The sequence below is a fragment of the Aquarana catesbeiana genome, linkage group LG03, assembly GCF_042186555.1.
Source record: "Aquarana catesbeiana isolate 2022-GZ linkage group LG03, ASM4218655v1, whole genome shotgun sequence".
Lineage (NCBI taxonomy): Eukaryota > Metazoa > Chordata > Amphibia > Anura > Ranidae > Aquarana > Aquarana catesbeiana.
In genome coordinates, this window is record NC_133326.1 from 603,531,058 (window position 1) to 603,675,236 (window position 144,179).

Below are 144,179 nucleotides of genomic sequence, written 5' to 3' on the forward strand. Positions count from 1 at the left end.
TCAAAAATATTTTTTTTTTCAAAAATAATTTTTTTTTTCAAAAATATTTTTTTTTTCAAAAATATATTTTTTTTTTTCAAAAATGATTTTTTTTTTTCAAAAATTATTTTTTTACTTTTTTCAAAAATTTTTTTTTTTTTTCAAAAATATTTTTTTTTTTACATGGGGCGGTCATAATGTTTTGGCTGATCATGGGGTGGTCATAATGTTTTGGCTGATCATGGGGTTGTCAGCTTTTGTCACTTCCCACTCTAGTTTTGAACATTTCGCCATTCATTCCTATGGGACCAATTTCGCCGCAAAAACGTCATTTCGTGGACCATTCGGCAAAACATTCCACAAACTAATAACACACCAATCGGGAACAATCCGCTCGTTTCGGTATATTATTTGTCTCTGTAGTGTGAAAACTGTGGGAGGAGTCTACAAGCATTATCAAGTCTAGCAGATGAAGTCACATGCATTTGGAGTGTCTCAGCATCTTGTGTTTACAACCACTGTTTCCTAGCAACGCTCATGCCCTGTTTATGCTTCCCAAATACTGCTTCATCAAAACTGCCCCATCAGAATTACCCCATCAAAACTGCCCCATCATATTCCTCTATTATAAATCTGTACATGGTGTGTCTGTCCCCTCCCCCGGGCTCTGTAATCAGCTGAGATGCTCCAGCCACCTTCCCCCCTGTGTATAACAGAAGCTTTGGTAACCATGGCAACAAAACAAACACTAACAGTACACTCTGATTAATGGCTAAAATTTCCTGAAATGACCTCTAAACAAATGGCCGTATTTTAAAAACTATACATCCTACAGCGAAGATCTTTATATTGTGAGAATCACAAGACCCAGACCTAGATTTTGATGTATAGTATGTCTCTGAAATATTAAAAATGGAGGCACGGTCGCAGTTTAGAAATTGCCCTTCAAATTTGAAGGGGCTAGAGTGTAGTTTCAATGAATGTCAATGGACGGCGTGAGTTGCAAACAAATGGTCATATTGTGAAAACTATCAGGACTATGGCTTAGCCGTGGACATGTTTAGTGGCAGCAGGGATAGCTGAACGTTTTGATATAAGATTTGTGTAGGTGGGCTTGAAAATGAGGGAGTGGCGGCAGTTTAGAAATCATGTTCTGATTTTCCAGCTTTTGTCATCTCCCACTCTAGTTTCCCCATTCATTCCTATGGGACCAATTTCGCCGCAAAAATGACGATATTTCGTGAACCATTCGGCGAAACGTTCCACAAAGTAATAGCACACCATTCGGGAACAATCCGCACGTTTCGGTATATTACTTGTCTATGTAGTGTAAAAACTGTGGGAGGAGTTAGGGTGGTAAATTTGGCTATAATAATAAGAATAATATATATGTGAGATAACAGTAAGTGGTCTTGCTATGCAAGAACACTTAATGAATAGTCCAGTAATATATATATATATATATATATATATATATATATATATATATATATATATATATATATATATAATGAAACAAATGTTTGTAGATATATGGCTGCTCTATTTACCTTCAATCCCTGCAGTACTTTTATCTGTCTGGTGTTTAGGTTTAAACATAAAACTGAAACCGGCATTAGTGACTAAAGCCAAGCAGCCCAGTGGCCAAGGCTAAATCTGTAAATATATCTATTCTTGATACTAAGTTACATCCTAATCCATCTCATGGACTCTCCAACTTTATAGGAAAGGTAAGTCTTTTAGGTCTTCTGTCTTCTGCTCCATGTGTGGGGACATCCAGGGGGTGGTTTTATGTCTGCAATGGTGAAGAGGGTTCCTGGTGGATTCACATGACTGGAATACATGTATCAGGAAATATCTGCAGTGGTGATTATTAATCTGTGTGACAGGCTGGAAATATGTCACTCCTTATTTCCTGTGGACATTTTTTGCTTCTGTGTTGGAAAAAGCCAGCAGGTGACAGGATGAATCATATAATTTCCTAGTGCCCCGATGAGGTCAGTGGTTAGCAATTAAATAACATTAGCTGATATTTATTTCAGTGCACAACAGAAAATATTTACAATGGTACCTGTTCCAGGGAAGCTTACAGTCGGATTTACCTACTGCAGACGCACATACTCATCAGTAGGCAGTTATTAAACCTCATATGGCTACAGCCTAATTTTCCCATAACATCCAATTATATCTTCTCTTTAATTCTCCTAGTACAGAGAGGCTGGTGTAGACCCAGACTGTATAAAGGGGTGTAACTAGGAATCTTTACAGGTGAAGTACAGCCAAAGCGCGTTTATACTTTTCCTGTGGATCACAGGAGTGAAGTTCATTCTGCACTCCTGTGACCCGTTTTCAGCAGACAGCAAACTTGAACCCTGCTGTCGGCTGACCTCACAGAGCCGGTCCAGGCTCAGGAAAGATCGCGACCATATGGCGCAGCCTGACCTGGCCGCTCCCATCTCCGCCCCCTCCACAGCCCAGCGCTCCAGTGAGCGTGGGAGGGGCAGAGCAGACAGCAGTGACTGACAGTCACCAGCTTTCTGCTCAGGGAGCTCTGAGAACCGAGCGATCAGCTCTTTGATCGCTCGGTTCTCAGCCTTAGAGCCAGTGAGGGACAGATGCAGCATCAGACCAATGCTGCATCCACCTAGGTAAGTATGATTGTAAAATAAAAATAAAAATCCCATACATTTCTTTTAAGCCCTTTAGTTTGTAATAATTCCTTCTACCGCAAGAAAAAATGACATGTTTTTACCCAATTTAGAAAATCAGAAATCATGCCATGTTCCTTTTTGCATAATTACACAAGTGCAGGGCCGTCTTTAACGCAGGGCAAAAGGGGCAGCTGCCCTGGGCCCTGTCATTTATGAGGGTTAGTAAAGTAATTTTTTTTAAATGAAAAAGCTGGACCCCCCTAACCACTTGCCTACCGGGCATTTTCACCCCTTCCTGCCCAGGCCAATTTTCATCTTGAATGACAATTGCGCGATCATGTAACACTGTACCCAAATGAAATTTTTATCTGCAAAAAGGTATTTTTTCTCCTTCACTGATGTGCGCTGATGAGGCTGATAGGCCGCACTGATGGGCAATGATGGGTGGCACTGATGGGCCCGAACTGGTGGGCACTGAGTGGCGGCACTGTGTTCGTTTTCCATCACACATAGGGGTTGATTTACTAAAGCTGGAGAGTGCAAAATCTGGTGCAGCTGTGCATGGTAGCCAATTAGCTTCTAACTTCAGTTTGTTCAATTAAGCTTTGAAAATAAAACCTGGAAGCTGATTGGTTTCTGTGCAGAGCTGCACCAGATTTTGCACGCTCCAGTTTTAGTAAATCAACTCCTTCACTGATGTGCGCTGATGAGGCTGCATTGATAGGCCGCACTGATGGGCAATGATAGGTGGCACTGATGGGCCGAACTGGTGGGCACTGAGTGGTGGCACTGTGTTCATTTTCCATCACACATAGGGGTTGATTTACTAAAGCTGGAGAGTGCAAAATCTGGTGCAGCTGTGCATGGTAGCCAATTAGCTTCTAACTTCAGTTTGTTCAATTAAGCTTTGACAATAAAACCTGGAAGCTGATTGGTTTCTGTGCAGAGCTGCACCAGATTTTGCACGCTCCAGTTTTAGTAAATCAACTCCATAGTGTTTTGCTTTTAGGCCAAAGTTCAATTTTGGTCTCATCTGACCAGAGCACCTTCTTCCACATGTTTGCTGTGTCCCCCGCATGGCTTCTCGCAAACTGCAAACAGGATTTCTTATGGCTTTCTTTTATCAATGTCTTTCTTCTTGTCACTCTTCCATAAGGGCCAGATTTGTGGAGTGCACGACTAATAGTTGTCCCATGGACAGATTCTCCCACCTGAGCTGTGAATCTCTGCAGCTCCTCCAGAGTCACCATGGGCCTTTTTGCTGCTTCTCTGATTGATGCTCTCCTTGCCCGGCCTGTCAGTTTAGGTGGACGGCCATGTCTTGGTAGGTTTGAAGTTGTGCCATACTCTTTCCATTTTCAGATGATTGATTGAACAGTGCTCCATAAAATGTTCAAAGCTTGGGATATTTTTTTTTCATAACCTTACCCTGCTTTAAACTTCTCCACAACCTTATCCCTGACCTGTCTGGGATGTTCCTTGGCCCTCATGATGCTGCTTGTTCACTAAGGTTCTCCAAACCTCTGAGGGCTTCACAGAACAGCTGTATTTATACTGAGATTAAATTACACACAGGTGGACTCTATTTACTAATTAGGTGACTTCTGGAGGCAAACTAGATTTTTATTTGTAAAAAAAAATTTGGAAACCATGTATCATTTTCCTTCCACTTCACAATTATGTGCCACTTTGTGTTGGTGCATCACATAAAATCCCAACAAAAATTAAATTACATTTTTGGTTGTAACATGACAAAATGTGGAAAATTTCAAGGGGTGTGAATACCAGGCACTGTAGAGTGAACCTGTGTTTACACCAAATAAAGAGCAATTAAAATAAAACTGAGCTGAGTGTTTTGAGTTGGAAGGTTCCCTTCCTTGCACTTGACCTTGCATCATAATTTAGTAAATCAGGCCCAGTGTTTCTGAACTGTGTACAAATAATGTACATGGCTGAGAGGAAAATTATTGACCAGCACTGTCGAAATGTGACACATCCTGTCACCTGCTAACTTTTCCAAGACAGCCATAAACAAACACAATCTGCGGGAGGTGAGGTATGGCGAGTTTCCAGTATTTCACACAGGACTGCAATTACCGTTACACACAAACCTCCTACCCACAGATTCCAGCTCAGGGGCCCAACCACATGCTTCGCACCCCTGCCATCCCAGCACTGATCCCACTACAGGGGTCACGGCAGAAATGGAGTACGTGTGTCTGAGCCTATCATCAATCCTTGCCACTGCACACAGCATTCAACAGAACAGTCTGAGGATCTGTACTTTTCCATTCTTAATTACTAAACTATTTGTTGAAGCAAACCGGTTGCTGTACATGAGACTCCGACCAAACTAAAAGTTACTTAACCACCTCAATACCGGACACTTTTACCCCCTTCCTACCCAGGCTGATTTTTAGCTTTCAGCTCTGTCACACCTTGAATGAAAATTGCGTGGTCGTGCAACACTATACCCAAACACGTGTTTTTAACATTTTTTTCACACAAATAGAGCTTTCTTTTTGTCGTATTTAATCACTGCTGGGTTTTTAATTTATTAGAACAAAGATATGTAGAATTTGGGACTTTAAAGGTACATCATATGAATGAAAACACAATTGAATAAAATTATACAAATATTTATAAGAAAAGCAGTTTAAAAACAAAAAGAAATAGGGAGTACAGTTTGCAGTCACAGTCAAAGGTAGACATCCATTACCAAACATTGACAGATGAAAAAACTGTAGTCACATAAAGCTAAGCATAACCACGTCCAAAAATTTCAACATGTTTCGCCGAAGTGGCTTAATCAGGAAAAGGACGAGGATATTTGATTAGTGAATAAATGTACACATATAACTTGCACAAACATGACTCCACCGTACCCAGAGCAACAGCCAGAAAAAAGAAAAAAAACGAACCCCCCACACCCCCACATAACCGATCACCTCCATGCCCCCCAACGACCACAGACACCCCACCTATGTCAGCTCCATACCTCAAAAGAGAGTTCCAGAAAAAACGCAGTTGCAGAGGTGTCCAGGGGGGCCCCCCAGAGTTTGCTGCCAAAACAGTCCAGAAAAAATTGCCAGATCACCCGTAGGGAAGGATGTATATTTTGTAGTTGATAAATCAGTCATGTAGAGATATAGCCATATCTGCAATATATATCATAGATTGTAAGAAGAATACATATGTTGAGGATAGGGAGGGTTTTTAATTTATTGCTAAATAAATGAAAAAAATTTTGACCAAAAAAAAAAAAACATTTTTCATTGTTTCTGTTATAACATTTTGGAAATAAATAATCTTTCTTCATAAATTTAGGCCAAAATGTATACCGCTACATTTCTTTGATGACAATAACCTAAATCAGTGTTTATTATTTTGTCTGTAGGGAAGTTATAGAGTCCACAAACTATGGCATATTTATCTGAAAATCGATCAATCCTCTCTCATTTTATGAGGCCCAAACATGCCAGGAAAGTACAAATATCCCCCAAATGACCCCTTTTTGGAAAGTAGACAGCCCAAGGTATTTAGTAAGAGGCATGGCGAGTTTTTTGACGTTGTCACAATGTTTTGGAAAATGAAGAAATTAACATATATTGTTTTTTTTTCACACTTTTTTTTTTTCATTTTTGTACATACTGTCACCAGTGTAGTAGAACATCATCATATAATTGGTGTGGCAGTGATCAGGAACACAGACTAGTTACAGTATGTAAAAAAAAAAGATATATCATTTTTTCTTTGTTATTACATTTTTTTTTTTACAATTTTCTTTAAATTTATTTTACAATTTTTTACATACTGTGACCAGAGCAATGCAGTATTACCATAGTAACACTGTACTACTCTGGGAAGATGATCAGGATTCTTTTTTTTTTACACACTAGATTGATTATAACAGTGCATATCACTGTTATAAACAACCATTTTTACTGAATGAAATATATTCATTCAGTGTGTATTGTTGTGATTAGCTGTGATTAGTCACAGCTAATCACATGGTAAAGATGGGCTGTTCAATCACAGTGATCAACGTAATAGTACACAGTGAATGCCATGAATAAAAGCCATTCATTGTGTACAATTGTCATGTGATCTGCTGTGATTTGTGACAGCGATCACATGGTACCGGCAGCATGTCAGTACACTGATCAGTCATCCGTTGTGACACAACAGGTGACAGATCACACAGTGGAGCGCGCAAAAGGAGCGATCCTAGGAGGACTTCATATGACATCCTCCCAGAATAAGAGGGCTCACATATGGCCATCATTTTGCAATAGGCAAGAAGAGGTTAAGTTTAAAACTATCATGATTTGGTGCCAATCTTATTTTGTTAAATTTATACGTTTTCTTTTAAAGAAGATGTAAATCCAACATTTCATATTCTTGATATGTGCCTGCTGTACCATGTATTTTTATGACAAAGTATCCTGTTTCTCTTTATATTGCTTCCTTTGCTCTCCAATGTTCAGACTTGCCCTGGCACCCCCTCCCCTCTGCACAGCTTTTTACTGGGAAGATCAGTGTGCTGCTATTTCTCCTCCCCAGCTCTTATGCAGTCGAGACTGAGATTATGTGATTACTTATAAAAAAAGGGAAACAAAGGTATTTATATATTTTTTTAATATCTCTACAAAAATGTTTTGTCTTTGATTTCTATTTTAAATTGAATTCGTTGTTTTGCAAGGCGATATTTTACAATTACAAGTTGGCCGTACACTATACAATTAGCAATTTGCATCCAGTCAGATAGACCCTTGCACTACATAAATGTTGGTAGACACCCTATGATAACATTTGCATTGGCATTTTGCTCTGTTTTGGCTCTAAGGCTGGCCATATATTATACAATTTTCGTGTTCAATTTCTTGTTTAATTAAATTTAGATTTGCCTTCAACTATGTAGTGCAAGATCCTGGCTGATTGCATGCAAATTGAAACAGTTTAGGTTTGACCTCATATTTTATGGTTTTGGTAAATCTAAAGGAAAATTGTACAAGGAAATGTATCATCATTGTACCTAAGGCTGGCCATAGATGATACAATTTTCTTTCCTTCCTCAACGGGTGGAAGGAAAGAAAATCGCTTGATTCCCCTATCAACACTGACTGTGTTGATGGGGAAATGAAACAATGTTCTTTCCTTCCTTGCCTCCCGCTGCGCTATTGCATTCTGCCAGCGCTGGAAGCATTCCCAGCCGGCAGAATACAATGGTTACTGCTAGGGGCTATAGCCGCTGGCAGTAACTGTATGTAGAAAAATCTGACGTGCCAGTTGTACTCAAGTTGATCGATCGATTAACTTGGGTACAATCAGCCTGCCCATACATGGACCAAAATTTGGCCAGTCCCTGCTGAACCCGCTGAATTTCAATCCATGTATGGCCTGCTTAAAGGCCAACCAGAGCTCAAATTTTGGTTGATTCAGCAGTCATTTTCCAAAATGCAAACTGTTTAACCCAGCAGGTTAAACAAAAAAAACTTGATTCCCCCATCCACATATTCATAGTGGACAGAGGAATCCTCTCTGCTGCTCTATTGTATTCTGACATCAGAATACACTGATCAGCGCCACAGGCTATAGCTGGCAGTGCTGATTGAGGGGTAAAAATCTGACAGGGTGGTTGTACAGAGGTCAGTTGGTTAGATTGACTTCTGTTCAACCACCCTCCCCATACATGGATCAAACATACATGGATTACCTGCTGAACCGGCCAAATTTGCAGCTATAACTGCTTCAGCTCTTCTGGGAAGGCTGTGCACAAGGTTTAGGAGTGTGTCTATGGGAATGTTTGACCATTCTTCCAGAAACGCATTTGTGAGGTCAGGCACTGATGTTGGACGAGAAGGCCTGGCTCGCAGTCTCTGCTCTAATTCATCCCAAAGGTATTCTATCTGGTTGAGGTCAGGACTCTGTGCAGGCCAGTCAAGTTCCTCCACCCCGAACTCACTCATCCATGTCTTTATGGACCTTGCTTTGTGCACTGATGTGCAGTCATGTTGGAACAGGAAGGGGCCATCCCCAAACTGTTCCCACAAAGTTGAGACCATGAAATTGTCCAAAATGTCTTGGTCTGCTGACGCCATAAGAATTCCCATCACTGGAACTATGGAGCCCAAGACCAACCCCTGAAATACAACCCCACACCATAATCCCCCCTCCACCAAATGATTTGGACTAGTGCACAAAGTAAGGTCAATGAAGACATGCATGAGCGAGCCTTCCCAGAAGAGTTGAAGCTGTTATAGCTGTAAAGGGTGGGCCAACTCAATATTGAACCCTACGGACTAATGCCCCGTACACACGGTTGGATTTTCCGATGGAAAATGTTTGATGGGAGCTTGTTGTCGGAAATTCTGACCGTTTGTAGGCTCCATCGGACATTTTCCATCGGAATTTCCGTCACACAAAATTTGAGATCTGGATCTCAAATTTTCTGACAACAAAATCCATTGTCGGAAAATCCGATCGTGTGTTCACAATTCCGACGCACAAAATTCCACGCATGCTCAAGCAGAAGAGCCGCACTGGCTATTGAACTTCATTTTTCTCGGCTCGTCGTACGTGTTGTACGTCACCACGTTCTGGACGTTTGGAATTTCCAACAAGATTTGTGTAACCGTGTGTATGCAAGACAAGTTTGAGCCAACATCCGTTGGAAAAAAAACATGCATTTTGTTGTCGGAATGTGCGATCGCGTGTACGCGGCATAAGACTGGGATGCCATTAAAGTGCATGTGCGTGTAAAGGCAGGTGTCCCAATACTTTTGGTAATATAGTATATGTATGGTAGTATTAAGTAGTAATATGATGCTCATTAGCATAAAGCAGTTCCTTCTTTATCAACTTTCTCTTGTATTGACTTTAGCTAGACTCAGGGGAAGATTTGTAGGCTTTAATAACAGTTTACCATAAGTGCACTAAGTAGGTTACAGTGAAGGCAGACTGGTGTGCACAGGATCAGTGCAGACTCCAACAAGCAGTAAACTTGCTCCCTATCTACTGACAGATAAAGGTATAAACTCAGTGTGATTGGCAGTGCTCATCCTTATGTGGATGGAATTAGCACAGCCTTGTAAAAGCCTTGATGATCTCCTTTATTACCTATTACCTTGTTAGCGTCTATCAGTTCTGCTACCTTTGAAGTCAGCATTATTTTCCCACAATGGCTGTTTTGATTTTCTACATTATCACGCAAGTCGATCTCTGATCCTTTCAGTAAATCTGCCCACAATATTTTCCATCCCACTCCAAAGTTATTTTTTCCGGATCTTTTATATTTTTGGACGATTGTGGAAGAAGAAAAACAAAAACAAAGAAGGTCGTTCAAGTTCAATAATGGTCAAACCCTGTCTGTTCTCAGGAACTGGGGAAATAGTTCTGGTTTTATCAGTCTCATATATATATATATATATATATATAAATCATCTGGGGAAAATCCAACCAAACCTTAAAATAGTTTTGATATATTGCTGTACAGGAACTGCAATTCATAATCTTGATGTTTGTGCTCATAAAATCATTCCTTGGCTGCACATGGAATTCTAATACTAAATGTGATAGACATAATTCATCTTTAGATGTATATCTATATCTAAGTTCTGTACAGTCCTCTGGTAACTGCATGAAGGCTTCTGTGGCATGCTTCCTCCGAAAGCATGTGGGTTTATGTGACAAACAGAGCAAACGAGTTTTAATCAGGGCTTTTTTTGTCAGTGGGAATGCAGGGGGACGCAGTTCCGGCACCTCTAGTATTGAATACATGTAATGGCAAGGGGTGCTGGTATATGCTGGAGGATCTATTGATTCTAGCTGCTAGGGGATCTATTGTTGCTGGAAGGAGTCTATAGTTGGGAGGGTCTGTTGTTGCTGGCAGGGGACTCTATTATTGCTGGGGGGATCTACTGTTAAGGGAGGTGTCTATTGTTGCTGGGTTAATCCACTGTTGAGGGATGGGTCTATTTGGTGGTGGCTGTCCACGCAGGGCGCAGGGGTGCCACCCGCCCAATCCATGCATCTGGCCCCTACATGGAGGGTGGCAGACACATAGATTCCAATGGGGATTTTTTAGAAGCACATGATTCAAGCCAGAGGCTCTAATTGGCTTCAAAAAGGGTGGGCTTGGGGCGCAGAGCACTGCGCCCCAAGCCCACCCACTTGTGTGACAATAACTAATTAATATTCGCTATTGTCTTCCTGCTTCTCCTCCCAGCCAATCAGGAAACGGGTCCTGAGATCCGATTGGCCGGGAGTCCTAAGACCCAATTGGCCGCGGGTCCTAAGTCCTGATTGGCCGGGGGGAGAAGTGACCGCTGGGACTTGGGAGGAGACGCAGGGGGGAAACCGCGACCTGGATGGGGTAAGTGCAGGGGCTGGCGAGGGGAATGGCGGGCGAGCAATGTGGCGATCAAGCGCCGGGGGGGAAGCAGTGATCGAGTAAGCGCCGGAGGGACAGTGAGGGTTCTTTGGCTGGCTGCGCCCCCCATGAAAAATGAGCACCAGCTGCCACTGGGTCTATTGATACTGGCTGCTGAAGGGTCTATTGATGTTGGTTTCTAGGATATATATTTTTGCTGGAGGGGGTCTATTGTTGCTGAAGTGGACCTACTGCTTTTGGTGGGGGCATCTGTTGTTACTGGGAGATCTATTGTGGGTGGTGGGGTCTGTTTTACTGTTTTTCTTGTTATAATTAACAAATTCCATACAAATTACTTAGCACAAAAAAATATATATTTGGTTCTGTATTCTCTAAAAGCGGAGGTACTGGGAGGTGGCTAGGGGGTGGTAGGGGGACGGAGACAAGGGGTGACTCAGAAGGGGGGAGTACCTGCACCTATCCTCTGAGAAAAAAAGCTCTGCTTTTAATGCATATGAAAGGGCAGCCTAAATTAACATTACCTCAAAAATTGGACCTGCAGACACTGTAGGCATCTGCATAGTCGCATAATACTTATTAGGACGCAAAGATGATTACAATTTTGGGAAATATTCCAAAATCATTTGATGAAGGGACAGCTGGGAGATATGAGATGGTAATGTGACAGCAACCTGCCCTTTTGTTTTGTTTATTGTACTTGGTGTGTTCCTTTGTTCCCCTCTCCTGTTTTCTCTCGATAGTACAGTACAGTTCCTAGCTACACACCCCATGCCATTCACAGTTTAATTTTACTTTCCAAGCAGAGACAGAGGGGGTTATTTACAAAAAGCAAATCCACAAGTGCAAACTACAAGTGCAAAGTGCACTTGGAAGTGCAGTCGCTGTAGATCCGAGGGGGACATGCAAGGAAAATAAAACACAGCATTTTAGCTTGCACATGATTGGATGATAAAAACAGCAGAGCTTCCCCTCATTTCAGATCTACCCCTCAGATTTACAGCGACTGCACTTCCAAGTGCACTTTCAGGGCAATTTTAAGTGCACTTTGCAATTGTAGTTTGCATTTGTAGTGCAAAGTGGATTTGCCTTTCGTAAATAACCCCCAGGGTGTAGGAAAGTTATTGGGATGATTTACCAAAACCGGAGAGTGCAAAATCTGGTGCAACTGTGCATGGTAGCCAGCTTCTAACTTCAACTTGTTCAATTAAAGGGTTACTAAAACCTTGTTTTTCTTTTTAAATAACAAACATGTCATACGTACCTCCTCAGTGAGGTTAATTTTGCACAGAGTGGCCCCGATCCTCCTCTTCTGGGGTCCCTCAGCGGCACTCGTGGCTACTCCTCTTCTCCAGTGCCCCATCGGAGAAGTGCTCTCCCCCGGGACACCCATGCGGGCGCGCTTTCGTGTCCCGCTGCTGCTTCTATTGTCACAGACAGCAGGACTCGGCCCCGACCCCGGCGCCCATGTCATTGGATTTGATTGACAGCAGTGGGATCCAATAGCTGCGCTGTTATCAATCTATCCAATCAGGACAAGAGACACCAGCTAGAGCTGGTGTGCTTGTCCCCAGGGTGAGAAAGAATGGGTTCAGTTAAGTAAAACGGGGGTTCCGGGGGGCTGCTGCCTGACAGAAGGTTTCTCACCTTAATGCATAGGATGCATTAAGCTACAAAAACACGAGGGTTTACAACCCCTTTAAGCTTTGACAAAAAAAAACCTGGAAGCTGATTGGTTTCAATGCAGAGCTGCATCAGATTTTGCACTCTCCATTTTTAGTAAATCAGTCCCTTTGTCTTCCTACACTTCAAATGAACATCCTTTGGGCTGCACTTACCTGAAGTGGCCATGCTGTCCGCACAGACTGGGTCTAAGGCAGTGGCGGCTGGTGTTTTTTTTTGGGGGGGGGGGGTCGGCAAACAACCACCCATCCCACTGAGCAGCACCCACCCCCCTGCTGTTTGCCAGTTGGTCCGGCACATACCCCATTGTGGCCGGTGGGGAGTGGCAGGCAGCGTGGTGCAGAGGCGCGGCTCCAAATGTCCTCTCCTCCATGGCGGCTTCCAGCTCCTCCTCCTAGGTGTTCAATAGGATTGCCTGTCCTTTCAGCCAATTGGATGACCGGTGTCAAAACCCACTTCCTGATTGGCCGGGAAGAGTATCAGTGTTACAACAGCGAATATTGATTCACTGTTGTAACACACCTGGGGGGGCTCGGATCGCATTCTCAGCGACCCGAGCCCACCCTATATTGCAGCCTATTACAGCCTCTGGCTCTAATCGGTGCTTCAAAAAAAAAAAAAAAACAGCCCCTCCACATTGGAATCTATGCTCCGGTGTCCTGAAAGGGGCTGGACGCATGGATAGGGGAGGTGGCGATGGATGGGGGGGGGGCGGCACCCATGCGCCCTTAATGGACCTAAGGAGGTATGTCATTGCATTTATCTGCATTTGAAATAGAACAGGGATGTAAAGGCATTTAAGCATGTTAAAGCAACCCTAACAGATTAACCACCTTCTGCCGGGCTAATAAAAAAAATACGGCCTGCCCTCTGTCCTCCCTTTTATATGTCCTTACTATGGAACATTAGGCTATTGCCCTATGAAATAACCCCGCCATTAAGGGTATCGCGGTGGGTCCTGTCCATACTAAATGCGCTCTCTTTGCAGACGAATTACTAATGTTTGTGACCCAACCTCCCATGTCCTTGCCCTCAATAATCCAGAAATTTAAGGAATTTGGTTTAGTGAACAACTTTAAAGTAAACCATAGTAAATTGGAAATCCTCAATATATCATTGTCAGGAACGGCTCTACAACAACTCTCGTCCTCGTTCCCCTTTAAGACTGGCTCCACTTCTATCTGCTATTTAGTAATCAACATACCAACGGACGCATCCCAACTCTTTTCGGGGATCTTCACTCCCCTACTCCTCAAACCACAAGCAGACTTGTCCACATACACAACCAAATGGCTTTCTTTGTTAGGAAGGGTGAGTGTTCTGAAAAATGGATGTCCTCCCTTGGTTCCTATACTTATTCCAAACAATTCCTATCTATATACCTACCTCATATTTCAGGAAGCTCTGTCAGATGTTCTCTAGTTTCATCTGGAAATCAATCTGTCCCAGGATAAAATATGACACTCTTGCTCTTCCGAAGGCGGGGGGGGGGGGGGGGGGGGCTGGAGTTCCAGATGCCTCTTTGTACCACAAGGCAGAGATGCTCACACATATTGTAGATTGGTTTCACCATTCTTCATCTAAGCTCTGGGTCCAACTGGAAGGCCATTTGAACTCGATTGGCTTTGTGCTTTATCGTGGACTCCTGCGGTCCATCATAGAGAGTTGTCGCTTTTCAGCGACCTTACCCGCCAAACAATTCAAGTCTGGGACCAATTGACATTATCTGGTGCCCTGTCTAAGCAAATAGGACCCATGACTCCCATCTTTGGGACCCCGGCCTTCCCATCAGCTGTACGTGGGTCGAGGTTTGGACCTTGGCGTAAAGAAGACTGTAGGCGACTTGCCCAAGTCCTCCACGCAGACCCATCCTTGATGACAGACTCCCCTTCCCAGTCATCTTCTCATCAACCTATACAGTGGCTCCAGAGATAGCAAGTCTCATCATATATTCAGAATCTCCCCTCCTTGTCAGATATTTTATCTGAACCATCTGGACTTGAAGACATGTTCTTGCAGACTGTTCCACCAACACATGTAGTTTCTCAACTCTACTCCTTACTACTTAATGCTTCTTCCCCTGACCTCTCACCATATACGCAGACTACAACATACTATCTCACGTATAGACTGGCAAAAATGCTTCATTTTGACACATAAGAGCCAAGAAAAAGGGTTTAAATGTGTTGTAAACCCTCGTGGCAGTGACCGCTCCTCGTTTTACTTACCTGAGCTCCTTCATTCCCGCGGCGGAGACGTGCTCTCCCTCTCTGCATGGGGTCCCAGCTCTTGATTGGATAGATTGATAGCAGCGCGGCCATTGGGTCCCGCTGCTGTTAATCAAATCCAATGACGCAGGTACGGGGGGCGGGGCCGCGTCAGGCATTTGTGTCTATGGACACAAATGCTGGACTCGGGAGCACGCCCGCAAGGTAACCCCCCGGAAGAGCGCTTCTCCTAGGGGGTTATCTGATGTGAGGAGGAGCCACAAGAGCCGCCGTGGGACCCCAGATCAGGGCCACTCTGTACAAAATGAGCTGCACAGTGGAGGTAAGTATGACATGTTTGTTATTTTAAAAACATAAAACACAAAGCTTTACAATCACTTTAAGTTGATAACTAGGTGGTACAGATGCCCGACGACTATCAGACATTTTCATCCATCTCTACCAGATACATGCTGGAGATGTCTGTCTTCCAGATGTTCTTCGCTCCACATCTGGTGGGATTGCCCTCCTGTTAGGAAACTCTGGCAATCAATATTTGACCTGTACTGCAAACTGATGGCGACTTCCATTCAACCCTCACCAGAGATAGCCCTTCTATCCACGATTCCGGGCTCTAATAAATCGGCAAAAAAACATGTGCTGCGACACTTCCTAGCCGTGGCAAGGGCAGTGATTCCTCTGGAGATCGACAGATATGCCTTACCTGGGCGATTGGTCTATTGAAGTGGATCGTATAAGAGACCTGGAGCGTCTGTTGGCGCAGAAAAAAGAGGAAGAAGAAAGATTTTCCGTTACATGGACTTCTTGGTCCATATTTCGGTACCCTACAGAGTTTGTCTCATGGGCCGAAGGGGTATCAGATACAACCATATCCTAGCCTAGAAGGAGTATCCCTTTACTTAACTCAAATGGCTTTTCCCTCTACCTTTCCCCATACTCTCCTGTAAGCTACTTAACAAATCTAACTGCTCTTGGAACATTAGTTATGTAATTTATTTGAAGATAATATGTAACCCTGACAGCATATAACTCTCTGCACATGAAAGTGCCTTAATACAATAAGAGATGGCTTTCAATTTCTATATGTGTTTTTGTAACACCTCTGTTACCCGGAAATTGTAGTTTAGCCTTATAGGTGTCATTATCAGTTCTATGTTATCCTAATCAGTATTATTCTCTAAAAAATATGGCCGAGTGTGAGCACTTGTCACGTACCTTAGTTGGAGGCCGAGTTAATGAGAGGGCTTCCCTTGCGGCTCTGGTTCAAGCAACCCTAAATGTGATGACAGAGTTACAAGGCTCAAAGAAGCATGGGTGCTGGTAGCTAGATAGCAGGTGATTGACAAGAACAGAGATGTAGTCAAGGTGATCCAGGGTCATACATGGTGGGGCAGACAATTGACAGGGAGCAGGCAGAGCAAGGTCCAGTAGCAAGTAGAGGTCAGTACCAGGGAATCAAGCAGAGCAAAGTGCAGGTGCAGGCTGAGGTCAGTACCAGGGAATTAGGCAGAGAATAGTCAGAGGCAAGCCGAGATCGGTATCCAGGATCCACAGAGCAAGGCCAGGAGCAGCTTTCTCTTCAACAAGCCAGGTCAGCAATGAAAGATCAGTCAGCAAGGAGGAACACAGGAACATGAGTCACAGGAAAGCTGCAGAACTATCCAGCGATTAGCACACACCGGGGTCTCATTTAAATAGGCAGCCTGGCGCCAATGCGTGTGGATGTGGCGGCACACAGAAATGCACCCCTTGTGGCAGTGCTTGCTGGATATTAGCCCAAGCTCGTCTATGCGCTGGGACAAGTTCATGGGAAGTAGCAGTAGCTACACAGGAGTGAGCATTAGCTGCATGAGAATGAGCACTAACTGTATTTGCTTCCTGACTGCACTGTTATTCCTGGAAGACATCATATGACATCCTCCCACTCAAACGCCTCATGCGCTCCCTAGGGGGTTGCAGCGGCCCAATCTGTCACCCGCAGTGTCCAGAAATGAGATTGTTGTACCGAGCTGGTCTTGGTACTATGTAGTCACTGTCAGCAATCACAGCGATCACATGTCAGTTATACACAATAGCTTTCATTCATAGCCATTCATTGTGTACTATTGTGATCTCTGTGTTTGGTCACAGTGATCACATGGTACAAGGGTCAATCACAGCAGACCTGTACTACGTGATAGCTTTGGCCAATCACAGTTATCGCAAAAGTACACAATGGCACATGAATGGATGCCATTTATTAAAATGATTGCTTACAACAGTGATCAATACAGATCACCTCCCTCGAGCAATACAGTGTCACTATGTTGACCCTGTACTGCTCTGTTCACAGTTTGTAAAAATAAAAGTAAAAAAATGTTTAAAAAAAAAAATATATAATTAAAAACATTTTTTTTTTTACATACTGTCACCAGTCAGTGTCCCTAATCACCGCCACACCAGTCATATGATGATGCTGTACTGCTCTGGTGACAGAATGTAAAACAAAATTGTGAAAAAACCCCATTTATTTAATTCCTTAATCACATTGTGTGATTTGGAACTTTTATAACCAATTAACTAGAAGTTGTTTTTAATTGTTACATTTTACAAAAAAATATTTTTTGTTTTTAGTTTCAATAATTTTTATTAAAGTTTTCATAGAACAAAAACAAAGATCTCGACTTTACATTGAGCATTACACAGTACTTCATATATATATAAAATGTACTACGAGTCCACCTCTTATGTTCTCAAAATCAATAATCCTGTACTGATATAGACTGTACCTTATTTGTTCTAGTGATTGTGGTGTATAGACCATTTCCTACTGTGGTTATTCCGCTGTGGTCCTCATACCATAGCCTATGGCCATGTGTATGCTCTATATCATGGGCCTCGGAGTACAGCCCAACCGCCGGGAAACACCAGCTCCCCTTCCATCTGTTGGGGGGAGTCTGGCCTCCCAAGTATCGGGGGGCCCCCTCCAGACCTCATTAAGTTAGTGTCTTGCTGAGAGAAGGAAGGAGGTAAATCCTGAAAGAAGGAAAGGGGGAGGGCTCAGAATTAGTGGGGGGTAGAGTTGGGGGGTGAGGTTCAGGGAGAGAGAAGGGGGGGGCTCCACGCTCTAGACCAGTTCTTCAAGAGGGGTCCTGGATTGTGATTGTCCTGAGATCATTTGTCAGGTATCTGATCCATGGTTCCCATACTTTATTAAACATTTTCATTTTATCCTGCACCATTGCTGTGAGCCATTCATTTAACAAAAGCTATTAAAATGTATGTTAAAATTGGTCAAATGGTAAGGCTGCAGACCTCCAGTTCCTTGCTACAGTGATTTTAGCTGATATGAATATAAATGTGAGAAGTCTTCTTTGATTCTTTGATGCTTCCGCGATCTTACCACCCAGGAGTGCATGCTTTGCAGACTTTACCAGGTTAATCTGGGTAAAGGTGTATATAAAGACGCTGATCCAAAATCTCCTGACCTTGGGGCATGTCCACCAAATATGATATGCTGTTCCCACCTGGCCGCATCGCCGAAAGCACTCCGGGGTGGCTCCGGGCACAAAAGTGGCCAGTCTCGCCAGTACCATATACCATCTTAATAAAACCTTATAGTTAGCCTCTATAATGGATGTATTGATGAGTGATCGAGAAGCTGAAATTGTTATCGAGTGCCATTCTTCAAGATCCAATGTTTCCTGAAGATCTTGATCCCATAGAGTCATATAGTTCAGTTTAGTCAAGGTATGTGTCAATATCATATACTGTATATAGCAGATATGTGACCCCATATTTTTACTTTTTTACACATTAACAATTGATTCACATGGACAGATTCACTCACATGTTATGCGTTTTTGTATGATTACTTAATAATGTGTTTTTAGGTTTGCACAACCTTTTTTTTTTTTTTCTTTCTATATATGTTGAATTAAGTATTTAATTCTTGGAGATAGCAGCATACATTTACACATATTTTTTTTATTTTTTCACTTATAATATCATATTTTATATAATATTGATCATATCATTAAGATCGGTGAGCGCAGAATAACTAAACTATATACCATAGCATAAGCCTGCCCATACCATAACCCCACCGCCATCATGGGCCCCTCGATCCACAGCATTGAAATCAGCAAACCGCTCACCCACATGACGCTATACATGCTGTCTGCAATCTGCCCTGTACAGTGAAAACCAGGATTCATCTGTGAAGAGAACACCTCTCCAAAGTGCAAGACACCATCAAATGTGAGCGTTTGCCCACTCAAGTCGGTTACAAAGAAGAACTGCAGTCAGGTCGAGACCCACACATACACACCATCGGATTTTCGGCAGGGAATTGTGTGATGACAGACTGTTTGCCTAAAATCCGACCGTTAGTACGCTCCATCAGACAATTGTTGTCCAACTTTCCGCCAACAAATGTTGGCTGGCAGGCTACTAAATTTTCGGCGGACAACAGTCTGTTGTGAGATTTTACTATCGTCTGTACACAAGTCCGTCACACAAAAGTTGAAAGTACAAACACGCATGCTTGAAATCAATGCTCACCAAACACGACATTAGCAGAAGGTGCCCAAAGGGTGGCGCTCAAGAGCTGAAATTCCACATAGTACGTCACTATGTTCGTGTTTGTTGGCTGACAATTGTGTACTGTTTGTATGCAAGACAAGTTCCTGGCACATGCCCTTCGGACAAAAGTCTGACGCTTTGTTGGCCAACAATCCAATCGTGTGTACGAGGCTTAAGACTGGGATGCCATTAACGTTCATGTGCGTGTCAAGGCAGGTGTCCCAATACTTTTGACAATATAGTGTATATTACCACCTTAATCAGGCAGGCTGAAAAACGATTCATCATCTGTTATTTGTTGAAGGTGAAGAGATCAACCAATCAACTAACAAACTAGTTGGAAGTTCATCAAGAATGTTTAAAAATCTAATGAGATTATCCTGAAGAAAAAATATATTGCAAATGTGTGTATACAGTATTTACTAAATATATTCTTATATCTTATGGTACCTCCTTGTCGCTTGACAATGTTCTGCATTTTACTATCAAATTTACTTTAGCTACTAATTAGCTTTGGTAATTTGTTCTAAATACACAAACTTGTTCCCAGAGGTACAATTCACACACACTAGAATTTAGTGACAAAGCTTTGTGGACAAAGGATCTGTGACAGTGAAGCTAATGAAAGCCCTGCACCATTGTGTTGTCTGGACATCAAGGCTGCTGATTTCTTTCTTTGAAATTAGTCACCAAGCGTAAAAGCTTAGGCCTTTTCAACCTTTCCGATTATTTCTGCGGGTAAGAAAGGATTAATCTGGGAACACATGACAAGAGTGCAAATCATTTAAAGGCACTTATTTTAATTTCAAGGGAAAAAAAATATCAATTGTTTAGGGCCACCAAAGAACTCCAAGCTGCTCAGACTTCTTCATCTCAGAAAAAAAGCCATTGGGTCATTTGTCCCAGAAACAAATGCATTGGACGTCATGTATGGAAGTTTGTGAGAGAAGGGGGTACTGAGTTGTCCATAGCAACTAGATCTTTATGCTTTAAGTGCACATTAACTGCTTTAATACTGGACAATTTTCACACTTTGAATGACAATTGTGCGGTCATGCAACACTGTACCCATAAGAAATTTTTATCATTTTTTTTTCATACAAATATAGGTTTCTTTTGGTGTTATTTAATTACCACTGGGTTTTTAATTTTTTTCTAAATAAATTTAAAAAGACAGAAAATGTAAAAAAAAAAGAGTTTTTCTTCGTTTCTGATATAAAATTTTGAAAATAAATAATCTTTCTCCATGAATTTAGGCCAAAATGTATACTGCTACATTTCTTTGGTGAAAATAACCCAAATCAGTGTATATTATTTATCCCGTAGGAAGGTAATAGAGTTTAGAAACTATGGTATATACAGTACTGTATATGTGGAAATTGATCCCGATGTACCTAATTTCTTGAGGCCTGAAAATGTCAGGACATTGACCCCTTTTTGGAAAGTAGACAGTCCAAGGTATTTAGTAAGAGGCATGGCGAGTTTTTTGAAGTTGTCATTTTTGGTCATAATTTTTTAGAATATGAAAAAATGTTAAAAAAATGTTTTAAAAAAATATTACATACTGTCATCAGTGCAGTACAGCATCATGATATAATTGTTGTGGCAGTGAACAGACACACTGACTGGTGACAGTATGTAAAAATTTTTTCTTTCCAGTTTTCCTTTTTGTTTTTTTTTTCTTTAAAAACCAGAGAAATACAGTACTACCATAATAATACTGTACTACTGGGGAGGTGATCGGGATTTTATTATTTTTTACACACTATGATTGCTTATAACTGTAAATTTTACAGTTTTATAAGCAACCATTTTTTTCTGAATCAAAACCATTCAGTGTTTACTATTGTGATTAGCTGTGAATGGCCACAGCTAATCACAGGGTACAGATGGGCTGTGATTGGCTCTGTCTGTACCATGTGATGACTGTGGCCAATCATATGGCATCCTCTCAGGGTAATGGTGCTCCCGCCCGGCCGTAATATTACAATAGGCCGGGCGGAAAGCAACACTAAATCCTAAATTTAAATCTAAATTAAAAACTACATTTTTTTACATCAATCGTTCTAAAATATCAAGTATACCATGGCTTCATTTTTTATTTATTTTTTTGTTTTAAGAGTCTCTTTCAATTGTTTTAAGGCTTCTTTGTTGCTCTATGCATGCCTCCTATCTTCCACTGATGCACCTCACTTCTACTATTGTAGAGCAAGCAGTGCCGTCATTTCTGGTCACATGTAGTATTTGTACTACAATTCCCATAGAGCTAAATGTGTCTGTAGGTAGATCAGTAGTCCATCTTCGAGGCAAGCAGGAAAGGGTAGCTATGTTCTTATACACAAGAGAGAATCCAGTGATGCTTTTTCAAGACTGGACTGTGATTTTTTAAAGTGTGTGTATATCCTAGCAAAAATACTTTGTATCTTCTTATTTGCTCCTTTTTGGTCTGTTAAAAACTGATCTCGCATCTCGCCTGGATCACGTGGAGTCGGCAGCCATGACACATGGCGTGGCTATCCAGCAAATCTAATAAACCACAAGTGTGCATGCCTAGCACCTCATAGACATGCATCGACACATGGAAGACCTTGATAACAGAGGCCGCAGGCGAAATTTGCGCATAAGATGGATTCCAGAAGCAGTGGAAGGACTGCAACTACAGTCGGTGGTATGGGCCATTTTCAACACACTCCCGGGTAGGTCACTAGGCACACCTGTTGACATGGAAAGGTGTCACAGAGAACTCAGGCCTAGGGGGCGAGACACTGACCTACCGGGAGATGCTGTGTGCTGCCTGGGTAGCCTCCCTGACTGTTTTCCCGAGTGTGGCTCGGGGTTAAATTTCAGTCCCATTAGCGGTAACCCCAAGCCATACTCAGGATTACATTGCAGGATCCTGGTGCGGCATTACTTACCTTGTCCCCAGGATCCTGCGATGTCCCCCCGCTGTGTCTGCGGGCTCTGTCTCCTCTGAAGCCTCTCCGTGTCAGGCTCCGTTCCCTGCGAGCGTCCCGACCCACGGGGGGGCGGAGCTTGGTGGCAAATTAAAAAAAATGCACAAACCATAACACATACAGTACTGTAATCTGTAATCTTGTATGAAATTATTTCACATCCCTTTTGTCCCCAGTGCTTTGGCCCATGCCCTGCATGCAGTTTTATGTTATATATACTGTTCTTTCTGCCTGGAAACTGGAGATTGTCCATAGCAACCAAAAAGTGTCCCTTTACGTCAAAAGTGGCTTTAGACCAGCTAGAAAACAACGATAGTAAATTAGAACACTTCCAGAATTGAGCGATAGTGAATTGTGGGGAAATTTATTTTATTATTATTATATTATTTTTTTTTTTATTATTTATATTTATTTATTATATTATAATTTATGTTTTTGTGTTTCAAACTTCATCATACCCGGGATATCTACTAGACTCTTGTTTGGACAGATTTAAGTGTGTTATTGTTAAGAATTACAGGCCTACAATATATTAAATGCCAAATTTCCATGCAAAATAATTGTACCGCTTTCAGCACCTAAACTCCAAAATAATCATACCGCCAGGGAGGTTAACTTTCCACAGAAAGAGGACATTTTACGTTTGGCACGGAACCATGGGCACCTGGAACATGAGGGAGCTCGTATACAGATATTCCAAGACCTCTCTGCTATTACCCTGCAGCACAGGAGAGACTTACAGCCTCTTCTGAACATACTGAGGGACAGGCATATTGCATACCGGTGGAAATTTCCCTTCTGCCTACAAGAGACTAATGGTAATCGCACTGCCTCGCTAAAAGTACCTGCAGAACTCCAACCATTCTACGACACCCTTGGCATCCCAGTGGTTAATGTTCCGAACTGGTACAGTGCATTTCTGCAACCTGAACCCTGGATCCCAACCCAGCCAGAAGATTCTCCTCAACTGCAAAGGAACAGACAAAGGCGCCGGAGACCCTCGTCTAATTCTCTGTTGAGGATCTGAGGAGACATGGACACAGAAGAAAGCCCACGAATATCTCCATCATCCATTCGGTGCAGAACAGATAGATCACCCGCCGGGCTCGGGGGGGACGCTTTCTCTCATTTCAACTTAAAGCAACGTTAGAGACTAATCCTCTACACAGTGTAGTCTTTATCTAATTTCATGATGCAAGGCAAAGCTATGCCTTTGACCTCAGCCTTCAACTATATGACTGCCAGACACGTTAACATTGTGCACTGTTCCTGTTACTTGAAAGGGGGATATTGTTTTCTACAAGGCCACAGTTGAGCCTACTGGAGGTACTCTTCCTCCATACCCACCTTACATAGCAGCACTGGGACACTTGGCAGAAACTTGGCAGTTGCTATGAGAAAAACTGATTTTCTGCTTTTTAATTTTTTCTATTTTTTTGTTTTATATATCTCTTATTACCTTCTACAATGACCGAGTCACTGGGCATTCACACACGAACTTAGGCTGTGATATAACAATGAGCTCTGTGATCTATTATTCTTCTGGGGAAGATTTTCTTGATTAGCAAGCTTTTAGAGGCCCATAGAGAGCCTCAGATACGCTGTCAGAATGGTGAAGGATGGAAATTAGGCACATCAATGTTCTTAGATAATATTGCACGGGCTATGGAGGGTGACTGTTATAGTTCACTGTTTTAGTTTCCTGATAAGGTACAAATTTGTCTTATTCTTTTTGTTATGTGTTACAGTATCTTCCAAGTTCTTCCCCTTGAGAACCCTATATCACTTGCTTTGGGCTCACCTTTGGGTCTATAGCCTCTATCTCTGGATAGTAAGGTCTCAGGGGGAGAGTACATTAGTTCTTAAACCGAACCAGCTGATTAATAGGCTCCTGGGAGGACCTCAAGAGTGCGGTTCTTTGATCTCTTGTTTCTTTAAGTAATTGCTATGGTGAACAGTCCGAATAATCCTGGGTGGAATGTTGATCCTTAGGATCACGTATATACTTCAGGTACTGCAAACTTATTGGTCAATTTATATGACACTTTGGCATGTCTCAGCCTGGGACGTAAGGTATGGTGTGGGACTGTGGATTGGGTCAGTTGTTCTCCGGTTCTACACCCTGTTAGTGTGTGCATGGAGACAGATGACCCTATCGGGCAGCAGAGCTGACAGGGAAGGCTGGTTGCCTTATTTCTCAGCTGACTTTTTGATTATCAGTTGTGAAAATTGTTGGTTTTCTCAGATTTCTAGGATGGAGGGAGTCAGGCGGGGGCTCACGTATCAGGGGTAGGACTAGTCTGTATCCCTCTATCTTTAGTAGCTGAGGTTTTTTCCACTCTAGTGGAGTCTAATTTATGAAATCTCTAGATCAGTGGTTCTCAACCCCACTAGTGCCGTGACCCCTTGATAAAATTTCCCAAGATGTGGGGACCCCTAACAATAAAATTATTTTCGTTGGTCATTTCATTGCTGTAATTTTGCGACTGTTATGAATCGAAATATAAATATTTGATATGCAGGATGTATTTTCATTCCTACAAATTTACCATCTTAAAGCGTAGTGATTAATCACAAAAACAATCTGTAATATACAGCGCAAAATATTTATTTAACATATAAGTTACAAATGAATAAAATGCCCCACTGAGAGACAAGGTAAGTGCCGGGCAGACGGCAGGCGGGCGGCGGGGCACAGTGGGAGCATTGATATGGCACGAGGGCAGCATTTGATGGTACAGTGGGAGCATTTTATATGGCACAGTGGCTGCGTTTGATGGGCACAGTGGCTGCATTTGATGGGCACAGTGGCTGCGTTTGATGGGCACAGTGGCTGCGTTTGATGGCACAGTGGCGACAATTGATGGGCACAGTGGCTGCATTTGATGGGCACAGTGGCTGCATTTGATGGGCACAGTGGCGGCGATTGATGGGCACAGTGGCGGCGATTGATGGGCACAGTGGCTGCATTTGATGGCACAGTGGCGACAATTGATGGGCACAGCAACGGCGCTTGATGGCACAGTGGCTGCGTTTGATTTGATGGCACAGTGGCGGCATTTGATAGCACAGTGGCGGCGTTTGATAGCACAGTGGCGGCATTTGATGGCACAGTGGCTGCGTTTGATGGCACAGTGGTGGCAATTGATGGGCACAGTGGCTGCGTTTGATAGCACAGTGGAGGCAATTGATGGGCACAGTGGCGGCATTTGATGGCACAGTGGCAGCGTTTAATGGCACAGTGGCGGCGTTTGATGGCACAGTGGCTGCGTTTGATGGCACAGTGGCGGCAATTGATAGACACAGTGGCGACAATTGATGGGCACAGTGGCGGTGTTTGATGGCACAGTGGCGGCGTTTGATGGCACAGTGGCAGCAATTGATGTACAAAATGCTTTTATTAATTAGTATCTCTGACTTACCAAATCACTGTGTTCCGTCAGAATCAGCAAGCCGTCTGTGTTAACCGGAAAAGACGTTTCTTCTCCGCCATCTTGGTAGACTCGTCCTCAGCAAGCGGACTTCGGTGGGTGTAAAAAGATGTCCGCTTGCTGACTTCTAAGTGTAGCCTCCCTGCAGATGAGAATACCAAGATGGCGCTGATGGAACGTCACTTCCGTGCGGTCTCTCTTCTCCCAGAAGTGACATCTCGCTGTCCGAGACGGACAGACTCCGGCATAACACAGTATCTTCGGGTCTGTCTCGGCCAGCATTCGCGACCCTCTGGCAAATCGGCAATCGACCCCTAGGTTGAGAACCGCTGCTCTAGATGGTAGAGTCTATGGAAATACTTTGGTGTTAGACTCCCTTCAAAGAGGCAGGATCCCCTTTGAAACTTGCAGGATTACTTTTTCCTATCCCCCAAATTTTTTCTCTTGTGATTTAGCAGGTCTGAATTTGGGGTCCAGTCTTCGACGGATATTGTATCCTGACTACCCTGTCAGGATTTCACTACTGATTACCTAGGTTAGGTCTATACCCTACACCCCCCCCCCACACCCCCTTTCTTAGTTTTTCCACATTTTCAACTGTTCCCCCCCCCCCCCCTTCTTCATTTTTTTCTTGCCTTTCTCTACTCAGCCCTCTACGGCTACAACCTGCTGGTAATATACACGCGTACGCGTACCCTTTGACCATACCATCAATGATGGCTAGCTCAGCTCCTCTTTCTCTCAAGGTGTACTCTTTAAACGTTAAAGGCCTTAATATCCCAGAAAAACGTAGCAGTGTTCTTGCTGAAACATACTGCCACAAAGCTCAAATTCTCTTCTTACAAGAAACCCACCTTAAATTGAGATCGATTCCCCGTTTATCTAATAGTCGCTTTCCTACGGTCTATCATGCAACCTTTGCTGACTCCAAAACCAAGGGTGTTTCAATTGTAATCTCTAAATCGTGTCCGTTTCACCTTACAGACCAATTGCTGGACCCAGAGGATAAATTCATTTGCTTAAAAGGTATTTGGAAAGATAGACCAGTGACCCTGGCCAATGTGTATTGTCCCAACACCAGGCAGGTAGTCTTTCTGAGAGATGTCCTCCTGAAGCTGGCGACCTTTCAGACAGGTCTCTTGATACTGGGGAGAGATTTTAATATGGCTCTGAATCCACTTCTTGATACTTCTACAGGTACCTCCTCGCTCCTCTTCTCTGCACTACGTCAAGTGAAGCTTCAATTGGGCTCGCTCACGATCCATGATACTTGGCGTACTCTCAATCTGCGAGAACCGCATAATCGCTACTCAAGGTTACTTTTTAATACACCTATCTGACCTGTTTTACCTTCATGATGCTACCATAGAGAACATGGTTCTTTCTGACCATCATTCGATTACATTAACTTTTCGATTCTCCCAGAGAGTACCGTCTACTAAGATCTGGAGAATGGATGCCTCCCTTCTTACAGACCTGGGCGATGTAGCTTCCATTAGACGGGAGATAGGTGACTACTTCTGCAACAATGATACGCCCGATGTGTCTCCCATGACTCAATGGAAGGCTCACAAGTGTGTTGTGAGAGGCCACCTACTGGCTATAACGGCTAAAAAGAAAAAGGAACACCAGAAGGTAGGAAAGGAAATTTCTGATAAGATAACTAAGTTGGAAGCACAACATAAAGGTTCACTAGCTGTTAAGATAGCGAAAGAACTAGCAGATACACAAGCACTTTTGTTGGAAGGACTATTTGCAAGAGCACCCTTGCTTCCACTGTACATCATGTGACTGACGCATCAGGTGTGACTCATTACAAGAACGAAGATATTGCACAGCAGTTCTAATGCTTTTATAGTAAACTTTATAACCTTAAATCTAGTGAACCTGACCCCCTAGCAGACAAAGCAAGGGAAAAACTGAGACTTTTTTAGGCCAATATAGTCCTTGTGCCTTGTCTACAGAAGACTGGAAAGCGTTAGACGCACCACTGTCTAGAGGAATATTAGGTGGCACTGAAGACCACAAAGCCAGGCAAAAGCCCGGGTCCGGATGGTTTCCTGGTGCAATACTACAAAAGCTTTGCTGATCTTCTTGCCCCAGGTTTCCTTAAAGCCTTCACCTTATCTACTAATTCTTACCCCTCAGAAACCTTGTTGGAGGCATACATTTCAGTAATCCCTAAAGAAAATAAGGACCCCGCTATTGTTGCTAACTATAGGCCGATATCACTTCTAAATGTGGATGTAAAACTATTCTCTAAGATCCTGGCAACCCGACTGTCTTACAATGTGCCGGCTTGGGTTGGTCTGGATCAGGTAGGATTTTTTCCAGGCAGAGAAGCTATGGATAATACTACTAAAGCCCTAAATCTGCATCACTGGCTCACCTCCACCCATAGGGAAGGTTTCTTTTTGGCAATGGATGCAGAGAAGGCGTTCAATCGCGTGGCCTGGGATTATAGCGATGCTGTTTTAGGAGCTTTGAGGATTGGGGCCTGTATGCGTGCCTTCATCCGCTCACTATATGCTAATCCCAGAGCCAAAGTGAAGGTAAATGCCCACTTATCGGGCGCCTTCTCTATCCATAATGGGACCAGACAGGGCTGTCCTCTTCCCCCCCTGCTTTATATTCCTTCATTGGAACCTTTGCTTCGTTGTATTCGGGCCAACTCAAATATAAAGGAAATTGAGGTTCACAATAAGGAATACAAGATTGCTGCTTTCGCAGATGATGTTCTACTCTTTCTTTCAACGCCCCTGACATCCCTGCCTAATCTATGCCAGTCCTGGCCCAGTTCAAGCTTATCTCAAATTTGAAAATTAATTATTCAAAATCTTTTGCACTGAATGTTTCCTTACCAACAGAATTGGTAAAGCAATGCCAGGCCAATTTTCCCTTTCAATAGAAAACAGAGGCCATCACTTACTTAGGCATACAACTTCCTGGTAAATTAGCGGACCTCTATGACATAAACTTTTTGTCGGAATTAAAAAATATACAACAAGATCTTCAACGATGGGATGCGTGCACCATTTCATGGTTTGGAAGAGCCTCTATCCTGAAGATGACGGAGCTTCCTCATTTACTGTACAAAATGCAGACTCTTTCAATTCGCTTACCACCTATAGGAAACATGTAGACAGACAAATATAACAAGTGGAGGCGCAACAAGTTAAAACCATAAGTGACCCAATAGAGATCTGTAATAATATGTAATCAATCTGTATTAGATCTGTGACAAATCTGTAATATTACCTTTACATAAATTACCTTTACATAGACTATCCCCCCTTCAGTCCATAATAATTGCAAGACTCATCCACCTTACCAACCATTCAGTGTCCTCCACCCCTCTCTGCCAATCCCTCCACTGGCTTCCACTCACCCAACGAATAAAATTCAGTACTAACAATAATTTACAAAGCCATCCATAACTCTGCCCCCAGCTACATCACTAACCTAGTCCCAAAATACCAACCAAGCCGCTCTCTTCGGTCATCCCAAGACTTCCTGCTCTCTAGCTCCCTTGTCACCTCCTCCCATGCTCGCCTCCAGGATTTCTCTAGAGCTTCTCCCATCCTTTGGAATCCCTACCCCAATCTGTCCGACTGTCCCCTAATCTATCCATCTTTAGGTGATCCATGAAAACCCTTCTCTTCAAAGAAGCCTATCCTGCTTCTAACTGACACTGTTTTACTTCCTCCATCAGCTCATCCCACCACAGCTATTACCTTTTGTATCAATTGACCCTTCCTTTTTAGATTGTAAGCTCTAACGAGCAGGGCCCTCTGATTCCTCTTGTACCAAATTGTAATGTACCTGTAATGTCTGCCCTCATGTTGTAAAGCACTGCGCAAACTGTTGGCGCTATATAAAACCTGTATAATGATAATAATAATAATAATAATATATGCACAATCTATATAAGTCTATGTGCAAACAGTGGGAAGGGGTTAAAAGTTCAAAGCAAGCAGGGCTGCCATCATAGTAGAACAGAAACCGAGTTCCAGGAAGCTGCAGTAAAAACAAGGAGAGAACAAGGAGAGAAGCGCCTCTGGGTGCAGACGTTTAAAAACAAGCTTTAATTGACATATAGTCATCAACTCACATTTCAGCAGAAAGTGACAGGCATTTAGGTGTTAAAATGGTGGTGTCAGGGTGGCAATCCTGGATCATGAGCCTTCTTTTTCCTCCCTCAATTGGTCTGGTCAGAGGAGGTGTCCACCGCTGGATGGATGAGCTGGCTCTGGAGGACAACCTCAGAATGAGGCGTGAGGCGCAGAGGACAGCAGGCTGCAGGGGATGACGTCACTAGAAGTGGACGCACTTCTTGAGCATGTGCGCTGCGGTGTAGTGGCAAGCTGCGCTCCTTTATCAACAGACATCTAGTATAAATATGTAGGACTTTTATATAGGGGAAGAAGTCGGTTCGAATTGGATGGACAAAGCTGGTCTTACCAAAGTCCAGTGGTGGAATTGGTCTTCCCGACCTGCAACGCTATTTCTGGGCGGTCCATCTATCTCAGGTAGTTGATTGGAAGATACATGCTCGGTACAAAGGGTGGTTAAACCTTGAACACTTAATCTCAGAATCTGATCTTGGCTCCACGCCTTGGTTCTCCAAAGCACATATACCACATAACCTTGACTTGTATCCTCTTATTGGGGCTACTCTGTACGCCTTAGACAGAGCATGCAAGGCTCATGAGCTCTCTACTTGGGCGTGCCGATAACCCCTGTTAAAGGTAACCCCGACTTCCCTCCAGGAATGGCAAAGGCTTACCTAGCAACAGAATGGCCTTATGTAGAGATGCAAGCAATACACTTTTTTCGCAGAGGAAGGTTCATGAGTCAGAGGGAGCTTGCAGAATTATCCAACACTGACTTGTTTCCTTTCAGGTCCTATATCCACTTGAAGCACTACTTAGACAACCCAGAGAACAGAGGAGGTTATACTAAGGCCCCCACTGTATTTGAATCTCTGTGTTTTGGCCTGGCCCCCCAGAGCCATGCGATCTTAGCGATGTACACCTCAATGTTTGGGAAACTGTATGCTTCCTTGAGCTCTGAACATAGGATCTGGGAGTCCTCTCTCAACAATGAGATGGAGGAGGCCAAATGGGACCACATTTACTATTATATTCACAAAGGATCACTGAATGTGAATACCCAAGAAAACAGATATAAACTTAAAACATGGTGGTATAAAACACCTGACCTGCTTCATAAATTTGTTCCGTCAGTTTCAGACCATTGTTGGAGATGCGAAAAAGAGAAGGGAACTTTTCTCTACATATGGTGGATATGCTCACTGATCCAGCCATATTGGCGCAAGGTACACAACACGATAGTATAGATTGCCTCACTCCCATTCGACTTTTTGCCAGCAACATATCTCTTTCATCTACTAAAATATCCAAAAAAAGATATTATAAATCAGTAGCCATGCATATGATCAATGCTGCTAGCAGGGCCATCTTTAATATTGATTGGACCCTGGGCAAACATTTTCTTGGGGGACCCCCCCTCCATGCAGTTTCGCTCTCTACCTGCTCTGAGACATACAATAAAAAGGCAGCTAGACTCAAAATCCATTTACTGAATCAGATCAGGCAGCGATTGTGATTGGTTGCTAGATGTTACAGTGTATCATTACCGCTCACTGACTGGTTTCTAGAGGTTACAACACACATTACAGCTCACTGATTAGTTGCTAGAGGTTACAGCACATGATTTCTGCTTGTTGATTGGTTGCTAGAGATTACTGTACATCAATACTGATGAAATGATTCTACACCAAGCACTAATGTAATGAGAAGATTTACACTGACCACCAATGTAACTGAGAGATTTAGCCTGCGTTCAAATTTGTGTGTGTCGGGAACACATGCAAAATCTCTTTCCTGACACCACAGAAACCTGCTGCCCTTTAGCAGATATACAGCAGTCCCATTAATTGTTAATGACACCCTCAGGCATCTGCTGACCATGTGCCTTGGCACTGTGTAATTTTGAAAAAGGGTGTGGGACGTTCTTCCGCATTTGTAACACATAGAACAGCCCAATAAGATGAATGGGCTGCCCTACATGTGAACTACATCTTTATCCACCCTGTCAGTACACCTTTGCATCCTAAAACCCATGCTAACCTCTGCACCTTAAACCTCCTCCATCCTCTCCACTGCAATCTCCCTTCCATTTAACTCTACCTGCCTCCTCTGCTCATCTTTGCACCCACCTTCCTTACCTCCATACTTCCCCTCCTTGCTTACCTGTGCACCCCAAACTGTAATACCTTCTCTGCCTACCTCTGCACACCCCACACTACCCTCCCCCCTACTAATTTGCTTTCCTTTGCAGAACAGGCTGATGGTAGGCTTAATGACCACAGTTGTAGGCAGGACTTTCAAGCATGCCCCTTTATCTCCCCAGTGGGCAGCATTCAGTATAGGTGATGGTGGATATGACCTCAGGGGGGCATGATATACATATGAATACCACCTCTATTTACATATGAATGCTGCAGATCCGCCACTATTTACATATGAATGCTGTTGCTATTTACACATCAATTCCGGTATTTACATGTAAAAACAGGGTCTGCAGGTGAGTCACCTGTACACAACAATAGGGCAGAGCTGGGCAGCATTAGTAACAGAAATTCACACTGAGATATCAGGACACAGCACAGACTAAAACCTTAAGGGACGATGGAATTTATACAAGGAAAATTGGCAAGTATGAGGCAGCTGCTTTTGGCCCCACAAGAATGACAGGGCCCAGGGCAGCTGCCCCTTTTGCCCTGCCTTAAAGATGGCCCTGGCTGCTAGGCTTTGTATACCGGTGCATTAGAGATCTATGCCCTCCACCCTCAATGAAAGAATGGGCCTTGCGTATAAATCATATAGAAGCGATGGAGAAGCTGATCTACACTGCTCAGGATAGAATATCCAGCTTCTCAGATAGATCGGAACCAGGCATGTACTGGCCATCGGGACTACAGGGAGTTTCCCGGTGGGCCGATGGCTCAGTGGGCCGGTTTCAGTGACAGCCTGTCAAAGTAATGGCTTTCTTGGTTCGGCCTCAACTTCATGCAGTGATGTGAGAAAGATGAGAAAAATACAGAGGAGAATAAGTGAAATAATAAAAGCGGTTAGTGAGGACTCCTTAAGGATGTTATGCTACTTATTTTTTTTTGCACAATTGCGTATAGTTTATATACTGTTTTTGTGCTTGTTTGCACAATTAAAGTGGGCCAGTCTGGATGAATTCCAGGGCCAAATTTTTATCCCAGTCCAGCCCTGATCGGAACCTTGAATTAATTTTTTAAAATCTCAGTCTTATCAAGTGCTCATACAAAACTAAACTTGAATTGTTCTTTTGATGCAATGATCTTTTACATGTCACCTTTAGAGGGTGCTATAGACCCACTTTGAAACACATAATTGCCAGCATTGGACAGAGAGGGTTGTTGGTGGAGTCCCCACCCCCTCTTCTGATCTTATCTTTTCTGTGCTTCCCCCCTCCCTTTTCCCCTTTTCCCTTTTTTTTCTTCTTTCTTATATTGTATTCTATCCCCTATTAATTGAACTATAATTAATGGAGGTCTGGAAGATGGCTTGGTTAGCCGGCTCCTAAGCTCACCCCTTTCATGACCTACTGTTCAACTTGACTAAGTATACTTTTGAAGTGCTTACCCCTCCAAGCTAGGTACTACTCAGTTATTCCGAAAATGATTTCAGAGGTGTAAGTTACTGTTAACGAAAATGGTTAAGGTGTTATGGCCTCATTAGGAAGCCACTGTTAGATTTGCATCATAAATGTTTGAGGAGAATGTTACCTTTTGACGTACATCTTCTTTACATTTTCCTTGCTTCTGTCCACAGGACGTGATGTATTTGGATTCATTTTTGTTACCTTTATTTGTAACTCTTGTAAAAATCTCTCAATAAAATGTTTATGATCAAAAAAACAAAAATTGAGACCCTGCTCAAAGCCTTTGGCTTGCTTCGGTGAAAGTATATGTAAACCAAAATCTCTTCTCTAGAATGTTTGGCATCATGTCTCACCATATCCACTTTTCCTAAACAAATACGTAAATAAGTTCCTGAAAATCTGTTCTAAAGTTGCTTACCTGGAGATCCTGCCAGTAACAGCACTTCCCATTGCAGGCAGATAGCGCTAAGCCACTGCCTCACAATTCTCAATCTGCCATATGTGCTCCTGAAGATAGGTTGCCCAATAACCAACTGAAGGAGATCACACAATGCTGCTATTAGGCCTCATTCACATGGGCATACTTAAGCATTCACCCATTTGAGGCCCGTACTTTGCCTGCACTGGATGCACCGGTATTCTGTGTATCCGCATGCTGGCAGTCCCATATATGTCAATTGGGACTGCTTCCAAATTGACATCCACACAGATGTCAAATTGAGAGCAGCAGCTGTTTTCCTGCAGCCACTGTGTCCCAATTGACATAAATGGGACTGACTGCATGCTGATGTAGGGAACATCTGTGCAGACTAACCATGGCCCTCACTCATACTTCTTCTCTCTAGAAAAAAAAATTAAACGTCAGCAGCTACAAATCCTATGGCTGCTGACTTTTAATAAAAGGACACTTACCTGTCCAGGGATTCAGCGCCGTCCTCAAGCGGGCTAGTTCTTTACTAGTGTCCAGGTTCCTGGCGCCAGCATTTTTAGTGTGGGAATCCGACTGTTACAGCTTGCGGCTTCACAGATGGCTTCCTACTGTGCATGCACAAGGAGCACTGCGCTTTGTGAATCGTCCCGCAGCCTTCTGGGACCTGTGATGTGTCCCAGAAATTTGCGGGTGAAGTGGGGCCAAACGTCCGCTTGGATCCCCTAAGCAATCTGAGAGGAAGTGGGAGCTGTTATCTGTCAAAACTAGGTACCCGCTTCCAAATGTGGTAAAGTAGGGGTGGGAGAAGACTTAAAGCAGAACTTCCCCTTTTGGGTGATGTTCTAAGTTTAACTGCACCTGTGTGAAGGAGATGTTAATTTCAAGTCAGTGGCTTGGAGTTGTAAGGCTGTAACAAGAAGCGTTGTTACTGGCAGGATCTTTAGGCAAAAAGATTTGTAACAGATTTACAAAAAATTATTTGTTTAAAGTGGAGTTCCACCCAAAAGTGGAACCTCAGCTTATCTGCTTACTCCCCCCCTCCGGTGCCACATTTGTCACCTTTCAGGGGCAAGAGGGGTGTCATGACCTTGCAGTAATACATGCATGACCTGTCTGTCTCTTACCTGGTCTGTGTATCAGCCTTGAGGCTTGTACTCTCACACCTGCATGCTTAAGTAATCTTCCCTCTGTGTGGCTCCACCCTAGCCTCAACAGGAACCACTATTTAACACCGTATTCTCCAAGCCTGCCTTGCCGTGCAATATTGTGTGTTTGGCTTCCTGTTTGCCGTCTGCTCTAAGTTTGTTGCTGTCTCTGTTACCGATCTTGGCGTGTTCCCGATTATCCATGTCTGTCTGTTTTCGGATAGTCTGTCGGTTCACAGAGACCATGTCCGGACTGTACTTCAGCGCCTTTGAGAAAATAACCTGTACGCCAAGCTGGAGAAATGTTCTTTTGAATGTTCTGAAGTCCTGTTTCTGGGATGCTTTGTCTCTAACTTCGGTCTTCGTATGGATCCTGTGAAGATCTCCGCCATTACCAACTGGCCTCTTACTGCCGGCCTCAAGGCCACGCAGCGCTTTCTTGGGTTAACTAATTATTACAGGCAGTTCATTAGGAATTACTCCTCTATTGCTGCGCCAATTATCACCTTGACCAAGAAGGGTGCTAATGCCAAGGAGTTGTCCCCCGAAGCTGTCTCTGCCTTTCATGATTTGAAACAGGCCTTCATTTCTGGACCTTTGTTGAGGCGACCTGACCTGGGGGATCCATTTTTTATTAAAGTAGATGCTTCCTCAACTGGGGTGGGAGCTGTGCTTCTTCAATCCTTTAGGAAAAAACGCCTACCATGTGCGTTTTTCTCCAGAAAATTTTCTCAGGCGGAGAAGAATTATGCTATTGGTGATCGGGAACTTCTTGCGATTAAATTGGCGTTGGAGGAGTGGCGTCATCTCTTGGAGGGTTCCCCACATTCCATAACAATTTTCACTGACCATAAAAATCTTCAGTACTTACAGAATGCCAAACGATTGAATCCCAGATAAGCCAGGTGGAGTCTCTTCTTTTCCCGTTTTAACTTCACCATTACATTCAAACCTGGTTCCTGCAACAGTCGGGCTGATGCACTCTCTAGATCTTTTGACATTCAGGATGAGGAGCCTACCATTGAACCTGAGCCGATTATCCCTACTTCATGCATCCTTGCCCATTCTACCACCCTGTCAAAGATCAAAGTCAAAAATTCCCCCTGGCAGGACCTTCATCCCCACTGAGCTAAGAGCTAAGATCCTTCGTTGGGGACATGACTCCAAGGTGGCAGGTCATGCTGGGTTTCTTCGATCCTTCCTCCTCATCAGTCGCCACTACTGGTGGCCTACTCTCCGTTCGGATGTCAAAGACTATGTTAAGGCTTGTCATGTCTGTGCCCAGTCTAAGTCCTCCACACAGGCTCCTGCTGGTCTTCTCATGCCCTTGCCCATTCCCAAGGAGCCCTGGTCTCACATAGCCATGGACTTCATCACCGATCTTCCACCTTCTGAGAAGAATACGGTCATTTGGATGGTAATTGATCGATTCTCCAAGATGGCCCATTTTGTTCCTCTTCCTGGTCTCCCTTCTGCTCCTGCCTTGGTTCCCATTTTTGTACGAGAGATTTTCCGTCTTCATGGTGTCCCTTCATATCATTTCGGACAGGGGTGTTCAGTTTACTTCTCGCTTTTGAAAAGCCTTTTGCAAATCCCTCAACATTACCTTGGATTTTACCTCTTCTTACCATCCCCAATCCAATGGCCAGACTGAAAGGGTTAATCAGGAGTTGGAGGTCTTTCTCCGTACCTTGGTCTCGACTCATCACGATGATTGGGCATCATTACTCCTGTGGGCAGAGTTCTCCCACAACAATCATGTCAACGTCAGTTCTCAGAAGACACCCTTTGTCACTGTTTATGGAAGACATCCTCAGCTCCCTCTTCCTATGACCTGTTCTTCTGACATCTCAGCTTTGGCTACTGTTCAGGAATCATTCAATTCCTTGTGGGTTGACATTCATGATTCCCTCCAGAAAGCTGCCAACAAGTTCAAAAGTTTTGCTGACCGTCGCAGGCGTAAGCCGCCTTCTCTACAGCCAGGAGGCAAAGTCTGGCTTTCTACCAGGAACATCAGACTCTGGGTTCCTTCTCTCAAGTTTGCCCCGAGATTCATTGGTCCTTACAATATAATTTCTAAGCTGAATCCTATTTGTTTTAAACTCCAGATCCCTAAAAGCCTCAGGATCTCATACTACTTTCATGTATCCCTTCTGAAACCTTTAGTTTTCAATAAGTTCTCTCGACCTCTCAATACCTTGGCTCCAGTGTCTGAAGATGATCAGGAGTACGAGGTTAGTCAAATTTTGGATTCTCACTTCTATAAAGGTGTCCTTCAATATCTCGTGGATTGGAAAGGTTTCGGTCCTGAGGAGAGATCTTGGACTTCTGCATCTGAAGTCTTCGCACCTCGTCTTCTGAGGAAGTTCCATTTGAAGTTCCCTTCCACACCTGGTCCAAAGTGGGGGAGGGGGAGGCCTCGTAAGAGGGGGGGTACTGTCATGACCTTGCAGTAATACATTCATGACCTGTCTGTCTCTTACCTGGTCTGTGTATCAGCCTTGAGGCTTGTACTCTCACACCTGCATGCTTAAGTAATCTTCCCTCTGTGTGGCTCCACCCTAGCCTCAACAGGAACCACTATTTAACACCGTATTCTCCAAGCCTGCCTTGCCGTGCAATATTGTGTGTTTGGCTTCCTGTTTGCCATCTGCTCTAAGTTTGTCGCTGTCTCTGTTACCGATCTTGACGTGTTCCCGATTACCCATGTCTGCTTGTGACCCTGACCTTTGGCGCATTCTCGACTATCCCTGTTTGCCTGTGACCCTGACTTTTGGCGTGTTCTCTGTTATCCTTGTCTGCTATCTCCCTACTATCCCTTGCTGTCCTGGGCTGCTGTTTCCTCTCCATCCTCCTGTAGCCTACCGTGAGCGTGAGCTGGGAGACCCTGGGGGCCGCGACTTGGAGCCAGTTGCAGCCCAGTCCATCCTCACCACTAGAGGCTCTGGTGAACACCTGCTGGCTCTTAGACTCCGCGCCCTGGGGAATCTATGTTCTAACTCACTGTGGGATCCGTGTTGGTGCTCCAGGGGACCTGCCTTCCTGAACCACCCCGAGTTCCATCCGCAGCAGTCAGCCTTAGGGTCCACTATCATAGTGGTGCACTCCTGACCCCAACGGGGTGCATCTGTCACCTGGATACAGGTAACCTGACAAGGGGAATGGATACCTGTTTTTGACCCGCCCCCACTTTCGGGAGACTGCGCCAACGGCGACGTCCCTCGGAAGTTCGGCCCCCCTCCTCCTTCCTCACCGCCGGGCCAGTTGGAAAGCGCAGCACACTTCGCGCATGCACAGCAGGGAACCCGCTGTAAAACCAAAGGGCCTCACTGCTAATTTCCCTCACCACGAATGGCAGCGGCAGCACCCGATAGCTGGCCCGAAAATCGGCTGGGGTGCCGACATCGCGATATCCCTGGACAGGTAAATATCCTAATAATAAAAGTCAGCAGCTACAGCATTTGTAGCTGCTGACTTCATTTTTTTTCGTAGGGGGGCAGAACTCCGCTTTATGAAGATTGCATACAGAGAGACACAATGCCATTCATACTTTGTAGATTAGGGTTTACATACATTTTATAGTATAACTAAAGGCAAAACTTTTTCTTTAGTTTTGGATAGAGTGGAGAGGGATTAGAACCCCTGTCAGTTTTTATTGCTATCTGTGTCCCCATTAGGGAGATTCGCCCTCTCTATGTGGCCTGTTTACTCTCACAATCTAAAGTGAAAGTAAAGAAAATCCCAAATTTTGGGTTGTCCCCAGAAAAGTAATAGAGGGGAAATCTTCCAACAGGGACACTGGTTCTGGTGATCTGGGGGTCCCCAAGGAATTCCCTTAATTTGCAGGGATTTCCTCTCACTTTCTGTTTAGCTTTGGGACAGGAAGTGAAGGGAAATCTCCACAGATGGCAGGAAAAAAAAATGACAGGGGTTATAACCCTCCCTTGCTCTATCCAAAATGAAAAAGAAAGTTTTGCCTATAGTTCTACTTTAGGTGCACAAACCAGCATACGGTAGTACTGTTTCCCATGTAGATTCGGTTACTAGAAATATAAACCCAGATATACTGTCAATAAATATGCAGCTAAAAAATCAAACCAATTAAAGACAAATCATTCTGACAGCCAGTGACAACTTATAAGATAATGAGACATAGGTAATAAATCTGTACTCATGAATTACACCTCTGTGTAATATTTAGCACCTAAAAATTCCATTACATTCTATGTGGAAACATGACTAGAAGACCTTGAGAGAAAATATCTTGTACAATGCAATTCTAGTCAACTCCAGAAAAAAGTGATATAAACATCCCCACAAGGATAATGCAATCAGACACAAATGATTAGGTTAGTAAAAGATTGTTTCTTATTATGGTAACAAAACAAATACTTTTCATACCCTAGGGTAAAAAAACATGAGATACAATAAGGTTTACTATTAGTTTATCTCTGTTGCTGGAATAGCCACACCGATGAGACGTTTTAGTTGTATGGTTATGAACAAAAGTGAAATTTACAAGTTTAACATATAGCTAGTGCCTTTAAGAGCACAAATACAAAGAACTCATTAGCTACTAATACAGTAGTAAATTAAATTAAATTAAAGTACTTCTTATCAGCACCTTGTTTACACCATGCACAATTACATACGTTGGCTATCTGGCCAAGGAGGGCAGACAATGAATCAGAGACAGGGATTCTCTTGTAGACAATGACCTTCTTCCCCAATGCTATCTCTTAAGCTGGCCATACATGGATCAAAATGCAGCCGGTTCAGCAGGGACTGGCCATAGTATGATTCATGTGTGGAAACTGGTTGAATAAAAGTCAATCTACCGATTGACTTTCGTTCAACCTCTCTGTCAGTATATGTTCTCTTGATCAGCGCCGCAGGTAATAGGCTGATGGCGGGGGGGGGTCTCCCCACTGTCACAATGTAATGGCAGTGCCGAGAGAGTTACCCCCCAAAATGTGTGAATGGGGGATTTGACTCAGTTTTAATTGTTCAACCCGCTGGTTGTCTTTGGCCAGCTTTGCAATGGGGTTGATTTATTAAATGAATATAGCATGTTTACTTTGCAGAGTGATTTTACCAAACAGAATGAAAATACATTTTTAAGTGAACATGATCTCTTTGTTAAATCAGACCTTCAATCTTCCCATCTATTTTCTTTCATTCCACTCCTCTCCCCCTTCTCTCCTACAGCTGGAACTTTTTTGAGCACTTATTTATTTTTTACCGTTTTTGGGAATACATCCCCGCGCTTCCTGTGCTCCCTGTATTCTCATCTTGGCAAGAATGATGTATACAGTACCCGCAGCCTTCTGGGATACCTAGTCCATGCATCCAAGGAGGCCATGGGTTATCCCGCTGCACCACGTCACCAGAAGACCGGCTGCCTCTTCCTGATTTCTGCAGCCACCCCCCTGATGAAGTACTGTGTTGCATGAGGGCCATCAAGAACCTAGAAAAGACAGCTGGCTCCCTAATTACATCATTTAAGAAGATGGTGGTGCTGTACCCAATGTGCTGCATTGCCACAGCATATCCTTACAAACACTTCTGGATCAATGGGTGTATTAGTACTTTTTTGTGAATAACCCAGCTCTAAACGAATGGGGAGGGGCTGATATATAGGGGGGATTGAAATTCCTTTTTAAGCAAATCAACCCCATTTACTCTAGAGAGGCTAAGTAAAGTCCCTGCCACAATTGCACTACAGAGGTACCTAAAAGTCAACCTTTTGGTTGCCCATGCTAGTCAAAGTAACAGGTTCTTTAGAGACTTTTCCTTGGCTGTGCATTTAGGGCTGTACCATTAAAGCAGTATTAAACTGCAGACTTTCAAAAAAAAAATAAAACCCCTACAAGGCAATGGCATAGTGTGCTAGTATGAATCGCATACTAGCACATTACTTACCTTAGAACAAAGCCCTCCAACGGTGCACTGTCAACGCTGACAGGGCTTCCATCTTCCCCCGGTCTTGCTTCTGGGTTCGCTGGCTCCGATCCTGTTAATGGCTGAGCTACGATGACATAACTTCCACTCATGAGTACAGAAGTTACGCATTACGGCACAGAGCTCTGAAGGGGTGTCATCTGGTGACGTCACCAGCTGCATCCAGTGTGAATATCTCCTAAACACTGCAGGTTTTGGAAATGTTCACTGTACATACTGGTAAGCCTAATTATAGGCTTACCTAGAGGTACAAGTTCAAAAGCGGAGTTTACTACAGCTTCAACAAGCCATTTTATGGATGGATGCAGAACAACATATAGCACCAGAGTCGACGAGGGATTGCTTTGAACAGTTAATTGATTTTCCTCCACGTCCTCCATGTAACAATCTACAGCTTGAATGTTGTGTCTTATTGGGGCAACGTTTGTGTAATGTCCCTAACACTTACATATATTAAACACTGAGCAGACTGTATACGTTAAAGTGGTTCTAAAGCTAGAAGGCTTTTATCTTAATGCATTACTGCCAAACCCCTCACTTGAGTCATACAATTGCCTATAGAATATATAATTAGATTTTATTGGTTAAGAGCCTATATACGCTGTTGTGTTGCATTAGGTATAACGTGTTGCTCATTCATGCATGCACTATTTTTGTAGCACAGTGTAGTGTGTTACCGTGCAATGTGATGTGCTGCAATGCATGTCTGTTGGCAAATTGTGTTAGGTTGCCATTTAAAATAAATGGCAGTACATTGCCCCAGCACGCTTTACCTATGGCCCCATTCACACTTAAGCTTTGGTTATTTTTCGGACTTTTCTGTTAGTGTTTGTAAAGACATATTTTCTCTGTATTTAAAGCGGAGTTCCACCCAAAAATGGGACTTCCACTTTAAAGGCAGGTGACCCCCTGACATGCCACATTTGGTATGTCATTTTTTTGGAGGGGGAGCGGAAACCCTCTTTTTAGAGGGTTCCAGCTCCCACTTCCTCCCAGGGCACCAGAAGGAAGATCACCTCTCCCTCCTCCCTCTCGGCAATCATCTGGGACACATCACAGGTCCCAGATGTTTGGCCGGCCAGTCACAGCGCGCCGCGCGGCTTGCACATGCACAGTGTGTGCCTGGCTGTGAAACGCCGCAGAGAAGAGGCAAAGACGTTCCCCCGCATCGCTGGACCCTGATAAGGTAAGTGTCAGACTATTAAAAGTCAGCAGCTGCAGTATTTGTAGCTGCTGACTTTTAATTTTTTTTTTAAGCAGAACTCCGCTTTAAGGTGTTTTGTATTAATTTTATTTTTAGCCAATGGAAAGCTAGTTCCTAGGGTAAAAAAACATGCAAAAATCAACGTGTTACCTGTTGTCAGGGCTGGGCTCCTGCTATTTACGAGCAGCTCTTTTCTTTCAGTGCACAAAGGCTGTTTAGCTGTCGGTTAATTACCAGCCACTTGTTTCCACAGTGACTCGCCTGGTTACCATTACCTGCCTCATTAGTCCAGCCTACAGCCAGCCCCTTTTGGCTATTTAAACAGCTTTGCTCATTTCCTCTGTGCCCTTGCCTGGTCTATGATCTCCGGTGTGTTCCTGTGCATGACTTGGCTGACTTCTCTTCTGATACCAGTTCCTGTGTTTAATCCTTACTACGCTGACTTCTGGCTTCCTGACCTCGACTTGTCTGATTACCCACTCTGGCATCCAAACCCTGGCTTCAGGTTTTGACTATGTTCCTGAACTGTGTTATTTTTTGCTATTTTATTAAAGGTGTGATTTTAACTGCATTTTCTGTCTCCATCCGGTTTATGGTTCCTGACACCTGTGTGTTTCAGAAAGGCCTAAAAAAGCTGTGCTCCTCACGGTTCTTAGCCTTGTAATGATGCGTGCTCCAAATGACTGCCATGGATGGTGCTGTGCCAGAACCAAATGAAAAGATGCAGCTAGGTTGCCTAGAGAAAAGGACCCGCAAGGCTCCCTAACGTCAGTTTCTTATGTCTTATGTGATGCTGTCATCACACTAAACATGTAAAACATTTTTTTTTTAACAGAGCTCTATGGTGCAATTCTTGTTAACCTCTCTGAACAAAGAAAAAAAAGTGAACCGTGAACTTGCGGGATACAAAAAATGGGCACGAGGGTACATAGCCAAACCTCCAAAGAGGAATGGCCTCAAAACCCTGGACCCCCCTAGGACGGAAAGATCCTGACAGGGGCAAGGGACTCTATGATCTACCTAGGCCAAAGCCATTTGGACCTTGCTTCTTAGGGACCAGCTAAAGCTGGTCCACCAAGTACTTGGTGAAAGGCTCTTCTGAAGAGATACCCCTCCAGTTGGGAGGGAGGAAAAGGCCACAGATCCTTCCCCCAACATCAGGGCAGGTCCCAATGCAACTTCAGTCTGTTTCTTCCTCCTGAAATCTGATAAGAACAGATACTACATTTGTTCTTAGCCAAACAGGCCTTGGGCTCGGTTCACATGGCCATGACCTGAAAGTCACGCGACTTGAGTGCAACTTTGAAGCAACTTCAGGGAATGCCTGGGTAATCTTCCTGTAATGTCGGATCCAAATCACATCAATTAAGATGAGGATCTTGGAGGCGACTTCCATTAAAGTCTATGGGAACAAATCGGATAAAAGTCACCTTGAAGTAGTACAGGAGTACAGGAACCTTTTCTAAAGTCAGAGCAACCTCAGTAGTGCTAATTAAGACATCTCTCATTGACTAAAATGGGATTTCACATGTCTCACAAGATCCCAAGTCGCGGCAGTGTGAACCGAGCCTCCGGGTACAATTATACTAGATGCAGTGGCACTACTTTGGATGGCTATTCCTTGTCTCCTGTGTTCCCAATTCATACCACTGTATTGCAGTGCATACATATAATGCATGTCATATATCATGGCTAGTATGTGTAAGGGCATGAATGTTTCTCATGCAGTACTTTTTTTTTCAACGCAGCGCGAGACAATCTAGTGCCGCACACCTTGCAGCAGCCAGTTGAACTTTGTCAAATGTCTGTGTGACACCTCAATTAAAAAAAAAGTGAATCGTGTGAGTAACTGAGATTGGTGCATCAGCACTATGGAGAGCCTGCTTGACAACACCACACATCGGCCACTATGCAGGAGTGAATGGACCCAATGGGGTTGATTTATTAAAACTAGAGAGTGCAAAAACTGGTGCAGCTCTGCATGGTAGCCAATCAGCTTTTAACTTCAGCTTGTTCAATTAAAGTGATATTAAAGCTTCATTTTTTTTCATTAAAATAATAAACATGTTATACTTACCTGCTCTATGCAATGGTTTTGTACATAGCAGCCCAGATTTTCTTCTGGGGTCCCCCGCCAGGGCTGCAGGCTCCTCCTCTTCGGCACAAGTGCCCCCCAAGGAAAGCCACTTTCCATGGGGAATTTGTGCGTGCTCGCTCCCAAGCCGCCCTGTCTGCGTCTATAGATACAGAGTGGGAGGCTTGGCTCTGCCCGGCACAGCATTTGATTGATAGCAGGGGGAGCCATTGGCCCAAGGAGGAGGGAGACAGTGGTGAGGGCCGCTGCTCTCATGCACATCGCTGGATCAGGCTCAGGTAACAATAAGGTGGGGGGTAGGGGCTAGGGTTGCCACTTTTTCTTCATGTGGAATACACATTAACAGCGCACAGCTAAATTTTTGTTTTTTAGCATATACTAGAGGATTGTAACAGTCCTGAGACACCTTTGGGTACTCCAAAGAGAATAGTAATGTGGGGCGCATAGTGCCCCCTCACTCTCCTGTGAAGCCCTGTTCTGAGCCATATTCCTGTCTGAATATTGGGTCCGGGTTTCAGGCGGACTGAAACCCGGACACATGATTCAAAACCCGGACTGTCCAGGTGAATCCCAGATAGGTGGCAACCCTAATAGGGGCTCCTGCAGTATGGAAGGTTTTTTTTATCTTAATGCATAGAATGTGTTAAGGTAAAAAAAACCTTGAGGCTTTAGATCCGCTTTAAAGCGGAGTCCCACCCAAAAGTGGAACTTCCGCTTATCTGATCCCCCCCTTCCGGTGTCACATTTGGCACCTTTCAGGGCAAATGACAAGTCCCCTACCCCACTGCTGCCGTCCGATCTCCTGGAAGTTCGACCCCCCCCTCCTTCTTCCCCGCCGCCGCCGGGCCAATTATAAAGCGCAGCGCGTGTGCGTAAGTAGGGAACCAGGGAAGAAGCCGGAAGGCTTTACTGCCATGTTCCTTTACTAGGAATGGCGGCGGCAGCACCCGGGAGTCGATCCGAAGATCAGCTGCGGTGCCGACATCGATGGCTCCCAGGACAGGCAGTGGTGTATTTAGGTTTTGTGGTGCCCTAGGCCTTACTAAACTCGTGCACCCCCTAATTTAAATATGACCCACCCGTTCCTGTCAAGGCCAAACCCCCTTTTAAGACCCGCTCTGACATTTTCCAGTGGGGACACTAGTTCTGAGGGCCTTGGGTGGGGGAGGGGCAGTGAAGTCCCTTAATTTGCAGGTATTTCCTCCCACTTCCTGTTTGGCTATGGAGCCCGCCAGCTGGCTTTCTGGTTTTTATCCTCATCTGTGTCTCTGTAGCTGAGAACTCAGGTAAGAGGTTTGCTGTTATGATAGGACAGTCAAAACTAGAAGCAGAGCCCCCCCCCAGTTGCGGAATGCCTCCCGTCCACACAATAACTTGTTGATTGGGGTCCGCTGCCCGAGCCTCCTACATGTGTATGGGCTGTCCCCCCAACAATGTCGGCCCTGCCAGTATTATTACACTAGCAGTAGTGCGGCTGATTTATGGGGACGCTAGAACGATTTGCCTCCCGGCCCAGTCCAGACTGGAGCTACACTAAAAGTGTTGCGCAAGCCTTGGGGACTCTTTTTGTACTGCCCCCCTGCAAAGTGGGCCTGGGCCTTGTTGGCCTAGGCCAAGATACAGCGTTGTGGACAGGTAAGTGTCCAGATAGTAAAAGTCGGCAGTTACAGTATTTGTAGCTGCTGACTTTTACATTTTATTTTAGGCCGGTGTTCTGCCGAGAAAGTTCCGCTCGGCGTATAAGTTCCCCCCTCTACTGCGCCTGCGCAGTAGGTATCGGCGGAAATAGCCGAAGCAGAACAGCTGAAAATCAGCTGTACACGGCACCTGTAAGAGGGCCCCTCGCGGGCTCGCTTCGCTCGCCACGCTTCGGGCACGGCCTCGCTGCGCTCGGCACTTTTAGATTCCCCCTCTAGGTCCACTTGGATAGTGGGGAAGGAACCTGGACCCAGAGCGCAGGCGCCGTGTACAGCTGATTGAAGCATTTGAGCTTCGGCTATCTCCGGCGGCTGAGAGTAGTATGTACTGCGCAAGCGCTGCGCCTGCGCAGTACAGGGGGGGAACTTATCCGCCGAGGGAACATTCTCGGCAAGACACCGGACCTCTTCTTTAAGCTTCAACCTAAAAACCTGGAAGCTGATTGGTTCCTATGCAGCGCTGCACTAGAATTTGCACGCTCCAATTTTAGTAAATCTCCCCCAATGTATTATAAGCTACAATCCACCCCTCTCAGCCATCACTTCTTCTTTTCTGCACTCTCCCCATCCATCCATCAGCGTCATCTGTGACGTAGACACCCCTCCCCTGTTCCCGTCCAATCACATTCCTCTATCTCTATACACGCGGGATACAGCTGTCATTTCCAGAGCTCTCCGCCCCTCCCCCCGCCACGCTCGTTCCCTTGGTTTCCAGGCTCCCCACCGACTAAAAACGTCTATTTCGCAAACATTCCCCCGGGGGGTACCGGCGGGACGGGTAGAGGCCGGGGTGGTTACAGGGAGGGCGTGGGAATGAATGAATGAATGGCCGCTGTTGGCTGGGCGGGGCGAACCTGCTGACCCCGCCCCCTGGGCTCTCTTATATTACACACACGCGGCCGGTGTTCTGTGAATATGGCGCTGAGGACGTTGTGAGATCGGCATCTCCAGGACTGACCGGCCCACCGAGAGATCCTACCGGGAGACACACGGTGGTGAGTCCGCCCTAGACCAGCATTTTATTTATACATCTATATATGTATCTCCATGTGACCGATCAGGGACTACAACACCCAGCATGGTCCATCTGTCTGATCTATGATTGTAGATCTCCCTGGACCACGTGACATTGTGTATAGATGGCATCCAGCAGGGCAAGAAGAATCTGTATTCTTATCTTACATTGCCAGCTATAGTACGATATCCCATAATATGGAGCTTGGATCAGTCCCTTGCTGTGATTGGTGCAATCACATTCTATTCTGATTTATTTCAGCTCCTAGGAGCAATCAAGAAAGATCACACTCCAGGGGGAGGATCCTTAGTGGGGGTTTTTTTAAAGTCCACTTATTTATTTTGTCTATAAATAGAATTTCTAAAGGAATCACATGCCTGAAATCAATCTCTCTCTCTGATTGTATTCTGGCTTTGTATGGTGAGCTGAGAGTCTTGTGATGTAATACATGATGTACAAGAATTCTTTCATCACTGGCCAGTTTACAATCCAGGTGTTCTACATCCTACCCCTGTCTCCTGATCTGTGATCTGCATGGGGGCATTCATCATGGATTCAATGGGGGGGGGATCTGTTTTAAAGACTTCCCTAGGGGTAGGGGGACATCTGTGTGGGTTTTTTTTATTTGTTTGTTTTTGTGGTGTGTTTTTTGTTTTATAGATTTTATCTAAGGGGGGATCAGTTTCTATAGATTTTATCTAAAGGGGGGGATCCGTTTTATAGATTCATCTAGCTATTAAGATAGATATATATATATATATATATATATATATATATATATATATATATATATATATATATATATATATATATATATATATATATAAATTTCTATTTCTATTTTTTTTTTTTTTACTGCTTTCAGGTTTTATAAAAGGAACACCTAGAATGTACAGATCATATTCTAACGCTGATCCCTTGAGTTCTTAATCAACATATTTTTTTTCCATTTTTAAAATCCTGGGTCGGTTAAACTGCTGTCCTGAGAATTCTAGAACGTCCTCCCAAGATTCTTTTCCTGCAGCGTTTGTATCCGCATGCTGGGAGTCTGGGAGTCTGGGTCAGTTTGAGACGCTGTTACGAAGTAGATGGTGGGGGTGTAAGCTTGTGATCTACAAGGCTGCTAGTGTATAGCGGTCTGTCAAAGTTTCAGCCTGTCTAATGGGCTGGTGGCGATGTACTTTCCAGAAGCTGTCCTAGTGTCAGATCCTTCCCTTTCTGATGCATAGATTGCCAGCTGTGGCCTGTGCATGAACACGTGCTGGCCTCCTGAGCAGGGATTAAATGCAGGCCTGCGTTTTGCTCCAGCCTGGAAAAGATTTCCCTAGCAGGGTCATATATTCTTTGATGTACAAATTGTTTCTTAGGTACAGCCTTTCTTAAGCTTTTTTTTTTTTTTTTATGCAGATGAACCCTTAAAGAAAAACTTTCTGGTCTTGGGGATAATCTACAGCGAAGGGTATGTTAGATTTAAATAAGATTGAGGAGTACGGCATAGTATTCGATACCGAGGGCTGCTCTGCAATAAATATTTTCAGTAATAGTAATTGAATTGTTCGACTGGGTCAGCTTTTTAGGTGGCCCCGATCAGACCCTCCATTATCCTTCTATGGAGTGGCACATTACACCCACTGACATCTGATCTGCCAAAAACAGATGGGTGGGGATCTGCTCCCCCCATCTGTCTAGCATAGGGGTCTCAACTTTCTAAACAAAGGGCCAGTTTACTGTCCTTCAGATGTTTGGGGGGGGGGGGGGGATTGTGTCTATGGGGAGTACAAAATGAGCCAGCGGGAGTAAACCATCCCTCATCGTTGGCGTCATTGGGAGGAATGGTGCCCCATCGTTGGCGTCATTGGAACCCATCGTTGTTGTCATTGGGTGGAATAGCACCCCATTATTGGTGTCATTGGTTGGAATTGTGCCCCATCATTGGTATCTTTTGGCACCATTGTTGGTGTAATTGGGAGGAACTGTGCCCCGTCGTTGGTGTCTTTGGGAGGAATTGTGTTCTTCATTCATGACGGTGGATAAAATGGCACCCCGAGGGCTGGATAAAAGCAAGCAAAGGGCCACATCTGGCCCCTGGGCCGCAATTTGGCGACCACTGGTCTAGGGGAGGAAGCCTTCTTTCTCAGGCGTTAATTTGAAAGTAATGCCCATTAAATAGTTTTTTGGGAAGAATGCCACTTATATTAGTATTTGTGGAAAAATGTCCCATTTTATACATATGGCTAAAAAGATCGTTGGTGTTGATCATCCGAGAGTCACAAACTACTGAGTACTTTAGGAACCCCTACCATCCTCCTGGAGGAACCCTGGTCGTTAAAGGCTGCTTTATTAGCTCTGTTTCTTCAGAAAGATCTGTAGAAAAGACACGGTGAACCTTCATTACATCATCAGTGGGAAATTACTGCAGCAGAAAGTTTTCCGTTCACAAGTCTTAATGGCTTTGGGAAGACCAAACTGAGTCACAAACTAGCATGTCTGTGAATCATAGTTCTGCATGTCCTGGCTGTTTATGTGGTCTGATCGGTTGCTATGTAGTGAAAGGCTTTTTCGTTCTTGTACTACAGACGGATAAAATACTTGTCTTTTCCTCATACGCAGTTTGATGGTCTCGCAACAATAGCATGGTTTACACCCACGGCTGAGTATATTGTTAATATATACAAGCAGTAGGGAATTATCAGCTGCCAGAGTGAAGGGGATGTGTTGGAGGGTTTATATTTCTAGGACAGTTGGCAGTGAGGGTATGTATTTGTCTGGTAGTCATGTACGTGTTATCGCCTACTTCTTGGCAGTACATGGGGTAGAAATTGAGAAATTGGTGTCCAGGACCTTGAGCACATCCTTTATCTTTCCTGTGCCCAGGGTGATACAAATAACTTTTATTGCAGGAATATAAAAGAAATAAATGGAATTTATCGATTTGAAAACTGTCACTGCTAGATGATCAGTCACTTATCTGCTAACTGCAATAAACTGTCCACCCTCTTATTGTTTGCAGTATGATTTCCTCAGTTATACTTTAACCATAGTGTGTCAAGTAGCTGCTGAAACGGAAACGAGTATACAGTAAACAGTTTTCACTGCAAGGTTATACATTTGCTGTAGGTGCGCTTAGTAGTTTACCCGAACTGATAGCTTTGTCGAGAGATTGGCATTCATGGCTGATGATCACGGTCCAGTATTGTGAGTGGGTAGATTGTTATCAATGGAGTACCCCAGATATGACGTAGGTGGGAAATCTCAATCCTGTAGCATCTGTCAAGGGTTAAAATAGGATTGGTGGATTTGGCTCCTTCAGCGTTTAGATGGCAGTTGTCCATGTGTTCATTATCTGACTGGCAAGTGTCACATAGTTGCAGTACAGATCTTCTTGTTGGCAGCATCATCCTGGGGAAGCAGCCGTTCCTGGCAGGGGGGTGACCTTCAGAACTGAATGTGCCCATAATCGGAGAGCAACCTGGGTCACTGTGATCTAAAGCAGGCATTTAAAGCGTGATCTAAAGCAGACCAATTATGGCGTTTAGAAGCTTCCAGGTTTCCCTTTCGTCCTTTTTTTTTTTTTTTTTTTATTTTTATTTTTTTTTTTGACCAACTCAAAGCTCAAACTTTTTTGCTTAGTGAACCTCAATTAGGTGCCAACTTCTAAGGAGCATTAGCTACCTGGAATAGGGATTTCCCAGTCCCGATCTAATTTTCACAAATCTTTTGTAGGCATCGTTTGCTTCTGAGATTTAAAGAATTTATACCACGTGTACAGATTTTATTGTATGAGTTCATTCTGGTTTTTGTAGTTCATCATTTATTTTCAAACTCTTGAGTAACCTTTTACCCAAAGTGGACTTCTAGTACACGTGGTACATTTACTGAATTGCGTTAATTGCATATTATGCAAGTCAAGTTGAGGTAATGCAGAGAGGGGTGTTGGGGGGTTTTTTAATTTTTTGTTTTTTTTAAATACCTTTTACCATCTTCGGACATGTAACAGCACACAGATAAAGCTAACGATAAACATTAGCCTTCTATCATCCACAGATGCCCTAGTGCGCATGCTTATAGCAGAGGATAATGGTGGGTTGTTGAGGTGTGCTGATGCTCATCGGCATAGAATTACCTGATACTCCGTCGTGGAATCGTGAACTGATCAGGCCAGATTGAGCAACCATCATCCGGTGTTCATGGTAGTAACTTTCTCCCTAGTCTGAAGGACACTGTTACCTGACCACTTCATGCTGTGCACACAGGAGATGATTAATTAGGAATGTCATTTCCCTGACTCCTCTTTTGTCTGGCAGTCACGTGACCTTGGCCTTGGTAGAAGCATTCACTTATTAGCCAGCAGCTCAGCGGCAAAGGAAAGGGTGGGGGTTTGGTGGATTCTGAGTAATGGGGCAACCAGTAAGAGCCGGTTTCTCCTTTTTGTGTAATGAAGCAAGGGAGGAGGGTTTGGTGATCGAGGAAATGTCGTCACTTTCAGTCAGTGAGTAAGCATAGACTTGCCCACCCAGCAGCGTGCGTTCTAAGTCGGCCATACCCCCCTGCTTACATGCTGAGGAAATGGCTGCATTGTTTGTGAAGACAATAAGTTGCCATCCTTCTGTGCCATGGTTACTGTGTATACACGTTTATTGGTGTGTATGACGTTGCAGACAATGGTCACAAACGGAAGGGTGGTGACAGCTGTGGCTTCCTGGGTTGGAAGTGTTGCCTTGCCATGTGGCACCTTGTTGGGCAAGGACGGTGCAGTGTTTCGTAGTTCCACAAGGATTGTTAAACTACAGGTGTTCAGCAAGTGCCATTATGCCACATCTAGTAAAGGCTGGGACTTGTAGTTCCGAGACAGTCTGCCTAGGATCCTCCTACACCGTAGATGGGAGGACTGAAGAAAACCTTGTCCCATTGGGCCCTATTACATGGGGTGGTGGGGTGACATGAAACCTTTTGGGTCTGGTTTAGGTGCGAATTGAAATAAAATATTTTCACCTGAATCGGTGAATAAAACTGCACCAAACATGCATGAACCTAGCATAAGGCAAAAGAAATTGAAGGTGTTGCCTATGGCAGCCATACCTGGTTATGTAGAACATTCTCTTCCCCCCCCCCCAAATTTTTATTGAAGATGTTTCAGAGAAAATGGGTAACAAATATAGAACTCGAAATCGTAACTAAAATAACTGCATGGTTGTAATTAGTGCAACTTCATCACATACAGTAGCAAATCTACTTTATTTGTTTTCATACTTACTCCTAAATCTATAGTAGCATCAAAAGAAGATTGTAGATTACTCAGTTTATGCCGGTAACGTCTAATCGGGTGCAAACGTCCCTAATAGAATCAAAAGATTGTATTTCAGTGAATGACTCATCTGAAGCTGGCCAAACACATGCTGCAATCTAATTGTACAGCCTCCCTTAGGCCCCTTTCACACTGGAGCGGTTTTCAGGCGGTATTGCGCTAAAAATACCGCCTGAAAACCGCCCCTAAACAGCCTCCGCTGTTTGTTCAGTGTGAAAGCCCGAGGGCTTTCACGCTGAAGCGGTGCGCAGGCAGGGCGGTGAAAAAAGTCCTGCAAACCACTTTTTTGGAGCGGTGAAGGAGCGGTGTATTCACCGCTCCTTCACCGCTCCTGCCCATTGAAATCAAAGGGGCAGCGCGGCTATACCGCGGCTATAGCCGCGCTGTACGAGCGTATTTAACCCTTTTTCGGCCGCCAGCGGGGGTTAAAACCGAACCGCTAGCGGCCGAATACCGCTGCAAGAACGACGGTACAGCAGCGCTAAAAATAGCGCTGTTGTACCGCTGACGCCCCCACCGCCCCAGTGTGAAAGGGGCCTTAGACTTGCCAACAGCTACATATTGCAAGGACCCAGCTGTTTTGAGCAGGGATATCTGAATGAAGTCTTATGCAAGGCATAGACCACTAGATTGGCTTCCGAAACTGTGTGGATAGTGGAATCTCCTCTGTCGGCTGCTGCACCCATGTCTGTTTGAATACATCAACAGTGACTGTCCCATGGAACAGTCACCCCTCGGCCGATAACTTTTCCCGTGTGGCTCAATCAACTTTTTAATTGACCGTTGTGATGTCGACAGGGCCAAGCACTGCTTAAATTTCAGCCAATTCAGCATGAATTGGGTAAAATTCAAGTTGTCTATGGCAAACCTTAAACCTATGTATCGCTAGCAGTCCTGTCATCCTGGCCAAATGGCGATCGCCAGTACCTCCTGTAAGCAGAAACGTACTCCTGCTTTCAGGGTTTCGCTGGCCAAGGTGTTTGTCGCTTTTCCGTCGTTTGCAAGCAAGATCCTTCAGTGTTTTTACCCAGCAAGGTGGAACTCTGAAATAGCAGGTGCTTACTTTCAGACAAAATGAAAAGGTGTACTAACATTGTAAACCCTTTCCACCCATGGCCAAACCAACCCCCCCTTCCTGGTCACTAATGCACTTACCCTCATGGGTGATTAGCTGTCAGTGCCCATGCAACAGCTGGTGCAGAAGTCTGGGAAACTGAAGGTTCTGTTGTTTTTCCCCCTTCTTCCTCTAGGACTTCTGGAATGGATCAGCGCAATTTTGGTTGGTCAGTGCTGGCAGGTGACAGCTGCAACAAATCGGTATCCTTTTGATATGTCCCAGAAGCCGTTCTAGAATAAAGGGGAAGAAGAGCAGGGCTTACAGATGCCCAGACCGCTAAACTGGCGGCCCTTCAGCTGTTGCGAAACTACAAGTCCCATCATGCCTCTGCCTGTGGGAGTCAAGCTTGTAACTGTCAGCCTTGCAATGCCTCATGGGACTTGTAGTTTTGCAACAGCTGAAGGTCCACCAGTTTGAGACCTCCTGGATTAGACGCTTCCAAAAAAAAATGCAAATTAGGGGCTGTAGCTGACCTCCACTTGAGCACTATCACTTTCCTGGTATAAAATGGGAGACCCAGTAGAATGCGCATCGCTCTATTAATGGCCAAAGGGTCAACTAATCCCAGAAGGCAAACGCCAACTTTTACAGGGACATGCCTAGTAGTCAGAGTAGAAATAAACTGGGTCATATCCTGCCAATAGCTATGAATCTGGGGGCACTCCCAAAAGATATGGGCATATCCTGCAGGGTCACTAGGGCACTTCCAACAACAAGAGGAGGAACTAGGGTAGATATGATGTAGTCTTTGCAGTGTAAAATAAATTCTGTGCACTATTTTATATTGGATCAACTGGTCTTTAGTTGATATTCAAGGGGTTGTAAACCCTTGGGGTTTTTCACCTTAATGCATTCTAAGCATTAAGGTGAAAAACCTTCTGTAGTGCAATAGCCCCCCAGAGCCTTTCTTTTACTTACCTGAACAATATCTTTCCAGCGACGAGAACAAGCCCAGCAGCTCCAGCCGCGGTCTCGGTCCTCTTTGGATAGATTGCTAGCAGCAGTAGCAATTGGCTCCCCCTGCTGTCAATCAAATCCAGTGACACGGGGGGTGGGGCAGAGTCCTGTCTGTGTCAATGGATGCAGCAGCAAGACTCGGGAGCATGCCCACATGGGTGCCCCCTTGGAATGCAGGTCTCCGAGGGGGCACTTGATGTGGGGAGGAGCCAGGAGTGCCGCTGGGGGACCCCAGAAGAGGAGGATCGGGGCAAGTCTGTGCAAAACCCTTGCACAGAGGAGATCTTCATTGTCCAAGTTCTGCTCCTCTGAACACCACACAGTAAGCGGGGCATGAATGGAGGGCAGTAGAGCATCATCCCGAAGGAGAACCTCCAAATCATCCTGCTCCAATCTAAATGGAGAGGATCCAATTTGGGATGCATAGGCGTGTCGGAGTTGCAAGAATCGGGGGGGGGGGGGGCATTAGGTAGTGAAAATTTGTTTCCTTACCTGTCAAACATGTATAGTGCACTCCCATCACAAATATCTGAAAGGTATCCAACTCCTTTAGCAGCACAGGGTCCGGTAGGGAATAGAATTCCAGTAACCTGGGATTAAACCAAAGCGGCGTTGATGGAGACCTTTTGCATAGCATACTAGCTCATTATGAATTGCTTACCTTAGATCGAAGCTCCCGCTGTGGTCTTCGTACACCGCTCCGGCCGGCGATATTTCCAGAGTTACTTCCAGGTATAGCAGGCTCCGGCGTTGTGATTGGCCAGAGCCAGGATGACGTCACTTCCACGCATGCGCACGGGAGCCGCCAGTAACGGCATACTAGCTGACGCAATGGCACGGACGTGCCATTGCTTCATTGTGCATGTGCCAATGACGTCGGCACGTGCAGGTTTAGGAGATATCTGGGGTAGCTACAGGTAAGTCTTATATTAGGCTTGTCTGTGGTCAAAAATGGCTGTAAAGGGTTTACAACCACTTTAAACCTTCTGTTTTATATTAAGAAAGAGGGGGGGGGTTGGGGGGGAGTCATACTTGCCTGCTCTGTGCAATGCTTTTGCACAAAGCAGCCCTGATCCTCTTCTGGGTTTACCCGCCGGCGCTCCAGGCCCCTCTTTGGCGGGTGCCCCCATGGAAAGCCACTTTCTATGGAGGCACCTGAGCCACGCTGCTGCGTCCATTGACAGAGAGTGGAACTCGGCCAAGGCCCCCCCCCCGGTCCCGTGTCACAGCATTTGACAGTAGTGGGAGCCTATGGCTCCTGCTGATATCAATCTCTCCGATGAGGAGTGAGACAGGCTCACGTAAGAAAGGAGTGGGTCTGGGGGGAGCCACAGCACAGAAGGTTTTTCACCTTAATGCATAGAATGTATTAAAGGAGAAGTATGGCCAAAGCTCGTTTGGCTGTACTTCTGTTGATCACAGGAGTGCAGCTCGTTCTGCACTCTTGTGACCTGTTTTCAGCAGAGAGCGGGCTGAAGTCCACTGTCTGCTGACCTCACAACAGTCGGTCCTGGCTCCCTGTTATCACAACCATGGAGTCAGGATCTGCCAAACCCCTGGACCGACACCCGGCTCAGCCTCAGTGAGCTGCTGAGAGCCTGAGCCAGTTTGCTTCCGCCCCTCCACAGCCCAGCGCTCCAGTGAGCGAGGTGGAAGCAGAGCAGAGAGTTGACTGACAGTCAGCAGCTCTCTGCTCGGGGAGCTGTGAGAACCGAGCAATCTGTGTTGTTCGATCACTCAGTACTCAGTGTTAGAGACACTGGGGGACAAATGCAGCATCGGACCGATGCTGCATCCAACTAGGCAAGTATGAATCTAAAAAAAAAAAAACCCCATACTTCTCTTTTTAAGATGAAAAACCCTAAGGCCCCTTTCACATGGGCGGACTGTTCAGGTCTGCCTGTCAGTTTTTTTTAGGCGGACCTGAACGGATGCTCCATGCAGATCTATGGAGGGACATATGTCAGCGGCGACATGTCCACTGAAATCCGATCCGCTAAATTCAGATGGATGGAAACCCTATTTGCCATTTATTTATCGGATGAAAACGGATAGGCGATCCGTTTTCTTCTGATTCCCCCATAGAGGGGAGCGGAGCTCTGACACGTCCGTCTCTCCACAATGTGCAGAGACAGACCTGGCATCCGCCTGTTCAACGGGGATCAACGAAGCGGACCCGCCCTTGTGAAAGGGGCCTAAGGCTTTAGAACCACTTTAAAAGGTGACCTAACCCTTTCACAATCTTGTTGCTCGTGTGATATGGCTCTTCCTGTCATGCATTGGTGGAGTGTGTTGAACTGTAGACACAAAGTATTACTCGAGTTTAACGCACTTTACAGCACTAACCATCCCAGCCATAAAAAAATGGTTATGTAATCTACTTCCTATTTGTAGAATGGTACTCTGTAATGATTGGCTACGAATGATTAAAAAAAAAAATTATTTTTTTTAATCTCTTCAAAAATATGATTGTTCAAGGTAATTGCCCTCTAAATTTCAAGGGCAATTACCTTGAAATTGCCCCCCCCCCCCCACCCCCTATAAAAGCAGCAGTTTTATTAAGCAAGCCTGTAATTAAAGGTCACACCAATGGGCTGACAGCAAAATGAAGTGATAAATGTTTGTGAGGTGCCAGGAGGCATGTGCTTTATCCCTGGTATTATGCAACTTCTTGGCACATTTTAAAGGCCGACTCCAGGCACAGAGATTTATTTTTGTAAGGTTTGCTTGTAACCAGATGCTACCTGTTCTCATTTGTATCACATTGCTGCATTGCTTAATTGTATGTTAAAATTGACACTCTTCTTTCTGCTGGTTGGTAGAGGTCCTGCTGGCTGGTAGAGGTCCTGCTGGCTGGTAGAGGTCCCGCTGGCCACCTGCTGGCTGGTAGAGGTCCCACTGGCCACCTGCTGGCTGGTAGAGGTCCCGCTGGCCACCTGCTGGCTGGTAGAGGTCCCGCTGGCCACCTGCTGGCTGGTAGAGGTCCCGCTGGCCACCTGCTGGCTGGTAGAGGTCCCGCTGGCCACCTGCTGGCTGGTAGAGGTCCCGCTGGCCACCTGCTGGCTGGTAGAGGTCCCGCTGGCCACCTGCTGGCTGGTAGAGGTCCCGCTTGCCACCTGGCCCACTCCTGGGGTATGAGTGCTGTGGGTCCCATACTCACCGCCCCACTTGGCTATTTGACACCCACAGCTTTCTAAGCCATAGGGCACGACTATCTATCAGAAAGAAGTATTGATTTTATTGTGTTAAATGATCGGCTGTGTATGAGGACAGGTAACATTTTGTTTACACATCAGAACTTTTGTACTTGAAGTTCTGCTGTAAGGCTCTGTTCATGCAGATGCAGTGCATGCATTTCTACTTAAAAGGGCTATGCAAGAAACGTACAATTCCCTGACCCTTTAAAAAAAAAAAAAAAAACACTGCACCAAAGTTCATGGTACTTTGTGACCATCCTTTTTTTTTGCGCTCCTTAGCAGGATTCATAGGGGCGCCAGGCTATGCATCTTTGTGCATTGCGGGAAAGCAGACTATATTTTTGCACGAGTGTGGGCTGATTGTACATGGACATCAGCTGCTTGTGTAACATGATCTTCTTACAGGTTTGCTAGAGCAATCGCCAACTAATCTTTTACCACTTTCATCAGCTCATTCACCACAATTACAGCCTCTTGTACCACCTGCCCCACCCTATTAGATTGTAAGCTCTTCTGAGCAGGGCCCTCTTAATCCTCTTGTATTTTATTATATTATAACCGTATTGTCTCCTTTTTTATATTGTAAACTGTTGGCGCTATATAAATCCTGAATAATAATATTTTTGAGCTGATCTTGTCGGATTGGATGGCAGGTGGTGTCAGCGAACACATCTCCGCTGACATCTGCCTGCCCATAGAAGTCAATGGGTTGCCCTCTCAGATCCATCTGAAACAGACAGGCAGATCTGAGTGGCGCAATTGTGTGAAAGGGGCCTTCCAAAATGCTTATTTTTTTGTTAGGGCCTTTAATGCATTGCACCCACGATCAGCAGATTACAGGTGTAATGCAGACTGTCTGTCTACTCATACCTCCCATACAGAGGAAGACTATGAACTACGTAGTGATCACCAGTTCCCTGGTAGTTGATTGAGCACTAGAGGCCGTCTGTAGTTGTAGTTCATTCACAGAACACTGAATTGTACGTTTTCTTTAGGCTGGGTTCAGATATAAGAACGGAGCGGCTCCCAGGAGTCTGGTGCGTCTCCATTCACCATTTCAGCCCAAATTTTGGGCTGAATTTGGATCTGAAACAGATCAAAAGACGCACAGAACAGCTGTGCAAATTGCATCGGAGCCGCTGCGGAGATGTGTGAACCGGCTCCATAGTCAGTCACTCTCCTGCTGTGTGAATTGGATGCGAGGAAACATGAATCCAATTCACATAAATGGGAACCCAACCTAGAATCCAAAGGCACAGCAGGGAGGAATCCAAATGTGTTTGACGGGGGGAAATCGAGTCGTTTTTGTTTTACGAGATGAAAGAAAATCTCGTAGGGGCTGGTCATACACCAACAGAATGAATCTCGTAGAGGCTGGTCATACACCAATACAATGACGGAGAATGAATCTCGTAGGGACTGGTCATACACCAATAGAATGACGGAGAATGAATCTCGTAGGGGCTGGTCATACACCAATACAATGACGGAGAATGAATCTCGTAGGGGCTGGTCATACACCAATACAATGACATGTAATGAATCTCGTAGAGGCTGGTCATACACCAATACAATGACAGGGAATGAATCTCGTAGAGGCTGGTCATACACCAATACAATGACAGGGAATGAATCTCGTAGAGGCTGGTCATACACCAATACAATGACAGGGAATGAATCTCGTAGAGGCTGGTCATACACCAATACAATGACGGAGAACGAATCTCATAAGGGCTGGTCATACACCAATAGAATGACGGAGAATGAATCTCGTAGGGGCTGGTCATACACCAATACAATGACGGAGAATGAATCTCGTAGGGACTGGTCATACACCAATACGACGGAGAATGAATCTCGTAGAGGCTGGTCATACACCAATACAATGACAGGGAATGAATCTCGTAGAGGCTGGTCATACACCAATACAATGACGGAGAACGAATCTCATAAGGGCTGGTCATACACCAATAGAATGACGGAGAATGAATCTCGTAGGGGCTGGTCATACACCAATACAAGGACGGAGAATGAATCTCGTAGGGGCTGGTCATACACAAATAGAATGACGGAGAATGAATCTCGTAGGGGCTGGTCATACACCAATACAATGACGGAGAACGAATCTCATAAGGGCTGGTCATACACCAATAGAATGACGGAGAATGAATCTCGTAGGGGCTGGTCATACGCCAATAGAATGACGGAGAATGAATCTCGTAGGGGCTGGTCATACACCAATACAATGACGGAGAATGAATCTCGTAGGGGCTGGTCATACACCAATACAATGACAGGGAATGAATCTCGTAGAGGCTGGTCATACACCAATACAATGACGGAGAATGAATCTTGTAGGGGCTGGCCATATACCAATACAATGACGGAGAATGAATCTCGTAGGGGCTGGCCATATACCAATAGAATTTCGGTTGGAATGTTGCGTTTAGGAACATTCGCTCGGTTTTCTAATCATTATTGGGGTAAGATGGATGTTCTGTGTGATGGTGGTGAGAAGATATGAAGGATCAGTATTAAGGGTTATTCTGGAACATTCCTGGCAGTGTTTGTGGTTTTCATTTATCAGAATTGAATGATGAAGGCATTTTGAAGTACTTTCCAAGGACATTCGTCCAGACATTGAATTTACAAGGAATTTCCATAGGAACCTTCATTTGAAAATCTGTTGTGCTCGTGTGTGCCGGGCCAATGTAAACATGGCATGCTGGGACTTGTTGTTCCTGAGGACTGCTGACCCTGTCATTGTGTAAATGGTCGTCATGTCCTGAGGAGGACTGGTGACCCTGTAAATGGCGGGAATTGTGTACAATGGCCCTGTGTATATCAGAGCTCCATATCCCAGCCCCGTACACGGTGTATACCCCGGGCCGGCTGTGTGAGGAGTATATAGTGTATTCTATGGAGGGATGGAGTCCTCCTCCCCGCTGGGTTATCACTGGCCTGTTTGAACAGGAAGGTTTTGGCGCTCATACGGGTCCCCTCCCCTCCCCCTGTGCCCGCTTAGCGCCTTTTATTGTGCTACATCGGGCGGGAAGTCGGAGAGGTGAAGGAGAGCGGGATCGCTAGACGGTGAGTACACGGCCACCGACCACCCCCTCCACACACCGACCACTGCAAGGTCACATCTACCGCAGGATGCCGGGGACGTCACACAGCGACTCCTCACAGAGAGGACCCAAGGCGGCCGCATGGAGTCAGTGTGCCTATAGTACTTCATACTGCATGGAGACAGGATGGGGCTGTACCAGTATCCCTGCATGGAGGGTGTATGTATGTGGGGACAGTACCAGTATCCCTGCATGGAGGGTGTATGTGTGTGGGGACAGTACCAGTATCCCTGCATGGAGGGTGTATGTGTGTGGGGACAGTATCCCCTGCATGGAGGGTGTATGTATGTGGGGACAGTACCAGTATCCCTGCATGGAGGGTGTATGTGGGGACAGTAGCAGTATTCTATGCATGGAGGGTGTATGTGGGGACAGTACCAGTATTCTATGCATGGAGGGTGTATGTGGGGACAGTACCAGTATTCTATGCATGGAGGGTGTATGTGGGGACAGTACCAGTATTCTATGCATGGAGGGTGTATGTGTGTGGGGACAGTACCAGTATTCTATGCATGGAGGGTGTATGTGTGTGGGGACGGTACCAGTATTCCATGCATGGAGGGTGTATGTGTGTGGGGACATTATCCCCTGCATGGAGGGTGTATGTATGTTGGGACAGTACCAGTATCCCTGCATGGAGGGTGTATGAGTGTGGGGACAGTATCCCTGCATGGAGGGTGTATGAGTGTTGTGTAGTATGAACATATACTACATGTAAGGGTCATTTGAATGAACACCCACACAGGGCAGCCATTCATTCAATGAGCTCCTCTACACACCATAAACCTGTCATATCTCCTCTACCTTTTTGGGTGTTCTTGTATTTTTTTGTTTTGGTGTTGTGATGTGTTTTGATGCACACAAGACACACGTTGTGTTTTGGGGTGCCATGAATGACGCTTCAAGTGTGACCTGTTCTGCGTGGTTTGTGACCGTGTGCATTGACAGAACACTGAAGTGTGAATGGGACCTCGAGAATGGGGGGTGAGCCCCCCCTTCACACCAGTGCGACTTAACAGCCCAAAGTCGTATGATGAGTTGCACCTAATTTTTGCCTATGGAATTGTTCAAATTGGTGCGACTGTCTGTCTTGTGCAAACTTTGAAAAGGTTTCTGCACTTTTTTTTGGCGATTTCATGAACATTGACATGTGCACAGAGGTCAGCAAGCTGCACATGAAATGGCACCGACCAGCGACTTTGAAATCGTGCCAAAGTATTGCAAAGCTGCATTTGGTGTGAACCCGGGGCTAATGCTAATATCACCTGCCAGGAGTGTGTGCTACTAATATACTGTATACCATAAGGAGAAAGTGAGGTGTAGTATTAATATCCCCTGTGAGGAGTGTGTTGTGTAGTCCTAATCTATGAGGAGTGGGTGGTATAGTAGTAGTTGATCATGCACAGTGTTGGTAGATGTGTAGGACAGACAAGAGAACAAATGTCACCTCTCCAGGGGCTCACCCACAACCTGCACTGTGGGGAGAGAGAATATCTGCTATCTACAGTCCCCAGCTTTTGATGGCCAAGGTCATTATCTGTCTGCTAGCCACCAGTTGCACAGCACACACTGTACGGTATTCAGCATTCAGATTACACAGCACTGAATGCAGCTTCAGCAATTGGTGAAGTTTATTTGGGACAGCTTGGCCCACACTAGATAAAGCTGGAGTTAAAGCGAGGCTCCACCCAAAAGGGGAAGCTCTGCTTGTTTGTGCCCTCCCCTGCCACATTTGACACTTTGGGGGGAGGGAGAGCAGGTACCCACTTCCTGGTAAGATTGCCGCATGGCGATCACCGTCATTTCTGGCTCCTTCTCCACGCTGACTTCTGGGTCCCAGAAGATGGACTGACCCTACAGGAAGCACAGCGTGACTCACACATGTGTAGTAGGAAACTGGGTGTGAAGCTGCAAGACTTCTTCATGTTTCCCTTACTACAGGTGCCTGCACCCAAAGCTGATTGACCAGGGTGGCTACATCACTGGATCCCTGGACAGTTAAATGTCCTCATTAGGCAACCGATGTAACTACTGACTTTTACTTTTATTTATTTTTTTCCCCCTACAGACTAGAACTCCTGCTGTAAGGTACACATGGGCTGAATGTCAGCAAGTTTAAAGGGGTTGTAAAGGTATACATTTTTTCACCTTAATGCATTCTATGCATTAAGGTGAAAAAAACTTTTGAAAATACCGCCGCCCCCAACCCCCCCCCCTGTTTTACTTACATGACACCGCGAAACTCGGCCGCTCGCTCCTGACCTCCATTCAGCCGATCAGCCTGGTCGCTGATTGGCTATAGTGGATGGATTGAAAGCAGCGCAGCCATTGGCTCGCGCTGCTGTCAATCACAGCCAATGGCGCGCCGGGGGCGGGGCCGAGTGATACAGCGAGCGGCTATATCACGGGAGCGCGCCCGCAATAACTAACCACCATGCGAGAGAGCTCGCATTAAGGTGGTTAGTTATTGCGGGGAGGAGCTGAGATAGCCGCCGAGGGACCCCAGAAGAGCAGGTTTGGGGCCACTCTGTGCAGAACGAGCTGCACAGTGAAGGTAAGTATGACATGTTTGTTATTTAAAAAAAAAAAAAAAAAATTTACCTTTACAACCCCTTTAACAGAAATCAGATGAAATTCAGCCCGTGTATACAGCAGCCTGTCCAACAGATGCTGGAAAACCAGCCTCCAAATGGCACTGGCAGCCAATGGTTGTGAGCGCTGATCAGTGTTCGGAGCACAAAGGCACTGCAGGGGATATTGTCACACTAACCTCACTTAGTATGGAGATCTCTCAGGTTGTTTTGTTTTTGTCCAGCCTGCTGGGTTGAACAAAGAAAAAAGCTTCCAGTATGTTCCTAGCTTTAGACCTTTTTAGCAGGTCTTGTCGACACACAAAGCTTCATGCAAAAAACAAAATCCATATGAAGGTTCTGAAAGCCCCAACATATTAAAGAGGAACTGCAGTCTGCTCACATAATTTGTGATAAAAACAGCTTTGCCATTCTGAAGCTTCCCTCCAACCACTTTGCATATTTTTTGTGTGTGTGTATATAGATATAGATATAGATAGATAGATAGATAGATAGATAGAGATTCGGAGTCTGGCTGAAGCTGTTGCCTGTTCACTTCCTGGATTTACACACAGGCACACCTCCAGCTCTGCAGCTCTCATTGGCCCTCTTATGTCTCATCCTCCCCTTTTTTTTGTTTTCCTAGCAAACTCCCATGAGAGCTGTACATTATATCATAATCCTAGGCTAATGACCAGACAATCAGGAAGTGGGCTGTATAAGGTATTTACTGTCAGGATTTTGTTTTTTTTACTATCCAGAGTTAAAACAACAAGGGCAGAAGATTTAATAAATGGAAAGTTGAAAAAATGACTGAAGATCTGTTTTTTAAATTGTCCTGGAACGATACAGGCAGCAGTGAGTGGGGGGGTTGTATAGCACCAATTTTAGGAAGTACACTTTAGTGGCTCTGTTTTGGTTAAAACGGAGCTCCACTTGTTTGCACCCCCACCTCACAGGCCCCAGAAGATTATAGGACCAATCACAGGGCACAGTGCGACATGTGCAGTAGGAAACGGCCCGCAAGTGTTCTTTTCCAGGTTCCCTTACTAGAGATGTTTGCACCCTGGACAGGCACGTGTCCTTATATTAAGTCAGCAGCTACAAATACTATTTATTTTTTCTTACTGAAGGAGCCTGGAGCTCCTCTTTAAGGTAAGGAAACCTGAGTGACTTTGGCACAGCTGCAGTATTTGCTGGATAGCATTAATGGCAGACAGTGTTTATTGAAATCTTTCTGTTAAGAAAAGCCAAACCTGTCTCCTTTCTTTTTGTGACTAAAGGCCAGACTGTACTTTATATTTCTTCCATTAGTTGGAGTGGAAGGTTTAGCTTCCACTTTGTTGGCTGATAGTTAAACTTCTGCTAGTCACACACTGCATATGCTTGTAATGCTTGCATAACCTACATAATCTTATTTGAAATAGTTTCCGTAAGAACGTCTAACATTTATATTGGGAGTCCTGTTCTTGTCTTTATGGTTCCGTCTGCTAATTCGGACATGTAGTTAATTTTCCTCCAGGCAAGTATACACAGGTCCAGCTTAATGTGAAATGGTGGGGGTGACGAGGAGGGATCTGAATGATCTCATATTCAGAAAGTTTAATTGAAAATGTTCTTAATTGCTTGGCAACTGTTGGAATTCATTTGTGTTTGAAAAGTCTAGATGGGATTAACAGATTAAAGAACAAATCCACCATGATTGGTTTTAGTATGTGACTCTTGATGGTTCTGCCTTTCCTTATGTATAACAAAGGAAGTTCTTCTTTAACAGATGGGTAACAGTGCAATGCAGCCTGTTGTACTGAAATACTACCTAGCCTAGGAGCTGGAGAACAGGTGGTTAAGGAAGATTACATTTTTGTGTGCCTTGAGCCATTACAAAATTGAACTAACAGATCTAACTTGCCAGATCCCATGTGGTCATTTGTAGATGATGTGCTATGGTACATGGAGATCTAGTAATGCCAATAGATTTGAGATCCCTATAGAACAGAAATGTGAACCTTTACAAGAACTGTATCTACCTGCCATTGCTGAGACTGCAATATTTGCAACTCTCTGCTAGACTTGGATCGTGTTTGAAAGACTTGAACTTGATGAGTTAAGTAGCTGTGACCTAAACTGACCATAGAAAGATCAAATCTCAGCCGGTTCATTAGGGACTGGCTGAGATGTAAACCATCTATGGGCAGGCTGATTGTACTCAAGTCGCTCATCGATCAACTTGTGTACAACCAGCATGTTGAATTTTTATCATGTGCCTATTACCAGTGGCTATAGCTGCTAGCAGTAATCGCTGTGTTCTCCCGACAGGGATGGCTCCCCGACCTGTGTTACAGGAAAGAAAATCGCTTAACCTATGGCCTGCTTCAGTTTCTGGTTTTGTTCTTAACCATATTGGAGATGGAGTGTTACCACTCATCCTGTTTTAATATAAACCAAATAAAAAAATCCCACAGTGTAGAGGTGAGAGCGTCTTCTAGTAGAGGTGAGAGCGTCTTCTAGTAGAGGTGAGAGCGTCTTCTAGTAGAGGTGAGAGCGTCTTCTAGTAGAGGTGAGAGCGTCTTCACCATGCTTCTCCCTCTTCTGATCTCACAAGAGACACTGAGTAGCGGCAGCCATTGGATACTGCTGCTGTCGGTCAGATCCCGTGAGGAGGTAGCAGGGGGTGTAGCCAAGCTCAAGGGGCATGCTCTTACAGGTGTCCGCTCAGCTTGGCAGAGCCAATGAGAGGACACCAGTGATCTTTTTGGATGTCTAAGGGTGGCATTCTTGCCACTGGTCAAAAAATGTAAGGGCATTTTTGCCACTGACCCCTAATGAATTGATTGACAGGGATTCCCTGAGCCCTGAAGCATTGGGAACATGTTAACCACTTACCGACTGCCGCACGACAATGTACGTCCAAGCTTTGAACGGGAAATCTTTGTTATGGCAGCAGCTAGCTGCCATAACCCCGGTATCCCCATTTTCGTGCGGCGGCCGGCTTTCAGATAAAAGTGGTCCCTGCGGTGGATTCGCAGCGAGATCACTTTTATCGGGGGGGGGGGGGGGTTGCCTACCGGAGCCATTGGTGGAGGCGATCGCATCCTTCCCTGTGGTGTGCCTGGAGACGAGTGAGGCTAAGATGGCGCCCACTCGTCTCCATGACACTGCTGGGCGGAAGCAATGTCAAAACGTCACTTCCACCCACGCCTCTTAAAGCCATATTTTTTTTCAATGTCATTTTTTTTTTTTTTTTAAATTTTCAAAAAAGTGAATTTTTTCCCCAAAAAAAGTGCACTTTTAAGACTGCTGCGCAAAAAAAAGTATTGCAACTACTGCCATTTTATTCTCTAGGGTGTTAGAAGAAAAACCATATATAATGTTTGGGGGTTGTAAGTAATTATCTAGCAGAAAAACTTTTAAACAACTTTTTTAAACATGTAAACACCTAAAATCCAAAACGAAGCTGGTCCTTAAGTGGTTAAAAAAAAAGTGACTTTTAGGGCCGGTTCACACTGCTGCGATGCAGGAACCCTGCGAATCCACTGCGGGTTCCCGCATCGCATGTCTCCCGGCGGCAGTTCACACTGCCCTATGCGAACTGTTGGGAGTGTCAGGTAAAAGTTATTGACACTCCCCCAAATCAGTTTGCAGATCGCAGTGCGATCTGCAAACTCTGACAGGAATTGGATCGCTGTGGTCACCCATGCGATCCGATTCTGCTGCGGACAAAAAAGGGTCCTGTGCGAGTTTGATGTGAATTCAGCCATACGATCTTTATGGCTGAAATCGCATCGCACAGAGATTGCTTGTGATTTTCACTGCGGTGCGAAACACATCCGATCTGACATCGCAACCGTGTGAACCGGCCCTTAATGTCCAATGTTGTAGCTCTACCTCTTTGCAAATGTATCCAATAAGGGAGCAAAAAAGGCAACTGGCAGTCTTTCACACAGGTTTTGCTGCGTGAAAGACCAAGTAATTGATCTTTAATTGTAAATGTTAATTGTTTTATTGGTCCTTCTTGTTTATAGGAAATGGCCCATTTTTATGGCACTCATCTTCTTCAATTCTGGGCTTTGCCTATTGGCATTTTACTGGTATTGAGCCAAATGATGGTTTAATAAAGGAAGTATACACCCAGTGCAACTTGGCCAAAGTGTCACTAAATTGCCAATATAAGGTTTTGGGACATTGTGTGAGCTCATATTGAGCATAGTGAGGTGTCTTCACTATGTTCTTCTGTGTTTAATCCTTTTTGCTCATGTTTTGATTTTCTTATTTTTACAGAATGAAGAGTCTGCCTGCTTCTCTGTTTTGTTCATCATGGAATTTTTCTCATCTCTAACCCACCAGAGCCAAAGGAACTCTAGAAATTCAATTTCCATACGCAGTAAATAGCAAAGACTTTAGTCCGAGACGCTCGGCCCTACTCAGTTTACTGCATATTTAATTTTTATAGTAATTTATTGAATTTATTTTCATACCTCACTTTTTCTGTTTACATATTAAGTATTTTATTAGATTTGTTTTTTTTTATTTGATCATTGAGCCAAAAGTAAATATGGAATCAACAACAATTTTTAGTGTCGTTACCAGTGCAGTTAGCACCCAGGTTGAGGCTGTGATGTCTAACTCTCTTTGGTTGCTTGTGTTGGGCTTTGTCATAGCCTTTGTGCTGGCTTTCTCGGTTGGTGCCAATGATGTAGCAAACTCCTTTGGCACAGCTGTAGGCTCTGGTGTGGTAACCCTTCGACAAGCTTGTATCCTGGCATCCATCTTTGAAACCGTGGGCTCTGTTTTATTGGGCGCAAAAGTAAGCGAAACCATCCGCAAAGGGCTGATTGACGTCAACATGTACAATAACACACAGGAGCTGCTAATGGCTGGATCCATCAGTGCTATGTTTGGTGAGTGAAATTGACCTTTTTTTTTTTTTTTATATTTTTTTTTTTTGTGCTTTGCTTTCAACTTGTATTATGTATATGTAACGAAAAATCTTTGCCTTGTTTTTCCAATGTCTTGCAGGTTCTGCTGTGTGGCAGCTTGCTGCTTCCTTCTTAAAGTTACCAATCTCTGGAACACACTGCATTGTAGGAGCCACCATTGGCTTCTCTCTGGTAGCTAAAGGACAACAAGGCGTTCAGTGGTCTGAGCTGCTTCGTATTGGTAAGTTGTGTGTGTTAGGATCTTCAATTCTGCTGCTGTATTTTGCAGGAAGGGAATTTTGGCCCTAGATTTTGCAGTGAGCTTTTGCTTGTATAATGGGTACTTTAGAGGTTTTCCACATTTCCCCGGAAAGTGGAAATTAGCCTTTTGATTGACGTTAATGGCCAACAGTGGGGTTCTCTCTTCAGACACCTCAAAAGTACTATTGACCCATGCTTCCACAGCCTTAAGAATGCTCTGGACTAATGAATATACAGTGGGCATGTTGCCTACCTCGGACAACAAATTTTATATTGGGGTTTTAACATGTCCCCTTTTTTATTTGCTTAGGCCTAGCACTTCAAAAGATATTTACATACTTCTGTATACCATATAATCTGCTTGAAAATGGAGCACACGTTGGTTCTTTTAGGGGTTGGACAGACAACTGGATGTAGAAATATAAGTGGCTGGGTGTGTGCGTGTAGCAGACTTGGTAATCTTTTCAGATATATAGTGCTACCATCAGCTGCAGAGCGTTTAAGAGTGAGGACATGCAGTGGCATCAATATAAACACAAATATTTGAAATGATGGGAAGGAGATTGCCCAGACAAGCTTCCAATCCAAGGAAAGCAAGAGGTCTTGGTAGCCATGCTCCAATTCCATGCTACCCAGCTTGCTTGGCAAAATGAACAATTGCGGATGTACACTGTGGAGCTCTGCTTATTGGGTTCAATTATCTATAAAAGCAACAGGTAGCATGTGAGGCTTGGCCAGTCCGCAGAAGCCCCCATATACAGCTCAGCCTCTATGCAATGTTACTGTTACTGTAAATTTTACCAACTGGTGGGTTTAATTCTGGTCAATAGCCTCCAAGTGAACCTCTGCAAAATTTTGCGTAGGTGATTTCTAAGCTCTGACACTTTTTTTTTTTTTTTTGCATGGACCATAAAATCACATCAATACTGATTTGTACAACCAGCCTGTTGTATTTTTTCCTTACTGATCACTGTTGCCAGCTATAGCTGCAGTGCTGATTGTATTCTGAAAGTGGGGAAGGCTCTCTACCTTAGGCATACAATAGCACAGTGGGAGTGATTTTCTCTCCCCCTCCCATCCACCTCAAATTTGTAAAAGGGGGAATTCATGAAGAGAGGGAGATGATGAAATATTTTTCACACCTCAACTCTGTAATTCAAACAGAAAACCATATGTAGTGTGTTGTGCTGAAACTCTTATGACAGTTGCACCCCATGGTAAAATGCTGCATTTTACCACGTGGGCAATTGTGAAAATGGCCTTAAAGCCAGGTAAGCATAACGCAAATTGCATTTTGCTATTGCGTTATCCAATTACTGTACTGTTTGCTGGCCGCCAAGTTACATTCAGTAGACAGTATTAGCATTGTTTTTTTACCACGCTGTTATACAAGTGTGGGTAATATAAATACACACTGCAACTAGAGCTGCACAATTAATTGTTAAAACATCATGATCTCGATTCAACCCCTCTGACGATCTGATTCTTTCATATAACAAGTGGAGAGACTTATCTGCTCACTCAGCTGTCAAAAGAAAACATAAGGGCAGTCTGCCAAGTTTAAAAATGAAACATTGTAACTAACTTCCTTCTTAGATTAAAGGGAAACTTTTGTGTGTAAAGAGAAAAATCCAGGCAGTCTGCGAAGTTTTTAAACGTGTAAATACAGGAAGTTTAAAGCGGGGGTTCACACAAAAATGGAACCTCTGCTTTTCGAACCCTCCTCCCCCCTCCGGTGTCACATTTGGCACCTTTCAGGGGGGAGGGGGGTGCAGATACCTGTATAATACAGGTATTTGCACCCACTTCTGGGCATAGACTCCCGCGAGTCTACACCTCTTCCTGTCTACCCCAACCCCCCGTTGTCTGCTGGGAAACACACTGGTCCCAGAGACAGCAGGAACAATCTGGATTGCGCAGTGCGACTCGTGCTGATTCCCTTACTGAAGGTGGCGGCAGCACCCGAGTGACAGATCGGCTTCAGGTGCTGACATTGCGGGCTCCCTGGACAGGTAAGTGTCCGTATTTTAAAAGTCAGCAGCTGCAGTATTTGTAGATGCTGACTTTAAAAAAAAAAAAAAAAATTCGGTGGACCTCCGCTTTAACCACTTAAAGTCTAAATCACTGCATTAACCCAGCAGTCTTTCAAATGCAATTTTTTGTGGGAAAAAAAATACACTTCAATGAATAAAAAAAGAAACTGTAAAGTTAGTGTGTGTGTGTGTGTGTGTATATGTGTATATGTGTATATATGTATATGTGTATATGTATATATATGTATATATATATATATATATATATATATATATATATATATATATATATATATATATATATATATATATATATATATATATATATATATATATATATATATATATATATATATATATATTTATAGTGAAAGATGTTACACCGCGAGAATTGTGATCTATCTTCTAAGCAAAAAAAATTGTGAATCTCATTTTAGCCAGAATCGTGCAGCTCTAACTGCAACCAGATTGCATGGTACTTCTGCACTTAATGGGAAAATGTTAACCGTGTAATCTCTCTTCCAATTGCACATTCCTTGTTCTTTCATGTCATGTCTGCCTCCTTTTTTTTTTTTTTTTTTTTTTTTTTTTTTTCCTGTCACCTTCAAAAAAAGATATATTGCCCTTTGTCTTTCTTATTTTCTTTGAATAATAATTAAGCAGTAAATATATTTTGGGTGTAAAATTTTATTTTTTTTATTTTTTTTTTAACCCTTACAGACCTTTTCCCTACAGGTAAGCCTATAATAAGGCTTACCTGTAGGTACAGGAAATATCTCTTAAATCCCCTTGCGCCGACGTCATCGGCGCATGCACACTTTAGAAAGGGCATGATCGTTGGTTGTTTCTGTGCATCGGCAGCCCATTTTTAAAGTGGTGGTAAAGCCTGCCTTGTTTACTTGTACCTACAGGTAAGGCTTATGTGTAGGTACAGAATCTCCTAAACATGCACTGTTTAAGAGATGATTACTATAGTAGCAGCTGGTGACCTCACCAGCGCACTGTGCTCTCGATTGGCGGTGTGCCTTCCACGCGCATGCGTGGGAGTGACGTTATGGCTAGGCCAGTGAAACAGCCGAAGCCCACAAGACTGTGAAGATAGAAGTCCTGTCAGCAGTGACGACACTGTTCTAGAGGGCTTAGTTCTAAGGCAAGTCTTTCATAATGTGCTAGTATGCAATGCATTCCAATAGACATGAATGGGTCCCCAGCTGAATGCCCCATATCGCGCTGTCTCTGAGCCAAGGAGGCTGAGAGCTGCTGTTGTCGTGCACATCGGTGGATCGAGATCTGATTCAGGTAAGTATAAGGGGCCGGCTGGGGAGGGACGCTACTTGTAGAAGGTTTTTTGTATCTTAATGCAGAGAATGCATGAGGGTAAAAAACCTGCCTTTTTTCTAAACTCACAACAGTAAAATTAGTCTGTATATGCAGTGTAGCATGCCTGTTTTTCTTACTGTGGAACCTAAGTATCCCCCTTATTGTGTAAAAAGGCTGTTTGATCCCATCTTCTCTGATCCTTTTTCACTGACTCCATAATATGTCCAGATAGTACAGAGCCTTTGGAGTCAGTCTGCACATGCTCAGTTTGGTCTGTATTGCTAGAGGTGTTTTTTTTTTTTTTTTTTCTTTTTCTTTTTCTTGGGACAGTGCATGTGATCAGCCAGAGGGTCAGGGGTCCTAGATCCTGATAGGACAGCTCGGTGCAGTATGAAAACTCCTCCTCCTACAAGCTTTACTAAAAACTAATAGTAGTCACAAGACTGCTATATATTGCTGATGGCATTTTAGATTTACAAAAATTATTGCATTTCCATGTTCCGTGTACTGAGACCAGATATAGTGAATGCAGGGTCCTGGATTTTAGTAACACTTGTTTTTTTTTTTTTTTTTTTTTAAGTACCGATAGTAATAAATACACTGATTATAGTAGCTGCAGTTCAGGAGTTCTTCTTCACTTTAGCCTTCTAAACTGGTACAAATAAGGGACCTCTGCTTCCCCAATGTAGCTTGAATCCTTTACATATTACTACAAATAAATATATATTTTATTTTTTTTTTTTTTTTTTTTTTTTTTTACATTGGCATCTAATTGATCCATATGTTTCTCCTTCTAGTGTTGTCCTGGTTCATTTCTCCGCTGCTATCTGGAATCATGTCTGCTCTTCTCTTCTTCCTTGTGAGAATGTTTATCCTGCGCAAGGTAAGAATTCTGTTTTAATGCCTTTTAGCCAGTCATATTGGTTTTGCACATTTTGTATACTAGCAGCATTGGAGACTCGATGTATACCTATGTCATAGAGCTGCACGATTAATCGTATAGAGAATCGTGATCTCGATTCACCCTGGATGTAATACATCCGCCCCTTTGAGAAAAGCATCCACCCATTATAATAACCAGCCCCGAGCATCGTGTTGATTGTGTTCAATGTATAACCATACTTCCGCCCCTTTGAGAAAAGCATCCGCCCCTTGCTGTCTTTATATCCATACATCCTCCCCTTTGAGAAAAGCGTCCGCCGCTTGCTTTATTAAATAACCAGCCTCGAGCATCAGGAGCGAGCGGCGTGTTGATTGCGCATGCGCCGTCTACAGCTGATTTGTCTTTTTTTATTAACCATTTTAAAGAATCTTGATCCTTATTCTAAGCAAAAGAATTGCGATTCTCATTTTTCAAAGAATCGTGCAGCTCTACTCTGTCATATAAAAAAATAAAATTATGCCTTAATGACCATAGGATAGGTTTAAACTTTTGCTCCAAAGGTGTCCTAGTCTATCATTTAAAGCCCCTTTTTTATTTGAGCTTTTATTTTCCCTTACTTTTTATTCTCATGTGCATAAAAAAAAAAAAAAAATTTCGAGTTGGTGCTGTTTGCCTGCCTGAGCAAGACTGGCTAGCGAGATTTGGTGGTTTTTCTGTATGTTTACATTGGTCAAGTAAATCCGTCAGTGACTGGTTCAGTTCTGGCTTGCTCCTTTTTAGATGCATTTTTTTTGCTTGCCTTTTAGCCCTCCGAAATACCCAGTGCTTGACTTGATGTGCAAATCTGATATACTTCAGCTTATTACACATAATTGATCACAATTCCAAGTGTCTTTTAGGAAAAACAAAACTGCCTTTTGTTAACCATCTTTTGCATATATTGCATGCAGAAAATGCAGCATGTAAATGTTCTCTGCTAAAGCTTTTCTAGTAAATATTAGAGCAGAAGGACTACAGTATTAAATGGGTTGTTAAGTCAATTAAGATAAAAAGGTCTCTGTCTCTGTGTAAACAGGCAGGGCTTTCCACAAGAGCCACAGGTGCGAGGGTTTTTAGCAGATTATCAACCCCAAACAACCCAGGTCACTGCAAAATGGCATTTTGGTCTGTTTTTGGGACCGCATTTGGTGATGAGGCCTCATTACAATGATTTTGAATTTTGGGTCAGGTCGGAGTTACAGCCTTACAATGCTTTGCATGGGAACCTGGCCTACCTTTTTTTTTTTTTTTTTAAATAAAAGAAATTCCTGCTAATTTAATCGGATGTTTAATCTGTTGTCTCAGTTCCATACAATGCAATTGATCTAAATGATCTGAACAAAATCCCAGATCATTAGTTGGAAGTGCTAATCCTAGTAATAGTTCAGTAGGATTATCGATTATGAAAGTTACCTTTTTTATAGTCTGCTGGATGTGGATTGTGTGATGGGGTATTTAGGCTACTTTCACACTGGGACGTTTTTTTTTTTTTTTTTTTCTTTTTCTTTTTCTTTTCGCCCTGCCAGCACACTGCTCCAGTGTGAAAGCACTCAGGCTTTCACACTGGAGTGAGGAGAGGCACTTTGCAGGTGCTGTAGTGCCTGTAATGCGCCTCCAGTGTGAAAGCAGCCTAAGGGCTCTTTCACACGGGGCAGATCAGTGATGATCTGCCCCGTGAACACCCGCTTGCTCAGTGGGGATCGCTCCGCCGATCCCCCGCTGAGCAGGAAAATGACAGGTCCGTCGCTGCACACTGCAGCGACAGACCTGTCAGAGCGCCGCTCTCCCCTATGGGGGATCGGATGATGATGGACCGTAGAGTCCGTCGTCACCCGATCCAATCCGAAAACGGATGGAAAAGTAGGGTTTTCCTCCGTTACACTTTTCGGATCGGAGCGGGTCGGATGTCAGCGGACATGTCACCGCTGACATCCGACGCTCCATAGGGATACATGCATGTCCGTTTTTCATCCGAAAACGGAAGGATGAAAAACGTACATACGGTGTGAAAGAGCCCTAAGTGTCCTGATCACATGCTTGTGTTATATGTCCTATGTATGTAGCCTGCTCTTTTTTTTTTTTTTTTTTTTTTTTTTTTTTTTTTTCTCCTTCCCCTTCTTCCAATTATACTTGCTGACACTCACTATAGTATTTGGCATTTGTAGGTCCTTCTCTGTCCTGTGTAAGCTTTTTCCCCTCTGCACAATGACCACAGGGGATTGCTCACTCAGCATTGCCACCATAGACAGAACAATACCCACAGATGGTATGTTCATAATGAATGGATCTCCTGGCAAGGCAAGATGAAACCCTGGAATGCTTGCATAGGACAACTTGTTTATGGTGTCTACATGATTTGGTGTATAAAGAATGTCTTAAAGTGGCACTCACACATGGTTTATATTTTGCTTGAGGGGGGGGGGGGGGGGAGGGGAGAGAGAGAGAGTGTGTATGTGTTTATATTATATTGTATAGAAAGGCTATCTGATGAAGAGCTAATTCTCCTCGCTTCTGCAACACTTAAACCTACCTGGGGAATCCTAAACCATAGTGACCAGAAAGATTTAACACCATTTAAAATGGGGAAACCGTGCGTATTGGATTTTTTTTTTTTTTTTTTTTTTTTTTTTTTTTTTTTTTCCTTGTAACTGAAAATGCCACTTGCAGATATATAAAAAGGTTCCACACTCCTAGTCCAATTGCCCTTAAAGCTTCCTAAAGTTGAGAAATCTTTATTTCTGTATCCAGAAAAGTGAACGAGCGTTAGATTTTTGTAATTTTGCCTTACTGCTTGGTGTATAAGTGCAACTCTGTTGGGCTGGTCTGTATGAATGGAGACAGGGTTGCAGTGAATGTCTTTGTGTTCTTAGTTCTTTATATGGTTCTGCTGAGCTCCCTGTTGGGAGATATCTCTTCTATTGCTGTTTCTTATTCTGTAAAATACTTCAGGACTATGCGTGGGCATAAAATACTTTAGTTGCACTGCTGCTGGTGAAAATTGGTTTTGTCCAAAAAAAGAAATGTTGCCTGCTATTGATCATTTTGAACATAGAGCATGCATCTGTAGAGAAATTTGTCCCACATCACGAGCTCTGTGCAATTTTATGTCCAGTTCACGTGCGAATTCAAGTAAAAATTTGCATCTGAACCATCGAACAAAACTGTACCGGACTGACTACAAACTGCAGCTGGATAGTGTGAACCTGGCCTGGTTGTACAGTTCAGAGTGAATTTGAGAATAGTAAACTGGGTGCCAGGGCCATAATCCTAGACCTGGGGTTGCTACAAAGAGAATCCCTAGACGAGTATGGGTCATCGCCAAGATGAAGTTGCTCTTGTAGCCTACAACTTTCTGTGGCAGCTGCAAAATTTTTCTCCTCCCCCCCCTTTTTTTTTTTTTTTTTTTTTTTTTCTTCTTCCATCAGTCAATTATACTGTCTGAATTTTACACTGCTCATAGTGCACTTTGTAATATGGCACAGTACAGCCCCCTCTGTTCAGGATAAAGTCTGTGTACCTAGCACATTTTTCGATCGGTCTTGGCCCCAGTGGAGCATAAAGATGTTGGTGCGTACATGTGCCATGCTTCTGGTGAAAGTTAAAGGGTTAGTTTACTTTTACCAGAAAACTGCCTATACAGGTAAGGGGTGTTTGTGGATAAAACCAAACTGTTTAGCTTTGGCTAAAATTGAATGCCCTTGCTATAGGTGTAGGCTATTTACATACCTCCCTAAATCCTGACTGGAATACTCCTAAGGCGTTGCAAAGTGAGACCTAGTTGTTACTGTTAACCTCCACCATCACAGGAGTGTGCTTTTATTTCTGATTCAAACCCCCTCACATGCTATTTCTCTCCCCTGATGCAGGAGCTGTGAGCTCAGCATTTGAGAGCTCACTTCTGTGATGGTGAATGTGAGTAGTAATGACCAGGCCTCACTTAGTAACTCCTAGGTGTATTCCAGTCATGCTTCAGGAGGTATGTAAATGGCTTACACCTATAACAAGGGCATTATTCAACTTCAGGCAAAGCTGCACAATTGTTAAGAAATCATGATCTCGATTCAACCCCCCTGACGATCCCTATTGCAGAGTTTGCTGATTCTTTCATATAACAAGTGGAGAGAATTATCTGCTCACTCAGCTGTCAAAAGAAAACATCCAGGCAGTCTGCCAAGTTTTTAACATGAAACATTGTAACTAACTATTCCTTCTTAGATCAAAGGGATAAACTTCTGTGTGTAAAGAGAAAATCCAGGCAGTCTGCCAAGTTTTTAACATGAAACATTGTAACTAACTATTCCTTCTTAGATCAAAGGGATAAACTTCTGTGTGTAAAGAGAAAATCCAGGCAGTCTGCCAAGTTTTTAACATGAAACATTGTAACTAACTATTCCTTCTTAGATCAAAGGGATAAACTTCTGTGTGTAAAGAGAAAATCCAGGCAGTCTGCCAAGTTTTTAACATGAAACATTGTAACTAACTATTCCTTCTTAGATCAAAGGGATAAACTTCTGTGTGTAAAGAGAAAATCCAGGCAGTCTGCCAAGTTTTTAACAACCTGTAAATGCAGGAAGTTTAACCACTTAAAGTCTAAATCTTTTTCTGACACGTTTCTTCTTAAGTTAAAATCAATATTTTTTGCTAGAAAATTACTTGGAGCCCCCAAACATTATATATATTTTAGCAGAGACCCTAGGGAATAAAATGTCAATTGCTGCAATATTTTATGTCACTGTATTTGCCCAGTGGTCTTTCAAACACAATTTTTTTGGGAAGAAATACACTTCAATGACTAAAAAAAAAAAAAAATGAAACAGTAAAGTTAGCACAATTTTTTTTTTTTTTTTTTTAAATGTGAAAGATGTTACGCCGTGAGAATCGTGATCTATCTAAGCAAAAAAAAAAATTGTGATTCTCATTTTAGCCAGAATTGTGCAGCTCTACTGCACAGTTTGTTTAGAACTACAGACACCCCTTATCTGCGTAGGCAATTTTTTTTAGTAAAGGTGAATAAACGCTTTAAGGTCAAGCCTCCAGCACCACAAATCAAGTGCTATTTGACTTCCGTGCCTGTAATAGTCTTTCTGGACATAGTATGGCCATTTGTGGTATGACAGGAAGGTGCTGAATTTGCATAGAATGCACATTGTTTTCTTTACGTTGTTCTGAGTAGAGGAGTGCAATCCCTCCATACTTGGCATATCTACTTGGTGCCGTGTAAAGGAAGGATATTCAACTTTTAAAAGCTGTGGAGATGTTTGGTTTTTAATTGTGATGTTTCTTCTTCTTGCAGGCTGACCCTGTACCCAATGGACTGCGAGCTCTGCCTGTCTTCTATGCCTGCACAATTGGAATAAACCTGTTCTCCATCATGTATTCAGGCGCTCCACGTGAGTAAACCTTTTATTGTAAGATGTTGGTCTATTTACCTCTGTCTTGTACTTTAGAGCCCAGCATTAAACCCAAAATTTACTACTTTTTACTTTACAGGACTGAAATCTTCTAGAAGTCTGCTGGCCTGTACCCGTTAAAGAAGGCTGCAGGCTAGTGTATGCTGACATTTCTAACCTAACTAGTTAACCAACCTGGCTAAATCCCTACAGCCCTTTCCTCCCAAATCCTCCAGCAGTTATGCCTATTCTCCCCACTACTTCCCCTTCAGCATTGTCGATGGCTATGAAGAAATGCAGAAGAATCTTATTTTCACACTTATTTCCTTCCTGTCACTCCTACAAGGCACTACCCATATAGTTTAATTTGCCAAACGTCCCCATTAACATCCAGTACCATAGGACTTGGAATAAGGGTCATTAGGCTTTCTTGCACTTGAGGTGTATACAGCATGGAACCAGTTGAGTAACTCATGACTAGCTGATCAATGTTGAATGCATTGTCCATGGTCCAACAGGAACCTTTGCAGAAATTGTAGTTATATATTGTACATTTGATCCCTTCTACAGCTCAACTATAGAAAGAGCGAAAGCATTCAGCAATCTTTTTGCCTTAACTGCCCTTTTTTATTTTTTGTTAATACATAGACTGCCTGGCTGTAGTACTACTGGGATCAGCAAGCTCTTGGCATTCTTTAGAGAGACAGTAGCTCTACACAGCTTAGTTGATCTGATTGAATAAATAGGTTTATTATCTACTGTTCTGAAACGCCAAGTGCGGCTGTTTAGTTCTGGGTTACCAGTAGTAGAAAAGATGCTGACGCCATAATGCCCTCCTAATTGTCTAACTGTTCATGGTGTTTTTGACATTCAGACATGATCTGCTGCTTCCATTTGTAGTCACAACGGCTTGGCAAGCTGCATTCCAGGTCCATTATTTATTTTTTACCCTACATATTCTCCATTAGAGTGGATGAATTCAGGAGCCAGTGTAAGGATCAGGCCCTCATGACAGTGAGGGAGCTTATGCCACTGATGGCAATAGAAAATGCCACAGTGTTGGGTATAGTTCTTTGGCACAATAGCTTCCTGGCTCTTAGGATTTGTTTACCCTGGAGTAGAGGAAATATGTCTTTACATCGTTTTTTAGAGGTCTTGTAACTCAAGTCCTCTAGCTGCCAAGTGGTAGCTCACCAGCCGCCTTTGCTGTATTTCCATCTTCATGTTTGGATATCAGGTTAGTATATGAATTCTGGGATATGTCATCACTTGATGACATTAGATACTAATGCTTGGTTTTGCCCCAATGGTATTAAACCTCATTCTATTTGTCTGTAAGAAGCAGAGGTGTATTGGTGCAAATATCCACTTTAAATTAAATATCTGTAGAATCTTTCTGAGTAGATGGCTGTGAGTTCAGTTCATATGCAGGTGTACCTACCTAACCTTTCCCAAGGTTTTTTTTTTTTTTTTTTTTACTTTTTGCTTTTTACACCAATGGGAGTTAAAGGTCAACTCTGGAATATGGGGGGGGGGGGGGGGAGAATGTACCCTTGCAGTGGGGATCCACTTCCCACATTGTAAGGGTTAAATCTTTGTTAAAGGAGAAGTCCAGCCTAAGCTCGTTTGGCTGGGCTTCTCCTTTGGGTCACGGGAGTGCAATTCATTTTGCACTCCTGTGACCCATTTTTCAGCAGAGCAAACTGAAGTCCACTCTGCTGATGTCACAGAATACAGTCCAGGCACTGCATCATCGCGAGACAGTCTGAATCCGCCAGATGCCTGAACTGATGCCCCCCTCAGCGAGCTGCTGAGAGCCTGAGATGGCCCCTCCACAGCTCGGCCCTCCAGTGAGCGGTCAGGGCAGAGATCTTCTGACTGATAAGTCAGTAACTCTCTGCTAGGGGAGCAGCGAGAACCGAACCATTGGCAGTGTTCGATCACTCGCTTCTCAGTGCAGAGGCGCCAGGTGACAGATGCAGCATTGGACCGATGCTGCATCCACCTTGGTAAGATTCTGGGGGGAACAAAAAACCTACTTCTCTTCAAAGTGATTGTAAACCTTCAGAGTGGCCCTTGAACACTGACTTCTGGGGGCTCTCGCGGCTCCTCCTTGCATCAGATAACCCCCTAGGAGAAGTGCTCTCCCAGGGGGTTACCGTGTGGGCGCGCTTCTGAGTCCAGCATTTGCGTCCATAGACATGAATGCCGAACTCGGCCCAGTATTCCCCCCCCCCCCTCCCCCATAGGATGCATTAAAGTGAAAAAACACTAGGGTTTACAACCCCTTTAAGTCTAGGGGTAGAGGAAGAGGCCCGTATTGCTTACCGTACTCTTTTTCTCCATCACTGGCCTTCTCCCTGAAACTTCAGGATGTGGGTGATCCTTTAGTCCTTATACAATGCTAGCTTTTTTTTCTTTATTTTATTTTTTTGTTATTCCTGCATTTTATGTGAGGAAGTAAATGTACCACCACAGGCTGGAGCGCCTTTGCGAAGAAGCCGAGTGGGAATGGTACCCCAGATGGGAGGGAGCCTGCTGGTTTGAGGTATGGTGTATTGCACCTTATTACTCTGCCTCTAGACTTAATAGGTAACTGTTGCAAACTGCAGAGCCCCCACTGCAGGAGTGTTGTGTTTTTGTTTTTTGTTTTTTTTTTTTGTTTTTTTTTAAAATAATTTTATGATTGTCTTATTCATGAGTTTAAGTATATAAAGTCCTTTTTTCTCTGACAGCATCACTCTTGTGTGGCATATTGGGTGGAGACTTTATATATGCAGCCACTTTATTGTTAAAACAACGAAATGTCAAGAATGACCTAATTGTGTATTGTGATTCGCCTTAAAGCACTGCTCCTACATTTTGTATGCCTTTTTAATTCCACGCCATTGTCTTGCTTCAATATAGCATGAAGCCTTTGAGGAAATGGAATTCTGGAGAGCACTGCACCTGTTATAATACTGGGGGGGGGGGGGGGGGGTTTATTTAGGAAAACTGGAGTGTGCGAAATCTGGTGCAGCTTTGCATAAAAACCAATCAGCTTCCAGATTTTATTGCCAAAGCTTAATTGAACAAGTTGAAGTTAGAAGCTGTTTGGCTACCATGCACAGCTGCACCAGATTCAGCGTGCAACCGTTTTAGTAAATCTCCCCCTTGTAGTTCATTTTTGAACATGCAACAGCTGTTGAGCAGTTACTAATTGGTGGGGAGGATGATAATCCTATAAGGCAAAGGTCTACCTTCTGCCTGCTTTACATGCTACCATCTAAATTTTCACAGTGGTTGAAAAGCTAAATGCTGTAGAATTTTGCTCTGTCCTTAAGTTACACTGGCAGCTCATGTGATACATTTTTTTTTTTTTTTTTTTTTTTTTTTTAACACGCAGTCAGCTGAATTAGAAAAGGTGTATAAATTAAGAGTGCTAGTCATGTGCAGGCACACACTGATCTCACGTGTTTGCATATCAGATGGCTTTCACCTTTTGGTGTCCATTAGTGTACGTGTGTTTTGTGTTCTGCAACATTGAGTACGCGAGGAGCTGCAGCTGCTAATCGCCAATAGTTGCTTCCTCCTAGTATCTCTAATCTTATAGGGTTTTTTTTTTTTTTTTTTGTTTTTTTGTTTTTTTTTGTAGTTGGGACTATGCAAAGTTTAGATTCAGGCAGAACGATTTCTTAAAAACCGGTTAAGGTTGGGTATCCATACAATTTTTGGTGCAGGTCAGCCAATGGGGACCCCCCAAAAGTTCAATGAATGCCCATATTTTCTCAAATATTTAGATTGTTTAGCCTGGTATAGTTGGAATTTTATTTCTATATTTTTTTTTTTTTTTTAAGTATTGTTTGGAACCTAAAGCAGAACTAAAGGTATCAAAACGTACCGTTCCCCCATGGTCCTGTCCCTCTGGCATCTTCCCCTGGGTGCAAGTCATATCTACAATAAAATATCAGTCTGGAGTTTTACGAGCTGCCGCCCCATAATTCCAAATCACTAGCAATCAGTTTGAATTTACTAAAACGTACAGTTAAAGGGAATACGTACTGTGGGATAAAATGTATCCTGGCATTGCTGACCTTTGCCTTGCTACTCTAAATAACCTTAATACTCTTCTAAGCTGCTTACCTGGATGCAAATTGGAAGCCCTGACTTTATATGTTAAATGTGTGTGGGTGTTTATTTTTTTGGTCAATAACTTAAAGTGTAAGTTCACCTTTTACAGAAGATATGTAAGATGAACTTGCACATTGGACCCTCCCCATATCTCTCTTCATGCAAGGAGACATGGGGTTGCCGCTTCACCAGTCTGGGGGACAGAATGGGCTAGGTGGGTTTTGATTGGTCGTTGCTGACCGATTAGAATGCCTCCTACGTACGATGTACGTTTAGGAGATTAGGCCGCGGAGATTTCAAATCCCCAGACTGGTGAAGCAGCGACCTGGTGTCTGTCTCCTAGCGGGTGATCACCAGCCTGAGGTATAGCGGGACTGCGGAGGGGGTCCAGTGTAGGTACAGATTTTCTGTAAAGGTTAACTTGCGCTTTAAAGTAGGACTAAAGACAAAATTTGAGTAGGAGAGGATTATAACCCCCCTGTCAATTTTTTGCCATTTGTGTCCCATCATAGAGATTGCCCATTTTATTTTCAGTCCCACAATAGCCGAGAAGTTGGAGGAAATCCCTTCATAGTGAGGGAACTCCTGGTTGTCTCTAGTGTCTCCATTGGAAGACAACCCAATATTTTGGGGATTTTCTGTTCCTTCCAGTAATAACAGTAAACATGAAAAACAGAAAATTCCTTGACTGGGGCACAGATTGTAATAGAACCAGATGTGTTCTAATCCTGCTCCACTCTTTCCATAACTGAAGAAGAAAAGTTTTGCATCTAGTTTTATACATTAACGTATTAATGGAGGGAAATAGCATTGTCAGAGTTTAGTAAAGGTAGCTCCCATGTTCTGTTGCCTGTTCTTTTTGCTGAGTGATTTTAAGTTTTGAAATCTTTTACATAGAAGTCCAAAACCCTTTTTATTGGGGCCTGTTCACACTTGCCTGCACACTAAACTGTAGGGGTTTAATGTGCGGGCAGCATCGCATCCCACCTGTGTGTGGAATATATGTGAAGTGACACTTTTTAGTCATGTCGGCACACAGTAGTGCACTGCAGTTGCTGTGTGGTGACATGCAGGGAGGGGCAATATTGCGCAAACATGCTGCATAATGGCACACTGCTATGGAGTGCAGAGAAATACCCCCTTCTGGTGTGAACACGACATCAATCTTTTTTCCTGTATGTCCCTGCATCTATCTATGAGGAAAATTGCAGGTAAATGCACATGGTGTGAATGGGCCCTAAAGAAAACTCTTCTCTGAAATTACAAACTAAAGTTTTTAATATGGCTGACAGTTTCTGCCAACACATAATTGCTTATGTAACCGCTATAGATAAGAGCATTCACAGTTTGCCTCCTTATTTGTAGTGTTACAATATGAAGGAACTCCGAATCTACAGGTTTTAGTCTTGTGTATCACTTATGTGATGGCTTTGGCTGGACCCACAACTGACCCTCCTGGATGAAGCTGCGGAATTCTGTTCCACGTGTAGGCATTATATGAGGGGATGGTTTTCATACGTATCTGTTTTTTTTTTCTCTTCCAGTTCTTGGATTTGACAAAGTTCCTCTGTGGGGCACCATTCTCATCTCTGTGGGATGTGCTGTAATTTGTGCTGTGATAGTCTGGTTCGTCATTTGTCCCAGGATGAAGAAGAAAATAGAACGTGAGTGTCTCATGTCGCTTCCATTTTTTTTTTTTTTATTTTAGAGGCTTTGGTATAAATAGATATGGTGTAAAGTCAGATGTGAATGTGTTGGAAGTCTGAAATTGGCTCAGACATGTTCAAATCTGAATTGTCTTATGACAACCTGAAGTCCTCTACAATGGATTATATAACCATCGGCATGGGAAGAACGCATGTGGACTTAAAAGCCACTCCTCATGACTTGCTGTCTTGCAAATGAGGATTAGCTGTACCCCACCCCCCCCCACCCCCAATCCTTGGGCATAGCTATAGAAAGTTGCTCTTTGAAGTTTATTGGTTTGAAATGTTTCAAATCCCTTTTGGCTCTTCCAACAGGTGAAATCAAGTCCAGCCCCTCAGAATCTCCACTGATGGAAAAGAACAGAGATCACAGCCATATCTTAAAACCAGATCAAGAGGTGAAGCTGCCGCTTGGCAGCGGTGTCGCAGCAGAGACTAAGGTGCCCATTCTAGACATGGTGTCTGTGCCTATACCCTCCCGGGCAGTAGAGGAACGTACTGTGACCTTCAAGATGGGTGATGGAGATGATGTGTCAGATAGAGAGAAGAGTCAAAGTATGGAGACCAACATTGACCAGCCAATAAGTGGTGAGTATAGTGTTCAAGTTTATATTACATTTGCACAGGTTTTAGCACTGATATGTTTGTCCCATATTACACAAAAGTAACACGTGTGTGTGTGTGTGTGTGTGTGTGTGTGTGTGTGGGGGGGGTTTCCCCCTCCTTCCCCCTCCTTCCCCCAGCTGCTGGCCATGTGGTAGAGTGTTATATGATGATCAGAGTGGAGAAGTGATGTTGGGAATTCTTCAGAACCCTGACCTCAGAGCCTGCACTATGCAAACACTTGGGGCTCATTGGTTGCCTTGTGATCATAATTTTTGTATATATATTTAAAAAAATCCAGTCCTTTTAAACAATTGCAATCTCTGTTAACATTTTGTGCAGCCAAGTTTTAGAATGGCCACATTTATGAAGGAGGTATGTATATAATTTTTAGCTAGAAGGTGTTTTTTTCAGGTGGACCTGATTGGAAGGTCAGATCTGGTCATCAAAAAACAAAAGGGTATCGGTCCTCTTCCATTTAGGCGGAGGATAGTCGGGTGCAAAATGACAGCGGAGTCCATTGCCTCCTGGCCGCCCATAGAGCAGTATGGGTTCTGTCAGTGTCCACGCTGCAGAAACTGAGCGGACATGGATGTGTCCTCTGCCAGCTCTGATCAGCAGGGGATCTGTGAGCTGATTGGAATGGAATCTGCCCCATGTAAAAGGGTCCTAACCATTTAAATAATACAAGATGACAGATTAAAGTCTTTTCGTATTGCACATTTATGTATAGTACATGCTTTTCTTCACGTATTGAATGCTTTTCTATGCATAAACATTCTGCTTGCCCATCCCTTCAAGCTACATATAAACTTGTAATGTGAAGCCTAGGCACATAGCCTTTGACCAAATGTTTGCAATTATGATATAGTATAACTCATGCTTCTTGTCATGTGCCAGCCAGTCCTCCCCATAACATTCATGTTTACTTGTTTTACCTTAACACGAGAGGCAGTTAAAATAGACTATAGTTGTATGTTACAGCTAGGGCTGGGAAAAAATCGATTTAAATCTTGAATCGAGTTGAGAGGTCAAATTGATTCAAAATTTAAGCAAATCGATTTTTTTTTTTTTTTTTTTTTTCACCGCGCCGGTCCCGAGGCGCTGCGGGCATGAGTTTTTTTAGGCGAGGCCGCGGCTTCGGCCTAGTCCGCGGCTACGGCCGGACGCCGCGGACTAGGCCGAAAATCTGTATACTTGCCCGAATCCATTTGGGTCCAGCCATGTGATCCCGCAATTCTAGTCCCCCTTGTGTCAGTGAACGGCTGCTGTAGGGGGGAGGGAATGCTGTTAACAGGTGGGCTATGGTTGACATTCACAGCTCCTGGAAATTCAGAGCCATTATCGAGTGTCCCTTTTAAACAGAGCTGCAGGATCATGTGACCCAAGCTGGACAAAAAATGGGCAACTATACAGAATTTTTTTATTTTTTGATACAGGGTAGGCAAGATGTGGAGAGTAGGGCTGCAACTAACTATTTTCATAATCGATTAATTGGCCGATTATTGTTTAGTAATAACCTTTAAAAAAAAAAAAAAGTGTGGTGTAGAATTTTAGTTTTAATATGTAAAGTTTTTTTTTTTAAAAAAAGGCAATTTTATTCTTGAATATCTCTATGCAGTGGTAAATATAGCAACTATATGGTTGGGGAGCAAAATATTTAATCCACAGACAGGAGAGAGATACTGTATATACTATTAAAGGGTGAATATGGTAAATATCAGAATTTTTTTTTTTTTTTTTTTTTTTTTTTTTTTAAAACAATGTCTTCCTTTAAAAAAAAAAAAAAAATGTCATTTTAAGAATGTTCGTTTGATTTTCTAATCGTTAGTGGGGTCAAATCGACGTTCATTTTCAACCACAGTGACAGGAAAATTTGGAAATAATAGAAAACTTCTTGGTCAAAGGCATTTTCAGACCGCGTATGTGTTTTTTTTTCTTTCAGAAATTACATTCGTTTTAAAAACAATGTTAAAAACAAGTACATTTCAAACAACATTCTTTCATTCAGCGAATGTACAAAGATTTTTCGTCTGAATATTCTCGTCTGAAAATTAATCCGTGTGGCCAGCATAAGGCTCGGTACACACCTATGCAGGTTGCTTTTGATGTGTTTCTGCAGTGTGTTTTGCGCACATGATTTTGCTGCGATTTGCTTTTTTTTTTTTTTTTTTTTGTTTTGTTTATTTGCCCAACAAATTGGCCAAATTGCTGCAAAAAAAGGCATTACATGCTTTTCTGCAGCTTCTCCATTGAAATATATTGAACCAAAAAAGCACCGTTTTGCATTTAAAAAAAAAGTCCCTGACCCTTTCCAAATATGCAGCAGCTGAAAAAAGCATAGATGTGAACGTGTCCCATAGGAAACCATGTAAACAAACTGTAGTGCGTTTCTGCAAAAAGCACCAAAAAACACATAGATGTGAACCAGATTTAGGACGTTTAGTAACATAATAGGGTTAAACTAAAATTAGCCCTTTTATAGTACAAAAAAGCAGATAATTACTACTGTAAAGGGCTATTTTTTTACTGTAGAACTGTAAAAGTAATATTTACAGTAGCGATTATTTGCTTTTTTTTCATTTTGTTTGTTTTTTTGTTTTTTTTTTTGTTTTTGTTTTTTTACCCCATTATGTTAGTGGCCTATTAATCGATTTATGAAAATGGTAGTCCATTTAATTTCATAATCGATTAGTTGTTTCAGCCCTAGTGGAGAGGGAGGGAACAGACATTCCATCAATGCCTGCATTGAAGACAATTCCTTGTCCCATTCATGCTTGAGCTGGCCAGCTGCATCTGTGTGATCCTCTAGCAGAAAATGTTACTTCCCTCTGATATGCAGGAAATTGTTTGGTAGCCTCTGCTAAAGGTTAGGAATGGATGGTTCAAATGGTGTCTGTCTTCAAAGATGGGGCACCAGAGGAATGTGGAATATTCACTTTTTCAGATCAGTCAATGTTTGTTTAACCGCTTCCCGCCTGCCGTACGCCAAATGACGTCCTCGGCTTTGAGCAAGGATACCTGAATGATGCCTGTACAGGCATCATTCAGATATCATCTTTCAGAGCCGGCAAATCTGTGTACCATAAGGACAATCATAGCGGATCGTTCTTACGGGAGATGAGAGGGGACGTCCCGCTGCCCTCCGGTGCTTCTGCTGACCCACCGCTACGATCGGCGAGTCAGACACAGGATCCGCCGGCCCCATATGTTTAGAATAGAGATTTCTGGCAGACCAGATGGTCGCCGGAGTCTCTATGATCATTCGGAGGCCAGACACGATGTTATGACGTCACGCCCAGCCTCTGTATACAAAACAACGGCGATGGGAAGCGGTTATCCTTTCTTTTTTTTTTTTCTTTTTTTTTTTTTTTTTTTCAGGCTTCCCAGCCTAGAGGTGAGATGTGGGGTCTTATTGACCCCATATCTCACTGTAAAGAGCACCCGTCATGCCATATTCCTATTACAAGGGATGTTTACATTTCTTGCAATAGTGATAAAAAAAAATTTGGGGGGGGAAAAGTGTCAAGCTAAAATAAAGTAAAATTAACAATTTAAAAAAAATTATTTTTATTTTTTTAAAGCACCCCTGTCCCCGTGAGCTCGCACACAGAAGCGAACGCATACGTAAGTCCCGCCCACATATGAAAACTGTTCAAACCACACATGTGAGGTATAGCCGCGAACATTAGAGCAAGAGCATTTTGGTCTTAGACCTCCTCTGTAACTCAAAACGTGTAATCAGTAAAAATTTTTAAAGCGTCGCCTAAGGGGATTTTAAAGTAGCGAAGTTTGGCGCCATTCCACGAGTGTGTGCAATTTTGAAGCGTGACTTGTTGGGTATCTATTTACTTGGCGTAACTTCATCTTTCACATTATGCAAAAATATTGGGCTAACTTTACTGGGTTTTTTTTTTTTCCCAAAAAAAAAAGCATTTGAAAAATTGCTGCGCAAATACTGTGTGAGTTAAAAAGTTGCAATGACCGCCGTTATATTCTCTAGGGTCTTTGCTAAAAAAATATATAATGTTTGGGGGTTCTATGTAATTTTCTAGCAAAAAAATTATGATTTTTTTACATGTAGGAGAGAAATGTCAGCATTGGCCTGGTAGGCACGTGGTTAACCTGTAGTTAAAAGATTAATAAAAGGAAACAAATTCTACTCTAATTCTGCTCTACTCATTAACCACCTGCTATCCGGGGCAATTTTTTCATTTTTTCCACTCATGTTCAAATCGGCATTTCTTTCAAGAAAATTACTTAGAACAAACACTTTCCTATAAAAAAAAAGGCCCTGTAGAATAAAAATGGTGGCTGTTTTGTTACGATATTTGCGCAGCCGTTTTTATCAATTGTAATTTCTTTTAGGAAAAAAAACGCATTGAAATGAGTTTTAGCACACAAACTAGAATACCATATATATATATATATATATATATATATATATATATATATATATATATATATATATATATATATATATTTTTTTTTTTTCATCTCTAAATAAATGATTGAGTAAATGGATATCAAACATGTCAGGGCTCAAAATGGCATACACCCAAGAAATGGAGACAATCTACAGTACATTTAAAATTTGTATATTTGTCTGCAGAATATCCCTTTTGGGGTTAGCTGGGAATGTCAAATACAGCTTTGGTGGCTCCAGCATAGTTTGAGGAACAATTGCAACTAATGTAGCCATAGCCCTACTGGGGCAAATAACCGATTTTTATTAAAGGGCAGCTGGCCCTTGTCTTTTGCTGTATTGTCACACACATTCAGGCTAATCATGTGACCAGAGATCAGCTGAACTGATAAGGTGACATTGTTGCCTTTCACCTACTACCTATAATGTGCTATTTACCTTTTTCAAACAAGCGCAACCACCATGTGACACAAGCTTTTATCTTCATATAGCATTTTAACCATTCTAAAAGGAATGACTCAAGTCACTCCGACTTGGAAAAAAGTTTCCTGCACTACTTTCCGAGCGGCTTGCATTGACTTCTATACAGAAGTCTTTTTACAGGCTGCGCTGATGTCGCACTATAGGTGGCGGCTTCAGAGTCCTACAACTTTGAAGCCGCCCCTGTGTGAACCAGCACTAACTGCTTGACCTACAGATTGTTTGTTTACCACTTCTTCTTTTTTTTTTTTTTTCCCTGTAAGGCTCCGTTCACATCTGGGTGTTCTTGAATCACTTGCAGAATCCCGCAATTCTGGAATGTGTTTTGGTGCCATTTATTGATGGCAATCCAAACACGCGCAAGAAATGTGACGCAACAAAAATGCTCTCAAATGTGCCAAAGTCGGCTCCAAACAAAGGTACAAGAGCTACTTTTTTCTACGTTTTTGGAGCAGATTAGCCCATTCAAATGAATGGTGCTGCTCAAAAAACATGCATTTAAAAATGCAGTGCTCTGCGGTCACTAGATGTGAATGGGACCTAAAAGATTATTTTAACTACTGTTGATAACCATATGCTGAATTTTTGGCATTTGTTTTACAAACCTGGATGCTGTTTTGAACCATGTGTTGATGCCTGTGCTATGCAGCCTTAAGTGGTGCAATATACAGACCTTAATGGCATGCACGAGTGGACCATTTTAAACCTTTTTTTGTTTGTTTTGTTTTTGTCCCCCTCTCCCAGGAGCCGTACAGTTGCCAAATGGAAACCACGTTCAGTTCAGCCAAACTGTTAGTAATCAAATGAATTCTAGTGGTCAGTATCAGTACCACACGGTGCACAAGGATTCAGGCCTGTACAAAGAGCTGCTACACAAGTTGCATTTGGCCAAAGTAGGAGATTGTATGGGAGACTCGGGTGAGAAGCCTCTACGCCGCAACAACAGTTACACCTCATACACCATGGCAATCTGTGGCATGCCACTGGATTCCTTCCGAAACCGGGAGGTCGAGGCACGCCCTGAAGAAGCTGAGAAGTTGACTTGGCATGCAGCAGATGGGAAGAAGAGGGCTCGCATGGACAGCTACACCAGTTATTGCAATGCCGTGGCTGATACGCATCAGGATGTTGCAGAACATGAGGAAGGCAATACAGAGGAAGAAGTGGTAGACAGGAAGAGCAGCAACTCTTCCTTAGAAGAATGGCATGACCAGGATAAGCCTGAGGTGTCCCTTCTCTTCCAGTTCCTGCAGATCCTCACTGCCTGTTTTGGCTCCTTTGCTCATGGTGGAAATGATGTCAGGTTAGTATTTTACAGGGCACAACTGACCTTTTAACATGAACCTGCACTTTGGCCATACTAGGCAATAGCAGGCATAATAAAGAACATGTACTCTTCTTTCTCACACTGCTTGTTCATGGTTGGAACAGATTTTTGCATAGGAATTCTAGAAAGTGAACAGGGTTGGAGCTTGCACAGGACTTGGGGCTGGTGATGGTACTTAGGTCAGTCAGGCAGAATCTCAGGTTTAGAGTGTTCAATGATTTCCTTTTTATACCTGAACACAAGAGTCCTTAGCTTGCCTACAACCCAGCAAACCTGTTAAATTGCTCTGGAGGAGCAAAGTAAAGGTTTGCATTAATCCTTCTGCCATAAAACTTGTATAACTTGCGGATTTTAAAGAGCCACTAGAAGTAAATTACAAACTGGTTTTATCTGAGAATTATTTATTTATTTATTTTTTTTTTTTTTTTTTTCTTTACGCTTATCTCATAGTAACTTTATGTGCTTTATTGCAGCAATGCTATTGGACCACTGGTTGCCTTGTGGCTGGTTTATGAAACTAAAGATGTGACCAGCAAAGCTGCTACCCCTATTTGGCTGCTCCTGTATGGAGGAATCGGTATCTGCATTGGCTTGTGGGTTTGGGACGTAGAGTCATTCAGACGATGGGCAAAGATCTACTCCTATTACACCATCAAGGTAGGTTACATAACTACTAACCGTAGTATTACTAAAGTACAAAAAGGAATTGGAATTGAAGTTGCATTTGAATGTGGAATGCACAATGCTCCAAACCAGTCTTAGGGTTGTTTATTCCAGTGCTAAAACAGGGCTGGTAAGCCCAAATGCACAAATCCTAAATGTATTTCCGCTCACTACCCTTGCCAAAGGTCTACATGTCTGATTCTACACAAACACTTTAGAGTACAAAAATATGCTTTCTATTTTTGCATACCTGGAAGAGGATAGAAGGGAGGAGTTAGAATAGAAGAGGACTATTTACACAGACACTCTAGCGTCATTTAACCACTTCAGCCCCGGAAGGATTTACCACTACCTGACCGGGCCATTTTTTGCGATACGCACTGCGACGCTGTACCCCAAGAAAATTGACATGTGTCCACAACCCCCCCCCCCACCCCCCCCCCCCCCCCCCCCCCCCCCCCCCCCCCCCCCCCCCCCCCCCCCCACCCCACAAATAAAGCTTTCTTTTAGTGGTATTTGATCACCTCTGTGGATGCAGAATCCTGCATCTTCATGGTCTGATGCTTAGCAGCATTAATAAAAAAATATATATTATATAAATAATTTATTTATAATATTTTCGGGCTTGCAGCAGACAAATCTGACACTTTTTGAGGACCAAATGACATTACATTGGTCATTGCTATAAAAATGCACCGATTAATGTATAAAGAGCACTGGCAGGGAAGGAGTGAACTGTTCCCCGAGTGTTCTAACTGTAGGGGGATGGGCTGCCTGGAACACCACAGATCGCTGTTCCTGATGCCTGGGAACAGCTGATCTCAATGTCCCTTTTCAGAACGGGGATCCTGCCTTGTTTATATAGAGCCAGCGGGAGAAACCACACTGTGCGAGTGTTCCAGGTGTTCACACACCCAGAAATGTTGAATACCAGCAGTGGTTGCGGAGCAGCATCCCAGTGGTAGTTCAAGACACAGGCCACTGGAAAGGTAAGTATTGTGCCGCTTCTTTTTACAGGTATGCATTTTTGCTGTAATGACAGCATCACCTTTAGTCATGTGTTATGCTCTGTGAGTGCTTGGTTTTTGAGGGATGGGTGCAGCTTGTAATGTACCCATTTGAGGAAGCAAAGTAGGGAGTTTACCATTGGTAGTAATCAATTTTTGTGTTCTTAGTCTTTTTTACATTTTTAGTCTTGCTTTTATATATATATATATATATATATATAGTATATATATATATATAATTTCAGAGCAATTCGGTTTAAAACTTTGCCTAATTTCCTGTGTTTTTTTTTTTTTTTTTTTTTTTTTTTTCTTCTTATAGTGGTTTCAGCATTGAGTTGGCATCTGCTCTAACTGTTGTGATTGCATCTAATGTTGGTCTGCCAATCAGTACTACACATTGCAAGGTGAGGAATGGCATCTCATATACAGTGGACATGTTTTGTTTTTATTGAAGTTTTGACTGAACTGTAATTTCTCATTTACAGAGACTCCCATACTGCCCTAACATTTTAGTAATGCTGTAAAAATTATATTCTGTTTTACCACTGCTGGCGGCAGAGCAGCTGCTGCTAAAGAACGACCCTGCTGCTGTCAGACAGAATTTGTGCTGTGGTAGTTGGTGAATGGCAGTCACTAACTGCTGCCCACCCACTTGACACTGTGGACTAAATGAGTCTGAAGCGACATCTATATGAAACAAATTTACAGCTTGTTAAAGTTAGGGCAGCACAGGAAGGGAGTGTGAAGTCAAGTATAATTCTGCTTTAATTATATAATAAAATCCGCGCTTAGGAACTAATAGGTTCCCAAGGGAACTTACAAGAGTGGATAAGAGAGATTGGGGAACTGGCGCTACCCTGTATGGCCCTAATTGGTTAAAGGAAATTATAAAATATTTAGGCTAAGCTCCTAAGCCTAACTTGTATCACATATGATAGCAGTGTACGTGTCTCAAAAATTACGAAAATAAAGGTGAACGTGTAGAAAAGGGTACACCCATATGGATGCTTGAAAACCACTAGGTGTGTGAATTATACCTATTAAGTGAATGAGTGTTAAGGGGTAATATCTGAGAAAGGTTAGGATGCAGCTCAACTAGATAAGTAATGCGATGCACACCCACTCATCCAACTCAAGGCTAAATTTATACCATACATAAACCAATCCAATAACATAAATAAAAACGTGAATAATCTAAAAATACAGAACTCTCCACACCTGATTAATGTGAACACTATTAATATATGCACACCCTATTGACGTGCAAATAAAGTCCACAACAGTTACATAATATAGGTGAATGTTCAATGTGTAGTCCAAGTCCTTGGACAAATAAAATAAATAAAAACAATAAGTGAACAAAGAAATGAGATCCAAAGGATCAGGTGACTTTGGTGCACAGCAGGTATGGTGACTTGGTGCTTCCCCAATGGGTCCCCACTCACTGAAAGTAGTTACCCCTGCAGGGGTAATAGGCATAGAGTGGGCAGCTGTATACAGAACTCCTTCTTGGGTAGCTGTGTTACATCATCTGTACCTCCGTCAGCCTGTTCTCTTGTTCAGTAGAACTCCGGAGTGTGCTCCAATCAGGACTTCTTAGATTCCTCCACCGCAGCAACAAGCGCCACGTTCCTCACAGGAAAAAACAAGGGGCTCCCATAGTGTAGTAAAAGGATTTATTTAAAAATTAAATCTATAAAAAACACAATCGCTAACTAGCAATGGTAAACTGAGCGAGGAAACACATAAAAAAGGTATGCAGGAAGCGTACCATCTACGTTCCAAGCTGGATACTTCCGGGTGTGACGTAAGAGCGTGGCTCCGCCTTATGCGTTTCTCAAAGGCGCCTTTGAGAACATCTAGTGACCAAACGCATAAGACGGAGCCACGCTAAGGCCCCTTTCACACTTATACGACTTGTCCCACCATTTTGTACTGCAAAATCGTATGACAAGTCCATTCTCCATGATTTTCAATGACTACCATTCATATTGGCATGACTTTAAGTTGTGCCGACTTCAAAGTAGTCCCTGCACTACTTTGGTCCAACTTCCATACGATTTGTACTCCATAGACCTCAATAATAAACCCTCAAGTAGCATGCAAATCGTACCTGAATAATATGGACACGATTTCAGCACCACTTTGTAAGCACAAGCTGAGAATGGTTAATGCCAAAGTTGTGGTAAAGTCGTACTGCTCCCAAATAGCGGCCGCGAAATCACGGTAAAATTGCGCGACTTTGAAGTTGTATAAGTGTGAAAGGGGCCTTAATGAGGCAATTTGTAAGTGCACAGGCTTAAGATGGCCTAGTGCCGCCCAATCTCTTTTTAATCTGGGGGGGGGGTTTGCCCCTTTGCTTTTATAATGCTGAACACAATTGTACTACTTGTCCCAGGGTGGCAACTGTTGCAAGGAATGTAAACATCTTTGTGATAGCAATAGGCATGCGACAGGTCCTCTTTGCACTTGAAGCATCAAACGCCAAGTTCTGTTCCTGAATGCTTTTGATTTTCAAAAAATGAAGCCAATGGTTCAGAGTAAACCAGAAGTCAAGTCATGTCATCACTTCGGGTTACTATTAAGAACAGCTGATAAAAGCCGATCCCAGCTTTGGCTGTTGGGCCAGCTGGTGGACGCATCGGCTAGTTGCTTGGGTCTCTTGATGGTGGGTGGGAGAGCCGAGAATGCTTCAGAATGCAGCGGCTTCCTTTCCCACTGCTTGTAATGGCAATCGAGCGGCTGGGGAGTCGCTCAGATTGCTATTACAAGAGCTGACTGCTGGCTCTAAACGGTGCTGGGGTGATCCCTGCAGCTGCATGCATTATCCTGGTATAACCACCGAAAGTCCAGTGATGTACAGGTACATTGCTGGACCAGAAGTGGTTAAAGAGATACCAGGATGGGGTTAATTTCCATTATTGCGGGGGGACAGGGCCAAGTTCCATGTCTTTGTCGATAGACAAAGCAGCGGGGGCTCATGTGGAAACGCGCACGAGTGCCCCTATGGGAAGCGGCTTCCCATGGGGGCACGGGACAGAGGGGAGGGGCCAGGAGCGCCAGTGGGGGACCCGAAAAGAGTTTTGGGCGCTCTGTGCAATTCCATTATAGACACTTTTTTTTTGTTTTTGTTTTTTAATACCTTTTACAATCAAAGTGCAGAAGAGGGCTAGGAAGGAAGATAATGCTGTGAATGTGATAAGGACAGTGCAATTCTGGCAAGACCAACGGGTAATTTGCTAAAAAAGCAGCACGTTGAAGGACTGTAAGCTGCAACATGGCGTTTTTGTTTTAGTTATCCTTTTTATTGCTGGAGTGTAGATTTCCTCAACAATATACCAAGGTGGTTATCATTCAGATGGATGGCCACTTTGCTTTTTGAAAGTGTCAGGCAATTTGCTGAAAGACCAAAATAGGCACATTTTTTGAGGAGGCTGTCACTGTCTAGATTTAAAATTAAAAAAAAAAAAAAAAGCCTTCAATATTCTATTAAGATTGATTTATTTTCGTTCTAAATTCATTGTCCAGGCACAATTGTCTAGCTCCCTGCATCTTGGTCTGGGTTCACACATGCGATTTGTATCTGCAAGTAAAACCACAGTGCACTGGTGTTGCCCCAGACCAAGATGCATGGAGCCAGACAATTCTGTGCCTGGACAATGATCATTTGAATTATTTAAATTGAAATCTGAATTTAGCTTTTGTAGACTATAGCAGGCTTTATTTTACTTTTTGTGCAAAAAAAAAAAAAAAATCATGCTGCACCCAAACGACAGTGCATCAGATGAACTCTGCCTTAAATGCTGCAATCAATTGGTGGCCTTGGCACTTAATATTCTAACGGTGGTATAAAATTGTTTTTCTACAGTGTTTCAAATGAGAGCGGCTGTTAAGATTGCACTGCTTAAACCTCCTGATAATTTTGCCTTTATCCTGCAGAATCCATTTTCAGGTATCGGCATTAATGACTTCTCCTGATTTTGTTCTCAGGTTGGTTCTGTGGTATCGGTGGGATGGCTGCGTTCTAAGAAAGCTGTGGACTGGCGCCTCTTCAGAAATATCTTCTTAGCCTGGTTTGTCACTGTGCCAATCTCTGGCCTGATCAGTGCAGGCATTATGGCACTCTTCAAATACGCCATCCTCCGGGTTTGATCATGCAATGTCATACCACCTGCTATCCAGAATAGTCTCTCAGGACCAAAGATCCACTGCGCGTAGCCCATCAGTGCAAACTCCATGAGCTGCTAAGGACACAAGCAAATCGCCTCCCTCCCAATCCCTGCAAGAGGGGCTGTGAATATACATCTGGAATATGCAATGTGCTCGCTAAGATCTTTAACAAGGAATAAGATGTGGATTTGAAGCAGGATTATCTAGCCTTCCCTTAGTGCTGTAAAACTGCTTTAATGCTTTTTAGTATACGAGAAGAAAAAATCAACCCAATCTACCTGTATACGTATGCTGATCATTCCTCAGTATTAATGTTTCTGTATATAAAACTGCTTGTAAGTCAGCCTTTTTCTTTTCCAATGTAAATGTTTGCTCATCTTGTTTGTCGCCCAGGAGACTTTAAAATGTTTTTTTTATTTCTCTCTTCTCCATATCAGTTTTCACCACTGCTCTGTAGGCCAGCAGATCATTGCATGGCTTGACAGTGGAATGGTTGAGTGGAAATTCAGTACTTCAAACCAGGTCTAGATACTTTATCAATGTGAAACCTTAACCTAGATTGTTCATCAATGGGGAAATCGTGACCCATTATACTTGCTGCGTTTTTTTTTTTTTTTTTTTTTTTTTTTTTTTATATCATAGCAGAATCCAAAGTATGTTTATTCTGTTGAGGATGTCCTGTCTTTGGGATGTGGGGTATAGGGATGCTTCCTTCCCCCTCTGTGAAGGTGCAGTTCTGGTTATTCAGGAGACTTGTGATAATGCAAATGAGGATTTTTGTCCTGCATAGTGTCCATTTCACTAGTCTGTATTCATCTGTTACTGGTGAAGCAAAAATAAATCGCACTAATTCCACCATATCAGTGTTCACTCGTCTGTGACTGCTTTTCAACTACCTAACATTATATACAGCTCAGTAAATGCAATGGGATGTAGGGGAAAAAGTGGTGTGTGTGTGTGTGTGTGTGTGTGTGTGAAGATGCAGGATTCTGTCGGTGTTTTATTTTTTTATTTTTATTTATTTTTTTTATTTTTTAAATTCCTTAAAAATGTGACACAGATACAAACAATAAGACAACTTTGCATTGCATATAGACTGACGAGCGCATCAAGCACACCAACTATACAAAACAAATGCATGTGAGTGAAGGGAGCCACTCAGACTGGCCCACTCCACTAGTTGAAGTCTAATACAGGGTAAATATAAGCTTCTGTACCCATCACTTTTTGTTTTTTTGTTTTTTAATTGAAAAGGAGAGATGGAAGAGGGGGAGGGGAGAGAGGGGGGAAAAAGGGGGGGGTCACCCCCAGGGAGCCATGATCGATAGCACTGAACAGGCGGTGGGGATCCTAACATGTATTGGTGGAACTCTTTAGAGAAGCGAAAGAGATCCCAATTGAACCATCTGGACTTATGTTCCTCTGACTTATCTCGCAAAGCAGAGGTCAGATCTTCCATTCACTCAATGTCCTTCACTCTTGCGATCCACTGGCACAGACTGTTTCCAAAGAGGTGGGATGCTGCCCTGTGCAGCATTAGGGAGATGTTTGACAAGGGATTTATGATAACACTTCCTTGATAAGGGGTTAAGGAGGACCGCAGCTGGGTTATGTAGGGAAATGTCTGAGTTTCTGTATGAGCTTGAGCACCTGCTGCCAAAAAGTTTGGAGCACAGGGCAATCCCAGAAAATGTGTAAGAGGGTGCCTGAGTGTAGGCTGCAGCGCCAACAATGATCAGCTTGTAGAGGGAATATCTTAGCCAGCACGGAAGAGGCTGTATACCAGCGCATCACTATTTTGTATGTGGTCTCCTGGTATTTGCTACATAGAGAAGAGGGAGTTCTTTTTGGGGTTCTGTGAAGGTGACTTGCAAGTCCCTCTCCCATTTTGCCAAGAATGGAGGGTCTTCAGTGGCGTGAAGGTCTAGCAAGGATTTGTAGGAGGTTGATGAGGACCTCCGGATCAGTCCCTCACCCAAGCATAGTTCCTCAAGAGTGGAGCTTTCTGACAAAATATGTTGGTTTGGGCAGAGAGCCAAGGAAGTGACATAGTTGATTGATCCTCCAGCGATCTAATGAGAGAGGGGCCTGACCACTGAGCAGGTTCTCCGTAGTTGGCCAACGGAGCACATCATAACAAAGAGGCTCTCATAAGTCCCTGTGGGGCTTGAGAGAAAAGATGGGTCAGTGAGGCCAGGTATAAAATCCGGGTGACCAACAAGTGGCGTCATTGGGGATGGAAAGTTTCTTCAGTTCCATAAGAGTTGGTCAAATCAGTGGGTGAGTAGTCAAGTGAGTGGCAGAAGTTTTCCCTGCCCAAGGTAGACCCGTGAGTGGGGCCTGGGCAGCCTCCTATTCCAGAGACACCCAGAGTTTCAAGTCACTGTGCCGGCACCAGTCCACTACCCTGGTCATATGTGCCGCAGTATAGTATAGAGCAGGATCCGGAAATCTGAGACCGCCCTTGATCTTCGTTTGTAGTAGCAATGCTCTGCAGAGACCTGGGTGTTTACCGCGCCAGATGAATCTGGTAAATATTGAGCGCACAGCATGAAAGAACGTCTGAGGTATCTTGATGGGCAATGCCTGCAGTAAATACAGAAGTCTGGGCATTGCATTCATTTTAAGTACATTACAACAGCCGAACCAGGAAAGGGCCAGAGAGTCCAACTTTTTAAGATCAGTAGTGAGCGTAGATAAGAGGGGCTGGTAGTTGAGGGTAAAAACGTCATGTAAATTTGCGGGAATTTTTGTTCCCAGGTATTGAATTGAGCAGACAGACCATTTGAATGGGAAAGGACGAATAGAATTGGAGACAGGGGGCAGTCCTGTCTGGTGCCGTTTGAGATGGGGAAAGGGCTGGAGTCATAGCCATTTACTCGTACTGTCGCTGTGGGATTATCATAGATGGCCAATATCCATGACAGGATGGGATCTGGCATTCCTACGAATTTAAGTGTCTCCTGGAGAAAAGACCAGTCCACCCTGTCAAAGGCCTTCTCGGCATCTGTGGATAGGAGCAGCAGGGGTACATGGGATTGTTTTGCTTTTTCTATGTTTAGTGTCCGAATGGTGTTGTCTCTGGCCTCTCTAGTCTGGATAAAACTGACTTGATCTGTTACAATTAGGCATGGTAATAAGACATTCATCCTAGAGGCAAGGATTTTAGTGAATAGTTTCACATCATAGTTCAAAAGTGAAATGGGCCTGTAACTGGCACATAGTAGTGGGTCCTTACCCGGCTTAGGGATCACAGATATAGAGGCGCGCAGCATGTCTGCAGGGAGGCTGTGTCCTTCAATCACAGCATCGAAGGCCACAAGAAAGGAAGGCGCCAGAGCCTTGATACATTTTGTAATAAGGGAGGGTGAATCCGTCAGGTCCGGGAGCCTTACAGGACTGGGTGTCAGCTATGGCGGATGCGAATTCCTCCATGGTAATAGGCTTGGACAGTTTTTCTCGCTCTTCCATTGTCAGCGTAGGAAGGTCGGTTTCTTGAAGATAATTGCGGATATCTAGAGCCTTTTGGGGCATCAACCAGGAGGTGGAAAGTGGGTCCAAATTGTATAATTTGGAGTAGAAAGTGCGGAAAATCTCTGCTAGTTCTGGTGATGAATGAACTTTGGACCCCTATTGACAAGAGAAGAGCGGGAACGTACGCTTGGCATGTAAGCGTGATTGGGATTAGCACTGGTCCAGTGCTCCAGTCCCGAGGCGGTCCAGTACTACAGCACCCGAATCGAGGTGCTGCGAGTTGACCAAGCCCATCCGGAGGCAGGACCACGGCATCCACGTGGCACTTGAGAAAAAAATGTGAACATCTCATAACACCATTATCAACTCTAAGGGAAGGCATTGGTTAAGAGAACATATACATACACATATACCCACATATACACCCATACTCATAGAAACATAAACAATACGACAACTACTTTAAGTGTTTGTGGCAGATAGTATACTGGTAGGTCACGGTTACATGAACAAGCTATCGCCACCCCCCCCTCGCTGGTCCAATACTCCAAGCCCGGGGGAGAACGTCAGAAAAACGATACGGATATGGGGGCTGCATGGTAACTGAGCCCAACACCAGGAAGGGCCATTGCTCTTGAGCATAATCTGGTAACCGTTGCTGCAGCGGGATGTTTGGAGTATCCCAATGCGGAGGTGTTCGTCCAAAAATGAGAATAGCAGGCATAACACTGAGTCTGTCAGAAAAACTTGGGAAACAAGCCAACAATCGTGTGAAATATCTGTAGCATAAGAGAGGCCTTCCTTCATCAGTGAACCAATATAAATTGATTGCTAAGCCAGAGCAGAGCTAAGACCCCTAGTTCTTAGGCCCAACACGCATTGTTCCTGGCATGTCACCTGTAGATAACAATAAAGGTAATTTGACTAAGTTCAACATGAAAAACAAGAAAAGAGAAACGCTGAGCTGGGTGTGTTAGCAGTCTGCATGTAAAAGATCAGCCAGCCACCTCTTCATTCGGTGGTTGTGAACGGGGGTTACCCGCCGTCTAGCTTGTGAGTGGAGACCACGGTGACTAACGAGCTCTTTGTGGTCTACCCGGGGGGGGCTTGACGCTGCGGATTCTTGGTGACAACAGTCATCAGCCAGTTGCGGCTGCGATTCTCCAAGTCGTCCAGAGGTAGATGCAGCTGTATAATTTGAGCAGTAAGTTCAGAGTGGGAAGTCTGCAGGGTTTGCACAGATTGGGACACTATACCCTGTTCCTGTGCTATTACAGTAACACGGGAGTCCAGCACAGACACATCCTGCCTAATAGTTTGTATCTCACTCCTCATGGCTGTCTCTATTCTCTGAACAAGGGATTCCAAATCAGATCTTGTGGGTAGCTGCTGCAAAAAAGCCCACAGCCTTTGTTTAGAGGAGGCACTGAGCGGGAGTCCCTGTGTTTGAAGTGGGTTACAGAGTGTACTCACTGTGGTCTGATGAGTAGATATCAGCCTCTGCCCCTCCATGTCTTCCGGGCTGAAACAGAGCGCTGGATGGGATGGGAGCTGAAGGAGAGGCTGAGAGCACTGGGTTGAGCAAAACGTCCTCCATGTCTGGGGAGGCTGCCAGCAATCTGGGGAGACAAGGAGAGAGGTCACTGGGGGGTGAGAAGGGTGTCATTGTATGATCTTCCGCCGCCTGTGGAGGAGGGTAAGGCACGCTGGAAACCTCCGCTGTGTCTGCATGGTGGGCTGGCGCCATCTTGACGGCTGCTGGAGTGGCCGCAAGAAGCGATCCATGCTGGTCTTAGCGGGTTGATGGCGGTCGGGTTTCCCTGATGTCCGAGGAGGCTGGTAGGTGCAGGTAATGCGCTGTAATGTGTGGTGTTTTCGCTGCAGGAGAGCCGCCGGCCAGGAGCCCTGTGAGGATGCGTCTTCACGCTGCCATGCCTAGGCCACGCCCCCCTGTCTGTGTTTTTGATGGTACACAAAAAATCAAAACCTTTGCATAATGCTCTACACACAACTATATGCAGCCAACTGCTTCACCTTTTTACATGTGACCTAGCTCCACCATGTGTGCAAACTAGTACAGATGTACTGCACTGGGTTTAGAGATGATGCAGAAAGCTATGGTACCAAAACATTTTACAGGGCAGAAATTGTTTTCTGTGGAACACCTTACACTTGACCTGAGGCAGGTAAGCTCCATAGACCAAGGCAGGATAGTGTGACTCTATCCCAAACCTAAACGAACCCTTGTAATGTCATGGTTTTCTTGACCCACAGTCCTATAAAAGACATTGAGGCTGATCTTACAAAGTGGAGAATCCTTTACCTAATAAAATTGGTAATGATTCACTTCAGTTGTTCAATCATGTAAAAAGCAAAAATATTTTTTTTATCTGCAAGTAATGGGGAATCAAGTGAACACGCTACAATTTTGAGAAGATTCTCAACTCTCATTGTATGGGTTATGGGAGTTATCTTTAACATGTCCCGAGCCTAAGATTGCAGACAGCCAATTTTATTAACCAGCCAACATGGGGGGGAGGCTGCCTGCTTCTAGCAGTTTGACTACAAGAGTGCACTGCAGCAGGTAAATTGACAAACATGGCTCCTCGCAGTTAAAGCATTGTATAAAACTCGTTGAACAATGGCAGTACCCAGGCACCCCACAGGCATTGAGATCTGAACAACATGTGCAGAACCTACCCATCCTCTCCCTGGTAAACCATACATGTAGGTAAAAAATGTGTTTTTTCTATTTTTACGAACCCTTAACTTCAAAGTTCCAGAGATGACCCAACATTGTCCACATCGGGTGCCTCATCAAATTTCCAGTGGTAACTTCCCAAGTAAAAGCACATCTTGTTTGCACTTCACAACAGCCTGTTGAGAAGTGAGATTCTCCTGTCATTTTGGATTTAAGTGAAGCAGGAAACTTCGAGAAGGTCTCCCAGGAGATTTGTAATATTACTGACCATATTTGGAGCTCCGATATAACCTGTTCCATTACAGACCAAAGCACCCCTCCCTCCAGTGCTAACGGGTATGTGGGCTTGAATTAACATAGCAGGGGGGGCTGCACGCTTTGTGCCCCCCTTGCTATGGGAATTATGCCTGCATGCCTTAGTTCGTTCTGAGAAAGGGGCCACTCTGTTTTGTGGGGATTAGTTAAAACCATACAAATTTATAAACAAAATTCACAGAGCAGGTAAGATGCTGCCCACTAACAGTACATTTACTTCTCAGCACAACAACGTACATGTGCAATCCACTTTCTGGTCTTCAATGCACATGCCCCCTGCTGATCTGTGCTGTGTTTTTGGACACCGCACAAGATTGTCAGCAGGTTACAGCAAATTTTTGTATACCTGCCGATTGGCTGTTTGTATACAAACACAAAACAGCCATCTGCCTGTTTCTTCTCCCTGAAATCAACTTTGAGCTCTGGGAGCAAAAGCAGCACAAATACACTTTTGAAGCACATGGTTAACCCCCCCTTATGATCACCCCTGTCGACCATATTATTGTTGGTACAGTATTATCACTGATCATTGTATTGGTGTCACTAGCTATGTCAGTTTTCCTCGCACTATAAGTCGATGATCACCGCCATTACTAGTATAGCATCTATAGCTGCGCAAATTCCAGTGTGTGTATATATATATATATATATATATATATATATATATATATTCGTTTTTTTTTTTAGATGCTATTAACTTTCACACAAATCAATTAACCACTTCAATACAGGGCACTTTCACCCCCTTCCTGCCCAGGCCAATTTTCAGCTTTCAGCGCTGTAACATTTTTGAATGACACTTGCGCGGTCATACAACATTGTACCCAAATGAAATTTTGATCCCTTTTTTTCACACAAATAGAGCTTTCTTTTAGAGCCCTTGCACACTGGGGCGGTTTGCAGGCGCTATTGCGCTAATAATAACGCCTGCAAACCGCCCCAAAAGTGCCGCTACTTTCATTCCAGTGTGCAAGCCCCGAGGGCTTGCACACTGGAGCGATGCGCTGGCAGGACGGTAAAAAAAGTCCTGCTAGCAGCATCTTCGGAGCGGTGAAGGAGCGGTGTGTACACCGCTCCTTTACCGCTCCTGCCCATTGAAATCAATGGGACGGCGCGGCTATACCGCCGGCAAAGCGCCTCTGCAGAGGCGCTTTGCGGTGGTATTTAACCCTTTCTCGGCCGCTAGCGGGGGGTAAAACCGCCCCGCTAGCGGCCGCATACCGACGGTAAAACACCGCTAATAATAGCGGCGTTTTACCGCCGACGCCGCCCCCCGCCCCAGTGTGCAAGGGCTCTTAGTGGTATTTGTTCACCTCTGTGGTTTTTATTTTTTGCGCTATAAACAAAAGACCGTCAATTTTGAAGAAAACTATTTTTTTTTTTTGCTCTAATATCCCAATTTAAAAAAAAATAAATGTTTTTCCTCAGTTTGATGATGATGATGACTGATATGTATTCTACATATTTTTGGTAAAAAAATTTGTAATAAGCATAGATTGGTTTGCGCAAAAGTTATAGCGCCTACAAAATAGTTATTGATTTATGTTTTTTTATTTTATTTTCTTTTACTAGTAATGGCGGTGATCTGCGTTTTTTTTTTTTTTTGTTTGTTTTTTTTGGGTTTTTTTATAAAATGCTACAGTGAGGGCGGGAAAGTATTTGATCCCCCTGTTGATTTTGTACTTTTGCCCACTGACAAAAATGATCAGTCTATAATTTTAATGGTAGGTTTAGTTTAACAGTTAAAGACAGAATAACAACAAAAATATCCAAAAAAAACGCATTTCAAAAGTTATAAATTGATTTACATTTTAATGAGCGAAAGAAGTATTTGACCCCTTCGCAAAACATGATTTAGTACTTGGTGGCAAAACCCTTGTTGGCAATCAGAGGTCAGACATTTCTTGGCCACCAGGTTTGCACACCTCCAGGAGGTATTTTGTCCCATTCCTCTTTGCAGATCCTCTCCAAGTCATTAAGGTTTTCGAGACTGATGTTTGGTAACGTGAACCTTCAGCTCCCTCCACATATTTTCTATGGGATTAAGTCTGGAGACTGGCTAGGCCACTCCTTTGTTGCCTTGGCCGTGTGTTTTGGATTATTGTCATGCTGGAATACCCATCCATGACCCATTTTTCAATGCCCTGGCTGAGGGAAGGAGGTTCTCACCCAAGATTTGACGGGACATGACCCCATCCATCGTCCCTTTGATGCGGTGAAGTTGTCCTGTCCCCCTTAGCAGAAAAATACCCCCAAAGCATGACGTTTCCACATCCACGTTTGACTGTGGGCATGATGTTCTTGGGGTCATAGACAGCATTCCTCCTCCAAACATGTTGAGTTGATGCCAAAGAGCTCGATTTTGGTCTCATCTGATCACAACACTTTCACCCAGTTCTCCTCCGAATCATTCAGATGTTTATTAGCAAACTTCAGATGGGCCTGTACATGTGCTTGCTTGAGCAGGGGGACCTTGCAGGCACTGCAGGATTTCAGTCCTTCACGGTGTAGTGTGTTACCAATTGTTTTCTTGGTGACTATGATCCCAGCTGCCTTGAGATTATTGACAAGAGTCTCTCGTGTAGTTTTGGGCTGATTCCTCATAGTTCTCATGATCTTTGTAACTCCATGAGGCGAGATCTTGCATGGAGCCCCAGACTGAGGGAGATTGACAGTTATTTTGTGTTTCTTCCATTTGCAAATAATCGCACCAACTTTTGTCACCCTCCCACCAAGCTGCTTGGCGATGGTCTTGTAGCCCATTCCAGCCTTGTGTAGGTCTACAATCTTGTCCCTGACATCCTTAGACAGCTCTTTGGTCTTGGCCATGGTAGAGAGATTGGAATCTGATTGCTTCTGTGGACAGGTGTCTTTTATACAGGTAACAAGCTGAGATTAGGAGCACTCGAGTGCTCGTTACCTGTATAGAAGACACCTGGATGCCAGAAATCTTGCTGATTGATAGGGGATCAAATACTTATTTCACTCATTAAAATGCAAACCAAGTTATAACTTTTTTTTTTTTTTTTTTTTTTTTAATGTGTTTCTGGATATTTTTGTTCTGTTTCACTGTTAAAATAAACCTACCATTAATTTTTCACTGTAAATAATAAAAAATAAAAAGAAACACCACTGAAGCTCACATGCCACCAAAAGAAAAAACTCTATTTTGTATGAAGTGTGTGTGTGTGTGTGTGTGTGTGTGTGTGTGTGTGTGTGGGATATATATTTTTGTACGGTGTTGCATAACCGAGCAATTGCCAGTTAAAGTAGTACAGTGCTGAATAGTAAAAAATGGTCTGGTCATGAAGGGGGTAAAACCTTAGAGGTTAAAATGGGGTAAATGATTACAGTAAAGACCCTTTCTATTCAAGAACCTATTGCCAAATGTCAGGGAATGTAATTTTTACTGGATGAACATCTACTAATCCTTGGTTAAAAAACAAAAATCCTAAAGGATCCTGGACAGATTGGCCAAAGAATTGTAAGAGTTAGGCCTCTTTCATGGGGTGTATTCTGTTCCTGTCGGCTCACAGCTCCCCTATTGGTCGGAGCAGAGCGGGCGGATAACACATCTGTGTCCACTGAGTTTCTGCAGAGCAGACATCGACAGCCCACTCTGTTGTATGGTTTGTTGTACTGGAATGGACTTTGCTGTTGGTTTTACACCCAACTACCTCTGATCTGCTGTGCCTAAACAGAAGAAGACTAATGGCCAGTATACACAATCCGAATATCATACGACAGATCATACGACTTTTTTCGCTTAATAGTCGCAAATAGAAATTGAATAGGTAACTAAAGTAAAAAAAATTCTCGTAAGGCAGAAAAAAAACGGAAGTGATGTCATGTGTAATGACAATGACAATAATGTATTTGTATTGTATTTTCGGATGACAACTATACTGACTAAACGAAATTCAGCCGATTTAGTATCATACGAGGAAAATTTTTGTGCTTGTCAGATCGAATAATATCAGACGAACTGTCATGATCGGCTCTCGAAAGTAGTGTACACACGATCCGAAAATCGTACGATTCTTCCTCGGACGACAGTTTTCGTACGATATTCGGATCGTGTGTATGGGTCATAAGTCCCCTTCCATAATTCTTTATTTTAAGTTGACCCAGAGGTAGGTGGGTGTAAACACGAGTCCATTTACACCTACCTGTCCAGAATGAATGGATCTTCCGATCAGGTCCACCTGAAAAACTGACAGGCAGACATAATTGGAACGCCTGTGTGAAAGGGCCTTAAAGTGCAGTTGAGTGAAAATTCACAACCACAGTTTTGTAAATAGAACAGGCATGTTACAGATGTGTCCTAGTAAACATATATACTATTCAGGGAAGTTGATGCTGATAGATTTCTAGATGAATTGGGTAAGGTCTCATACACACTGGACACTTTGCTAACTCTCCTAGTCTCCTTTCCTCCTGGCAGCAGTTTTGGCAGAAAAGCCATCTGACGCTTGTAAACTTGTGTAACGTGTTGAGGTGCACCACACACTTGGGCATATTATCTCTTTAGCACTAGATGGTGCTAAAGCACAGTAGGTGAGCTATACTGGATGGACTGATGCATTTGTGTGTGTGTGTGTGTGTGTGTATATATATATATATATATATATATATATATATATATATATATATATATATCTTATAAAATAAGGCATATATCCAAAGAATCAATAAAGAAAGTTTGCATGCATAAGAAACAATTGAAATGTCTCTGCAAAATAAATGATGATGCTGTGGCGACGGTGGCAAAGATGACAGTAATAGCATACCAGCGCTGTGGGGATCACTAAATAAACAGGTAACTGTAAGGATGAGGTCAGAATTGGCTGGAGCGATGGTACTCAGCATGGAGAAATTGTACAACGAATATCACTGGGCTGGCGCACCAGAAGTGACTTCAGGAACTGTAGAAGGGCTGGGAGGAAGCCACATGTGTTCACAGGAAGGAGGCTTGAACCACAAGCAACCCAGCTACCATGACAACGCGTTTCACCGTCTTGTCGCTTTTTCAAAGGACTGTAGTGCCTGCATGTTGTAATTGTTGCTCTAAACATGCCTAGCATTTAGGTGTGTCAGACGCTTTTTCTGCCAAAACTGCTGCTCCTGGATGCGCCGGATGTGGGATTTTAATTTTTTTTCTGCCTCAACTTCTCCGAATGCCTATGGACACATGGGATGACATGCAGGAGTGTTTAGAGGCAGGAAAAGAAAAATAACACCAAATGTTCCTAGGAGCAGTAGAAAAAATGAGGCCTTAAAGTTAGAGGAATGGTTGGTTATGCAGTAGGAAGAGTTTGACGGAGTCTGAAAAAGTGTAATGTCAGAAGGTGTTAATGGTTTTGTATAGAATGTGGGTGGAAAAGAGATGTCCCCTTACCTCATGGCATCCTGGTGGTGGGAAGTTTCAGATCCCCTTGTGATTTAGTTCAGTGGGGGCATTCTGATAGGTCAGCTGATCTGGGAATATTCTGGAGGGGTCAGCTAGGATAGGTTAGCTGACCGCCCCAGAACCTTCCAGAAGTTCCTAAGCCTCCTATTTAAGCAAGGTGCCAAGGGGGTCTTTGCCAGTTCCCAGAAGGAGTTTAAACAGCGCTGAGCAGAAAAGCTATAATACAGCCAGGCTCTCCTTTCCTCTGGCAACATGAAGACCTTCATTTGGCAGCTTCTGGAGCAGGCCTGAAGTGGCTGGAGGCGAGGACTGGCTCAGGCAGTGTGTCTTTCCTTACCTGTGGGTCAAGTGGCTCTGGGACCAGTGAAGATCGGCTGGAGAAGAGGCTTGTTGGATTTGCCATGCCCAGCAGGAAGAGGAAGATGTGGGGGTCTGTCCCTATGCAGTGTTCTTCTCACTGCCTTCACGGTCTGCAGCAGGTATTCCTTCAGGAAGCAGTGAGCCAGACTTCTTTGCAAAACTGCCTTCGATTTCATCTTCCTTAGAAGAACTTGTGCCTGTGATACGCTCTTCTATAGTTAATATACCTATTCCTCAAACTATGCCTGTCTCGCTGGCAGGTGTTTGGTCAGCAGCTGTCTCTGCTCCCGCAAACCCGTCGGCGGGTGCAGACTTGACAGTTCCTCAGCCTGGCAAACATATGGGAGTGACTGAGAATTGTTGCAAGGAATTTATGCCATGTATTCTGTTGCCTCTGGGTTATCATCTGCCAGCAGCTGTCAGAAAAAAAAATTGGCAGGGGGTATATGTTGATTTATTATCTTTATTGCCTTCTGTCAAAGAATTTTTACTTAAAGCTGACAAAAAGATAAGTCAGAGGAAGAGAGACGCAGACCAGTGACTAAATCCATTTTTAATTAGTTTTCAGGTTTTCTGCATATACCCCAGCATTTTATGTGAAAAATTTCCCTACAAAGGTTTGGCATTGTTTCAACATGTGGATATCATATCGGAAGCCTATAAAGGTTTTGGTGGGTCTGCTTGGTTTACATACAATGAGGCATTTTGTCAAAAACTGGCCATCCAACCAGCCTTGCAATGGGAGTTCAAAGGATGTTGGGCTACGGTTGAATTTGTTTTTGTCCCAGAAACCATTCATTGCATGATAACCAAGCAATACGGTTACAAGTACAATGTATAAAAAAAGGTGTATGCTTTGCATTCAATGATGGGCAGTGTCACCGGCTTAATACATGCAAATACCTCCATCAAATTAGGTGACCCGTCAGATTTCGTAACGGAAGTGACGTTCCGTCGCCGCCATCTTGGTACACCCCGCAGTTGGCCACACTAATGCCTGTACACACAATAGGATTTTCCGACAACAAAACCCATGTTTTTTTTTCTGACGGATGTTGGCTCAAACTTGTCTTGCATACACATGGTCACACAAATCTTGTCGGAAATTCCGAACGTCAAGAACGTGGTGATGTACAACACGTACGACAAGCCAAGAAAAATGAAGTTCAATAGCTAGTGCGGCTCTTCTGCTTGCGTGGAACTTTGTGCGTTGGAATTGTGTACACACGATCGGAATTTACAACGGATTTTGTTGTCAGAAATTTTGAGAACCAGCTCTCAAATTTTGTGTGACGGAAATTCCGATGGAAAATGTCCGATGGTGCCTACACATGGTCGGAATTTCCGGCAAGCTCCCATAGAACATTTTCCGTCAGAAAATCCGACCGTGTGTACGGGGCATTAGCCTACAGTCTGCAGTTGCCAAGCGGACATCTTTTTACACCCAGCAAAATCTTACATTTTACACTTTTTTTATCACTAAACGAAGCTTAGATCATGAAATACAGCATTTAGAAGTCTGTGACACTGTTTTGATGTTGAACTTTATAAGCAGCGGCAAGCCTGCTGATCTCTCACGTTTGATAATCTGTCAGAAAACTGCTGCTTTTAAAATTAAATATCAAAACAGTGTCACGGACTAAATACTGTATTTCAACGATATAAGCTCAGTTTAGTGGTAAAGATAAGTGTGAAATGCAAGATTTCGGTGAGTGTAAAAGATGTCCTCTTGGCAACTGAACAGTTGTTTGCTAGAATCATAAGAGAAAAATTTGAAAAGGAAATAGTAAAAGGTACAGGGGTTGGACAAAAATATGCAAAAACTAGATCAGTGGTTCTCAACCTCCCTGGTGCCGTGACCCCTTGATAAAATTTCCCAAGTTGCATATTTGGTAAATATTATGCATATTTGGTAAATCTGTTTGTCACCACTGTTTCAACTCCATCTGTAGCCATGCTCACATTATTTCAATGTTTATTTAGCCATTAAGTCTTACCTAAATTATGGCTTCCCTTATCTTTACAATTTTGGCCTTTTAGTCCCCTTGCAGTTTGATTGTGGTGTGAAAGTTATGCCCTGCTAGTTGTGTTCCTAATATGCCCTCTTAATTGATTAATTGCCACATTCTATCCACACCCAACACACAGTATAAAAACAAGGCCTTCTTTATGGGGGAACACATACAGGCGGCTGCACATGCAGGCGGTTCTTCCAAAGAAGTGGGGTTCTTTAAATAAGTGGCACTTCTGCTCTTGCACTTCAGCGATTTGCACAAAGCAAACTACACCAGACAGCACATGACCTCTATTCCAAATTATCTCACCTTCCTCTCTGAAACATGCTCTCTTTACCTCTCCTCCTTTTCACAATTGCTGCCTCTCTCCTCAAACTCTCTTTTCTTCACCCCTCTGCTCCACCCCACAATTTGTACATATCACCCTCACTTCTCCCCTCCCCCTATTACTGCACTCATCACCTCTTTCTAACTCTAAGCCCACTTGCTAATAAATCCCCCCAGGATACTGAAGCATGTCCCCTCATACAAATCATATTCTCATATTACCTCCCTTACTCTTCTGCTTCTCCTAACCGCTGGAGATATTTCCCCAAACCCTGGGCCTCCCCTATTTAACTGTGCCCAACACACCCATCACCCTACACCCTCTGGCAGTAGTCGCAATCTACGCAATTTAGTCTCCATTCCTCTTCTTCCCAACACCAGCCTCCCTCTCTCCTGCGCCCTCTGGAACGCCCGCTCTGTCTGCAACAAACTCACTGCTGTTCATGACCTCTTTGTCACTAATTCCTTCAATCTACTTGCTCTCACCGAAACCTGGCTCCACGAACATGACACCCCTTCTCCTGCTTCCCTATCCCAGGTTGGCCTTTACTGGACTCACTCCCCTAGGCCTAATGGACGCAAGGGAGGTGGAGTGGGATTCCTCCTATCCCCCCCAATGCACCTTCCAGGTTATTCACTCTCCTCCCTCTTTTTCTCTCTCATCATTTGAAGCCCGCTGTATACGTCTATTCTCTCCTACTTCCCTAAGAATTGCTGTGATCTACCGGCCCCCTGGACTATTATCAACTTTCCTTAATGAGTTTTCTGCCTGGCTACCCTACTTCCTCTCTTCGGAAATTCCCACAATCCTTCTCGGTGATTTCAACATCCCTGCTAATACAAACACTCCTGCTACTTCTAAACTTCTTAGTCTAACCTCTTCATTTGACCTAAAACAATGGGTACAGGCTTCTACTCACTCTGGTGGCAACACCCTTGACCTTGTATTCTCCTACCTATGCACTCCATGCAACTTCTCAAACAATCCTTTTCCTCTCTCCGACCATCACCTTATTAGTTTCTCCCTCCCCCTATCTTCCACCACTTTCCCTCCAATCGCCTAACCATCACCCGTAGAAATTTTCGCAACTTCAACTCCTCTCTCCTCTGTTCTGCTACTGACCACCTCTATGACAAAATCTCTCCCCTGTCCTGCCCCAACCAAGCAACGTCCATCTACAATAAATCCCTGTCCTCCACCCTGGACAAGCTCGCTCCCCTCACTACACGCAGAATCAGGCCTCGACCCCTACAACCCTGGCAAAGAGATGACACAAAAATTCTCAAAAAACGTAGTCGCGCTCTTGAGCGTCTGTGGCACAAGACTAAGTCTCTCAAAGACTTCAACCAATACAAATCTGCCCTCCAAAAATACTATTCTTTCCTCCACACCGCCAAGCAAACCTATTTTACAGCTCTTATTAACACCTTCTTACATAGTTACATAGTAGGTGAGGTTGAAAAAAGACACAAGTCCATCAAGTCCAACCCCATAAACTCTTCTCTACCTTCAACTCTCTACTTTGTCCTCCACCGCCTCCACCCACTGACTCACTCACTGCCCAGGAGATCACTTATCACTTCAAAAACAAGATTGATACAATCCGTGATGAAATCTCCGCTCTACAGGTATCTCCCCCAGCTAAGACCCCATGTCAACAGGTACAACTGACACTCCCCCTATTCAAATCTGCTACTACAGATGACGTTGATAAACTCCTTTCTATCGCCCACCTAACCACCTGTCCCCTGGACCCTATTCCCTCTCATATGCTACGGTCGCCCTCTGACTCCATCCTACACTCTCTAACCCACATCTTCAATCTCTCTCTCACCTCTGGCGTCTTCCCCAAAGCTCTAAAACATGCACTGGTCACCCCCATACTTAAAAAGCCGTCCTTGGACCCTACCAATCTTCTCCTAACCGCTGGAGATATTTCCCCAAACCCTGGGCCTCCCCTATTTAACTGTGCCCAACACACCCATCACCCTACACCCTCTGGCAGTAGTCGCAATCTACGCAATTTAGTCTCCATTCCTCTTCTTCCCAACACCAGCCTCCCTCTCTCCTGCGCCCTCTGGAACGCCCGCTCTGTCTGCAACAAACTCACTGCTGTTCATGACCTCTTTGTCACTAATTCCTTCAATCTACTTGCTCTCACCGAAACCTGGCTCCACGAACATGACACCCCTTCTCCTGCTTCCCTATCCCAGGTTGGCCTTTACTGGACTCACTCCCCTAGGCCTAATGGACGCAAGGGAGGTGGAGTGGGATTCCTCCTATCCCCCCAATGCACCTTCCAGGTTATTCACTCTCCTCCCTCTTTTTCTCTCTCATCATTTGAAGCCCGCTGTATACGTCTATTCTCTCCTACTTCCCTAAGAATTGCTGTGATCTACCGGCCCCCTGGACTATTATCAACTTTCCTTAATGAGTTTTCTGCCTGGCTACCCTACTTCCTCTCTTCGGAAATTCCCACAATCCTTCTCGGTGATTTCAACATCCCTGCTAATACAAACACTCCTGCTACTTCTAAACTTCTTAGTCTAACCTCTTCATTTGACCTAAAACAATGGGTACAGGCTTCTACTCACTCTGGTGGCAACACCCTTGACCTTGTATTCTCCTACCTATGCACTCCATGCAACTTCTCAAACAATCCTTTTCCTCTCTCCGACCATCACCTTATTAGTTTCTCCCTCCCCCTATCTTCCACCACTTTCCCTCCAATCGCCTAACCATCACCCGTAGAAATTTTCGCAACTTCAACTCCTCTCTCCTCTATTCTGCTACTGACCACCTCTATGACAAAATCTCTCCCCTGTCCTGCCCCAACCAAGCAACGTCCATCTACAATAAATCCCTGTCCTCCACCCTGGACAAGCTCGCTCCCCTCACTACACGCAGAATCAGGCCTCGACCCCTACAACCCTGGCAAAGAGATGACACAAAAATTCTCAAAAAATGTAGTCGCGCTCTTGAGCATCTGTGGCACAAGACTAAGTCTCTCAAAGACTTCAACCAATACAAATCTGCCCTCCAAAAATACTATTCTTTCCTCCACACCGCCAAGCAAACCTATTTTACAGCTCTTATTAACACCTTCTTACATAGTTACATAGTTACATAGTAGGTGAGGTTGAAAAAAGACACAAGTCCATCAAGTCCAACCCCATAAACTCTTCTCTACCTTCAACTCTCTACTTTGTCCTCCACCGCCTCCACCCACTGACTCACTCACTGCCCAGGAGATCGCTTATCACTTCAAAAACAAGATTGATACAATCCTTGATGAAATCTCCGCTCTACAGGTATCTCCCCCAGCTAAGACCCCATGTCAACAGGTACAACTGACACTCCCCCTATTCAAATCTGCTACTACAGATGACGTTGATAAACTCCTTTCTATCGCCCACCTAACCACCTGTCCCCTGGACCCTATTCCCTCTCATATGCTACGGTCGCCCTCTGACTCCATCCTACACTCTCTAACCCACATCTTCAATCTCTCTCTCACCTCTGGCGTCTTCCCCAAAGCTCTAAAACATGCACTGGTCACCCCCATACTTAAAAAGCCGTCCTTGGACCCTACCAATCTTAACAACCTACGCCCTATCTCCTTGCTCCCCTTTTCCTCTAAACTCCTTGAACGCCTGGTTTACAACCAACTGAGTGACAACATCATTAAAAACAACCTTCTTGATCCCTTTCAATCTGGATTTCGCCCTCAACACTCCTCAGAAACTGCTCTTTTAAAACTCACAAATGACCTACTAACTGCAAAAACCAACGGACACTATTCTGTACTCCTACTTCTGGATCTTTCAGCTGCCTTTGACACGGTTGACCATCCTCTCCTCCTCAAAAAACTTTACTCCCTCGGTCTCCGTGACTGTGCTCTTCAGTGGCTCTCATCCTACCTATCCCAACGCACCTTCAGTGTCACTTACAATTCTACTTCTCCACTCCTCTTCCCTTCTCTGTCGGGGTCCCCCAAGGTTCTGTTCTTGGACCTCTTTTATTTTCAATCTACACCTCTTCGCTGGGTCAGCTGATAGCCTCTCACGGCTTTCAATATCATTTCTACGCTGACGACACACAAATCTATCTCTCTACCCCTCAACTCACTCCATCAGTCTTCTCACGCATCACTAACTTACTAACTGACATATCTGTATGGATGTCACACCACTTCCTCAAACTCAACTTGTCCAAAACCGAGCTTATAATATTTCCTCCCTCACGTGCCTCTTCCCCTGACTTGCAATGGCACAACCATCCACCCGTCCCCACATGTCAGGGTACTAGGTGTTATCCTGGATTCTGAACTCTCCTTTCGGCCCCACATCCAATCACTTTCCAAAGCTTGCCGCCTCAACCTCCGCAACATCTCTAAACTACATCCCTTTCTAACCACCGAAACCACAAAGCTCCTGATTCACTCCCTGGTTATCTCTCGCCTCGACTACTGCAACTCCCTCCTCATTGGCTTACCTTTAAATAGACTATCCCCCCTTCAGTCCATCATGAATGCTGCTGCCAGACTCATCCACCTTACAAACCGCTCAGTGTCTGCTACCCCCCTCTGCCAATCCCTCCATTGGCTGCTACTCGCCCAACGAATTAAATTCAAAATACTAACAATAAGTTACAAAGCCATCCACAACTCTGCCCCCAGCTACATCACTAGCCTAGTCTCAAAATACCAACCTAATCACCCTCTCTGTTCCTCCCAGGACCTCCTGCTCTCTAGCTCCCTCATCACCTCCTCCCATATCCGCCTACAGGACTTCTCCCGAGCCACGCCCATCCTCTGGAATTCCCTACCCCAATCTGTCAGACTGTCTCTAAATTTATCCACATTTAGGCAATCGCTGAAAACTTTCCTCTTCAGAGAAGCCTATCCTGCCTCCATCTAACAACTGCACTATTTTCTCTATTAGCTCATCCCCCACAGCTATTACCCTTTTGTATAACTTGACCCTCCCTCCTAGATTGTAAGCTCTAACGAGCAGGGCCCTCTGATTCCTCCTGTATTGAATTGTATTGTACTTGTACTGTCCTCCCTAATGTTGTAAAGCGCTGCGTAAACTGTTGGCGCTATATAAATCCTGTTTAGTAATAAAATAAATAACAGTTGTGGGGACCCTTAACAGTAAAATTATTTTCATAGCATGGGTTGTCAGCACCCAAGGCAAGACAAGTAATTTGCGCTCCTAACCCACGGACATTTAGCGCTCCCTGAGTCCCTTCCACTTGTACAGTATTAAAACCTATTATCGTACATTTTAGGATGTACCACTCTTTCTCTTTGTTCTCCTTTTATCTCTCGCTATCCTAATTTCTTGTTTTTTCCCCATCCTCCTCTCTATCTGTCTTTCTTGTTTTTTCTCTCATTCTTTCTCTCCCTTTTTCTTTGTTCCTCCCCCTCTTTTCCTCTCCCTTCCATATTCTCTTCTTTTTCTTACTCCTTGGTGCAGGGCATGGGATGAGTGGCAGTGCTGGCTGGGAGCTTGGATGAGTGGCAATGTTCTGATCAGCCAATTTAGGTGCTCTTGATCAAGGTCATCTGCTGATCTGAGAACTGTAGTGGGGACTTTTAATGACAACTCTAATCACAGGTAGTTGTCACACGAATGTCTGACAGAAAAAGTAAGACGGGAGCTTTTCATCGTATATTCCGATCGTGTATGCCTCATCAGACTTTTTACGTCGAAAATTCTCACGGACCTAGAAAGAGAACATGTTCTAAATATTTCCGACGGAACCAATTGCTATCGGGAAAACCGCTCGTCTGTATGCTGTTCCGACGTACAAAAAACAACGCATGCTCTGAAGCAAGTACGAGACGGAAGCGCTCGGTGTGGTAAAACTAGCGTTCATAATGGAGCTAGCACATTCCTCACGGAGCAAATTCTGTGCTCTTTTAATGCATTGATTATTTCTCCTGATCTCATGAATAATATTGTATTTTTTAAAAGCCCGATCTCCATAATAATGTTTACAATTATTTTCTATATTCATCTTTTTTTTTTTATTTCATCAAGATCTCCTTTTTTTTGGATTATTGAAAAATTATTTTGTAGCAATTTCCATATCTAATTTTATTTTTTTAGGTGTCAAGTTACCACAATAACATTATTATCTTGTATTTTTTATTAACCTCAAAGAGGTCGGTGTCCCTTGTTAATTTGACATTCTCTTTTAGAAACGTACCTGCCTACTCACAAACAAACTGTTCTATTTGAATAAAAACACATAGGCAAGTATTTTCAGAAAATAAAATCTCCATTTATTCTGGGTAACAAAATAAAGAGGAAGGCAACGCTGGCAAAACTTTAAAAATTTGTGAAGCCTTTTGGCCCCAGGGCACACATCAAGTCTGTGGAAAAGAAAATTGGTAGCTTGAGGAGTCCATATAATTTGGAGTACAATCTGGTCCTGGAATCCCAGAGATTAGGACCAGCAGCAGATGACATATATGTCCCCAGCCTGTGGTACTACACCAGCCTGCGTCTTCTATCAGACCAGACTGAAGCCAGGTCATCACTTTCTTCTCTTCACTGCAACCTTCCCTCAACGCTTCCCTGCAGCCTTCCTTGGAGGCTGTGGCTCTGGTGGTGGACTTGTGGCAAGAGGAGGAGGAGGAGAAGGATGAAGGAGCTCATATATGTGGGTGTTCTTAGTCAGCTGGCCCCTCAACCCCTTCTGAAGGGCCTCACCAATAATTCCCTCACAGTGGAGGCATTGACCCTCCTCCATTTTAAGCAATCTTGTGGCTAGATAGCAGCCATAGGCCTCTTCAGCGTCTGGGGGGGGGGCTTCTGAGGACATTGCGTGCTTCCCTAATGAGGCCCACTGCTGCCTCCTCCATCAACATCCCCTTCCTGGGCCTTTTGGTTGTAAGGCAGAGGGGAGGCACCTGGGATTGGGTGAGGCTCCTACTGGGCCCGCCCACCTCCTGGCTGACACTGGGCCCGCTCACCTCCTGGCTGACACTCGTCCAGCCCTCCTTCTGGTTGCCACTGGGCACGGCCTCCTCCTGGCTGCCACTTTCCAGACCCTCCTCCCGGCTGAGCTCATCCTGTGTATAAAAAAGGGACATAACTTTAGTTTTTGCTTCATCAATCACACACAATTTTCAGCTCATGACTTGCAAATTGAATGTTAATAAATAGAAAAGACTATCATTCTGACCCCGGCATTTTTCATTTTTGTCCCAAACATTTTTGGCCACTACTGTCAATTGATATGTATACATCACTTTGTTTAAAATCATTCATTTGTTATCAATTATAACATCTAGTTAACATCATTAATATTAGGACAATAAATATGTCTAAAAATAATATACCTGGCTCCAGCTGGGCGCATCCACTTCTTCCAGGATGGAAGGCCCAGGTTGTTCCTCGTCAGCCTCTGCTGGGGTTGAGGGAAGGCTGAAGGGAAGGCTACAGGGAAGGGTAGAAAGTGATTCCCTGGCTTCAGTCTGGTCTTCCAGAAACCGCAGTTTGTTGAAGTACACATACACTTGCGCTGCTGATGCTCCTGATCGGAGTGATTTCTGGATCTTATTATGCTCCTTCTTTTGCCGCGTACACACGAGCGGACTTTCTGGCAGACTTGGTCCGGCGGACCGGACTCCTTGGGACAATTCGATCGTGTGTGGGCTCCAGCAGACTTTTTTTTCCCAAAAGTCCGACTGACCTAGAAATAAAACATGTTTCAAATTTTTCCGACGGACTCGAATCCGGTCGAAAAATCTGTATGCTAGTCCGACGGACTAAAACCAACGTTAGGGCAGCTATTGGCTACTGGCTATCAACTTCCTTACTTTAGTCCGGTCGTATGTCATCACGTACGAATCCGTCGGACTTTGGTGTGATCATGTGTAGGCAAGTCCGTTCATTCGCAAAGTCCGTTAGAAGTCAGTGGAAAGTCCGTCGGATAGTCTGTCGGACCAGTCCGGTCGAAAAGTCCGCTCGTGTGTACGCGGCATTATGCATGTTCCTCAAGATCCCAATTTTCTTTTCCAAGAACACGATGGTTGCATCGGGACCCGAGTCTTCACAAATTCCAGAAGTTTCTCCAGCGTTGACCTCCTAGCTTGTTTATTATAATATAAGCTGTGTTTGACCTCCCACAAATTCCGCATCTCCCTGTACTTGTCAATGAAACTGGCCATGAATTCTGGGTCCTTAAAGTGATTCATATTTTCTGTAAGACAATACACAAGACAAAAACACTAATGTTAGCCTAAACTCTCATAATCTTATCCCAATATAGGCCTCAATCTTGAAGCAGTATAGGCCACTGATGTACCAAAGTTAAGATTTTACCTTCATTAGAACGGTCGTCCTCCTACCTCAGCACACCGAATGTATGTATGACACACGCGTGTTACTTTATATACACTGCGCATGCGTCGCCCGTGTCATCCGCCCCTTCTCTGTATTCCCCGCCCCTTCTCTTCGGCACGCAGTACTAGCGACATGGCGGAGACAGAACAGGTGTCTGTTATTTTTAATTCCAGTAACGAGGAGGAGGAAAGCCCAGGGGCAGAAACGTCCAGATCCCGGAGGCAAAGATTTAAGGCCTCAAATATGTCCTTTGGTGAGATGGCGGAGATGGTGGACATCTTGAGGACGACCGACTATGATGGGAAGCATGGACCGTACCTAAACCCAAATGTGAGAAAGGCTAAGATCATGATGAAAGTTGTGAAGAGTCTGCTAGGAAATTTTGGGGTACAACGATCCAAGGAGCAATTAAGGAAACGCTGGTAAGACCTGAAACTGAGGGAGCTGGATCAGTATAGAAGGATCAAGAAAGTGCTTAGAAAAAGTAAGTAGTTGTCGTGTGTTCTTCTTCTTCTTATTATTACTTGCATGCTGCGCCATGTGATTTTATTTACTGTAGGACATTTAAAATGGCAAGTTTCAGGTTAGTGGACACAGTAATCGGTTGTAGTAAACATTGTTCGTTCATTTAATACAATGTTTTGGGCAGATACAGGTTAAATACATTTTGACATGCCTAAATATCTGTGTGCTAAAGTATCTTTTGTTTCATTCCCATAGGGGACCAAAGACTCGGAGGACACCACTTAACAGAGGACACCAGGAACCCCCCACCTGACAAAGAAGGGGAACTCCAAAAAACACCACACCCCGAGGATCTGGAGGAAGGAGAGGTGAAGGAAGTGGGCGAACTTGTCGCCACAACAGGTGAGTGTCTGATACCCAGCTTCAGGTAATATATTTATACATGTTTTTCCAAAATTTTTTAGGTGATTTGCTGGTTGTGGAAGAGCAAGCTCAACATTTCACAAGTGCAAGTGCACAACTCCTAATCCAGGACATCATGACATGGAATCGTGAAATCGACATCATAAGAAATAAACTAAATTTTCTTGAACAACAAATGAAGAACATAATTGATGTGTTGGGGAGAATTTAAAAGATCTTCAAAATGCAACCATTTTAAGAATTTTTGCCGTTTTAAAAACACTATTTTTTTGTACTTAGTAAAAGCCAAATTTTGAAGATGCACACAGTGTGTCAACATGTGCTATCTGCCATCACTGGCGATCAATGTATGCGTTTTGTGGGTGCAACCCCTTCCTCCCAAATGAAGAAGATGAGAGGAAGGGGTTGCACCCCCAAAACACGTCCATTGATCCCCCATGATGGCAGATAGCACATTTTGACATTAGGCATGGGATCGGGCGGGAAATACCCATTTTGACTCCCAAATTGTGTGCATCTTCAAAAATTGGCTTTTACAGGGGTGACATCATCCCAGCTGATGAAGGCAATCTCCAGACATTTTGGACATACTATAATGTCTGATATTGCCTTCTGTTTTTCTATGTTGAACTTTGTAAGTTCCAGAGTTTTGTATGCTATGTTATTAAACATGCCTATTTACTCACAGGCATCAAGAACCGATCTAGGGAATGGGAGGACAGAGTAAGAGAGGAAATTATGAATAGAGAGCAGGCACTAGTCGCTGATCCCTCCCAATCCAATCATGACGCATGGACAGAGGTGCAATTTATGTATAATTCAGTTCTAATGTCTGCAGCGGAGAAGAGGAGATACTTTCTCCAACAAGGATATTTGGAGGAGGGGGAAAATACAGGACATCTTCTGGCTTTAGTAGCTAGAGAACAACGGGATTCTACAACAATTACAGCCATTAAGTCAGCTACAGGGGAAACACATACTCTCAATTCAGACATATTAAATGACTTTCATCACTTTTACAATGACCTATATACTTCCAAAACTAGTTACGATCCTACAGAACTAACTTAATTTTTACAATCTTGCCCCTTCCCCCAGCTTTCGGATGCTGACAGAAATGCATTGAACTCACCAATAACCCTGACAGAGTTGACAGATGCGTTAGATGAGGCACCACACCACAAATCACCGGGCTCGGACGGCATACCAGCTGAGGTGTATGCTCGTTATGGTGGGGTCCTTCTCCCATCATTGTTAAGGGCTCTCACTGAGGCTATTGAGATGGGCAGCCTATCCGATAGCATGCAGGAGGCCATTATTGTGGTGCTTCCCAAGCCTGGTAAGGATAAGCTTCTGCCGGACTCATACCGCCCGATTTCTTTACTGAATGCGGATGTTAAGCTGCTGGCACGAGTTCTGGCTACCAGACTATCTCGAGTGATAGGCGGATTGGTCCATCGTGATTAGTCCGGTTTTATTCCTACTCGATTTGCGGCCAATAATATTCAGCGTCTGCTTATGAACCTGCAGGTGCTGGTAGATAATCCTGGGGGTAGGGCCATTCTGTCACTAGATGCTGCAAAGGCAGCGTGGAGTGGCCCTACCTCTTGGAAATACTGGCAAGGTTTGGTCTGAGGAGCCAATTTATCGCTTGGGTGAAGGTGTTGTACTCAGGGCCCAGAGCTAGACTCTGTATCAATAACAACTTATTCTCCTCCTTTGAGCTTCATAGAGGCACTCAGCAGGGATGCCCATTATCCCCATTGCTGTTTGCTTTGGCAGTAGAGCCTCTAGCCATTTTGATCCGCAATGCACCAGAGGTTGTAGGGTTTCGCAGAGGCTCGCTGGAAGATAAAATATCCCTGTATGCGTACGACGCACTTATTTATTTGGGCGACACCGCTGATTCTCTGCAGAAAGTGATGGGGATTATAACTGATTTTGGTGGATTTTCGGGCTTTACCATAAATTGGTCCAAATCAATTTTGATGCCCATTGATCCCCTGGTGGCACCCTTGCCAGCAAGAGCAAATCAGATCGACATTGCGCACAGCTTTAAATACCTGGGGGTGGTGGTATCCCCAGATCCGGCAGATTACCTTAGATTGAACTTGGCCCCCTACTAGACAGGCAGAAGGCCTGTAATAGTTGGTGCAAGATTCCCTTGTCAGTGGTGGGACGAGTGAAGCTAATAAAAGTGGTGTGGGCTCCGCAACTCTTATACATGTTCCACAATTCAACTATGTGGATTTCAAACAAATGGTGTAAACATATTGATTTCTTAATGCAAGATCTGATATGGAAGAAGAAAAAAGCTAGGATTAGCTTAACTACCCTACAATATGGTAAGGATAAAGGAGGATTAGCTGTACCACATCCTAAACTGTATTTCATAGCCTCACAGATACAACAGTTGGCAGGGTGGGGAGAGGATGCAGGAGACGACCCCGTAATTAACTTGGTCACAATGTCAAATCCCACATTGAAAGCAGCCTCCCATATGGAAATGGACCTGCCTAGTATACCACACTCAACCCCCACAAGCGGTCTCCTTAGGAAAGTGTGGCAGGAATTTCTGAAAGCTAAGGCACTTAAAGACCCATTACCCTTTACCCCATTATGGAATAATCCTAGATATCCAGAACTGCAGGAATTACAGGGGTTCTCCCCCTGGAGAGAAAGGGGGATATGGTTTTTCCTACAGCTCTATGAAGGGATGGTGCTGAAAACATATGAACAATTATGTAAGGAGTTCCAATTAGCCCCAAGGGGCTTCTACAGATACCTCCAACTTAGACATGCCCTGAGGACATATAACAGACCCACTCTTTAGTGGTATCATCAACTCCTCTGCTGATGGATGTCCTACGGGCTGAAACCCGGAAGGGACAAATATCCAGGATATATGCTGAATTTCTGTCCTCTGTCCAGGATCATGCCTCATTCAAATGTAGAAGTAAGTGGGTGGAAGATATTGGAAGTATAGATGGGGATGAATGGGACATGCCCCTGGAGTCAATACCTGCGGTATCTGTTTCAGCCTCTCATAAACTGTCACAATTATTTATCTTACACAGAGCATATAGAACACCAGTACAGCTCCATAGCTGGGGGGGTAGAGACTCTCCCCTGTGCCCAAAATGCAAAGTACATCAGGGGGACTTCATACATTTACTCTGGAGGTGCCCGAAACTCCACCGATATTGGGTGGAGGTGTTTCAATGCATCTCCAGACTAGCTCAGGTTCCTGTTCCCCTGATCCACCTGGTGTACTTGCTTGGGGCAATTGATGAGGAAATGTATCTGAAAGGAATGTACCATACGATCACTAGGTTGATGTATCTTGCCAGGAAACTTATAGCAAGGTACTGGATGGCACCCACGGTCCCCACAGGAAAACAGTGGATTGCTTATGTAAATTCTCTACTTCTCAGGGAGCGCTTGGCCTACAGCCACAGAAAGGCTGCGAAGAAATTTGAACTAATCTGGCAGCCATGGCTGGATGACCCTAGCCTTGCCCCTCCACAACTGGTATTAGACAGGGTCCTTCTGTAAAGGTTGGCAGTTGATGTGGGGAGGGGGAGAGATGAGAGAGAGAGAGAGGTAGGAAACACAGGTTGAATTACGTTTATAGGTTATGCATTAGACTCTGCCCTAATGTTTTATCCATTGGCTGAAGAAATTACTAATGCGGGTCTATGATAATGGGTCAAAAGTGCTGGTTAATGTTTTATGTTTGGGGATAGGGGGGGTAAAAGAGAAAATTCACCATTTGCACTATATTCTGTTATTGCTCGGATAATATGGATGATCAAAGAAAGATATGTTTGGTATGTACTACCTTATTTTCATACTGCAATGTTTATATGAGCAACTCATTAATAAACAAGTTTTGATTAAAAAAAAAATGCCTATTTACAACAAAAAAAAAACCAGAAATTGTAAAAAAATTGAAAAAAAAAAAAATTTGACCCAAAAACTTTAGAACGCACATGTGAATGTGCACACAGTAAAAACGTTGCTAATCAACAATGTGTGCCTTCTTCTTTCAATGGTCAATACCAGTTTTTGAAGTAATTTTACGTTTACAGTAACAATGGGGCTTATTTACTAAAGGAAAATCCACTTAGGAGACAGCCAAAAACAAACACAAGCAATAAAGACATTTCAAGATTTTATCAGATATTTTTTTTTTATTAAAACATTTTTTAGACATTGTCTGGCATAGCAATGGCCCCCCTACCCATAAAATAATTTACATATTTCTGCCGTTCTTCACGGGAGCTTTGGGGGGCCAAGCCAGTACAGCCAGTATCCAGGCCCGTCAGGGGATTAACAGGAAGTCCGGCCTCAGGCCCAACTGAGACAATATAATTTTGGGCACTTTTCCTTAAAAAATTGTGCAATATGCAGCAGGATCGGATGATGTGGTTGATTTTGTAGTCTGCCATATGGATTGCTGTCAGAAACAGGCGGAACCGGCTGGCCATTATCCTGAAGGTATTCTCAACAACTCTTCTCGCTCTGGCCAGCCGGTATTTAAAAACCCTCCTCTCCGGGGTGAGGGTCCTTTGGGGGAATGGCCTCATCAGGTGCGCGCCCAGACCGAACACTTCATCAGCAATAAAGACGAACGGGAGTCCTTCCACGTTGTCCGCATCAGGTGGCATTGCCAGGCCACCAGTCTGGAGGCGTTGGTAAAACTCTGTCTGGTCGAAGACTCCTCCATCCGACATCCGGCTATTCTTCTTCACTTCCACATAGAGGAACTCATATTGTGCCGACATCACCGACACCACCGCCATTAACAGTATACTTTTAAACCCCTTATAGCTATAATAGTAAGACCCCGAATGGGGTGGTGGCACGATGTGGATGTGCTTCCCATCTATAGCCCCTCCACAGTTGGGAAAGTCCCAGCGGTCACCAAAATGGGATACCACAGTCTGCCATTCCTGTGACGTTGAAGGAAACTGTGGAGTCAAAACAGAAAAATAAATATAAGTACTTTTGCACATAACATTGCAAACAGATTAAACAAAAACATTCTTGGCCGACATCAGTATAACATTTTTTTTAAGGAGTATTTCAAGACAAGAATCTAAGGTCCACTTATCAGATTCATCACCCCCTCTGATGGCCCATTGTAAAAATTTTAGGGGGGGGAGGGTTTGAGGTGACTTTGGGAGCCCAAAAAAAAGCCTCTGGCACTCTGCCTGAATTTAAGAACACACATAACATTTGTACACATTTTGGGGGGGGAGGGTTATAAATGAATTTAAGGACACACAACATTTGTACAAATTTTAGGGGGTGTTTTGGGTAAAGCACTACAATGGAGCTGACAAAATACATTGTTAAGTGACTAGGCTATAGGTGTATATGGACCCAGGATAGCATGCTAGGAAGGTTAGTGAAGGCAAATATGCACGAAGGCCAAAAAAGGAGCATTAAAAGATTACAGCGGGGATAAATTACATGAGGATAAAGGGGACATTCACGGCATATTACAATCATGGTAATTAGGGAATGATGAAATAAATACAATACATTAGCAAACATTAAATACATAGAATGTGATGTTAAAGGAGAAAACTTACCCTAATATAGTCCTTGTGCAGGACCTGAATGATGGCAGAACAAGTCTCTGGAATAATGATCCCCAGAGCCTGGGGATAGATGCCTGTAGAGAACTTGAGGTCCTGTAGACTTCTCCCAGTCGCCAAGTATCACAACGTGGCGACTAGCCTCTGCTCCGGAGTGATGGCTTGCCACAAGCAGGTGTCCTGCTTCGTAATATAAGTGGTGAGCAAAGCCAACAGACGGTGAGAAACGGGGTTAGTCATCCTGAGAAAGTTCCTGAAATCATCAGGATTTTTCTCCTGGATCTCACGAAGCAAAGGCATATGAGAGAATTGGTCACGCTAGAGTAACCAATTCTTGGTCCATGAACTCCTCCTCGCCCTGTTCATGGACTGGACTTGGGTCAAAGTATAAACCCCAACACCAAGCCCCCACACAGCACAAACTCTACGACGAGTATGTACCCGCCACACGGTTTCAAAACGGTCGGCTGGTCAGAACGAACTTAACAGAACGCACTGAAGAACAGCAAGGCCTGTGAAGAGTGAGCTGAAAATCAGCAACGAGCGGACAAGAACGCAGATACGAAAAACAGATACGAACTGACTGCACGCACTGAAAACCAGATACAAACCCACAAGCACAAACTGAACAGCAGTAAAACGATCTGAAAAAGCAGGAGTCTGAAAAGCGCAAATCGTCTTTAACCAAACTTCTACTAACACGAGATTAGCAGAAGGAGCCCAAAGGGTGGCGCAGTGGCTATTGAACTTCCTTTTTCTAGTCCCGTCGTACGTGTTGTACGTCACCGTGTTCTTGACGGTCGAACTTTGGTGTGATCGTGTGTAGGCAAGACAGTTTCAGCGGAATTATGTCGGAACTCCGTCGGAAAAACCTACAGAGTTTATTCCGATTAGAAAACCGGTCGTGTGTACAGGGCATAACTCACTGTGTCTCTGACTTTGTAGAGTCTCGTAGCAGTGACACCTATGCCGAAATCAGGAGATAGGGTCTCCTCCAGCCCCTCCCACTTCACATTCCTCACCAGTCAGCTGACCTCTAGTCTCCACCCCCCCAGCCATGCTGTGAACTGAAAGAGCAGCTGCGAAGAGGCCAAGTGGGCAGCCGCGGGCTCCAGGAACAGCCTAGCTGGACGGCTGCGAAAAGGCTGGGAGAGCGGTGCGGGCTTCAGGAACAGTCTGGGACTCGGTGACCCCTGGCAAATCATCATTCAACCTCCAGGTTGAGAACCACTGCACTAGATGATTTGCGGATGTGAAAGTGATGACATGTTTTGCATTGAAAGCGGAAGTAATGTAACATTCTTTTGCTTGCGCTGTGTGATAAGACACCTAGCTAACAGGTAGGAGGCCTAATTTTCATCATTCACTGCATAAGCTGCTAGTAGAACGTGTCATGTAAGGCTCGATTCACATCAAGGCATGTTGCTTTTGAGCATTTCTGTAGTGCTTTTTGCTGTGCATGATGCGTTTTTTACTGCGATTTTACAGCGATTTGCGTTTTTTTGGGGGAGAAATTTGTTGTTGGGCGGATTTAAAAATGCAAATCGTGGTAAAATCGCACTACATGCTTTTCTGCAGCTTCTCAGTTGAAATCCATTGAAATCCATTGAACCAAAAAAAGCACCATTTTGCATTTATAAAAGTCCCTGACCCTTTCCGAAAACGTAGAGGCACAAAAATGCATTGATGTGAACGTGTTCCATAGGAACCCATGTTAAAAAAAGTCTTGCGTTTCTGTAAAAAGCATGAAAAAATTGCATTAGTGTGAATGGAGCTCAAGAGCTTACTGAGTTTCAAAGAGAGTAAATTGTTGGTGCCCACTTAGCTGGTACTTCTGTTACTGAAGTTGCCCATTTATTTGCGGGCTTGTGAGGTACAGTATCAAAGATTATGACGTCATATACAGTTTCCGGGAAGACGTCATCTGATAAGCATAAGCGCAGTCAACATGGTCAACTGACTGGAAAAGACAAAAGGATGCTGCGCAAGATTTTTTACTTGGATTTTTGCACGAGGAGTGGTATCAGATTCCATTATGCACCATCCAAGACATCTGTCAATTCATAGGAGAATTCAGGCCGTCTTGGATGTCAAAGGCAGTCCAACACTATATTAAGTAACAATAGTTCTTTTACTATACTTGTTTCCATAATTTTGTCCAACCCCTGTAGATTAGATGGTCCTTCTGCCCATCTACCTTTCCCTAATATTTACATATCATCTCTAAAAAAGAGCCCAAGAGTTTTAGGCTTATTCGTCATCTATCTTTTCCTTATGGCGAGTCATTAATTTATCAAATAGACCTAGAATTACCATCTGTTGCATACATTTCCTTTGATAAGGCAGTCAAATCGATTTGTATTTTAGGCCCCAATGCATTGCTTGCTAAAGCAGACATTAAATCAGCATTTAGTTTACTTCCCGTACACCCTTCAGGATTTAACTCACTTGGGATCTATTTGCTTTTCCAATAATTTTTATTCAATATTTCAAAGAAATATACAAACGGATACGCATACTGGAATGTGATGAATTACAAAATAACATGCTTTCCTACTATATAATGACATCTGTTGGAGAAAGAAACAGAAATGAAAGTGAATAGAAAGAAAAAGGAGAAAGGGGCAATACAATACAGACCCTATTTGGATACTGATCCAGAATACCAAGCTCAACTTATAAAGCATCTGACAAGTATTTAATCCAGGGCTCCCAGAATTTATCGAAACAAGGCCTGTTTATCAAGTAATATTGCCGAGAGACGCTCATTGACCATAATCCAAGACAACGTAGTCTTTACCAAGTCTGATGGAATTGTGGGGGACTTTCGTGACCTGGCAATAGAGATTCTAATTGCCTCAAAAATAAATGCTATGAGTCTACTCGCGTGTCTCGGAGCTTCCTCCACCAAATGACCCAGTAGTGCCTGTCATGGCGACTTAATGTCACCTGTGTGCGGTAGTAGATGAAATTGTATATGCAAATCCAAAATTACTTCACATTTGGGCACTTCCACCAGACATGGAACATTGTGCCATCCATACCGCACCCTCTAAAGCACAACGGGGACCTGGGATCTATTTTAATAAATATTATTTTGACAAATGTCATCCAATGGTTTGTTCCCTATCCTGCTTTTACTTTGAACCTTTTTCCTCATTCCTGGAATAGGTGGTATCTCAGGTAGCAGGTTCCCCATTTTTGATTCATTATTTAGACCAGGCATCACTAAATGGCGGCCCACGGTCTGCGTCCGGCCCGAGCTGCTGCTCTTTCTGGACTGCCACGATCGCACCATTTAGTCACCACTTTTGTCCCTAGCCTCCGCTGTCATTAGTTTAGTAGAGGCGGAGCGGACGGCGGAAGGCGGGACAATTCTGGACTGGGGGCGGGACCAGCACTGCATGGAGAGAGGTGATTTGCTGCCAGGAGGTGGTCCTAGCAGTCAATCACCAGTTCGCTAATAAGAAAAGTTAACCTGGCAGCTCCCATGCCCCACCCAGTGCTTCTGTGCCTTCAGTTTAGGATTGTCCCGCCTCCTGCTCTCTGCTCTGTGAAAGGTAGGAGAGTGAAGGGAGGAAAAAGACATGGAACCGTGAAGGATGGGGAGGGGGGCAGTGCTGTGTGTGGGGGGGGTCATGTAAAGGGGAGCAGTACTGTGTGGGGGGAAGAGGGCAATGCTGGGGGGGGGGATATGTGAAGGGGGCAATACTGTGTGGGGGGGATATGTGAAGGGGGCAATGCTGTGGGGGGATTTGTGAAGGGGGCAATGCAGTGGGGGGGATTTGTGAAGGGGGCAATGCTATGGGGGCATATTTGAAGGGGCAGTGCTGTGGGGGGAGGTGTTTGTAATAGGGGCAATTCTCTGGGTGGATATGTGAAGGGGGGCAATGCTGTGGGGGGATATGTGAAGGGGGCAGTGCTGTGTGGGGATATGTAAAGGGAGCAATGCTGTGGGGGGATATGTGAAGGGGGCAGTGCTGTGGGGGGTGTATGTGAAGGGGGCAGTGCTGTGGGGGGATATGTGAAGGGGGCAGTGCTGTGGGGGGTGTATGTGAAGGGGGGCAGTGCTGTGGGGGGTGTATGTGAAGGGGGCAGTGCAGTCCTTTTCCCAGCAGAAAATGCAGGAACAGCAGCCCATTCAAATGAATGAACTGTCCTGCCTGCACACCTGGGCTGTGATATAAAGAATCTGAGTCATCGCACAAAACTGTGATTCGGACTGCGGCTGGAAGAAAATTTTACTAATCGGACCTCCATAAATTTTAATTCAATACCCCTGATTTAGACATTTTTTTATTTATGGGAGCAGCTGGTTCTTCTAGTTGTTTTGATTTACTAGCAACATTTCAGACTATTTGCAAGGATGTTGGTATACCCCTAGCACAAGAGAAGACAGTACTCCCAAATAATTGCATTGATTTTTTTTTTTAGGTACCACCATAGATTCTGTTAATATTTAATTCCGGTTACTTTCTGCAAAAATATATAAACTGCACCAGCTATTGTTGTCTTTCCTCAGAAAAAAAGATGCCACAAGGCGGGTTTATGGTTATGTGACCGCCATTATTGGCTGTCACAGCATGGGAAAGCTCCCGATCGTTAGTATGCATTGGGAGCTTTCCGGTACCCACCAGCTACCGTGCTGGGAGTACGCTCTCAGCGCAGTAAAGTTGTTTTAATAGGGCCGCATATATGCGGCTGCTCCGCGTTAAGGGCCAACCACCGAGCTAGTGCATATATGCGTGCAGCTGGTGTCAAAGAGGGCTACTGGCATTGGCAACCAGAGTCTTACCAATGGGTAGGATATTTTCTAGATGTTTTTATTTAGCTATTTGGGATTAAAAAATCCTAATTCTCATGTTAGAGTGAAATCTGATATAAAAGAGGATTTATTGATATGCATAAAATTCCTTAAATTATTTAATGGAAAAACGTTAAGCCAGCAGGAATTTGTTGCAGAAAAAGATTCATGTCTTTTTAGAGATTGTGCAGGTTCAGTGCGTTTCACAGCTATTTGCGAAACATACTGGTGCTCCTCTTCTTGGCCTAAGAAATGAGTAGAGAGGGGGCTATGTAAAAATATTATTCTTTTAAAATTATTTTCCATTATCATGGCTTTGGAAATATGGGGTCTTCAATTCTCCAATAGAAGGATTTTATTTGGCACTGACTATAAAGGTGTAATGTTTGACATTGATTGCTTGTCATCAAATCCCCACCAGTAATATGTTTATTGAGATACTTGTTTTTTCAATGTCTCCGCTACAATATATGGATAAAAGCTAGATATGTTCCTGGTTAAATTAATATTCTTGCGGATGCTCTATCTCGTCAGCAGATGGAGCGATTTTCCCAGTTGTTGCCCAACATGGATCTTATAGGAACTACTCACCCTCAACATCTGTGGGAACTGATATAGTTTATGAGCACATTAAGCGTTCTTTAGCTCATTTAACATGGAATACCTACAGTAAGGGATTTTGTATGTTTGCCCACTGACAAAGAAATAATCAGTCTATAATTTTAATTGTAGGTTTAGTTTAACAGTGAGGGACGAAAAAAAAAAACGTAACGGAGTCGGTTGGAGAGACTTTTTGTGACGTCACCACGCATCAGCTGGCAGTTTGAAAGCTCGCAGCTGTGTCTATATTGATTTCTTTGCTGTTTTTGTGCAAAATTTGGAATAAAGGAACCATTTTTACTGCACTATGAAGTTTCCTCTTTTCTAAATCCCTTACATATACTGAAGAAATACAAGATAAAACAATGGTAAACTTTGGAATCTTTTAAATCATCCTTTCTGTCTGTGGCGGTGGAGAGTGGCTAATGGTTGGAGCGGACTGAGTGGAATACTACAGGTGAACACTGTGTAGATCAGGTGTGTTTGACCCTTATAATCTGGGGTCCATCTTGTCGATAAGAGGCCATCTGGCTTTATATTTCTCTGTTGGGATAACATCCATTTGATGAGATTGCAGATATCAAGACGCTGCATCAGAAGTTTAAATAAACATTTTTTTTATCAGTTGATTCACTGCTTTGTTTTTGGGACTTGCATTCAAACACAGTATAATCACGTTTATTTGATTGCTTTTATTCATTGATTTTTTAATAGATTTTTTTGAATGTTGCATTTATATCACTAGGTATATATTAATTACACTGTATGTTGTTCAGGCTTGTGCAATTCCCTCCCATATATATATATAAAGTATTTAGTAAAAGGCATGGTGAGTTTTTTGAAGTTTTAATTTTCTTGTCACAATTTTTTGGAAAATAAAGAAATTACTTTTTTTGTTTTTTACATGCGGTTAGCAGTGTAGCACAGAGTCATATAACTGGCGTGGCGGTGATCAGGGACATTGACTGGTGACAGTATGTAAAAACAAAAAAAAAAAAAACACAGTGTGACCAGAGCAATACAGTGTTACCATAGTAAAACTGTACTACTTTGGGGAAGTGATCAGGATTTTTTTTTTTTTTTTTTTTACAAATTATGATTGCTTATACCAGTGAATTTCACTGTTATAAGCAACTATTTATACCAAATGAAACAGATTAATTCAGTGTGTATTGTTGTGATTAGGTGTGATTGGCCACAGCTAATCACATGGTACAGATGGGCTGTGATTGGCCCTGTCTGTATCATGTGATCACTGTGACCAATCACAGCTAGCAACACAATTGTACACAATGAATGGCATGAAAGGAAGCCATCCCTTGTTTACAATTGTCGTGTGATCTGCTGTGATTGGTCACAGAGATCACATGGTACCGGCAGCGGGCCAGTACACTGATCGTTAATTGGATACAGCCGGTGACAGATTGTGTGGACTGAGCCGTGTTTCAATAGGACGTTATATGATGTCCACTCGGAACGACAAATGTCCCGTCCAGCTGTCAATTGACAATAGGCTGGGCAGGATGTGGTTAATAATGTTTAAGTGGCCAAACATAGATTGAGAATCTTTATCCCCCCCACAGCAAGACGGCTAATATAGGAGCAGGTCTTTGATTACAATTGAATGCTTGTTTGGCAGCTTTGATATGCTTGGTCCCTTGCTTGCAATAATATCTCCGAATTAGACCACTTTTGAATACAGTATTATTCCTTCATACAGATGGCTCCCCACTCACAAAATACCAATAATCCATAGTCTTAGAGAAATGTTTAGCTGCTTTAAATTTACAAAACACATCTCTGTACACTCCTTTTAGATTGGAGCAGCTACGGAAGCTGCTTGTATTTAATTAGTTGAAAGTAAAATAAAAAAGTTGGGAAGGTGGAAATCGAACTTTTACAAGTCATATAGACATACAAATTCTGTTGTTTGATTTTATTCTAGGCGGCTAGAGTTTACATTGAGAATTTGGGATTAGATCCAGCAGCATTCAAAGTTCGTCGGGGAGGATGCTGAGGTATGGCATGGGAGGAATCCATGTTGGAATTAAGTAGGATGTATGTTTCATGGCCTCCTCTAGATATTTTGTTGATACATTTAGGTGGCAAAGACATTGGCCAAATCAAAACTTTAAAATTGGTTGTCAACATACAGAACACTATTCGTCTTATCAAGATGCCTTCCCCTCAATTCCCTTGAATTGGTTATTTTTAAACCATTTGAAGTAAGAGAACTGATTAATAGGGCTATACAAAAGTTCCTGACCCCTGATGTTGGCATATCATTTTGACTTGGTAGGGGTTACTTATGGCTTGTACTGTGCCGATGGAGTACACCTCTCAGACATTGGTCTGGGCATAATCAATCTAAACCTCCTAACATGCATAGAACTGGAAGTTGGGGTTTTATTGACAGGTGGGATGCAAATACATTGCACCTGTTGGTTGGGGACAGGTAATATTTCTCTGAAGTTGAAATGATTTTTGCAGCTTGAGTCTTAGTGACTGGGCTGATTTGGTGTACAGTCTTTAGTATTCATTAATTAAAATAGTTATGAATGGTTATTCCATTTAGATTTGTGAAAACCAATAAACTAGGTTGTGGCTGGTATTAATCCGATTTTGGTGTATTGTGTGTTCTTTGCATATTTAGAGATGCATGTCGCCTACGATCCCATGTTAAATGATAAGTTCACCTTTGGGAACATGTTACATGTTTCACCCATTTTTAGGGATGGACAGGTGGACAAGGGACACAGGGGATAAATTAGTCAGGAATATTTGATTATACTTCTTCCTTCATGAAACACTGGACATTTAGTAACAAAAGCTGTAAAGACAGCCCAATAGAACCCCTCCCAATCTTCTGCTCTGAGAGAAGCAAACCTTTTACATTTTCTCGACTTTTTTTTTTAAAGGTTCTAGCAAGTTCCATTGCTGTAACCAAGAGCAATGGCGCTGCTCTCTCCATCCTCACTGGACTCAATGAAAGCAGCAGGGGGAGCCATTGGCTCCTGCTGCTTTCAATCAAATCCAGTGATGAGGGGAGCAGGAGGCAGGGCAAAGCCACACTGTGTGTGTCAAAAGACACACACACAGCCCAGCTTGGGATTGAGCCCTCACATGTGCCACCATAGGAAATTACTTTCTATGGTGGAATGTAGAGAAGTGGAGGAGCCCAGAGCGCCAGCAGGGAACCCAGAAAAAGAAGATCGGGGCTGCTCTGTGCCAAAGCAAAACCACAGAGCAGGTTAGGGGTGTGCATCTTCACTGGTCACACACGATCCGATTTGATTCCACAATGCATCACGATTGCTGCCCAAGTGCCCATGGTTTTTTCAACTTTTCATCCAAAAATTCAAGCAGTCAGAAATCGAAGAACTATATTTATTTTCATCTTCTTTTTAACCACTTCATCCCCGGAGGGATTTAAGGATTTACCCCCTTAATGACCAGGCCATTTTTTGCGATACAGCACTGCGTTACTTTAACCAGCAATTGCGCAGTCTTGCGACGTTGTACCCAAACAAAATTTACATCCTTTTTTTCTCACAGAGTTTCTTTTTTTTTTTGGTGGTATTTGATCACCTCTGCAGTTTTTATTTTTTGCGCTATAAACAAAAAAAAAAAAAAAAACAATATTTTTTACTTTCTGCTATAATACATATCCAAAAAAAATATATAAAAAACTACTGTAATTTATTCATCAGTTTAGGCCAATATGTATTCTTCTACATATTTTTTGGTAAAAAAAATTCCCAATAAGCGTATATTGATTGGTTTGCGCAAAAGTTATAATGTCTAGAAAATAGGGGATAGATTTATTGGTTTTTTTTATTTATTTAATTTTACTAGTAATGGTGGCGATCAGTGATTTTAGCGGGACTACTATATTGCGGTGGACAGGTCGGACACCTAACTCACATTTTACACTTTTTTGGGAACCAATGACATTATTACAGTGATCACTGCTAAAAATATGCACTGACATTGTACTAATGACACTGGCAGGGAAGGGGTTAACATCAGGGGCGATCAAGGGGTTAAATGTATTCCCTGTTTGTGTTTTCTAACTGTATGGGGACTGTGTGACTGGGGAAACACACAGATCCATCTTCCTGCTTAGCAGGAAGTCAGATCTTAGCGTCATCCCGTGACAGAACGGAGGTCTACAGCGACTGCACTTTCAGTGCAATTTCAAGTGCACTTTTAGTTTGTAGTGCAAAGTGGATTTGCCTTTAGTAAATAACCCCCACAATGTTGCAGAACTTCCAGGTTCACTGTGATGATTGTTTGCCACTGCCACCGCCAGTCAACACAGTGTGTTGATGGACGGCTAGATCGGTGTTATAAGATTTCGTCACTCAGTCACTTTTCAGAAAACTTTACTTGCACTCTACTACACTACCACAATTACACCTGTAACTGAAGCCGAGCCACCATTAGAGGTAGGGAAATCCTTGACAGAATAAATCATCAATTGAAGCTTAAAACCTTGGTGAAAACATTATGGGATCACAAATATACACACATTCACACATCAGAATATAAAAAAAAAAAAAAAAACACACACATTAGTGAATCAGAATCATGAGAAAGGGCAGGCCAGGCACAGCAGGCAATGGCACTTGAGGTCAGGTCGGTGTGTTTGTATTCTTTTTATGTGTTCGTGTGTATTTGTGTGTTTCAATAAAGATTTACTTAAGGTTTTCAATTTATTCTTTCAAGGATTTTTCTTCCTCTGGTGGCTCAGCAAGTATATATGACATGTTTGCTATTTTGAAAAAAAAAAAAAAATTGTGGAAAAATATATTATACATTCACATCAATCTCTGTCCTCAAGGGGTTTACAACCTAAAGTCCCTAGCGCACATTTATATATACACAGGCCAATTTTGACTGGAGCCAATTAATCTACCAGCATGTCTTTGGTGTGTGGGAGGAAACCGGAGTATCCAGAGGAAAGGGATTGCCATGGTTGGGATTTGAATCAATTACCCTACCAGAAATGCTAACCGCTTAGTCACTGTGCTGCCTATATATAGGTAACAATGATGGAAGTGTAGTTACTTGTCTCTCAGCATTAAAAAAAAACATCCACAAAATATAAAGTTAACCGTTTCCCAACCAGCCGCCGTCATTATACGCCGGCAGGTTGGCACAGCTGCTCGAACCACCGTAGGTGTATGTCAGCCACTTTAAGAGCGATAGGGGGCGCACACGCACCCACGTAGATGCGCGTGGCCGGTGGCTGCGATGTCCACCGGCCACCCGCGATCGCTCTTCAGAGAGCCGGAACGGGGATCTGTCAATATAAACAGACAGATCCCCATTCTGACAGGGGGGTAGAGAGAGATCTGCTGTTCCTAGTGATCAGGAACAGCGTTCTCTCTCCTCCTCTAGTCAGTACAGTCCCCCCACAGTAAGAAACACCTCCCTAGGGAACACTTAACCCCTTGATCGTCCCCTAGTGTTAACCCCTTCCCTGCCAGTGACATTTTTACAGTAATCAGTGGCTATTTTTAGCTTTGATCGCTGTATAAATGTCAATAGTCCAAAAAAGTGTTAAAAGTGTTCGATCACCGCCAATACTGGTAAAGAATAAAAATGCCATAAATCTATCCCCTATTTTGTAGACGCTATAACTTTGGCGCAAACCAATCAATATACGCTTATTGCAATTTTTTATTGTATTTTTATACAAAAATATTTAGAAGAGAACATATTGGCCTAAACTGATGAAGAATTATGTATATTGTGAATTGTATATATAAGTGTATATAAAGGCAAAATTTTACCAGCACATCAGGGTCCTACTCTGGCTGAGAAATGGGAGTAGGAGAAGAGGTGGAGCATTTGGGAGCTCCGAACAAAGATGGCTAAAGGCTGTAATCTGTCCGAGGAATTGTGACATAGATGCCACAAATTCTGCTTCTGTCAAATTTCTGCCACTTGTGTACCTGAAACAGAGCTAGAATTGGATGCCGAGACTGATGTTAAATCTGGGTCCTGCTCTGGTGCAAGGGACGCATTCTCATGCTGAGTTTCTGTGTTTTGCGAGCCTTCAGCAGAGCGAATGTTCATCTGTTTAGAATTTGTTCCCTTTAAGCTGATCCCAACCATTACTACAAGTGAGGGTATTCCCCCATGGGGTACTCACAGAGTAGAGTGTAGGAGATAGAGTAAGCCTATCTGGAAGTAGTATGCAATGACCCAGGTGTAGATCATACTGCAACGGATCCTTGTGTTGAAAGGGTGAGAGGAAACACCCAAGTACCTAAGGGCTCTAGGAGGAAGTGTTAAAGTGCGTGACCAATGGTGTGATGTAATGTAACATCTGGTCATCCACATGAGCTCTGAATTTTAGTGCCGATTTTGAAAAGTGCACTGTGAAGTGAATACATTTCAAACATGGCCCTGTTTTACGCAGCAAGGGTCAGAAATTCAGGGTGACCCTTGTTTTACCTGTCCATGACACTGGACTGTATTTAAAGTCCAGGCTTCAACCATCACGGTGGGCATACCCCCAAAGGGGTCTTAACCACTTCCCTACCAGGCCAATTCTGACATTTCTCTCCTACATGTAAAAATCATCATTTTTTTGCTAGAAAATTACATAGAACCCCCAAACATTATATATGTTTTTTTAGCAAAGACCCTAGAGAATACAAAGGCGGTTGTTGCAACTTTTTATCTCACAAAGTATTTGCGCAGGAATTTTTTTTTTGGGGAAAAAAACAGTTTTGTGTTTAAAAAAAAAAAAACAAACAAAACAGTAAAGTTAGCCCAATGCATATTGTGAAAGATGAAGTTACGCCGAGTAAATAGATACCTCACATGTCACGCTTCAAAATTGCACATGCTCGTGGAATGGCGCCAATGTTCGGTACTTTAAAATCCCCATAGGTGACGCTTGAAATTTTTTTACTGGTTACAAGTTTTGAGTTACAGAGGAGGTCTAGGGACAAAATGATTGCTCTTGCGCCAACGTTCGCGGCGATACCTCACATGTATGGTTTGAACACCGTTTTCATATGTGGGTGGGACTTACGTATGCGTTCGCTTCTGCATGCGAGCACACAGGGACAGCGGCGCTTTAAAAAATTTTTTATTTTATTGTTAATTATATATTTTTTTTTAATTTTGACACTTTTTTGAAAAAAAAAAAATTTGATCACTTTTATTCCTATTTCAAGGAATGTAAACATCCCTTGTAATAGGAATATGACATGACAGGTCCTCTTAATAGTGAGATATGGGGTCAATAAGACCCCATATCTCACCACTAGGCTGGGAAGCCTGAAATAAAAAAAACAAAAAACACGATCACCACTTCCCAGCCGAAGCGGCGCCGTTTTTTTGAATGGAGAGGTCAGGCGTGACGTCATAACATCGCGCCCGGCCTCCAATGATCATAGAGACTCCGGCGACCATCTGGTCCGCCGGAAATCTCAATGATCTACATCCGGCACCATCGGATCCGCTCTCCGCCTCACTGATCCTAATGGTGAGTCGCAGCAAGCACCAGAGGGCGGCGGGAGGGGGGGTGGGACGGACGTACGTCCCCTCTCGCCTCCCATAGGAACAATCAATCGGCGGATGAAGCCGGCAATATCTGAATGATGTCTAACTACAGGCATCATTCAGATATACCCGCCCAAAGCCCAGGACGTCATATGACGGTGGGCGGGCAGGAAGTGGTTAAAGGATTGGGTTACATAGCGATGGACCACAGCCCTGGACCTGGATAGCACCCCGCAGCTAACTCACCACATTGCACTAAGTCAAGGTGAACACCCCACACAGGTTCCAGTGCCCAAAGCAACATCACAAGGACCCCATGCTGTGGGTTCAGCCTGTATGGTTCCCAAGGTTTTACTGGGGTTACACCAATCCTGCTTCTGTGTAGGTATTAGAAGATTGTGAACATTTATTGAAGATTTGTAAGATAAAATAATTTCTCCGGTAAAGGGTAAAGGTCTTTTTTCTACAGACACTAGAGAAAAACCTAATGGAGTTTGCCAGTGTCCAGTCACCTGAAGGTACGAGCCTATAACTTATGTTGTATGAGTAAGATATTTTTTTTTCTTAGATTTGGATAGAATGTGAAAGAATTAGATCAGTGGTTGACAAGCCTCTAAATGCAGGGGGCCTCAAGTGCGGAACCTCATATCATCGAAAGGACCTGGAATACAGTTCAGTGAATGTGATTCCTAAAAAAGTTGCCTGAGACCGCAGACATTAAATAGAAAATGGTAAAGGCTATAAGCATGTTACCAGAGATGGTCAAAGACTGCAAACTTGCCATAGGAGTTGTTGGAGAATGGAGGCATGCTTCAGGAGAAACATTACATGAGATTGCTAGTGATCACTTTTATACCAGCAACTTAAAAAAAAAAAAATTAATGCTTTTATATTTCTTCACCCTATATCCCCTTAAAAATGACTTGTGACAATATTTCTCTCAAGATCCATTAGAACTATCAGAAGAAAACAGTGTGATAGAATACGAATTAGATATATGTATTGCTCTGTGACGCTGCTGGAAAGAATTACTATATTTATTGCGATATAACACTCACTTTTTCACCATGAAAATTGGGTGCAAATAGCATGTGCGTGTTATACACCAATACTTCAATTTTAGCTGCCTCGGAGGGGACAGGGAGGGGGGGCGGGACGAGCGCCATCAGATTACATACAGTAATAATCTCCTGTTTAATCGGCGGCCTCTGTAATAGGAAGTCCCATCTCCTGGGCCGCCATTGGACCACTGTTCTGTCTATCATAGGCGATTCTCACTGTATGTAGTCTGTCGGCGCTCGTCCCGCCCCCCTCCCTGTCCCCTCTAGGCTGCAGATGGGCATCGATCAGGCTGCACTGATGGCAATGGTGAGGCTGCTGCATTGAAGGCAATGGTGAGGCTGTAGATTGGCATTGACCCTTATTTTGCTTCAAAGTTCCTTATTTAAAATTTAATTTTTTTTCCCGAAGCTTCCCTCTTAAAATGAATGTGTGTGCTATATGCCTGTGCGTGTTATACGCCGATAAATATGGTACTTTCTGTTGGTCCTGGACACCAAGGTCACAGGGACAAAAAATTATGGAAACTCCAAGATGTTACAGTTGTCACTAGAATGGAATAGAAAGAAAATCTTCTAATGGGTGATCTGCTCAGGTAACCAACAGATTTTCCCTTACTTTTTTCTCACTTTCTGTTGTGTACCCAGAATAAAAATGTTTAGGGTCATTTGGGTGCTTCACCCCAATTCAATAAACGAAGTAAAAATTCAAAGTAAATAAGCTCTACTCTATTAATGAAACAACAATTTTAAATTATGGAAGTACTTCTGAAAACAGCATCCTTGCATGCCATATGTGTGTAAAATTTAGACATAATCAACAGTTGCAATTTTATAAATTCTTGGGAATTCTAGAACACTGCGGTTCATTTACTAAAACTGGAAAGTCTAAAATCCGGTACAGCTCTGCATAGTAACCAACCAGCTTAACTTCAGCTTGTTTAATTAGGCTTTGACAATAGAACCTGGAAACCGACTGGTTTCTACGCAGAGCTGCACCAGATTTTGCACTCTCCAGTTTTAGTAAATCAACCCCTTACACTTAAAGCAAAACTCAACACACAACTCAAACAGGCAAGACTACAAAAAACAAATAGTTTATTTACACACATTTTATAGATTTTGGATAAATGATCATCCATAATTGCTGATCACTCAGACAAGAGAATTTAGCTCTTAAGGGTGGAATTACAACCATTTGTAAAATACTTTATCTTCTACAGTCTGTATTTCAAGCCTCACTGGGCATTTGTACAAGTAAGACAGCATGGTTTCAGTGTAGCCAGTTAGAAAATAGAGCTTGTGCGGAGCAAACTTTTGGATAATGATAGCACAGATCACTATAACATTGGCTCGTCTCTTGATCAAAATCTCATTAGCCAGACAGCCATGGAAAGTGCCATACATAAATTTTCGAATGTAGATATCTTCTATAGTACGTCCTGCCGCGCCCTCTTCACCATCCAAATTACCTGAAAACAAAAAACAGTAACAGGATAAAGGAGGAGATTTCACAATAACTGTCAAAGACTTCTATACAGCAAGCTATAATTTACAGCTACATTCATTAAATTGGACCAAAAAAAAAAAAAAAAGAAAAAGAAACATTGAGATTTGTAATTTTATATAGAAACATCCAGAAATGTAAATTGTGCCTAAAACAATAGAAAATGTATCTTTTGACTTGAATTTCTCCTGAAAATAGTGCACTTCCTGTCATGTGACTGGACCTACAGGTAGGCAATCCTGTACCTTGATCCCCAATGCTGTGCATCTGTAGTGTTAATCCAAAACTGGCCATATGGCGCTGATCCTGAGGCAAAAACACCTTTTTCTGGGCTGTGTCTATGATCAGACCTAAGTACTTTTTAGTGGTTTTAAGTAAGACTTCCCTAAGCTGAGAATCCAACTTAGGCTTTCCAGGTATTTGGTGTCGCGCACTCAGGACCAGTGAATATTATAGAAGAAAAGGATTAGTGCACTCCCACCCTCGGTATGCTATATTACGTAGAATGCTGGGATTGTATGCTGCCATGGATAGGCACCAGGAGAAGAAAATTACGGTAAGTATGAAACGATTTTCTTTTTTCCTGGTGCCTATATAGCAGCATACCTGTGACAAATAACTAGCTGAAATGGGTGGGATTATGCATAGTAAAAGATTTATTTGATAATTTAAAATAGGCAAAATGCCAGCCTGATAGCCTGTCTGCCAGTTTCTACAGATGAGAAAGCTTCCGGGTCTACTCTAACGTCTCGTAAACGCATGTTGGGATGGCCATGATACTACCCTTTAGATTGTTTTAATAGATACGTCTGCTCTGGCCATCCAAGAAGCAGAAAACAACCGGGTGGCATACAGCCCAACTGAAGAGGGGGGGTTCCAGTCCCCTATCCCTGTACACCTTCTTAACCAACTTGATTATCTATGAAACTATTCTATTAGAGCAGGGATCTGCAAACTATGGCTCCCAGCTGCCGCAGAACCATATGTCCCATGAGGTATTGTAAAGCTCTGATATTCACAGACATGACTTGGCATAATGGATACTACAGTTCTGGAATGGCCGGAGGGCCCCAGATGATGCTTCTTTGCCCCTGTCTTTTTTTTTTTGGAGTATTAAAAATAGGTTGGATGAAAGTCTGAAGGGAGTTGTAGCTTGAAGATAGTGTCTCAGTACCGAAGTAATATTGTCTTTGTGAAGGTGGTCAAAATTGGATCTGAAAAGATTGGCAGGCCCAAGGCTCAGAGATAGTAGAGGAAGAGGAGAACTTAGAGATGAATCCATGTACCGTTCTAAGTTCCAGTCTGAGTACAAAAAATAATATTGTGTTATTATCCCAAGTGGGAAAGATTTGTTTTAATGGGTGGGCTTATCTTCTTGACTGTCTTGAAGAACTTGATTATTAGAGGATCTTCGGCCCATCTCTTGTTGTCACAGCAGAGATTGCCACCAGCTGTACCTTTGAGTTGCTTAATCCTAAATCAAGGTTTGCTTGCAGGAAGTCAAGGAATTGGAAGGAAGAGGGTACATCAGAATTGAAGTTTTGCCGTTCGTGAAAGATCTAAACTTATTCCAAACCTTGTCACACGTATTGTTCATTGAAGGCTCCTGTGCTTTGAGCAGAGTTGCAACAACTCTGGAGGATCCTAATGATTAAAGTGGTGTTCCACCCAAAAAAAAAAAAAAATCATGAATGTGCCAAAAAAAAAAAAAAAAAAAAAAATTTGTAAAAATGTATTTTTTTTTTTACTCACCTCTAAATGGCTGTTGCTGGGGTCCCTCATAGTCTGCCTCCTTCGGTGCCTGGGCTCTTGACATCACTTCCCCTCAGCGCAGGAAGGGCTCAGCTCTGCCCCCTCCCTCTTGTCAATCATCTGGGACACGTGACAGGTCCCAGATGATTGCGCGGCCAATCATGGCGCACGCCCGCCACTCGCGCATGCAGAGTGGGTGCCCAGCTGTGAAGCCATAGCCGGGCGCCCACAGTTACAATGCCGACGCCACTGAACGGAGGGGGAGACAAACGGGGCTTCGATCCCCCGCATCGCTGGACCCTGGGACAGGTAAGTGTCTGATTATTAAAAGTCAGCAAATACAAAAGGGATATAATAACTGCGCTAACCCAGTGAAAAACCTCAAAGCTGCTACACAAGAATGTGACAAGTATTATAATATAGTATAATATCCACCGAACAAAAGAAAAGACACATCCAATGGGGACATCCAAACTCTCCTCTGCCGCCAGTTCCAGAAATGTTCTACTCCCTCCTGGAATGTCCTGTCTGTATCTCCAGATACAGACAGGACATTCCAGGAGGGAGTAGAACATTTCTGGAACTGGCGGCAGAGGAGAGTTTGGATGTCCCCATTGGATGTGTAGATTCTTTTGTTCGGTGGATATTGCTGAAGTTGTTCCAGTCCAGAGGAGATGTCTTCTGAGATCCGGGGTTCCTATCTTCATCCAGGAGAGCCATCCATC

At 43.5% G+C, this 144,179-nt stretch overlaps 2 protein-coding genes and 1 long non-coding RNA gene across 3 annotated transcripts in view; 1 reads left to right on the forward strand and 2 right to left on the reverse strand.

Annotated features, from left to right (window-relative positions):
- Positions 1-48,580: 48,580 nt before the first annotated feature.
- SLC20A1 (solute carrier family 20 member 1) lies at positions 48,581-96,907 on the forward strand. Its single transcript, XM_073622122.1, is given in 13 exon segments — positions 48,581-48,603; positions 67,697-68,316; positions 68,435-68,575; positions 72,746-72,831; positions 78,164-78,260; positions 83,915-84,034; positions 84,392-84,664; positions 90,330-90,888; positions 91,386-91,513; positions 91,516-91,545; positions 91,548-91,569; positions 92,902-92,986; positions 96,573-96,907. Coding segments are annotated over 12 exon segments (2,049 nt in total). The 5' UTR covers positions 48,581-48,603; positions 67,697-67,970; the 3' UTR covers positions 96,735-96,907.
- On the reverse strand, positions 72,675-109,427 carry LOC141133046 (uncharacterized). Its single transcript, XR_012243002.1, has 2 exons — positions 108,990-109,427; positions 72,675-72,822 (listed from the first exon to the last, which is right to left on the reverse strand). It is a non-coding gene; the product is annotated as an uncharacterized lncRNA (long non-coding RNA).
- A 31,849-nt stretch (positions 109,428-141,276) lies between these two features.
- MRPS24 (mitochondrial ribosomal protein S24) overlaps positions 141,277-144,179 on the reverse strand; it is a 17,297-nt gene continuing 14,394 nt past the window's right edge. The window contains exon 4 of the mRNA XM_073622123.1: positions 141,277-141,667. Coding sequence (XP_073478224.1) covers positions 141,384-141,667 — 284 coding nt within the window. The 3' untranslated portion in view covers positions 141,277-141,383. The remainder of the gene's footprint in view (positions 141,668-144,179) is intronic.